The sequence below is a fragment of the Momordica charantia genome (genome assembly GCF_013281855.1).
Source record: "Momordica charantia cultivar OHB3-1 chromosome 6 unlocalized genomic scaffold, Mcharantia_2.0 BLBB01000006.1, whole genome shotgun sequence".
Classification (NCBI taxonomy): Eukaryota; Viridiplantae; Streptophyta; class Magnoliopsida; order Cucurbitales; family Cucurbitaceae; genus Momordica; species Momordica charantia.
This window is the reverse complement of record NW_028275164.1, coordinates 10,055,433-10,197,461: the sequence shown is the minus strand read 5'-3', so window position 1 is coordinate 10,197,461 and position 142,029 is coordinate 10,055,433. Positions and strand designations below refer to the sequence as shown.

General features: G+C 34.4%; 9 protein-coding genes, 3 non-coding genes and 1 pseudogene across 25 annotated transcripts; 5 read left to right on the top strand and 8 right to left on the bottom strand.

Moving 5' to 3' along the window:
* Positions 1-15,278: 15,278 nt before the first annotated feature.
* On the bottom strand, positions 15,279-17,518 carry LOC148210666 (uncharacterized). Its single transcript, XM_088124799.1, has 3 exons — positions 17,193-17,518; positions 15,973-17,145; positions 15,279-15,855 (listed from the first exon to the last, which is right to left on the bottom strand). Exons 1-3 carry the CDS (start codon positions 17,516-17,518, stop codon positions 15,279-15,281), a joined length of 2,076 nt encoding a protein of 691 aa, XP_087980925.1.
* An 18,303-nt stretch (positions 17,519-35,821) lies between these two features.
* LOC111020762 (IQ domain-containing protein IQM2) lies at positions 35,822-38,522 on the top strand. Its single transcript, XM_022297520.2, is given in 10 exon segments — positions 35,822-35,926; positions 35,928-36,325; positions 36,410-36,524; positions 36,616-36,681; positions 36,781-36,869; positions 36,958-37,012; positions 37,014-37,049; positions 37,141-37,380; positions 37,501-37,602; positions 37,691-38,522. Coding segments are annotated over 10 exon segments (1,926 nt in total). The 5' UTR covers positions 35,822-35,842; the 3' UTR covers positions 38,432-38,522.
* A 1,106-nt stretch (positions 38,523-39,628) lies between these two features.
* Positions 39,629-42,104, top strand: SDH6 (succinate dehydrogenase subunit). Its single transcript, XM_022297584.2, has 3 exons — positions 39,629-39,952; positions 40,977-41,079; positions 41,664-42,104. Exons 1-3 carry the CDS (start codon positions 39,767-39,769, stop codon positions 41,816-41,818), a joined length of 444 nt encoding a protein of 147 aa, XP_022153276.1. The 5' UTR covers positions 39,629-39,766; the 3' UTR covers positions 41,819-42,104.
* A 1,880-nt stretch (positions 42,105-43,984) lies between these two features.
* On the bottom strand, positions 43,985-48,084 carry LOC111020771 (fasciclin-like arabinogalactan protein 17). Of its 3 annotated transcripts, XR_002602747.2 has the most exons (4): positions 46,614-48,083; positions 44,928-45,033; positions 44,228-44,314; positions 43,985-44,121 (listed from the first exon to the last, which is right to left on the bottom strand). XR_002602747.2 is itself a non-coding variant. In XM_088125041.1 (3 exons), the coding sequence occupies exons 1-2, from the start codon at positions 47,938-47,940 to the stop codon at positions 44,960-44,962; spliced, it is 1,401 nt and encodes a 466-aa protein (XP_087981167.1). In that variant the 5' UTR covers positions 47,941-48,084; the 3' UTR covers positions 43,985-44,121; positions 44,928-44,959. The 3 variants fall into 3 exon arrangements, 2 of the variants coding, with proteins under 2 accessions (XP_087981167.1, XP_022153226.2); XM_088125041.1 differs by lacking the exon at positions 44,228-44,314 and having other exon boundaries at positions 46,614-48,084; XM_022297534.2 differs by having other exon boundaries at positions 43,985-44,314.
* Positions 48,085-55,284: 7,200 nt separating this feature from the next.
* Positions 55,285-61,638, bottom strand: LOC111020776 (E3 ubiquitin-protein ligase RHF2A). Of its 4 annotated transcripts, none has more exons than XM_022297549.2 (8): positions 61,437-61,638; positions 60,836-60,976; positions 60,708-60,754; positions 56,901-56,963; positions 56,702-56,810; positions 56,214-56,596; positions 55,981-56,088; positions 55,285-55,876 (listed from the first exon to the last, which is right to left on the bottom strand). In XM_022297549.2, the coding sequence occupies exons 1-8, from the start codon at positions 61,440-61,442 to the stop codon at positions 55,564-55,566; spliced, it is 1,170 nt and encodes a 389-aa protein (XP_022153241.1). In that variant the 5' UTR covers positions 61,443-61,638; the 3' UTR covers positions 55,285-55,563. The 4 variants fall into 4 exon arrangements, with proteins under 4 accessions (XP_022153241.1, XP_087981718.1, XP_087981719.1 ...); XM_088125592.1 differs by lacking the exon at positions 61,437-61,638 and adding an exon at positions 61,119-61,380; XM_088125593.1 differs by lacking the exons at positions 60,708-60,754; positions 61,437-61,638 and having other exon boundaries at positions 60,836-60,973.
* Positions 61,639-62,554: 916 nt separating this feature from the next.
* LOC111020761 (uncharacterized) lies at positions 62,555-68,993 on the bottom strand. The gene is made up of 7 exons (XR_015791256.1): positions 68,767-68,993; positions 67,965-68,291; positions 67,683-67,874; positions 67,391-67,579; positions 65,073-65,514; positions 64,458-64,955; positions 62,555-63,440 (listed from the first exon to the last, which is right to left on the bottom strand). It is a non-coding gene; the product is annotated as an uncharacterized LOC111020761 (transcript).
* A 17,043-nt stretch (positions 68,994-86,036) lies between these two features.
* Positions 86,037-89,768, top strand: LOC111020797 (tubulin beta-3 chain). The gene is made up of 4 exons (XM_022297575.2): positions 86,037-86,379; positions 86,793-87,193; positions 87,903-88,172; positions 88,786-89,768. Exons 2-4 carry the CDS (start codon positions 86,800-86,802, stop codon positions 89,478-89,480), a joined length of 1,359 nt encoding a protein of 452 aa, XP_022153267.1. The 5' UTR covers positions 86,037-86,379; positions 86,793-86,799; the 3' UTR covers positions 89,481-89,768.
* A 9,835-nt stretch (positions 89,769-99,603) lies between these two features.
* LOC111020798 (heat stress transcription factor B-4d) lies at positions 99,604-101,444 on the top strand. The gene is made up of 2 exons (XM_022297576.2): positions 99,604-99,879; positions 100,726-101,444. The coding sequence occupies exons 1-2, from the start codon at positions 99,655-99,657 to the stop codon at positions 101,296-101,298; spliced, it is 798 nt and encodes a 265-aa protein (XP_022153268.1). The 5' UTR covers positions 99,604-99,654; the 3' UTR covers positions 101,299-101,444.
* Positions 101,445-106,601: 5,157 nt separating this feature from the next.
* Positions 106,602-126,314, bottom strand: HDA15 (histone deacetylase 15). Of its 9 annotated transcripts, none has more exons than XM_022297536.2 (18): positions 126,186-126,314; positions 124,916-125,197; positions 124,623-124,811; positions 124,391-124,505; positions 124,047-124,126; positions 122,374-122,449; positions 122,143-122,207; positions 120,711-120,766; positions 111,749-111,872; positions 111,528-111,653; positions 111,379-111,429; positions 110,881-110,949; positions 110,583-110,691; positions 108,557-108,636; positions 108,354-108,436; positions 108,209-108,254; positions 107,828-107,996; positions 106,602-106,929 (listed from the first exon to the last, which is right to left on the bottom strand). In XM_022297536.2, exons 2-18 carry the CDS (start codon positions 125,156-125,158, stop codon positions 106,808-106,810), a joined length of 1,803 nt encoding a protein of 600 aa, XP_022153228.1. In that variant the 5' UTR covers positions 125,159-125,197; positions 126,186-126,314; the 3' UTR covers positions 106,602-106,807. The 9 variants fall into 9 exon arrangements, with proteins under 9 accessions (XP_022153228.1, XP_022153230.1, XP_022153229.1 ...); XM_022297538.2 differs by having other exon boundaries at positions 124,916-125,163; positions 126,186-126,306; XM_022297537.2 differs by having other exon boundaries at positions 124,916-125,222; positions 126,186-126,304.
* LOC148210665 (uncharacterized) lies at positions 115,258-117,434 on the top strand (annotated as a pseudogene).
* A 1,996-nt stretch (positions 126,315-128,310) lies between the features above and the next one.
* Positions 128,311-128,382, bottom strand: TRNAD-GUC (transfer RNA aspartic acid (anticodon GUC)). The gene has a single exon. It is a non-coding gene; the product is annotated as a tRNA-Asp (tRNA).
* Positions 128,383-138,008: 9,626 nt separating this feature from the next.
* LOC148210664 (uncharacterized) lies at positions 138,009-138,365 on the bottom strand. The gene has a single exon (XM_088124793.1). It carries the CDS (start codon positions 138,363-138,365, stop codon positions 138,009-138,011), a length of 357 nt encoding a protein of 118 aa, XP_087980919.1.
* A 1,137-nt stretch (positions 138,366-139,502) lies between these two features.
* Positions 139,503-139,574, bottom strand: TRNAD-GUC (transfer RNA aspartic acid (anticodon GUC)). Its single transcript has one exon. It is a non-coding gene; the product is annotated as a tRNA-Asp (tRNA).
* Between the last annotated feature and the right edge of the window lie 2,455 nt (positions 139,575-142,029).

Sequence of the window (142,029 nt, the reverse complement as noted above, 5' to 3'; positions counted from 1 at the left end):
GATGAATGTCTCATGCCTCCTTGCTTGTTTCTTAATTCGATGTGTGTCTAAAATCTCGAGGTGTGACATTTATTTCTTCATATTAATTTTGATCTTGCTATTTATTGTTATGTGATGTACATCTTAATGACATCAAAGTTGTATCTCTAATATGATAAAACTATTTTCTACAAGTAAACTAAAAACAATCTAATGATATGAAATCATATTAAACAAGGAAAATTGACTTTTCTTCAATTAAACTAATGAATGTTGAAAGCTAATCGGTACAATTTCTTACTAGGAGCAATTTTTGTGAGGAAAATGATGAAAAACAAGAGTTTATCAAAGAAAATTTTCACTTTTTACCCTTCGATATGACTTTGTCAATAACACATTTATGAAATATATATCTATATTTGAGAATCTTTGAATTTTATTATAAATCTATCAAAGGGCAGTCGGTAGACAATTTTCTGACTTTGCAACTTGCATTGCAAGCTATGACATTTTTCTTTTTCTTCTTTTTGGGGGGTTTTTTTTTTCCTTTTAATAATTTTGGAATAGTGATTTTTTAAATTAATAATATGAATGTTATAATTATTATTTGGTACTTGAAGTGGGACTCAATTTTCCACGACATGCATTTGAATAAATAGTATTAATTTAGTCTAAAAGTTATATTTGGAAAGAAACAAACAACCAGACCAATAAAAAAACAAAAAGAAAAAATAATGAATATTTCATGTTTTGGAATGAGTTGGAAAGATATGGCATGTGAGGGTGAGGGCTTTTTTCTTCATATATATATATATATATATTATGTATTTTGATGGGCCAGTTTACAGTAATTCAATTCAGAAAAAATCATTCAACTGGTTTTAATTTTTCCTTTAGGAAAAATAAAATTGATTTCAATACAGTAAATTTTATATTTGAACTTTGCCAAAATGGAGTGACTTTCAAGGTTTTTTCTTTTTCCTTTTGAATTCAACAAAAGTGTAGAGTTATGCACAAGCTGGCGTGATTTTCATGCTTTAAGAGAAAATAAATAGGGAAGTTATGGCAAATGATAGATTTTAATGGTATGGTTTGTTGATTTTTTTTTTCCCTTTGGTACAACAATATATGAGAAATGGATTTGAATCCAAGATCTTTTAGGGCTCGTTTGTTAACGTTTCCGTTTCTTGTTTCTCATTTTCAATTTTCTTAAGAAATTTAAGTCATTCTACAACTAACTATGTTTCTTGTTTCTCATTTTTTGGAAACATTCTCAAAATTACAGAGAAATTTTGGAAACAATTAAAACAGGTTTCTTCTATCTTCGTTCCCATTTCTAATTTGTTTCAAAACATAAATAAAAAGATGTTGTATCATACTTGAATTTTTGGATGTTGAAGCCATGCAATTCATTTTTCTTCATTAAAAATGAAGAAATAGAAATAGAAATAAGAAATAAGAACGTTACCAAACGAGTCCTTAGTTGCTCATTTTTTTTTCTTTTTGACTTTGAGTGAAAATTAGGTCAGTAACACTTAATTATTATACAGCTAATGAGGGCGATAAGTATTAGTCCCAAAATTTATGTTTTAGTCCTCGAGTGTCATGTTTTAAACTTTCAAAAAGAAAAAAAAAATCGTTGGATAGTGTAAGACGTGACACTTAGTCACTTCTTGATTTTTATAATATGTAGTAAACATGACACTTAGAATTGTGTGATAACGAGGGCAAATTGATATAGGTACTCTATCTATACGAAAAAAAATGCAGTTTTTGTTTTGTAAGATCATTCACTAGGAACTTTATAGTTGGGTGAACCTACCAACTATTAGGAAGGCAGCATGCATGTCGAAAGAAATCGTGTTAATTTGTAGAGACAATCTTCCATTTTTGGTGGCAACTCAAGATATTATGTGGCACAAAAGTTTTGCAGGGGGATAGAAGGAGATTTTGAGACATTGAATCTCCGAATTTAGATTTTGAATCATTTGGACATATCTCAACTAGTTAAGGTATATATTCTCGATCAAAAGGTCAGAGGTTCAAATCTCTACCCCACGTGTTGAATTAAAAAAAACGTCTTTAAATTTAACTTACTCATCCACCATGAATACATAGGAGATTAAATACCGGTTGACTATAGGAGTTTATGCCCACATCAATTGTAGCTAGAATTGTGTGATCATATAGGAGGGTAATTAAAATAGACCTATATGATGAGTTTCTAACTCTTATACAAGTACTTTGTCCCAAGAATATAATTAGTGTATTTTAGGAATAACTTATGGTAGCTAATAGACAGCGAACCTTTAGGTGAATATAATGCTCTATCTCGAATGTTTGGAACTTGAATATACGTTTGTTGAAGTTATAAAGTGTCTTAGTGTATGCCACCATTCTCATGAGACGATATCAACTTATATGTATACATATATAATGAGGGTGTGGTAGAGTGTAGGTATTCTACTTACGAGAAAAGAACTCCAAGTCAATAAAGAAAAACACGAGTAAAGAAAAAAATAAGAATAAATCACATCGAGTCTCATTGAGTCCAACATTAAATCCTTAATTGGTCAAAAAGAAAAAGATAGCACCGAGGGAAGGAAAGAACAAAATATTGTTTGTGTTGTTATGTAAAATGAAGATGACTTGCTTGACGGATGAAGTGAGTCCACCTCTCTTTGGCTTCAACAAATGTATTAGATTTTCATATACAAAAAAAAATTATATGTCAATTATTGGTTCTATTATATCATAAATAATCGATTAAAAAAGTTTCAAAAAAGGTATCATTGATATGGATAAAGAATTAATAATAAGAATCTAAACTTATTTAAAAAGGTTGGAAAATGTCTACTAATCTAATTTTTTCTTATCACAACGAGTGGGTGGGGATTTGAACACACGATCTTATAGTCGAAAATACATGTCTTAACCAATTGAAGTAGGTTTAGGTTGGTATTGGTTAATCTAATTATTTTTATGAATTTATTGACTTCTACAAAATTTTCCAAAAGTATCCATCGACATTGCATTTTATCAATATTTTTACTTGATATTTTCATAGAATTGAGACCTCAATATTTTTGTTGACATCGACACTTAAAACATTAGCTTTACTCGGCAAACACCGATTTTTCACTTGTCAAGGTTTTCTACTAAAAAAAGTATTTTCTCGTATAAGCTTCTTCAGTGTGTATTTGCTCCCTCCCTGAATCGTACATGTTGAACTTTGTGCTATAAAATGAATGAGGACTAGGACATGGGATTGAAAACTTGAAACTTGAAATGTATTTTGTTTCTTATATTCAAAAGTCTGAATTAATAATTAAATTACTTATTATGAAGCAAAATTCTATAGATTTTCAAATAATAAGGAGGAATTAAAAAATGACAAATACAAATAGAAGCCTATGAGATTAATGGAATGCAATTTACAAAAATCCAAAGAGTTTACACATTGAAGTACACTTTTTATATTTAACACAATACAAAGTTACAAGGATCACATACTACAAGAATTAACCCTTCGTTTATAATAACAACAAACAAATCTGTGCATTTAATGACTTCAAAACGATGTATAGAAATTACACCTTAATTCTTTTTCATATATATGCTTTGATTTATGATAATGTATTGATTTTGAATAAAACTATATATCATAAATTAAAACTGATCATTTATTGATAATAGTACTAAAACATACAATTATTTAAAAATTAGTCAAATATATGTTCTTATTATTATTATTCCTATCTGATCAAACCAAATTCTTAATCATAAATTGGTTAGCCTATACTCTATAACAAATCTCATGTTATTATTATTTGTTATAATATCTCAATCGTTCGTAAAATATTTAGAAACAAAATTAGCTATAGTGCCATAATATTAGAGAGTGTCTCTTCATTATTTAAATAATACTTTTTAATTGTTAAAAGTACTTCTTATTTTTTAATGATATTTTTATTGCTCACGAACAAATATTTAATGAGATTTGAAAAAAAAATAACTTTAAAAAATGTTTCTAATTTTTTTTTCTTTTTAAGTTTAACATGTATTTTTCTTCTAAATAGGGTGGAGAAGTGTCAATATAGATAAAATGCTTCATACTTTCAAACATACTCTTAATCATTGGTTTATTATGATATTCAAGAACCAAAATCATTTCCAATTTTTCAATAAAAATTAGTTAAATTTATATTGTGGTTGTTGTTTGTTGATATTACATCATACATTTTTTTATCATTAAAATAGTTACATTATTAATTATTGATTAAAATAATATATCAATGATAATTAATAATTAAAAAAAAGTTTGGTTATTGGTTAGTTAATAATAATATAATTGGTTATAGCCAATAACAATGTCAAATGATGTTTTTTTTTATGGAAAAATGATTGCTTATTTTTTAGAATACAATTTAAAATAATTCTTGATATTTTTGCCAGTAACATAATTTTACTTTGAATTAATTTAATTTTAGATATATTTTTTTCCATGGTAATAATAAAAAATTAATGTTTAGTGATTTTTTTTTTTTTTGAAATTCTCTTAAAAAAACAACCACCCATGTAAGTACTCATTATATATTAAAGAGCCTTTCAAATTTTTGGGAGAAACTTTTCAAATTATCTTATTATCTTAACTTTTTACCCTCTCTATTTAAAATCAAAATATTTCAATTTTCCTAAAATCCCCATAAATATATTTTATTAACTAATTTATACTAGTTTTAACTCTTAAAATTATCTCTAGTTTATACAATATTGTTAACAATATGATGCACATGTATTGTTTATAAAATACTATTAAAATTAACAATATTAAAAAAAACATTTGAAAGTAAAATTAATTTATTTGTATTTGAAGTCAATTAAGCTAGAAAGATTAAATGATTTAGTAAGGTAATCTATTGAAAAAAGATATTTTTTTATTGAAATTATATTATCAAATATAATATATAATAAATTGAATATTTTGCATTTCAAGAAATAAAAATAAAAATTGAATCATAAATTATAAATTTGGTTCTTATAATTTTAAAAGATTCAATAATTAGTTCCTATGATTTATTTCAATTTGGTCCTATAGAGTTTAATAAAATCTGACACAAATTATATATGCCCAATTGTTACTACATTCACATACATATTTCTTTTACATATGGTAATGTGGTCATGTTTTCTTAATTTTACGAATTGTGTTAGTCAACTAATATAAGGGTTTAAGTGCGAGAAAAAAATAGAAGGAAATATGTACATTTTTCAGATGGATAAAAAAAAAATTTTGTGGACTAAGGTGAAATTTTTAAAATCATAGAGACCAAACTGAAATTAAACCTAAATCATACCGTCTAAATTGAAACTTTTAAAAATAATAGATACCAAAATTGAAACTATATTGAAATTAATCATAAGAACCATTAAAACTTCAATTTAATGGAAGGGAAGCAGCCGGTCTCAACTGCTGATCTTCTGGAGTAGTCTTAGCCTGACCTCATATTATCTCAAGCCGTCTCTAAATTGATTGGATTTACTTATGTGTACAATATTCCAATTAAAAAGTGTAATACCTTGAGCTATCTCATTTTAATAATATAGCAAATACGTATCTTGAGCTATCTCGCCTCTGCTATTTGTTAGAGATGTAGATGTAATTGATGTGCTACGATGATGTAGACGTACATATCTAGTTTGTGCACCTTCTCCATATACATAACAATTAATAAGTTGATTTGACGGGTAAAAACGTATAAATTGTCACTACGTGATTGATGATATAAATAATTGAAAATTGATGTGATTACATTGAATAATATACCCTATCAGGGAGGGACTTGTGCCATATTTGACCTCTCAAGGAAGCACTCTATTTAATCACTTGAACGTCATGTTGATAGTCCAATCTCGATTTGCAATAAAAAAACATTTTTGTATAAAAATAAGAACAACATCTTCGTTAATATCCGAAAGTAGAAACATCCAAACTTGAACCTAAAATAACCAAATATTGTACTTCATATTTCTTATTTTCAAATTTTCATCCACACCTAATTTGTATTCTTTTAGATGTATACTTGCATTTATTTATTTTTTCAATTCCAGTAATTTTCAATCTGTATTTTATTTTTTAGTTCAATTTTATGATTTTTGTAAATAATATTCAAGTTTTTAGGGTTAATTAACATTAATGTCACATCATCATTTCTTTATTAAATTTTGCAGGTTTAGTGTTACAGGAACTCGGTTGAATAAAAATTAGCATTCCTTGAAAGAAATATAAAAATATTTACACGTTAAAAGGAGGAATTAAAACTTTTAAAAGATAAAAGTACGTAAGTTTGAAATTGGAAAAGTATTAATTAGGACCAAATATAATTTTAATCCCTATGATTAAATTATTATTCAATTTTGATCAGATTCATTACTAGTACTCTTTTGTTTTGATTTTGAGTTATTTATTATTGAAGGGTAACAAAAATTTAATGTGACAATTATTTTAAAATATAAAAATTGTGCCTTATAATGTAATATTTGCTTTAATATAATATGTAGAATCTAGCAAATCACTTGATTGAATAACATTAAATTTAAATAAGATTTTAATGCATTATTTTGATCCAACAGTAAAAAGATAATTAGAACTAATCCTATTTTGGAGCCTATCCAATAATGCTTGTTGAATTTTTCGACTGCTAACAACAAATAACTTTTTTATTATTATTATTATTATCTTTTTTTAATTAGGGATGACAATGAAACTTTTAAAGCCAAAAAAATTAACTGGGTTAATGTGTCCAACTAAAAAAAAGTTTAACTGGTAAGGTTTTGAAAATTTAAAGTTACGGAGTGAAACCAAAAGCAATGAAGTGGGTGTTAATCTAAGTGAAATTAAAAGTAAATAGTTATGTTTTACCCCAATTATGTGATACTAGCGATGCTACCAAGCAAGTTGTAACCCAATTAGGTGAGACCATAAATCACATAGCGTATAAGTGGTTTACGATAGGTATTCGAAATAGAGATGAGATTCAATAAGGTCAAATAAAAAGCCTACCAACATGTTTAGACAATGTGAACCAACACATTTAGTTACAACACAAACGACGTATCTTTACAGTTTACACACCAGCAACTCATTTTAACCACTCTAAGTGCAAAGATTAGTTGCATAGTTGGCAAAGACAGACTTTAATAAGTAACATTCTCGTTGCTATCTTAAACATGCCATCGATAGAGTTACACATGCAATGTCCCATTAGTTGTTAGAACCAAAATACATAAAGGATAAAATCATATATTTGGTGTTTTTTAGTTAAAGGCACGGAAATCGAATCTTCAACCTCAAATAAAGATGACGTGTGAATTATAGAATAAGTTAGGTTGGAATTAACCAATATTTAAGAAAATAAATTATCTAATTTTTCTGTTAATTTTAGAATTGGTAAAAGTCGTGCTATAGATCCTGAATGCTAGCCAGCCACGAATTTTGGGTCAAGGGGTATTAATTACCCATTATCTTAATTGTGGCAATTCCAATTATCTATAATTGCGTAGGTAATTTTTCAGTTTATACCGTTTCGAAGACTGACGGGACCAATTCAGCCAAAATTTTCGCTCTCATTTTTTATTCACATTTTATTAACCTCATGACTTGAGTAACACAAAATTGATCCCTAATTTTTTTTATTTTTAATACATTAAAAATTCTTAACTAAGTTCTTTGATAGAAAAACATTAGTTAAAATTTGTAAACAAAAAGTTCCCATGTCATAAAATTATTTAAAGAAAACAAATTTTTGATCGACAAGTTGAATTTTGCTGATATATAATATAAGTGACACGTCCACTTGTCTACATATATAATAAAACAATAATTTAATCAATTTGAGACGGTTATCTTGTTTTGTTCTAATTTATCTTATGAATTTTGAGTTTTAATTTTCATTAGCAAAATACTATCTCGAACATGTTGTTTATGCAGGAATTTGCACAACGGTTCTTCACGAATCAAGCTCGAACCTGGTCTCCGGTTCCGACCTGAACACCAGAGTGGACCTGCACAAGAGGGTAAGCACTCTGACGCTCAAGTCAGTATAGATCGAACTCCTTATTTAGGTCGAGGTGAGATTCGATAGCTGAGCGTGAAATGAAGTCCTCTATTTATAGGTAATGGATCCGACAGTGCACACGACCGACGGTTATGTGTCTTTTTCTCATATCGGACCTGTCGGGTTCCGAGCAGATCGGACCCTAGTCAGGTCGAACCTTGGTGCCCATACTTGGTCTTTTATAACGGGCGAACCCGGCCACCTCGGTTCTACCGAGGTGGACCTAAGCAATCCTTCTTTATTTAGTTTATTTAGACACCAATAAGGGTCCTCCACGTGTCATGGGTATGTTTACCCCCAAACATCGACCCCCTCTCTGTCAGGTTCGATCTCGACCTGGCAGAGAAGTTCGTTCAAATCTATTTTGGACACGTGGCGACTTTTCATTTGTTGTGGGAATATGACCGTTGCGGAAGATGTTTCGACCTGCCAGGTTGTCGGAGCACTCAAGTGTTTCGCCGTTGCGTATCTCGAGGAGATCTCAGCCGCTCGTTGATTACACGTGTACGGCGCAGATGTTTTTCCGATCAGCTATAAATAGTTCCGAAACTTCAGGTTAAACCTTACGTTTCCTGAATTTCTGGAGTTCGATCTGAAACCAGCTCGAACCCTTTCTCTAGGTCAGTCACTTTTCCTTGCTCTTGCTCTTCTTTCAAACATGGTAGTTTTCTTGTCTTCCCACTCCAGTAGCGATAGCCTGGGTAGTGTAGGTCGGACGATGAGTAGTTCGCCCCCCAAACCAAGTGACTCTGGGGAGGTCTTAGCTCGTAGGTTAGAATCCGAGCTTGAAGAAATAGAGAACTTTAGGTTCTCAGATGACGGAGAGGATAGTGATACCTCCACCTCGGGCCAGGGTCTGGAGTACCTTTCTAGGATGCCTGAGCATTATCTTGGACCCCTTCGTAGGGGGTTTAACATTCCGAATGACATCCTCCTTAGGATTCCGGAGGAAGGGGAAAGAGCTGACAATCCCCCAGAGGGATGGGTCACTCTTTATCTCAAGATGTTTGAGTACGGCCTCAGGCTTCCCCTTCATCCTTTCGCCTAAAAGTTCTTAAACCGAACTGGATTGGCTCCTGCTCAAGTGGCCCCCAATGGGTGGGGTGTCATTTTTGCTTTAGCCATTCTTTTTTGGTTGCGAGCTCGGGATGAGGACGAGGCCGAGCTGCTAAGTGTTGATCAGCTCCTTGGATGTTTTGAGGCCAAGAGGATAGCCAAAAAACCTGGTCGGTACTATATGTGCCCAAGGAAGGGCGCGGGTGGTATAGTCAAGGGGCCGACCTCCATCAAGGGATGGGTAGGCAACTGGTTCTTTGCCTCTGGAGAGTGGTTGGCAAAGGACGAATAAGGTGTTCCCTTCTTTGACGTGCCTGCTAGGTTTGAGAACCTAGGTATGAAGTTTTTCTTATTTTCTTTTTCTTTTCATTTCTTGGTATTCACCTCTAACTCGAACTTTTGTTTATTTCGTGCAGTATCAATCAAGCCGATTCCCGAGCTCGATCAAGCCACTTTTGACACCCTCAAATTCTACAAGGACAACTTCCCAAGGGGCCGGAAGATCGGGACCTTGGTCACCGACAAGCTGCTGCTAGAATCAGGGCTACTGGACTACAATCCTTTAGTTCGTCCGATTGAAGCTTCGAGGCCAAACTCTGAGCTCGGTAAGCCGTGTTCAATCTCAACTTCAATTTTAGCTTCAAGTTTTTACTTCTAACATTTCATTTTGTTCGAATTGCAGCCATGGTGTGTGGATTTACGAGCAGCGTGAAACGCAAGTCTAAGGGCCGTGCTCACGCCCTTAAGACAGTTCGGAGCTCTGATCCTTCTACCCCTACTGTGGATCAGAGTGCAGCTCAGGACCAGGCGGGTCCATCTTCTGAAGTTCCGACTCCAGTGATCGAGTTGGATTCTACTGGGGAGCGCTCCAGGGAGAAGCGCTCGAGGAGCGAGTCCGAGGCATTGGACGTGTCGCCCTTCGCGAGGTAAGAGAGGGCTCTCCTCTGAAGAGGAGGAAGAAAAAGAAGAAAGCCACCTCCTCTTCGGAGGTTGGACCTCGTGGTCCCCTGCCCTCAAGCCACGTCGATCTGGTGGATGATCCTGAAGCTCGGATGGGGGGGACATCCGACGTGAAGATGCGGTTCAGAATGGAACCGTCAAGCTCTGGGGTGAAGGACCAAGTGTCACGCATCTCGGCCGCATGCTTGGATCGCTGTCTCAGGAGAGCGTCCAAGTTTGTGAGTGACCCAGGGTCCGTGCTGCAACGGACTATTGACCACGCTGTCGAGGTAAGATCTGCCCTTACACTTATTTTCTCGTCTTATAGCTTGATCTAACCTGAATTTGCCTTTTGTGTTTTGCAGGCGTTCGCTGCCTCCATCCACTCTGCAGTTATGATCAAGGCCGAGCTGGATGGTAGGGAGGCACTGGCGGCGAAAGAGAGGGCGAACTCCTCTGCTGCCTTGGAGGCTGCCACTACGCTCAAGGGCGAGCTGCTGAAGGCTCGGGGCGAGGTGGACGTACTGAGGGCCGAGGTAGAAGCCAAGGGCGAACTGCTGAAAAGGGAGGAGGAAAGGCATAAGGCCCACCTCCGAGCTGCCCACGCCATCACTAAAGGGCTGGAGAAGGAGAAGGACGACCTGCTTCAGGCCTTCGAAGGGAAAGACGCTACAATTGGGCGTCTTACTGCCGAGTCGAAGGCGGAGAAGGAGCGGCTCTCCAATGGAACTCTTCTTGAAGCAGCCTTCAGGCAACACCCAGATTTTGATGGGTTTGCCAAGGACTTTAGCGATGCAGGCTTCAAGTTTCTGATGAAGGGCATTGCTGCTGATATGCCGCACCTCCCGCTCGACCTTGACGATCTGAAGAAGAGGTATGCTGAGAAATGGGCTTCTGGGCCCAATGGCACTCCAGGTCCTGCCTCTCTAGTGGACAAATATGTCAGAGATCTGGACTCTGACTACTCCGACTTGGATGAAGACGAGGCCCCCAATCAGGATCCTACTGAGGTCGGCACTACCCAAGATGGAGCTTCTTCTCAGCAGAACGGATCTCAGGAGGTCAACCTTCTGGGTTCTCAAGGCGAGCTATCTTCTCACTTCGGGAGCGGCTGAGCTTCATTAGTTTTTGCTGTTGTTTGTTGTTCTTTTTATTGTAAGTCTTTGGGCGGAGCTGCAAGGTCTATAAGCCTTGGCTCTGTCCTCCAATTAATGAATTCTTCTTTCCCTACATTCAATTGCAGTTCTGCTTCTAGCTCTGACTCTCTCCTCTATTACTTTTTCCTTAAACTTTTTAAACTTACAACTTCCATCTCGCACCTCTTAATTTGTTAATTTAAAGTTAACTCTTTCCACATCGCACATTTTCATTTGAGGTTTGAATTTGAGAGTTTCTTTAAGTGGTTTTTAATATTTCTCCTCGAACTCGGAAGTCCGAAGATAATACCAATCAATTCGAACTTTTCCATACCGCACCTTTAACTTGATCGTTCCAAGGTTTGGATTTTGAGTCCATAATTAATATACCCATCGCACCTTGAACCCAAAGGTTTAAAGGATTGAATTTCTTGAACCTTCAACATTGCACCTTTAACTTAAGTGTTCAAAGGATTAAATTTTGGTTCGTAATTGATTTTGACATCACACCTCGAACCCGTGGGTTTTGAGGATCGAATTTGATCAATTTTTTAAGTCTCATGGGAGTCTGTGGCCCCCATTTAATTTCTAATCGAACTCGGAGTTATGAAATTAAATCACTCCGTTTATTAAAAGTTCCGCCCCTTGAAAATTTTTACAAGCCCCTTTTAGGACTGTTTTGACATTTCAGGGGTAATAGCGCTTTAAGTGCTCCGTGTTCCATGGATGCGCAAGCACTCTTCCTTCCAGGTCGGCCAGCATATAAGTTCCGGGTCGGACTATGCCTTTGACTTCAAACGGTCCCTCCCAAGTTGGGTCAAGGGTGCCAACATGACTCTGAATTTTCTTTAAGACCAAATGTCCAACTTGGAAGCTTCGAGGTCGAACTCGAGTGTTGTAATGTCTGACCATTCTGTTCTGATATTCTGCTAAACGCAGCTGGGCCATTTCCCTTTTCCCTTCCAACAAGTCCAGGTTAAGGAGTAGCTCCTCCCCGTTCCTTGCAGGGTCGTACTGCTCTACCCTGTCTGTTGGTATGCCGATCTTGACTGGCACAACAGCTTCGGAGCCAAAGGCTAGCGAGAACGGAGTTTCGCCAATTGACTCTCTTGGGGTGGTTCGATATGACCACAAAACTTCAGGTAGCTCGTCGGCCCATCTTCCCTTTCTGGAGTCCAACCTTAGCTTGAGTCCTCGCTTTATGATCTTGTTTACTGCTTCAACCTGCCCATTTGCTTTTGGATGTGCAGGGGACGAACTGAGGTGGCTTATACCCAGTTTTCCGCAAACGTCCTTGAACTTTGCATTATCAAACTGTTTTCCGTTGTCCGTCACAATAACATTGGGTATGCCAAAACGGCACACGATATTTGTCCATATGAATGACGTGACCCTGGACTCTGTGATGTGAGATAGTGCCTCGGCTTCGGCCCACTTAGTGAAGTAGTCCACAGCGACAACGGTGAACTTTGTTTATCCTTTGCCCAGAGGAAAAGGTCTTATGATGTCTACCCCCCACTGTGCGAATGGCTATGGGGCCGAGATGGCGGTGAGCAGTTCGGGAGGTTGATGGATGATGTTTGCGAAACGCTGGCAGTTGTCACAAGTTTTCACAAACTGCTTTGCATCCTGCTCGACACTGGGCCATAGTACCCTTGTCGAACCACCTTGGCCGACAGCGACCTGGCGCCAGAGTGGTTTCCACACACCCCTTCATGGACTTCCTTAAGAATGAAAAGGCCCTCTTCGGGAGTCACACACTTGAGGAGAGGCAAGGAGAAGCCACATCGGTACAATACTCCTTCTCGGAGTGTGAACCGGGCTGCTCTTCGCGTCATCTTCTTTTGCTCCTTCGGATCTTGCGGTGGGTTTCCTTTGATGAACTCCACGATTGGGTCCATCCAAGTGGGTGATGAAGTACCAATCTCCATTACATCTGGCTCCAAGATTGAAGGAGTGTCCAAGATCTCGACCGGGACCGATCTAGCCAGGTCGGTCTCATATGCTGATGCCAACTTGGCCAAGGCGTCCGCGTTAGAGTTCTCAGATCTTGGAACTTGACTTACCTCGTAAGTCCCGAAATGAGCGAGGTACGATCTGACCTTGCTTAAATATTTTTCCATTCGGGGGTCCTTTGTTTGGTATTCCTCTTTAATCTGATTTACAATTAGCTGGGAGTCACTAAAGACCTTAATGTGACTAGCCCCCAATCCTTTAGCAACGCGTAGGCCTGCTAGGAGTGCTTCGTACTTGGCCTCATTATTTGACGTCCAAAAGTTGAATCGCAGAGCATATTCAAATCGCTCACCTCCTGGTGCGAGCAAGAGGATTCCTTCCCCGCACCCCCTCTCGTTAAAAGATCCATCAACGAAGATCGTCCACGGGAGGTCGGACTTAACCAACTGAGGTGGTGGAGTGAGCTCTGCGATAAAATCGGCCACTGCTTGCCCTTTAATCGCAGTTCTGGGCTCGAACTGGATGTCGTACTCGCTCAATTCCAATGCCCACTTCATCAGACGCCCTGATATTTCAGGCTTAAGGAAGATATTCTTCAGGGGCAAGTTTGTAAGTACTACGACCGTGTGCGCTTGGAAGTACGACCTAAGTCTTCGGGACGAGGTGACTAAAGCGAGGGCCAGCTTCTCCATTTGGGGATATCTGGTCTCGGCCTCAGTCATGGCCTTACTGGTGTAATAAACTGGGCTTTGGTTCCCACCCTTCTGCTTGATCAATGCCGAGCTGACGGCGCTAGCAGATACCGCCAGGTACAAATGGAGCTTTTCCCCTGGCAATGGCTTTGCGAGTAGAGGTGCCGAGCAAAGATAGTCTTTTAACTGTCCTAGCACTTGCTCACACTCTTCCGTCCATTCGAACGGTCCTTTCTTCCTAAGAACTTTGAAGAACGGAAGACATTTGTCTGTCGATCTTGACACGAACCTATTCAAGGCTGCAATCCTGCCATTGAGGCACTGAAGCTGCTTTAGAGTCTTGGGCGCCTCCATCTCGAGCATAGCCTTTATCTTCTCTGGGTTAGCCTCAATCCCACGGTTATTTACCATAAAACCAAGGAACTTTCCCGAGGAGACTCCAAAGGCACACTTGGTCGGATTGAGCTTCATTTGATACTTGCGTAGTACTCCAAAGGCCTCGGTCAGATCGGAAAGATGCGACTTTGACTGCTTGCTCTTGACAAGCATGTCGTCCACATACACTTCCATATTCTGACTGATCTGCTTAGCGAACATTTTGTTCACCATCCTTTGGTAGGTCGCACCCGCATTGTTTAGGCCAAAAGGCATTACCTTGTAGCAGTACATACCTTGGTCCGTAATAAACGCGGTATGATCTTGGTCTGGCAAATGCATTTTTATTTGGTTATATCCGGAGTAGGCATCCATGAAGGTGAGCAGCTCTTGCCCGGCCGTTGCATCCACGAGCTGGTCGATCCTCGGAAGGGGGAAGCAATCTTTTTGGCATGCCTTATTTAGATTTGTAAAGTCCACGCACATCCTCCACTTCCCGTTGGATTTTTTAACTAATACAACGTTAGAGAGCCACTCAGGATACAGAATTTCTCGTATATATTCAGCTTTTAAGAGTTTGTTTACTTCCTCAACGATTACATCACTCCTCTCCTTATTTACAGGTCTTCTTTTTTGCTTTACAGGTCGAAATGATGGGTTTATGTTGAGGCGATGCACCATGATCTTCGGGTCGATGCCAGGCATGTCCTCGTGAGACCATGCGAAGACGTCCGAGTTAGACCTGAGGAAATTTATCAGTTCTTCCCTGTCAGTGGCCCCCAGCTTGGTTCCTATGCTTACTTGTTTTTCGGAGCTAAGTAAAGGAACAAGCTCGAGCTCTTCTGTTGGCGGGGAGAACTGTCGTTTGTCTTCCTTGGGCAGGTCTGTCTCGGACCCTTGCAGCTTGCCACAATTGGTCTGCTCTTCCAGGGCGCATACGGCACACCCTTTAAGCGCGGATGCATAGCATTCTCGCGAGGTCTTTTGCTCACCTCTGACCGTGCCCACTCCATTAGGGGTTGAGTATTTCAAAACTTGGTGCAGACGGCCCGAAATGAGTGGATAATGGGTCTCCCAAAAATGGCGTTGTAGGCTGACCTGCCGTTGATCACTACGAACTCGGCCATCTGCGTTACTTGGGTAGCCTCTTGTCCGATAGTGACCGGCAGGTCGATACACCCTTCAGGGGAGACCGACTCTCCAGAAAATCCAACCAAAGGTGTTGGACTCTTCTTCAACTGAGACCTGGTCCAACCCAAGGCAAAATATGTTCGAAGGGACAAGATGTTGGCAGATGCGCCTCCATCAACCAATACTCTTCGAACCAAGACGTGGTCGATGAGAGGGGCTATTACAAGCGCGTCATTATGGGACAAATGGACCCCCTCCAGATCGGCATCGCCGAAAGTGATGGAGCAAGTTAGCTTCTGCTCCCTGATGATGCATACCTCGCGCCTGACCTCGCGAGCTAGCTCCTTCCTCTTGTTTCCGGTCTGGCCCCCGCTCGGACCCCCGAAAATAGTGTTGATGACCGCAGGTCGATCATCCCGGCGAGGCGGCGTTCTTGAACGCTTCCTCCCTTCTTTCTTTTCGACCGAGTTAGACCTTGGTTTGCCCACAAATTTTTTGAAGTAGCCGTCTTGAATGAGGTCTTCAATCTGGCGCTTCAATTCCCAGCAACTTGTCGTATTATGGCTGTGATCGCGATGAAAACGGCAGTACTTATCCTTGCTGCGCTTTTCTGGGTCTCCTCGAAGCTCCTCAAGTCGCTTGAGGAGCTTTTCCATTCTGCTTTCCTCGATGTTTGTGAGTATCTCGGAGATAGGGATGGTGGTCGGGGTATACCGTTCATAAGGTCCGATCCGGCTGGGGCCGCTCTCCGACCTACGGTACTCCGTTCTGCTAGAGGAAGAGGACGATCCTTTATCTCTAGACTTTGAATCGGCCTTCCTCTTCTCTTGGGCCAATTTCTTCTGGTCGACCTGTTTTTCAGGTCGGCCAGTTTTGGTTCGGAGGAACTCTTGCCCATCAATAACTTTCTTTGCCTTCTGCAGGACTTCGGCGAATGTTGCTGGAGCCTCCTCTCCGAGTTTCACAGTGAGGGTCTCATCGGCCAAGCCGGTGAGGAAGTAGCACATGGCCAAATCGTCGGAGCAGTGCACGACCTTCAACTGTTCCTCCTGGAACCTAGTGACATACTCTCTCAGCGTCTCGCCTTCCTTCTGTCTAATGGTGGCGAGGTGAGTTGCTGTCTTTCTATCGTAATGCCGAAAGGAGAATTGACCAATGAATTCCTTTCTCAGCTGCGAGTAGGTCGAGATCGACCTGGCCGGCAGTCTCCGGCACCATAGGCGCGCGCTGCCGGTGAGCGCGATCTGGAAGGCGAGGCATTTGATCGCATCTGTTGCCGCTTGAAAATCCATGAGGCCCTCGAAGACCTCAACATAGTCTTTGGGATCCTTTGACCCATCATAGGGCTTCATGGTGGGAGTCTTGAACTTCGGAGGGATTGGAGCCTCCATAATATCGGAGGTGAATGGCGATTCTCCCAAGTCGTCATCGTCAAACGGGCTCTCCTTCTTCTCGCACCTGGCTTTGAGTGCCTCGACCTGCTCATCGAACCTGTGTTTCATCAGGTCGAATTCTTCCCTGTTGATCACGGCTTCTGGTATTAGAGGCTTGTACTTCGATTGAGCCTTCAGGTTTGAGTTGGAAAACTCTCGGGAGTAGGACAGAGAATCTTCCGGTTCCCAAGAGGCTTTCTTCTTCTTATCAGTGAGGTGCTTTCTAAGATCATTGTCTCGCAAGCTGTAATCCACCCCTTCATCGTTGGGAATGGGCTCGCGATTGCCAGGTTGGATAGATGGAGCTCCCTTTTCACCAGGTGCCCCCGGGCTATAGAGGGAGATGCAGTTCGGTTAGAACGCGTTGCCTCGGCGTACATTTCTTCCATTGTGCGCAACCGATGGCGCATATCATCCAACTCGCGCTGGAAGGTAGACAGAGCTTCAGGGTCTGCTGCCTGGTTGGCCCTTTGGGAGGTCTTTCTCGACGTCCCTCCTCGGCCTCTGTTGGCTTTTGAGGGTTTCGGGTGAGCAGGTAGTAGTTCTTGGTTCGCATGGCGGGCAGATCTGCGTGGCAGATCTCCCTCTTGCCCTGCTCGGACGTGGTCCTCGACTATCCTTGCACCGAGGTCTCGCTGAGGGCCGTTATCAGCGTTCACACCCCTCTGTTCTGTCGTGTTGGTAGAGTTTGCTGGATGCACCATCTTTGCGTATATTTTTTTTTAGATCGGGATGACTTTAGATGTCTGATTCCCATAGACGGCGCCAAATGTTTTTGCAGGAATTTGCACAACGGTTCTTCACGAATCAAGCTCGAACCTGGTCTCCGGCTCCGACCTGAACACCAGAGTGGACCTGCACAAGAGGGTAAGCACTCCGACGCTCAAGTCAGTATAGATCGGACTCCTTATTTAGTTCGAGGTGAGATTCGATACCTGAGCTTGAAATGAAGTCCTCTATTTATAGGTAATGGATCCGACAGTGCACACGACCGACGGTTATGTGTCTTTTTCTCATATCGGACCTGTCGGGTTCCGAGCAGATCGGACCCTAGTCAGGTCGAACCTTGGTGCCCATACTTAGTCTTTTATAACGGGCGAACCCGGCCACCTCGGTTCTGCCGAGGTGGACCTAAGCAATCCTTCTTTATTTAGTTTATTTAGACACCAATAAGGGTCATCCACGTATCATGGGTATGTTTACCCCCAAACACATGTGAATACTTCATTTCGATCACCTGATTACCTAAGACGACACGTATCCGAATTTTTTTTCTTCCAAAACTATGAAGTTAGACATACTCATATTTAGCTACTCTTAAATTGACCATTTTATCATATGACCAATTTCCTCAATTTTTTTCCAACAAGACTAAGCTCTCAAATGTAACTTTCAACATTAATGTTAGAAGAATGGACTAAACATAGCGCGTTGAAAATGTCAAAACTAACCTTGAATGCTGAAGATCACTTTTAAATGTCTTAGAAACTTTTTTTGAAGTATTGGTCAATTAACTGACAATATATAAAAATAAAGTTTAATGAATCTAATAAAAGGACTAAAAAATGAGAATATGATTTTATTTTATTTTGAACTTTACTCAGTATTAAATAAATATTAATTAATGAAATTCTCAGTGTAATCCCTTCAAGTAGTTGAAAATTTGTTAATGACAATAATTAAATAAAATATCTATTTAGCAAATTTATTTTTTAAAATTGTTTTCAATTCTGAAAACAACATTTTTATGTTTGTAGTGTTTTTAGATTTTAAATTTAATACGTTTAAGATATATGTCAAGCTGAACTATGCTCGTTTTAGTGTTTACAAACATATTATTAAACACTTTAAATAATTTTTTAAATTACCCTTAAATGATGTGACGAAGTATATTTAGCGATGAAGAGATTGAATTTAAGAAATGAAAAAGCCTATACTTTTTTCAAAAAATAAAAATTACTACAACTTAATAAAAATATATGACGTTTTTGTACTAAAAGCTAAACATGGAAAAAGTTATCAAGCAACATTGTTTTCAAAAAACCAGTGGTTTGTTCATGTTGGCTTTAATGTATTATTTTAAAATTTTAATGTACTTGATCAATAGATCCACTGACTCGTATTATTAGTTTTTCTTCTTTTTGAAAAACAAAAAAAAAAACAAAAAGAAATCTATCAATTCGTCCCAGCATTTCAATTAAATTTTGAAATTTTCTTGTTATAAATGAAACTGTTTTGTTTGGTTGATTAAATTAAATCTAGAGGGGGATTCAAACATTCAACCTAGGAAGAGATTACTATTGTCTTAAGTGCATGTAAGTTTTTCTTTTTTTAATTTTTTTTTATCAATGTTAACTATAAATTCACACAAAACCCTATATTGCTTAATAGACAATTCTAAAATATAGATAAATTTGCACTTTTGCCCCACAACCATAAATAAAGGTAAAAGAGCTTGTCAAATTTCCCCTATTTTTCAATGCTTTAGTCATTGTATGAATAATAGAGTGGTGGACATTGCCCCACCAAGCATAAAGGGGAGATAAAAAAAAAAAAGTTTTGTTGGAGGTGGATTTTGACCTGTCAAGTGTCAGAATCGAAAAGGTGGGTTGAATTAACATCTGTGCAAAATATAGAAATTAACCTAAAACCACTAAGGTCGACAGTTAGAGCACGGCCTAAGAAGTCGAGCTGACCTTCAGTGATGTCTGTAACGGTGTCTCTTCCGAACCCGACAAATACGCCGCATTTTTAGGGTGTGTTAAAGTTCCTGTCGGGTCCAGTTTCTATAAATAAAAACTCCTATCTTAAATGTAAGGTACACGAACCTAGACATAGACGGTGAGTTAGATCGAATTGAAACTAACTTGCTCATTGGAGTGCCAACTTTGTTTTGCAGGTTCCCCAAGTGTTCTGGGAGGTCGTTTGACAGATCAGAGAAGATCGTTCTGATAACTCCGACCTATCCTCCTTCCGAGCTTGGCAAATCCAAGCTCAAACAAGTTTCTTCCATCTTTGACTCCAAATCCTAAAAAAAACAAAAAGGAAACAAAAAGCACTTTAGTTCCAAGAAAATAAATTTAATAGTGATGAAAACAAATAATCTTCAAAATCTTGTTCCAAGTTTTCTTTTGGCATTGATTTTATTGATTTATTAATAGCGAGGAGCCAAGGTATTTTTCTTTATTACGTTTCTTTTCATTACTCTTTTCAAAATTAAAATGGAGGTATTTTCATATGTGTTTACTTAATTATTTCTTGTTTTTAAATATAAAAGAAAAACGTTTTAGAAAAAATTTGTTTGGTAACCAATATTATTTCTCTTATCTATATGCCACTATTAGGAGAAATTTTGTGTTCCATTTTTACCCTCTCATTTTAATTCTTTTCACTATTCTTTTGATTGTAATTGTGTAATTTAAATACAAATTTTCTCTCTCTCCATTTCTCTCTCCTCTCCCTCACGATCCCACCCCTCTAAATTCCCCACTCTCTTCATTTATGTCATAGTTCATCTTCTTATTCCAATTTTGTCATATAGTAGGAATCAAGACTATAATTAGAAAATCATTAATGCTCCATTATCTTTATTCCATTTAACTTCTAAAAATTCATTCATCTTCTCCATCTTTTCCAGAGAGATATATATACATAGTGGGTGAGATAAATACAAAATGCAAAGGGGAGAGCACTAAAAAACTTGCGAGAAAGTGAGATTTTCGTTCTCACCATACTTAACCAAAGGGTATAATAGAAGTCGTTACAAGGAAGACAGAGGGCATAACAGTTGTAGTCGAGGTCGCAAAATGTTGTTGCTTTAAAACGTATGCTAGGGGCGCGATCAAGAGAGGGAACGGTAGTGGCGAATCAGAAGGAGAAAGCTGTTGAGACCGTAGCGGCATTGGATAGAAGAAGATGACATATAGTGAAAAGCGATACACGCATGAAAGGAGAGGAGAGAAAAATAGGTTTCTATAATTTGTGCATTTAGGTTTAGAAATACAAAATCCTTGTAATCGGGCTTTGTTATTAGCTGAAGTTTACGGTTGAGCTACATATGATAATATTGGGTCGGTATAGGTAAAAACAATTGAGAACTATAGTAGGTAATTATTAAGTAACTTTCCCACTTCTAATTTAGAAATAAAGTCCAATAAATAATGTATTGTATTATATAAAACAATTATTAATTTCATTAACATGTTTAAATTCAGTTTCAATTTTGTTGAGTAATTAATTATCCTTTATTTTTAAATTATAATTACAAAAATAAAATTGTAAGTAAATAATATATTATGATATTTTTTGACGATAAATTAAAAATTGTAATTAATCCCGATAAAATATTTTTATAAAAAATCATGATAAAATATAATACGTAGTTCAGCATTCATGCAACATCATATGTGTTGATTTAAATTCCAATAAAAAAATATTCATATGAAAAAAAATATCTAAAATATTCACATGAATAAATAATTAGGAATCGTAAAAGGTGCCATAAATAAATGAACAGAAAATATGTTTAAATCAATATTTTGTATTAATTAAAATTAATATAATATAATACGAATACCTAAAATATTCATATAATAATAATAAAATGCTGATCTTCAATTTTATAAAATTAGGTTACGTTATAATTTATCACTTTTTTTAATTAATTTTTTTGTACTTCAAAATAAAACTTTCGAGTTCCACGTGCATCGCACGTGTTTCTTACTAGTTTGATTATAAAAGGTGGGAGGGAAAAATACAATATGACATGTGGACCAACTAATCAGTTCGGGGACAGATTTAACCAATAACCCAACAGAGAAGGTCAACCTACTTATGATCGAGTTGAAGACCCAAAAAACGAACTAGAGCATCGTTAAATTTCTCTCCAACCGACTTGAGGACTCCGACCTAAGGCCCGATAACTGACTTGGAACCCAAAAGTCTCACTGCTTATAAATATAAAAGATACACTCCTTCACTTAGGTTAGAGATCCAATATATGAATTAAATTTATCCAATTCATCCGCTTAAATTTTTGGGTTAGTGGTAATTTATTCATCCTCAAAAACTTATTTAGGTACATTATTATGTCCAACTACAACCTATCATAGCCCGAAAGTCACGTTCAACTTGCCTTTCCCATTATTATGTCACGTTCACTTAGGTAAAACTCATTGTTGCTCAACTTCGAGATTATGCAATTACTTGGTGGGATAAATGTTTTAGAGTAGGAGGAAGAACTTTGAGTGTCCAATAGACTCATGGTATGTTCTCAAGCATTTAATTAGAGAGCATTTTGTTCCCAAGTGTTTCTATAAGTTGAGCAACAATTAGTTTTACCTTTCTTTCATCACTTAAAGGATAATAATCAAAGACACGTTCAACTTGCCTTTCCCATTGAATGTATTCCTCCGGGTTTGTCCTACCATATAGAACATAGGAAGTTTAGGCTTGATGCTTCCCAAGATATGATCAACATTATGAACTCCTCTTAGATTTCTCCTTTGGACAGCATTAAAACATCCACCATATTCCCTTCCTTCGGCCTCCAATACTCCTTGTGGTGTAGTGAATTATTACTCATCTTTTTGCTTCGGATGTGTTGGTTGTCTTTCAATAGATTTGAGTCTCGAATCCAACCTTTCGAGCGTCTTTGTCAAATGCTCCATGTTGTGGAAAATCTTTGTAAAATTCTCTTGCTCAGACATGGCTGCAAAAGAAAACAAAGTAACAAAGAAAAACGGATCTCACAACCACTCCCTCACGTGTTTACACTCGTAAAGGTATAATCACTCGTGTTTTTACTCAAAACAACAACACTCTCAAGAAACTCACATAAGCCAATGAGCAAAGTTTGCAACTCAAGTGGTTAGATATAACACACAAAGAAAACACTCAAATAACTTGATATAGGAGTAAATTCAAAACTCAAATCAGAAACAAGCTAAAGAAGAAAGTGAAAGAATTGGAACATGATATATAATTAAGATGGAACAAGAAGTTCAAAAGACCAGAAAATGTAACTCTTGAACAATTAGGCTATTTTGAGAATTTATGGAGTTTAATTGTGCCTTGACAACAGATATGAGTTACACAAGAAAAACATCATGAGAATTGAATAACAAATGGCTGCAAATTAATTGAGACAATTGTAACCGCCAAAAATTTAATGAGTAACGGTTAGTTGTGGAAATAAATCAAAACATAATTGATATGATTTATTACCAACAACTAGATTAACAAAAATAGGTAATTTCAACAGCACAACTCAGATCTAGCATGATTTGGAAGTAAAAATGTAAAGAACAAAGAAGAACACATACTCTCGGGTATAGCACTTTTACATAACAGAATGTCAATTTTCGAACTTTTCACCCAGAAGCAAATTGAATCAGAAGATATGAAAGAAGACAGAGTTGTAGATAAGACAGAGATCTACAAACTCATAGAAGACAACAAGACGAAACGAATAATGGAAATGACACTTTTTTTGTATTTTAGATACGTGGACAGAATCTAACGAGATGAACAATAAGAACAAAAATTTCAAAACAAAGAACAAGAAGAGCAATACGAAAACGGAAACATATATCCGATCTAGAACCTAGTGCTCTGATACCAAATGATAAGAAAACAATAGCCAATTGGATCTAAGAACCCTTATGGTTATGCAAACCCCTAGATCACAAATGCTAAAACCCCCAAATCAAGATGATTTCAATCTAAGGAAGAAGTTAGAACGGATTTACCTTGATGATCAATATCAAGAGTAGAGAAAACTTGTTTCTAAACTCAAGATTCGAACCACTCCACAAGATAGCTTGATCAAGGCTACTTGAATGACTCTAGCATGCAATTCTAAAATAAAAGAAATGCAAAGGAAAAGCTCATGGCTCAATAAGCTTAAATTTCATTATCTGAAAACTCAAATCTCAAATCTGTTTTTCCAAGGGAACAAGCTAGGCTATTTATAGCCTCCAAAACAACCCTTCAAGTAACCTAAAAGAATTGTAAAGGTTGTAACTCCCTACTACATCAATACCATAACCACCACTAACTTAAATGTAACTTAAAACACATAAATGAAAGGTTTAAAACTAAAAATACAATTAAACATGCTTTAAATCCGAGAATGAAACTCCTCCACCATAAAACCAAGAAGTTGTAACCCTCCAAGAGTGAATGAACTTGATTTTGAACTACTTTGAAGTCTTGTTCATTTAATGCATCTTGAGTTTAACTTAGACTTCCATTAATGCAACTTGAGTTGTAGTAAATGAAGTTCGACTTGTTCTTGACTTCATTCAATGCTACTTGAGGTTGCCATAAATGACACTAGAGTGCATTTAATGCAACTCCACTTTGTTGTCATCTTGGACATAGGATTCTCCAACAACTTCCTTTAAATCTTGAGGACTAAGACACTTTGGTTCATATCACTACTTCTAACTTGCTGTGCAAGTTGCTCCTCACACAGCTCGCTTCGATTCGACGAAGGTCGATCTACCCAATTGGACACAATTTAACATCAGCATAATAGTACCCATCATATTGAAAATTTATGGTCCAATTTGAATAATAAACTCACACTTTAATGTCACATCATGCTCACATTTTTTATCTTTATGTAACAACTCTACATTGAGATAAATTGATCCTTATTTATTTATTTATATATAGAAGTATTTTAACTAGTTGAATTATATGTTCGATTTGACTTAATTTATATATTTGGTCAAATTTGTACCACATATTATATTTATTTGATCAGTTGATGACATTTAAATTTCTTTTGTGATTAAAATTAAAATTCCATGTGAAGGTTAAAGTATACGAATTCGGCTTTTAAAATTAAATGGACGTAGTAGGAATATGTACCACCAAAATATGAACATAATCTTAGCCACTAACTTCCACTTTCTTTTGTCAATATCAATTGATGTAATTATTTTGAAGTGCACCCCAAAAAACATTATTCTTAGCCACTCATTTTAAAATTTCATACATATATGTGTGGCTTCACGTAAGATCTTTATTCAATATATTACTAAAATTAAATGGATGAAAAGATGCTAATTTTCATATCAAATTCATGAGCTAAAATAGAACTTAAATTTACAAATATTTATATTAACTGCTATGCATTCAAACTGAAGAGACGTGTATATTGAGGTACACCTTTGTGAGCAACCGGATCGTAAAATATGTAATAACACAAAATTAAATGTATTTTAGTCGCTAAAGTCACCGTAATTCATCGGTAATTGGCGTATATCTATTTTCAACTTTTGTTCATTTTAGTCGCTGTACTCTCAAAACGTTTGTTTTGGGACAACATGAGCATATCTAATTGGTATCTACTCATTCGTTTGAGGTTGGAAGTCCGAACTCTCATACCCCAATTTGTTATATTAAGAAAAACGTTTATTTTGGTCTTTGTACTTTTAAAAAGGGATCGTTTTTAGTCTTTATTTACAAAATTATAAAACAAATTCCATACACCAAGAAATCTTTTTAAAAAAAGTTAGGAATGCTTTTTAAGAAATTTAACAATAAAATTTAATGAGTAAAATAGTCATTTTCTTAATAGTAAATTACAATAAACTTATATAGATTAAAAATAGTATTTTAAACCTTATATATAAAATTGAAAGTTCACATGAAATTTTAAATATTTTTTTAAAGTAAATAAAATTTATACATTTTAATAATTTACGATTAGACTTGTGATTTAACTAAAATTTGAAAGAAAGGAAAAAAAAAAGAAATAATTTAAGCGATAAATAAATAGGAATATTGGAAAGAATTGGAATGTGCACTTTATGAGATACAGAAAAACGCAAAAGCAGCGTCGGTGACGTAGCGAAAAGGAAGGACGCGTGAGCTCCAGCTAATCTTCTTCTGACGGTTACTCCCTCTCTGTACGACGTCGTTGACATTCTACCCCCTCCACCGACCCTACTACCCACACTATAAAATTTCCATCTTCTATATTAAAAAGCAAAAAAAATATATGTATATCAACCAACTATAAAAAAATATTATCAAAATATCGCTGACGTGGATCTAATAATGATAAAGTTAAAATAATATTTTGGTTCATCTATTTTTTATTTTCTTCATTTTAGTTCCTTTCCTTTTTAAAAGGTTTATTTTAATACTTTACTAGGGATAATTATATTCTCTATTTGACAAAATTTTAACATGATAGAGACTCTTTAGTATAAAAGTCACGAGACTACATCTCGAGTGTTAAAAAATTTTAGAAAAAAATTTAATTAAGGGACTAGAACGATATTTTTTAAAGGTATAATACAAAACCAAACAAAATAAACAAGAGTTGAGAGGTCATAGACCAAAATGAACAAAAAAACTGAAAGTATAAAAATCAAAATAGTATTTCTACTCATTAATATTTGTTTTTCTCTATTTAAAAAAATATAAAATATTTATTTATTAATGTAAGTAATTTTTAAATTTTCTTAATTTTATCATATTTACACAAAAAGCAAAAAAAAAAAAGTTAAATCTTGTGGTGAATATCAACGTAAAACTAATTGAAAATGGTAAACGGTAGCTCTTTTAAACTCATTTTATTTTTGGACTACATGTTCATTTAAATTCGTTGAATTTCATTTCAAAATTACGGTATGTATGTTAGAGAAGTCCTTTATTTATTATTATTATTATTATTATTATTATTATTATTATTTTGACCCACCCTATGGCTACGGCGGCAGGCAGCAGATTCTGTTGTCTGGGTATTTCGTAATTTCTCTTTTAAAAACCTATGACAACCCACGTGGTCAATCAGGTACTGACACGTGGACACCGGTTTCACCAATCCCCATACACTCCTTTCGTACGGCTCAAAATTTAAAGTACCCCATCGCCACTTCCATATTTCAAAAAATAAAAAATATATTTTTTAAAAGACTTTTTGCATGGAGATGGCACGTGTGACAGTTGTTGCTCACACTCTCTCTCCTCAGTTCGGTGGTAAATGAGAAAATTTTCAATTAATAGAAAAAGTATATATAAGAATAATATAAGTTTGACATTAAAAAAATAAAGTTATATATTAATTAATGTTACTAAATCGTGTAGGATCCATTATGTTAAAGTGTGTGATTATTATTGTGGATCTTGACTATCTTCTTTTGGTTATTAAGTTAGGTGAACTTTAGGATAGTAAACTTTATATTAAATTGATTCGTCAAAATTACGGTACAAAAAAGAAAAAATTGTTGTTGGAATTTAATGCATACAAGAAAATAAAAAAATAAAAATTGTCCAACATATAGTTGAGATTAATATTGATCAAGAATTTGAGTTAAAATAATCCTTTTGCAATATTACTATATTTCTAATTTTAAATAACAAGCTACGAAATAAGATTTTAGCTAGGGTTTAAAGTACTAATTAAGTGTTTGTTATTATTATTATTTTTTTTTGTGGTTGGAGGTATATATCAATTACCGTTGAACTATATTGACTTTGTTAATTGGGTATTTGTTATATATATCATATTATCATTAAAATAAAGTGCTTGAAGAAATTAAAGGGAATTTTAATGAGTTAGACCCTCAAAAAAGCCCTAGTATTAAAAAGAAGAGTGAAGAGAGTTTTTTTTTTTTTCTTTCAAAAAGAGGCATGTTTTTGGAGTTGTCTTTTTTAACTTTGATAAAAATACTTTTGGATCATTAAACATCCTTCTTATCCTCCAATACTCTAATTTATTTTTATTTTTCTAGAAATGTAAGGTCTCAGTATCGTTGAAATATCAATATTTAAAAAAAAACATAAAGTAAAAAAATTTATAAAAAAATATTTAAATTAACGAATAAGTCTTTTGCTCATTTTAGATAAGTTTACGATCTTTATTATTAATATAATATCTACATTAGTTAATTTTTTTTTCTTATAAATTGTCAATTTTTCGCCATAACTACAATTCGTCTCTCTCTTTTTAATTCAATAATATGTAGGGATGAGATTTGAACAGTCGATTTTTTTTTTTCCTTGAATAAAAGAAGATACTTCAATTAATTACATTTGATGAATGACTTCTACTCACTTCATTCAAGGGTCATATTAGGAAAACATCCATCCTATAGAAGAGAGAGGCAAGAGGAAATGAATTATTTTGTGCAAATAACAATATCCGCCAATTTGTTTATAGTATGCTATTCATGTGAACAAATTGTAGTCATGGACATCCGACTTTTCGATATATACCTTAATTAGTTAAATTATGTTTGGAGTGAAATCAATTACTCTTTTACATCTAAATTAATATATAAACATGTAAAATTATGGATGAAATGCATGGAAAATTAATACTCTAAACAAGGGCAATAATTTGAGTGTATGAAAAAGGCCAGGAAGACAGCAAAAGAAAGTTGTGGCATTAATTATAGGTACTAAAAAAAAAAAAAAAAGTCCAGAGGTTTGCTATTGAGCTGGGTTTGACTTTCCTTTACACATAACAACTGCATTGGAAACGGGTTTTTTTTAACATAAAAGTAGGCTTCAAAACACAAAAAAAAAAAAAAAAAAAAAAAATCCATTCAAAATTCAAAACCCAAACCCCACACCTCACTTTTTAATAAATATAGTAAAGCCAAAGTTTCCAACTTTCCAACAATAAAACACGTAATTTGGGAAATTATTTGGTGTGCTCAAAAGTTGGGAATCTAAATTTATGTCAGACATTTTTATATATCATCTATAGATTTGATATAGATATGAAAAATAAATTAACATTAATATTTTTATAATATCGTAAAAAAATATAAAAATTTAATTTTTTAATATTACTAATATAGACGTAGAAATTGTGAAATAATTATTTATTAATTTAAATATTTGTTATAATTTTTTTTATTTTCTATAAATTTTTACAAATTTAAAAAGATTTAATTTTTGTTTATTTTGCTAACATTTTTTTTTTATTTTTTGTTAGGAAGTTGAAAACCAACTAAATAAATGGTGTAAAAGACGCCATGTTTAGAAACAAAAAGCTAAAATTAAAAATTTCATGGAAGTTTATTGTTTTGATTTTTGGACTTTTAAAGTGTTTGTTTTAGTTATGTAGTTTTAAAAAGTAGTTATTTTGATCTCTAGCTATCATTAAAATCTACTCATAGATAATTCGACTTTATTAACGCACAATCATGAATATGTGTTAGATAAATATTTGATGGAATCATCGTGAGCATAGTTTAACGATAAAGACGTGCTAACTTGAGCATAATTCAACTCATTAAAGCACATATTTTCGATCGAAAGAATCGTGGATTCGAATCCGTACTTTTATTATATGGTACTAAAATAGAGGAAATTGACAGTATAATAATAACAAAAATAATTAAAATACACATTTCAAAAAGTGGAAAAACTAAAATCTAGTCAGCAAAGTAGAAATTAATTTTTTTAAAAGAAGGGGGTATTTTGAACGCATGAAGTTATTCAGTGTAGCTTTATTGTGGCGGCTAATTTTGTGTAATTCAAAGAGGGGTAAAACAGTCCACAAAAATATAAACATCTCCCCCCAAGAAAAACCACGCGCTCTTTCACACACGCTACAGATCATCATCTCGTTTTCCAGAAATATGTGTGAACATATTATTGATTTTCTTTTTCTTTATTTTTGGATATTTTTTTGTGTGTAAATAAATAGTTTTATAATGCATGGTATGGTTCATGTGGGTTGAGCTGCATATTTGTCTGCTTTCCGACAAATTTAATTATATATAATTTCGCTTTTATCTTTCGGTTACACTAATTAATGCAGTTTAATTTATTAATTTATATATTAACAAGGTTTTAAATTTTCATCCCACTTTGTTTTATATGTCTATGGATTTGACATCGACACAAATAGTAATCTAACATTTTCGTAATAGAAACTAAAAAAAATCTATTATATCAATAAAATACTGCTAATGCCATACATAATACTAATAATAAAAATTTTTAACTTGAATTATTATTAATTTAAATATATCTTATGACTTTATGAATTTTTATAAAATTTTCAAGAACATCTATTGTCAATATACTTCTCAACGTTTCTATAAAAGTAAGATGTCGATATTTTCATCGTTATGCATCAACTAAATTACTGACGAGATTTGCTTCTTCTTTTTTTTCATGACAGTAATGGTGCTATTTTTATTTTTTATTTTATATTTAATCATTTAAAGCTGTATTTAAATGTTAGTAAAAAATTAACTTATTTTGTTGCTTGTCAATTCGAAATTCTATTTTAAACTTTATTGGATAGCGATTATTCTTTTTTTTTTTCCCTTCTGAAAAGCATCCTTGTTTATTTATTTTTTTTAAGAGAAAAAATATATATTTTTAATTTAATATTGGACTCGAATTTATTTATATTTAAAATTGATTCTAAAATGTTTTATTTTAGCCTATCAATTTTAGTATATTTTAGATTTAGAATTTCTTTTGTTAAAATTTTTAACAAAAAAATAAATGTCTAAAAATTTGAATATTTTAAATTTTCTAACTAAATTTCCTTTAATCTTCTAGCCTTTTTTTTTTAAACTCTTATTTAACCAGGGAAGGAAGTCAAAAGAAGAAATGATGTAAGAAATTATCCTCTTAGTTTGTCTTAAATTCAAAGAATATAAATAAAAGAATTATAATTTTAAAAATTTCCTTCTACTTTTTCCTTAATATTTTTAGAATTAAAAGATTATACAAATAAAAAATTAAAATGTAAATTTTTCCGTATTCTTAAGAAAAATTATGAATGTATCCCATTTTTTTTACTACAACGATGTCTAATAATTTTACACTAATTATATTCATAAATTTTATGTAAATGTTAACCACCAATTAAACATATTGTATTAAGCACTCAATTTAGAACTTCTATAAAAGATCCATTTATCCTAAGAAAACAACATAAAAGAACAAAAATAATAAATTAAAAATATTGGAAACTTTACAGAACAAATTATAAATTAGGATCTCACTAAAAAACGTATAAAACTATGATAAATTTTAAGAGTTAAAACTAGAAAACAAAGTGAACTTTACTTAGAGTAAGAAATTTGATTGACCTCTTAAACAAAGTTTAAACAAAATTAACAAAATTTAATGCTATGTAATTACATAAATTACCATTACATTTAATTTTCTACACATGAAATATCTCTCTGTTATTTAATATGTAAAAATAAAAATAAAAACTCTCTTATCCCTTATTTTCAACTTTTGTTCATTTTGATTCTTGTATTCTTGAAACATTTATTTTGGTCTTTATAATTATCATTTTATGTCCATTCTATTTATTTTTTTATCTTATTTTAATCACAATTTTAACACCATACTACAGTCAACATATTCATTAAAATGTAGTCATAAATTTATATTAAAAGATTTCCATTATATTTATAAATCATGTTAAGATTTTACAAACTGTATAAAGATCAAAACAAATATTTTGAAAATACATGGACTAAAATAAACAAAATTGAAATTACAGAAATCAAAATAAAAAATTTCAAAGTAGAGACCCAATAGTATTATTTAGAAAAAAAAAAGAAAAGAAAAATCAAATTGATGCATTAAATATGCCATACACTGTAAAAGAAAGAAATAATAATTTAGGAGACCAATTTAGATTTGTCCAAGAATAAATTGAATTCTCAAAATTAGTTGGTTGGAAATTGTTAGACCAATAGGGGGACAGAGTACAGATCACTCCACAGACCATAATCACATTTAGAGAGAGAGAGAAAAAAAAGAAGAGAGAGAGAGAAGCACCCATTTTTAGGTGTGGAAAAGAAAGTCTATTATTGAAAGTTCAATTCAATTGCCACAAAAATTTTCTTATGTTCGAACAAAAAAAATAAATATATATATATATATATAAATGAATACTTTTTTTTTCTCTTGTCCCATTTTGTTGATTTTATCCATACTTAGATTTGAAGAAATCAAAATTTACTTTGAAGGGTTCATAAGTGTACTTTCAACCCCTAACTTGAATTTCTCAAGAAAATAATAATAATAATAATACCATTTCAAAGTCCCATTAAATGGGCAATAAAAATCAAAGTCTTATTTACATAATATATTTAGTTTGTGTAAAAAAAAAAAAAATTAAATCTAGAATCTTAAGTAATTTTTAACATTAAAAAAATCCATTAAGAAATCTTGTCAAGCTGGACAAACGCCAGCCTCGGGTTTATATGAAACTTCTCCTATTTAATTTTATATTACATATCAATATTTATTTACGTAATTTATGAGATTAACAAATTCATTATTTGAAATGAGTAAATTTACATAAAATATAATCTCGATTTTTTAAATATTGAATTATATAAATATAATGATTGATTTATAAAGTTGGGTTGGGTGAGTGGAGAGTAGATTAAGTTGGAAAAATTCTTTTTCTACTCTCCAACGACAGCAACTTGTCAATTGAAGAATTTAAAAGCTTTAGACTTTTTGACTGTTTTAATGTTTTAATAACTCTAAACAAAAAGTAGTCAAAATAAAAATAAAACTCCAAAAAAATAAATAATAAAAATAAATAAATCCACCAAAAAATGGTCTGGTTTTTGGTTTTCTGTCAACTTGTGGTTCGTAAAACAACAACTCAAGGAAGCTTCCTTATATTTTCACTCTTCTTAATTTCCAAAACGAAAATATACATTAATAACTTCAAAAATGAATCTATTATTTAAATCAAATATATATTAATTGGTTGAAGGTTCCAATCTCAATTTCTATAGTTGTAATACTATATTCTGTAAATAAAAGAGAGGAGAGTATTTATAATTACATTTATGCAAGGTTTTAAATGTTGAGTCTGAAATTTGAAAATATTGATATCGACAGATATTTCTATAAAAATTATAAAATAAAAAAATTGTTATAAATTAAGAAGAAAGCATTTACCACTTTTTAAATACGTTAATATATAATATTAACATTGTGTCCATATTAGTGATGTTATGTCGATATTTTTTATATTTACTATTTTTTTTACAGCGCTACAAAAATGTCGATTTACTTCTTATATAATGTCGAACTTATAGACATGAAAATATCGACATGTCAACAGAAATTTAATGTCCTAAGTTTAATGTAACATAGTATTGGAAAATAGGATTTATATATTCTATGTGTCAGTACGCTATAAGGATTCAGGTCTTTTGAAACTCACATTTTAAATTAATTTAAGTTTTTATAAATTAGAAAGGTTAAAACCAAATATAATTATGCCTCACATAAACGTGGACTACTCAAATCTTAGATTCGTTAAGCCGACGCGATAGTTATCTAAAATAATATGATCACACAAATATTTGATTAGATATTTTTGTAATATAAGTCCATGAATAATAATATTCTAAAGTTTTGATTTTATAAGTTTTTTCCACAAAACTTGTGATTCAAGGTACAATGACTATGAACTAGTCAACTATGCATGTTTAATCCCTTTGATACATAGATGAGTGACATTGAAAAGTACATGTCTCCCTCCCCATATCCACCAAAGAGGTAGCAAGAAATTTTAATGGTGGAAAAATACTATTTTTTTTCTTTTAATATATGTGGGTATTCGGGACAACCTACTGTATTTAGTTTTGAACTCATCCCCTCTAAATTTTTTAGAATTTACCTTGGCTCAATCATTTGGACCAATGAACCAATCTATAGTGGTTAATGATGGAAAAAATCATATAAAAAAGTCCAAGGAGTTTAGGATAGAATCGACATTTTCCACCATATTTCCATGAGTTCGACATTAATATAAGGATGAATCGACAGTTTCACAGTATCACAACAAAAACTAATTAAAAATACCAAGTAAATATCACAGATGTGATATTAATAATAAGAAATTTTAACTTATTAAAAATAGTGAAGTGTTTATTGGTTAATTTAAATATGTTTTAATGATTTTTTTATTTTTATAAATTTTTTAGAAATATCCACCAATATTGATATTTTATCCATATTTCTATCGACATTTTCATAAATTTGCAACCTAGACATTTCCATCCACACCAACCTTTTAAACTTGAATGAAAGGTATAAATTGAAATATTTTTATTCCATGATAAATATTTGACATATATTCATGTAATAAATATAACATAAAATAATTTCAGTTAAAATTTAAAATATTTATATATTGTGAAATTATTTAAATTGAAAAATAGTATTTAAATTTTAATCTCAAATAAAGCTTGATCCAAGCAAGTACATTTATTTTAAAAGGGTGTTATAGGAAAAACACAACTAACAAAAAATTAGTTGGCTTAAAACTGTCCATGTTGGATTCATATCTCCTGTTATTTTTGTGAAAATAAAATAAATCTAAATATTATTTTCATCTCTAAACTTTTGAATATCTTATTATAAAATTTTCAATTTCGTATAAAAAATTATTTTTAATAATTGCTATTAACGTTTTTGTAAAATTATATAGAAAAAATACAAACACAATTTTTTGTCATATATTTTTAAGTAAAGAGTTACGTGAAGAAGTGTTTTAAGCCAAGTTGTAATATAAATTTAGATTTTTGTTAAATTATTAGCAAAAAGGAAAAAAATAATCATAGGAATAGGAACTAAAATAATTATTGTTGTGTGTGAACAAAAAAAACATCCAGATTTAAAACAAATTTAGATTTTTGTTAAATTATATTAATAAAAAAAAGTTAATAGGAAGAATTAAAATAATATTTCAACTTAATTCAGAGACTAAAATAGAATCGAAATGAAATATATATGTTAATTAAACATAGCTCCAACAGTGAATAGTGAATAACATAAAAAAGTAGGGTTGTGAGAACCTACATCGTCCATGTCAATCCTATTTATAGAGGGAGTCGCATTTGATCAATTCGAGTGGATCGACTCACTCATATTTGGTCTAGTTGGGTAGTCTAGAGAGAGTAGTTTGACTCGAGTGGTTCAATCCATGTTGTTTGTCTAACTTCAACTCAGATGAATTTTGTAAGATAATTTCACCGGTAATAATCTTTAAAAGATTAAAAACTATCAAAATTACTTAAAAAATTAGGGAACAATTGATACACCGAGAAAAAAAAGAAAAATAATAGAATTTAGAAAAAATTAATATTCAAAAAGGGGAAAACCAAGATACCCAATTGACTTTATTTTCCACGACTCGTAATTTTGAAATATACTTTTTGGTGAGAGTAGCATTTGGTTGTGAAGTCGCGTCCTAGCCGTCCTCTTCGCTGCCTGCGGTGGATTTTGGGAAGGTCTCTTTCACTTCCCTCCTTCTCTCTCTCTCTCTCTCTTTCTCTTTCTCTTCAATTCCTTATAAACCCAAACTCCATGTCATTACCAAATCCTCTACATCTTTTGCCTTCTCTAACACCTAACTCATTCATTCTTCTGCATTGTTAACTTAATCCAAACCCCAAATCCCAAACTCTTCAGAAACCCATCAACTTCCCTCTGATTCAGGTAAAAATCCGCCATTAGAGACTGATGTTGGGTTTTTGCTGATTTCTTGCTTTTTGATGAAATGGGCATTTTCACTTCTCTCTCTCTCATCTTGGTTCCGTGGCAATGTACTGATTGTTTCTCTAGACTTCGATTTCTGGAGATGGGTTTGCGCGTAATGCTCTTTTTACTGAAGTTTGGAGGTTGTTTCGTTCATTATGAATATGGGTTTCTGAATGAAATGGGTCTTTCTCTGTTCCTGATTTCTTCCGCAGATCTATGATGCTTGGCCACACTCTGTTCTGGTTTTAATGGACATTGTTGTTTGGGCTTGAAGTTTAGGATTTGTGTCTTTCACTTCTTTGTTTCCTTATACAATATGTTTGGGATTGATTGTGGGGGAGTCTTTTTTTAAGGATAAATTCTACTTGTTTGTTAAGAGATTGACTCTGTCTATTTCCTTGAAGATTTATCACTTCATTTTTTATGTTCATGTTGAATTTTTTTTCATTCTCATTTTTGGGTCTTCTTGGTGTTTCAGGAACGGTGTTCTTTTTGCCAAAATGGGGGCGTTCTTTTCCTGCCCTTTTGCTAGATACGTTGATGTGGAAAATGGGTTGGAATCTATCACTGTGAAATCCATCAGTTTTTGGAGACGATGAAGTGAAAACTCCGGTGCGATCTGTCAGTTTCAATGGTAGAGATTTGGAGCCTATGATAATGAAATCGGTCGGTTCGGGGCGGATGATGTTGGAAACATCTGTTAGCTTCAAAGGTAGAGAGTTGGAGAAGATGGTTTCAATGGAGGGAGTAGCTGTTCCACAAGAGGAAGAATTGAATGTTGTAGCTAAGAGTCCAAAGAGCAAAGAAATGGAGAAGGAGATTCAATCTCCTAGATCAGAGAGTCACGATGGGATCCAAACGACAACGGACCTCGGTCCAACGAATCCAGAGCATATTGCAGCAATGAAATTGCAGAAGGTTTATAAAAGCTTCAGAACCAGGAGGAAGCTGGCAGATTGTGCAGTTCTTGTAGAGCAGAGTTGGTATGTGTTCTGTCCTGTTTCTCTGTTCTAAATCAAAATGGATCTGTTTTCAGGTTTGTTTACAAAAGATTTTCTTTGTTTCAGGTGGAAACTCTTGGATTTTGCTGAGCTCAAGAGGAGTTCCATATCGTTTTTCAACCTTGAGAAACATGAAACTGCCATTTCACGGTGGTCCCGAGCGAGAACGAGAGCTGCCAAGGTATATATCGACATGGTTTTTGCTCTTGACATGAATCTAGGAAATGTGTCACAAAAAATCTCTAACCATACGTTTCCAAACATCATTACAGGTTGGAAAGGGTTTGTCCAAAAATGACAAAGCTCAAAAGCTTGCTTTACAGCACTGGCTTGAGGCTGTAAGTCTATTGTATTTGAGGAATAAAGTATTACATAGTCTTGGTTTTTTCGAGTTCTAACTCGGTATCGCTAATTGTTATTTCTTTTTCTTTTGCCAGATCGATCCACGGCATCGTTATGGCCACAACCTACAGTTCTATTATGTTAAATGGCTTCATTGTCAGAGTGATCAACCCTTTTTCTATTGGTAAATATTCCTTGATCCAAATTTTTATAGCTTCAACTCTAATGTTCAATTCAGATTCGCTAGAAACTAATGGTTTGGTGTAAAACAGGTTGGATATAGGAGAAGGGAAGGAAGTAAATCTTGTTGAAAAATGCCCCAGAGCAAAAACTTCAACAGCAGTGTATCAAGTACTTGGGTCCGGTGAGCCTCTAATCCCGTACCGCATCGTTCTTTATTCGCATAGTTCGTGTTATGTATGGAATGTTGAATCAGCCACATGCTTTTCTTTCAGCTGGAAAGAACAGCCTATGAAGTTGTTGTGGAGGATGGGAAGTTCATTTACAAGCAATCCAGGGAAGTCCTACACACGACCGGAGTCGATAAGCACGTGAAGTGGATATTTGTTCTCAGTACCTCTAGATACTTGTATGTTGGCAAGAAGCAGAAGGGTACGTTTCAGCATTCAAGTTTCTTGGCTGGAGGAGCCACATCGGCTGCGGGGAGATTGGTTGTCGAAAACGGCATCCTAAAGGTACAAGTCACAGAGCTTGTAGAATGCTCATTCTTTTTATCTATGGAGTTCCTACTGTGTAAATGGCTTGCCTTCAACCTTGAAAACATTCATTTAATAATGATTTCATCTCGTTAACAGGCTGTTTGGCCTCATAGCGGTCATTACCGTCCCACAGAAGAAAATTTTCAGGAATTCATCTCCTTCCTTACAGAAAACAATGTCGATCTCACTGATGTAAAGGTGAGAATTGGGAATCTCAGATCTAAGATGTTCTTCTTATGGTGAAATCAGAACGTAGGTTGACATGTTTCCTTTTTATGAAATTCAGATGAGTCCTGATGATGATGAAGACAGTGTACTAAAAATGCAAAAGAGCAGTCTTCATGTTCGAATCGGCTCATCTGAGGAAGATTGGGTTCAACAGTTGAGTGGTGGTCCGGATGATGGCACTGCAGAGATCGTTGTTGAAGAAACTGCTGGCAACAAATCAGATTTGCCAGAGCAAGAAACATTGTCGTCGACTATCGAACGATCTGAGCCAAAGAGGTTAATCAATCTGAGTAGGAAGTTAACCAATCTTCATATACCAAAGAAGAGCAACCTGCTCGAGAAACTCAATATGGAAAACCAAGAAATGAGATCCGAAACGTTTGGTTCGGAGTCAGATACCGAAGTTCCAAACGAGAACTTGTTAGAAGATGAGAATGCAAGCTGTGAGGTAGAGATCATTCCTGATGAATCAATACTCAAAAGAATAAACTCACACAAAGAAACAAAATCATATCAACTGGGAAAGCAGCTATCTTGCAAATGGACAACTGGCGCAGGCCCCCGAATCGGGTGCGTTCGCGACTATCCTGTCGAGCTTCAGCTCCGAGCTCTGGAACAGGTGAGCTTGTCGCCAAGAAAGGCAGCTGCTCGGTCCGGTTTTCAATGCTCGCCTCGAGTTGTCAGTCTGTTGAGCCCAAGAGTGTCTAAGCCAATGGATATGATTCACCAAACTAATACACAATCTCCTTCACCTTTGATCAAGGGAACTTCAGCAGCAGACATTGGTAGTGAAAATTGATTCCTAATTGTTATTATTATTATTATTATTCATTCATTCATTATTTGTGGATAGGAGAAAATATGACACACATATTTCTTATTCTTTTCTTTTTGAAAGTGTAAATAAATCTTTGTAGTAATGATCAATGTTTCTTGTGATAAATGAGAAGAAATTTGAAGAACACATGAAACTATATTTAGAAGCAGATGGATAGATGCACAATATGTAATGTTTCATGATATGATGTGATATTATATGTAACAATCAAATGTTAACATTTGAGCTACAAATTTTTTTAGACCAAGAAAGGGAGGGCCTTGATGAGAGGGCACTTTGCTATCAAATGTACTAATGATTTAGATTCGTAAATGTTATCCTAAAAAATAAAATATTCTTGAAAAAAGGAAAGTGAACCACCTTCTAAGCAAACAAACCATCACCGATCTTAGTATAATTCAAGTGGTAAAGATTCAAGTAACATTTTTTTCGGGTCATAGGTTCAAACTTCCACTCTTGTTTTGATAAACAAATATTCACCCACTTGAATGTAAGTGAACTCATTTAATAATAATAATAATAATAATAATAATAATAATAGCTAAGTATTTGCTTAACTTTGCTTTGGTTGTTGCAACTATATTCGACTTTTACATAAAATGTTTACCTATCAAACTTTTCGAACACATTCCTGGTGATCTCGAATAGATTGCAACATTAAAAGATGGTCAAATAGGTATTATATTTTGATGAATCATTCACCGTCAAGGAAGAAGGTGACGTAAGAATCGTTCTTGAAATAATCAAAAGTATAGCCCATATCTTTATCGTTTTAATTTAAACTTCCTTGCTCTAATAACAACGAAGAAGAACATGAGACCTGGACGATAGAGTTGTCTATAACTAAAGAAACGAAAGATCAAAAAATTTAAAATGATGGGTGACTTAAATTTTAACTACATACAAATGGGGCATATTTAAGGAGATTTCCGCACCTTATTAGTACCTTGTAATAAAGCTGCGTTAGAAAATTGAAAAGTCATATATTCAAATTGGAATTCGTCACTTTTTTTTTTTTGTAATTATTATAAGTCATTTTGAAAATTAGCTAATGGGTATTATTTGGGCCGAAATGAAAATCTAGTTTTTCCCATTGGGCCTTGCTTAGGCCCAATGGCAGAGAAGTCTGAGAAAGAGAGAGGAAAGAAGCAGCCATAGCCATTTTCTCACAAAGACAAAACGAGCTTTCAAGAGTTGCAGAAAGAAAGAACAGCCATCAGGATTCTTCTGCTTTCAATCGGATTGCCATTGATTTCCAAAATCTCAATCACGAATCTGTTCTTCGGCTCAACAATTATGGAAGATTCGTCGTCTCAATCCTTCTTCAGGAAGCACTGGGAGGGCTACAAGGAATTTTGGTCCGAGAGATTCTCGATCCTCGACAACTATGCCCCCTACGTCCAGCGCGAGAAGCCCCTTCCTTCATGGTCTTCCTCCGATGTCGAGGCCTTTATTGCTTCCGACCCCGTCCATGGCCCCACTGTAACTCTCCCTCCACTTCCCTTTTCCTTTTACTGCCTGCTTCTGAGTTCTGTCATTGAGTGTCTCACCTTGGAGATGGACCGATCAATTTCTCTGTTTTTGTTCTTAATCGTGTTCTTATACTGTGTTCTTTGCCTCATTCTTTTTGAGCTTTGGTAGGATGTACATGTATCTCGTTTATTTTATTAGTTGGTTTTCTTGATCGATGGAGAATGGTTCGCGTTTCGAATGATCTCATCTGGATTTTTCTGTTTCTTTGTGCGAGTGAGTGAAATGGACCACCTATGAGGGCGAACGTTTCCAATTAGAGATTTGTCAGTGTTAGATTGGTATATCTGAAATTAAATGCGTTCGCTTACACTTTCTCTGGAGATTTGGTAATACAATTGGAAATAGATGCAATTCTTGTTTTACCTTTGAGTTTGGTATAATGCAGTTTATTGCAAGCCTTGTCTCCTTCCCCTTGTTCTGCAGTATTACTTTGAAAATGTTAAAAGAAAAATCTGAGTCAGCTCTTATACTTTTCGATTCTTTATCATGGTTTTTATGATCAACATTTGAACTTCGATTTATATTTTCCTGATTACTGTAACTTTGCAGTTTGCACTCGTAATACATTGCAATCTTGCTTTGGGGGTGGAAATGATTTCTTTTTGAGTACCTGTGAACTCTGTTGGTAGGTGGTAGTTATCGTTTTTATTAATAGAACCTTGTAGCACACCTATTTCCCTGTGACTTCTCTACAATTTTATTCTCTCTAGTGCTCCTTATCCTGGATTTTGGTATTCATGGCGAGTTTTTGTCTTTTCATTGTTGTATAATTTTGAGTTATTTATATTTATTGCATGGGTGATTTCCAGTTTAGTTTCAGCTATCTAGACTACTATACTGCTCGTAATGCAAATTACTGAGATCATGGATTCATGATTTCATCTTGTTTCACATTTTTCATACATAAAGAGTTCTTGTATCTGCCCTTTAAGTTCCTCATTTATAAGCTGCTCGTTATTTTCCCTTTTTCCAGTTGAAGACTGCTAGAGAAGCTGTAAACTTTGGTCTTACAGGAAGTGTTATTGGAGCTGTTTCAACTGCAGGTGTTGCATGGAAATATTCAAGAAGTTTGCACGGTATTCAACTGCTTTGTGTTTCCACTTAATTGCTCAATATTAATGGATGAATATTGTATCTCCCACGCCACATCATAGCAGTTTGTAGAAGTTGAAGTGTAACCTCAACCCTCCGCCATTAGGATGTAGCCCTTTTGGGTTCTTTGAATATATTGTCTCTTATCCAAAAAAATAGAAGTTAAGTATAACAACACCCATCTGAAATTTCTGCGGTTCTCTCTCATCAATTCATATTCCTTTTCCCTTATTTCCTTTTTTATGCAAGCCTAAGATCTAACTCAACCAATGGAGCACATTTTTTTTCCATCTGCTAGAACCTTGCATGATACCAATCTATGTCCATAAATCGATTATGTCATGAGTTTGGTAGACATGAATGTTTACTGGTTTAGAATAATTGTATCCCTGATTATTTAATTGGGTGATGTTAAGATTAGTTTAAATGTGTCCAAGCTAGCCACAAGACATATAAGCCTAACTAGCTTGTTAAACTGTTGACCATGAACATGTGTAATTCTATCCATAAAATGCATAAAAGGCTCGCAAAATACTGGCTTGCTTACCCTGTAGCTGTGTTTCGACAGGCGCTGGGCTGTCGTTCCTAGCGGGAGGTGTATTCGGTTGGACTTTCGGCCATGAAGTTGCAAATCACTGGTATCAACTCTACAGGCTCGACACCATGGCTGCACAAGTCAAGTTTATGGAGTGGTGGAGAAACAAGAATGAGGGACGTTTTTAAACTCTGATTTGCAGTTGAAGATGCAGTCACTCATACTGCTGCTGCCCTCTGAAATAAAAATGAAGTGCAACTTTGTTGAAATACAATGGTTGATTGGTTTGTTTTGTGCTGGATTCTTCCAATCCAAGTTTAGAGGACTTCATCCTTTTTTCTTCTTCTGGAAATTACTGATACATTTGCAAACTTGTTACAAATGTAATCATCTTTACCAAAAGGTCGCTTCGATCTTGGAAAGATTATTGAATGAGGTCACCATAATGCATCGGTCGTTAATAATGATTCAAAATCTGTATGCACCTTGATAACCATTGGCCATAAATTTGAAACACGGTTTGGTAATTTTTCTCATACATTTAATAAAAAGGGTTTTAATTTGTTCAAAAGAACGATTTTAAAGACTTATTGATTCGTTAACAACTGATTGCAAAATTGACTATTTATGAGTTGTGGAGCTTGAACTCATGAATGAGGATATTCCTGAAACTCAAAAGAAATTGAAATTAACATAAATCTACCAAGTTTAAATGTTACAAGTTTCCATAACCTCTAAATCACAAATATTCTTCTTACCCAATTCTTGATTTAAAAAGAGAAGAGAAAAGGGAGAACTATATCTTTCTCAAATCGCAATTCGCTAGAGCTATAGCGAGCTTGGATTGTCTATCTCTTTGGTTTTTCTTGTTCAACTCTTTGATCTATCTTGTCTAAGTTTGCTTTCTCACTTCTTCTAATGTCAATGTGTGCAACATGATGAAGAATTAAAGGCATACTTGACCTTTTCTCAACGATCTTGTCACATAACTTTTAGGGTGTATTTGAGAGTAATTTTGGCCATGTTAAAATCACTTTAAATTAATTTTTCAAAATATCACGTGGATGGTGATTTTGAAAAATCAATTATACTTAAATCTCTTTTTTCAAAACCACTATCCTCACTTCTAAACATCCTTAATTCTCTTGTTCCACTACTCTCTTGTTCCACTACTGTTGTGATACTTTAGGGACGCTCCCATAAAGGGGAATTGGTGTCAAGTTTTCTCATAGCTTTGGGTTCAATGAACTACTCTCAGTCTCAATGTGAGGTTGAATGTAGTTGAAGAAGCTTTGATTTGAATGGGTCTTGAAAAAAGAGAGAATAGAGCTGGAAAAACAAGAGGGAAAGACGAGAAAACAAAGAATAACATTTTCAACAAAGACTAATGTGGTTGTCAATCGAAGCGACTTTGACAATAAAGTCAAGTGTTTTTGCATCACGTAAAAAATACCAAAACGTAGCTCAAATGATTATGATAGTTGATATCTATTGGAGAGATGATTGGCATTTTCAAAAACTTCTTTTTATTAGATAGGTTATCAAAAGCAAGAATTATGATAGACACTAGCAGATCCAGGATTTAATGTCGAGGGGGCACAACTATATATAAACATAACAGGAAAAGACAAATTTTAACCTTGAACTTGACAATGTGTATCAATTTATACTCTACTTTCAATTTTATTAAATTGCACCTTAAAGTTGGACAAGTATTATAGTCTTCACATTTAAACCCTAAAAAATGTTGTAATTTTTACCCTTTGAGAAAAAGAAAACAAAAATAAAAAACGAGAATATTACTAAACGGGCTCTTAGTATCCTCATCTTCACAAATTACATAGAAAAAGAATATTACTATAAGCAACATTTTGGTTTACAAAACTAGTTTACACCAAGGCCAAAGATTAAAATATATAAAAATGTCAAGATCTCAAAAATCGTAAAAATCGTAAAAATATATTTAAATTAATAATTAAACATGTCAGTTTACCTAAGTTAAAAATTCTTATGGTTAATATTATGCCCACATTTTATTTATACTTGTTGATTTTTTTGCGATACTAGCATACGTGATTCATTTTCATGTCAATGTCAATGTCAAACTCATAAATATATAAAAATATTAATGACAATGTAACATGTCCACGAAAATTTGATACCTTGACTATTACATGGACCTAATTTACCAACAACAATTTACTCACCGACAATGACCAGAAGATATTTATAGAACACAAGAATCAAAATGGGACATTTTGAAGTACGAGAACCTAAATGACATAAATGGTGAAGTCCACAAAATAAAGAAGTGCAACCATTGAAAATACTTAAAAAACTTAGAAAAATGAAGATACAAGGGGGAAAATACTGATTTATTGTATTGCACAAATTTCTGCTTTGAATTTTATTATTGAATGGAGAATAACAGAACAAGGCATTCCTCCCCATCTATGTTGCCATTTCAACCAGCTTACTCATCACATAAGATCTAAATTAAAAAAAAAAAAATTGTAAGAAAAATTACAGTTATGTACTAAATAGTATAGTTGATTGAAATTCACAGTGAATTTTCTTTTCTTTACTCACAAACTCACATGAAAAAATGGAAGAAAAAAAAAAGGGAAGAAGGGCCATCCCTAGTCCACCATTGAAGGAGGGCTACATCTTCATGTGGAACATTTCTGCATCCGAATCAAAAAACAGTAATATTTGCATTAATGAAATTGCATTTTACTTCTTCTATTACTCTCACTCAACCATGTAAAAAACAAGATAAATCGAACATACAACTAATCAAGGCACCTATTTCCAACAAAAAGAAATTTATGAGTTTGAATCCGTCTCCAACCCACATGTACTACAAGAAAGAAAGAAAAACAACAAAAAGCCCTGTTGTACAATTTCTATATTTAGTTTTTCCATTTTTTGTTTTTGGTTTTTTATTTTCTGTTTTAAAAAATTAAGATTAGAATCGAATAAATAGTTTTTATAAATATTTTCAAAATTTAGACTAAATTTTGAAGACCACAAAAAATATTTTTCAAAAGGTTTTTGTTTTGACATTTGGGTTAGAATTCAAATATGTTTTCAAAAGAGGTGAAAATTTTCGTTTTTCATTTTGAAAACATTTTCGAAAGTAGATAATGAGATAAAAAGGGAGAAAACTAAAATGGTTATCAAATCGAGAACATAAAAATATTCCACAGAGCATTTCATCACAGAGGAATTTATTCAAACAGCCATACATTTGCAGAAAAATTATGAGAAAGAAAGAAAGAAAGAAAGAGCAAAAACCTGTCTCTTAGAGAAACAATGGCGAAAACTTTTCATTGGCAGGTTGTGAAATGAGAATCCTGGCCAAAGGCTCCCAGCATCCGACATGCCACTTCAAGCAATTTTCCTGCCATTGTAATAACGAAAATGTTAGAAAAAGAAAAGCTAATTATGGTTTCAAATAGTACAATAAATTGGGAGTCACAAATACTAGTTGGTCACATGGACATAGTATACTTATTAGATGGAGTAACAAAAAGAATATATGCTGTCAAGTTTATGCCCTGTAGAAAACTAGTGACAATTAAAAAGAATCTTTGTACAAAATTGGGAAACTAAAGCTTATTTGATAATCCTTTCGTTTTTAGTTTTCGGTTTTTGAAAATCTCTCGCAATATTTTTGGTATGTTTTCATATTTCGTAAAAACATACCTGAATTCTTAGTCATATTTAAAAAAAAAAAACAGCTTTTTAGTTTTCAAATTTTAGTTTAGATTTTAAAAAAGTTTTTAAACTATAGAAAGCAAAACAAATAAATACATGGATAGAATTAGTGTCGACAAGCTTAATTTTCAAAAATAAAATAATAATTAAACGAGCCTGTAAAGGGTTGTGTAATTGCTTCAAAGCGAATGTAGCTCAGCGTTAATTAACATATATCTCCAAGGAAGAGATCATGAGTGAGATCCTCCGCTCCATCGTACTTTGAGAAAATAAAAGACCAGAGATATTTTTCTCCCTGACAGTCTACCAGCTGGTATTTTAATGTTCTTCTCTATTCAAAGGGTCCCATTTCTTAAATCCCATAAGATATTCTGAATTCACCAACCAAATTAATTATTCTGGTTGTCCTCATATTTTCTTTTTCTCCAATTAATTTTTTACTTTTTTCTTTAGGGCAAAGAAACTTCAATAATTTCCTACTGATTTGGGTGATTTTGATAACTCAACAGCCACAAATTTGATAATTCTAATAATGTCCAATCCAATTTACATAAAGACAAACAATCCCACATGCATAATCATCACAAAAATCCAAACATTAATATAAAAAGAAGATGATCCTCCGAGTCCTAGTGAATAAATCTGTTGACAGTGTCTCTCTTAGTATTTCTTCTACTTCCCCCTAAAGAAAAACCCTAATGGAGATTTTAATTTGAGTTTTTTTGTTGTATCAGAGATTATGCAGATTCCAAGCAACCCCATTGAAGAAACTCAGTTTCTTACTTGAAAAGCAAACTTCAACCAGAAAACCAATTTCAGAAAAGGCCCATTTCAACGCATCAACTTTGCCACCAAATCCCCACATCCCAAGCAATTCCGAAGAGTGAATTTCACTATACAGCTTCTCAACACCTAAAAATTACCCCATTTTTTGTTTTTCTAATGATTAAATTATAACTTTAGTCTATAGTTTTCTAAATTCAACTTTCAATTTTGTATGTCTCTGAACTTCAAAATCTTCTTAAAAGTTTTTCCAAGTTCAAAGAGCTGTTAAACAAAATTCAATAACTAATATGGTAATTCTAACAATGAAAACCCTAATCAATTCGGCGTTTAAGCCGGCCGGCCCAGTCGCCGGAATCAGACAAGCTGACCTATAAACCACCGTGAAAATCCGACGCTACACTAACAAATTAGACAGAAAGCAATCGATTCATGAAAAATGTGAAGTAAAATAAGAAGCTGCTGAGAATTTTGACATACCTCTCCTTGGCTTGGCCACTACCTTGACGTGTTGAACTGTTTTCGCCGGCGGTTTCGGCTCCGTCTCCTCCGGCGGAAACAGAACTCCGTCGATACCCTGCACCGAGATTCGGCCGTCGGTGTAAATGTCCGGATCGAACAAATACGCCGAGCCATCTCCCTGCCCGAACTTGACCGAGCCGTCGGCCTCCTGCGCCACCACCTTATGCGGCAGTCTCAGGGTGTCGTATCGGATTTTTCCGAATCGGCGAACCGCATTGTACATACTCTCCTCCGTCTGATACTCCGGAATCAAATGGTAGTACATAATTTGCTCCGGCGCCCCGGGCTCGCTCAGCTGGTCCGTCGTCAGTTTCGCCATCGCCTCGTCGTTCGGCGCCAAAACGGTTAACACATAGCCCTCTGAGACTAATCGCCCCATTTCCGTTGCTAAGGATGTCAGATTGACTAAGATATCCGCCATTTCGTTGTAACCGCCGTAGTGTAAGAGAGTGTGAATGAAATCTTTTACTTGCCTCTCGCCGTTGAAGTGGTGGTGAGGTCCGCCGGGTCCGGGAGCCGGAGCCGGAGCCATGGACGGTCCGGGAGCCATTGCGTCGTAGATTGGGAGTGCCGGGGGAGAGCCTGGTTCGGCTGGTGGAGCCGGTTTCTTCAATCGGTGAGTCCTCGGGTCGACCTCCGGCGCTCCTTCCGGTTTCACGGCGGTTATGGCCTGGAGATTCCGTCGGCGGTTGAAATCGTCTTGTACAGACTGAGGGATGAGGAGTCGTTCGATGCCGTGGATGACGCCGTCCGGTCGGGTAATGGCTTCGGGCTGGATGACCTTGGCGAGATCGACGGTCCGTTCGCCGGTGCGGTGGCGCGTTAGTCGGAGGACGTGGTTGGAGAGCGTCTGGTGGCGAGTGGACTCAGTGTGAGTCGGCCACTCGGCCGATCCAATCCGAGTCGGAATGACGTGAAACGTCAAGAGCGTCTGAAGCGACTTCAAATTCCGTGGCTCGAGAAGAAACCGCTTGAACTCCGGGTCGAGATCGCGCTCCAGAGCTTCGTTCCGCGGCGCGAAGATGGTGAGATTGTGATTTCCGACGGCGTCTTCCAGAATCTGCAGCAGAAGAGCCTTCTCGATCAACTCGGCGAGCTCCGTGTAATGCGAGTCCAGTAGAGCGACGAGCACCGAGTTCGAGTTAATCTGGCCGGAGGAATTAGAGGAAGGAGACGACGGCCGAGGCCTCGAATATTCCGGCGACGCAGAGGAAATTTCAACGGAGAGCAGAAGAGAAGCGATGACGATGGAGAACTTGACGGCGGCGGAGACGGTGAAATCCATGGCGGCCGGAGAATGCGGCGGATTCCGGCGAAGAAATGAGAAAAACAAAAAGCTTCCTTCTAGAGGGAGAAGGTAAAGCCACTGTTTTAGTTTGCGAGAGCAATACTTTAATGTGGCTTTCTTTTTTATTTTTATTTTCAGAGCTTCTTTTGTAATTTTAATATAATATTTATTTATATCACAATATGTTCCGTATTAATAAAAAGTACAACTTATGGTTTTTATTTTACATATAATTGAACGTAGAATTTTGTTTAATTACAAAATTACTTTGCATATATATATATATATATATATATATATATATTATGTTAAATGAGAAAAAGAGGGTGCAAGGTCATTGTGTTATTTTCAATAAAGTCATTGCGTCATTTTCAATAATAAAAATTATAAGAAAAGCCATAAATATTAAACTAAAATTATTACTATAATTGTCATAAACTTGTCATAGTCTAATTGAAAGTTTCAAGTTAAGAATTTAAAACTATGGGATTTTAAATATGGTAAATATTTGTGTTTGAAAGATTTGTCAACTAATTTTCTTTAAGAATAATGAGGAAGAAAAATGACAAAACGATCATTTTAGGAAGGAAAAATAAGTGGAGATGATTTAAAGAAGTTCACCTCGTAGACTTGAGTTTTACCTTTCATCCGCCTTAGATTAGAACCGTCACTATATTTCAGAATAGCTAAAAAAAGAAATATAACTCAAGTGATAAATATCAAGTTCTAATTTTTCCTCATTTATAATAATTCTAAAATAAGAAATTAGAATAAATAAATAAATAATTTATTTATTATTTATATATTTCTATCAAAATTATATTAAAAAAAGTTGAGATGAGAAAATGGAAAATAGTTCACATTTAACCGTTCTAGAAAATAAAATGACATTATAAGATTTGATGGGAAAATAGAAAAAAAAAATTCAATTTTTTAATGCTATTATTATTAATTTTGGCGGGGGAACAAAAAACGAAAGAAGTTTGTGTGTCGGAAAACGTGGTGGAGGAATAAACTGAGGGAGTGGCCAAAGGAAATGTCGGCAATGGGTAAATAACTTTAATCCACGTGGCGAACTTTGATTTGATGAAGCCAATGGTTAAAAGTAGAATTGGAAGTAGTTGATCCTTCGAAGCTTCGGACAGCTCACAGTGGGGCACTCCTTTTGCCTCATTTGACTTGACCAAAATTTTCCTTGTTTTATGTTTTTAATGGAAGATAGAAAATAAAATATCTTTCATTATTTAATACATTTTTTTTTTATAGAGGGTAAAAACTAAAAATACATGAAACAAATTTTTTTTTTCAACTTAATAAATAAATATTGAGTGCGATCCAACCTTCCATATAAGAAAAATTGAGTTAATATATATAATTAGTCTTTTTAATTCAATTTATGAGCATGTCATCATCCAATTTTTACCTCTTATTTTAGAAAGACGTTTGAGCTTTATAGGATTATCGATCGAATAAAAAATTATTCTATGTATCAATACTTACATCTCCTACGAGGAGTGACAATTTAATTTTGGTATTTATACACATTTTCAAGACTGGTATTGTATCATTATTCATTTCTCGCTTATAAATAACGATATTATTATAATATTTATTGAGACGTTGTTCGAATCGACTGGACTACCCTAAATTGTACCAAGTCAATAAATGGTCAGTAGAAAGATGTATCATATACTAATCTAATATACTTCTTTATCTAAATAAAAGTGAGAACAATCATTATTACACAACTAATAGGTACAATACTTAGTTGTTAAGGATAAGTATTTAAGTTTTATTTGTGGGTGAGAGGTTAGTTTTCAAAAAGTTGGTCACTCACATTTGACATTTGACATTTGACATTATTAGTTAAAAGAAGACCTTTCATCCTCTACGCTTTAGGGAGAGCTTTTTAGGGAGAGCTTATTGTGTTGATCCCAACCTAAACATGAAGAGAACAGTACGCTCGAAATGAGCTCGTGTCGTAGTCCTTTTAGAACTCGCCTTCTATTCTTTCTTAAGATGCACATATACCATAGTGGACGTACCATGCTCGTCCTACCTTGATCGTAAAAAAATGTAAGGATCAAACCTTCAGAAAAAAGTGGTTCTTGTCGGGAGAGTCGCATCGGAGACATCTTTATCTGAGGAGGAGGCTTCGTGTTCGAAAACATATGTTCTATATATATATATATATATTAAGGATGAATAAACTGATGAAATAGATAAATTTAATTCATTTATATGGATTCTCTAACCTGTCTTGTGCCATATTTCTAATATTGAGTTTTTTTTATTGGCTTTGACAAATAACTTTGATTTTAATTATTCTTCCTTGTAAATTTTGGGTTTTCTTCGCTTTCTTTTATAACTTTATCTTTTCTTCCAAGTTAAGTTCTCAACTCAAAAGTGGAAAAATAAAATTGGTTTTTGGTCTAAAAAATGTGTAAAAATGGAAACACGTGTGCCAACCTATTTAACTAACGATTAATTTGTTGTAATAGCACCTATAAATTTTCAATCTAAAAATGCATTGATGAACAATTAAAAAGTAGACTTTTTTATTTAATGAAACAATTTTCTTATTATATTCACACAAATACTCAAAATTAAGATAGTTGTAAGATTATATAATTATTAACTCACTCTATTTAGCGTTTATGAAAATTACTTATCACAAAACAATTGTGACAAGAAAAAAAAAGTGATTACAAAATATAGCATAAAAAAGATAAAATATTACAAAAATTTTAGTTTAAAAGAAAAGTGTAAATATTACTAAAAAAAGGTCAATAAATGATTATAATAAATATAGTCTATCAATATTTAAATTAATCATTAATGATGTAAAAATCAACCATTGTACATAAAAGTAACAACATACTGATTTTTGTTATCAAAGTTAATTACTCTAATTAATTTTAAATTCATAATTATTTTTAGAAATAATATATTTGTAACTTTTTAAAATAGATAAGGTTTAAATTACATTTTGACTTTCGACTTTGATTCATTTGGATCTCTATTTGGATCTCTATACTTTCAAAACGTTCATTTTAATCTCATTTTTTTCAATTATAATTTTAGCATAACACTTAACTTACTAAATTTATTGAAATGTAGTCATAAATTTGTGTCGAATGGAAACCAAAACAAACATTTTTAACAGTGACTAAAATAACAAAAGTTGAGAGTACAAAAATCAATATGAACGTCGTAAAAGTATTCACAATCAAAATAATATTTAAATTAATAAATAAATACATACAAATATTTCAGAAAAATAAATCTACCCACTCAAGTTTTTCCTAAGAAAAATACTTTATTAATGGAAAGCATTGGAAGAGAATATTATATTAAAGTTTAGTGAAAAAACAATTAATATTGATTAAGATTTTCCCCAAAATATTTAATCGGTAATTGGCAGTGTGTCGGTGGCTCTTCTTCTCTAGAAGCTCAATGGTTGTTGACTCTACCAACCAAGGTATGAAATGACCGAAATAACCCTCAACAAAGAAGTAGATTGCCATTAATGCAAGGGCATATTCGACATTTTACACATATCAAAGATATGAAAATAAATCTTGCAACTTTGGATGCCTAATTAAATGAATGCCTTTTTGTTTTGCTTTTTGTCAATCATTGAAGTTTTGTTTTAGATGTATTTGCTGAAATTTCCACCTTGTCTTATTTTGGAAAATTATATTATTTAATTCCAATTAGATTACAATTATACCTTCAACTTGTGGAAAATATACTAATTGGGCAAGAACTTGGATATTCATTCAATTTTTGTAGTGAAATTTAGGTTAATAATAAATCAAGTCCTTTAACTTTGATGATTAAATTGACGTACCTATAGAAAGTTTTAATTATGTCTATAAATTTTAAAAGACGATCGTATGTAGTTCATTTTCAACATTGAGTTAAATGCTAACATATGTGTATTGGACAAATGTTAGTTGTCATGACGTAACGTGATAGATAAATGATGGAAGAAAGTGGACAATTGAACATAATAGAATAACAGCGTATTAAAACGACTTAATAAACTGCATAAAAAAAAGGTATGTATTGCACATGCCACTTTATTTTGTTCATTTTTTTGTTGTCGTTTGCCTCTCACCTCATATCAAATTAATCAATATTTATTCAATAAACAGACCATACCATATCAGAGTACATATTAAAAATGTAATTGATATATTTTTTTTTAGTTTAAAAATTAAATAAACATGACCATCAAAGTTTTTGAGTTTGAATATGTTCACATATACTATATAAATAATAGGTTAGTTATATAATTTTATCTCTAAAGTTTATGTGGTTTACAATTTCACTGTTAATTCTTTAAGACAAATCAATTTCATCATTTATGTATTTGATTTTTATCAATTAGGTCATTGCTATCTCACTAAACGTAACATTTTGTTTCTTGAGCGATGGTTCGACTTTAAAGTATATTTATTTAAATGTTGCAACTAACCAATGCTTTAATTTAATGAAGAGTACATGTCATCCTTAAAGTTAAAAACTTTACTTCACATAACCTTGACTCATAATAAGTCATTCAGCCAAGAATGAGTTATAGTTGTAAAGAACATAGTGTAATGGCTCAAAGATTTTATAAGCTAACAAAGTTAATGACATTGGAATTTGACCAACATATGCTAGCTTCATTGATTGTTCATTTGGGAAGTCGAATTTTCCTTGAAGTTGATTGGTTCTACTTGACTTTGTTACCAACTTCTAAGCGGATCTCTATCTTTGACGTGTTGGTGTACATCTCATTTAACAAATTGTCATGGTTTATTAGTGTTTATTAATGTTTATTATCTGACTGAATAGTTATCCATTTGAATGGTGATTACATGTACTTCAATGAGATAGAACACCAATAATTGATCACTACAAAATAAGCTTGACTAATGATGGGTCGGTTGTGGGAGGTAGGGATCCGTATCATGTTGGAATGCCGCTGTTAACAAATGCTCTTCAAATTGGTATCTAAACCTTAGTAAGTTTCTGTCACCTATGCAACTTTCCCTACTGATATGTTGTCTACGCCACAACTACCTTTGCTGATTCGTTTGGATGTGCCAACATCGCTTTGTATGAGAATCTAATCTACTTAATTGGAATTAGGTCAAGAGTCAAGACACTTAGCATTTTATGCAGTATCTTTAGCCTAGACGAAATTTCTAGATGGAGTTTGGATTCTTCAATGCTATATGAATTATATCTATCATCTTCATATAACTTCTTAATTTCTTATTTTGTAACACTAATCTATGCTCAACATACTTCAAAAGAATATTGTTGAATAAATAAGATGTCGAATTTCCTTTTTAAAGCATGATAATCATTTTGCATCGATGAAACTTTTTCACCGAGAATTGTAGATTTTGTATGACACTCAATTAGTTGGGCATCTTCAAATGTCAAATAATTCAACACCTGATCTAAAAAAGGATCGAAAGATGTAGAGGTAGTTTGTGTAACTTTCATTTTATGAATGTTTTCTTTAGTATCATTTATATAAATGTAAAGTATACAAAAGTGGAATTTGGAGACAAATGTTTGTGAGCTATGAATGACAAAATAAAAGCCAATGGCGCCACTCATTTCATTAGTATAATCGTGAAGCCGGCGTGGAATATTGGAGCATATTTGTCCTCACCATGTGTCTGATCAACCAAACTACCACTACTTGACTTGACTTGACTTACATCTTAACTGTTAAATCAATAGAATTAACACAACAACCAAATAATATTGAAAATTCAAGATTTATTACACAACTTTTTTTGTTATTGGGTTAGTCATTGGTGGAGAATACCGCCGGATCATTTCATTTGACCTATTACTAATTGTGTGTAGATCTCAAAACTTTCAATTTTGTATCGAGTAGATCCATGCCGCTAACTGTATACTATTTGCAAAACTTGTCACTTGGAATAAATTTATTTAGGTCTAAGACTAGAGCAAGTTTAAAATTGAGGTAAGTTGTAAGGTAAATTTTCAAAAAGTTGGACGCAGGAAATTGGGGGCGGATTTAAAGAGCTTGGGCCAACTATAATGGGTGAAGGAAATTGAGGGCGAATTTTGGGGCAAAGTTTCAAGAGGATGATAAGCGAAAAAGTAAGATAACCAAAATAAATCAAACCAATGGGAGAAGAAAGGAAGGGGAAGGAAAGAAATCGTGCATGATCACGAAGCAAGGATTTTCTCCGATATAATGATACGGACATTAAAAACAAAATTAATATTTAAAGACCTATGAGATACAATTTTAAAATTTTAAAGACCGGTTAAACACAATACTTAGTTAATTTAACTAGTTATTTTTTATATTTATCCATGTGAAATAAATTATTTCACACTGTAATCTTTAAATAGTACACGTAAGCACTAAGCTGATAGATGGCAGGACCCTATTTGACAACTTTCAAAGTTTAGGATCCTACTCGACACAAGTTCAAACACTAAATTTATAATTCAACCATCTTTTTTGACATAAGAATGACATAAGAAATACCTTCGTCCCCCGGTTTCGATGACATTGAGCAGCAAAGACACAGCCAAGAATAGAAAAGCAATTGGCCAAAGAAGTAAAATTTTATCCAAAATTTCTAGCTCCCTGGAGTAGAGTATAACCCTCAATCCCACTTGATAAATTCTCATAATGTCCTATGTAACAACTAGTCCATCAGATTTTTCGGTTTTTAAAATTAAGCTTCTAAACACTACTTCCTCCACCTATATATTTCTTTGTTTCCATATCTACTTTTTCAAAAACATTTTGAAAATCGAGTCAAAGATAAATTGGTTAGTCTAAAAGCACATCCTTTGGGGTAGAGAAAATTGCCCAAAGAATCAATAATCATATATGAAGCTCAACCAAGTAATCTAAAGTTGTATGCAAGAGAAGTAATTACCATAATGGAAATGGAATATTATCACTCAGCTATCTAATGATCCAGTTAATTGCTGCCTCCTACACGAACAAATCAGAACTAAACTGGAAGAGAACAATTCATTCGAGGACCAACCATTAAAATTTACTTCCAATATCTTTTACTCTTCTAATAATCATTCATTCCACAAACAAAATGAGCAGTGGTTCATCTCACTGGCACGTTTTCAATTCATCAGAAGAAACCAGAAAATCGTATACTTCCGACGACTGTTAGTCACCGATCCGAGTCTTATCCAACTCGTCTCCAGTGATGGTCAAAACCACAAACTCATACTACCAAAGTTACTGACAGTAGTAGAGGTGAAGAAGCCTACCAAAACTTCTATGAAGGGGGAAAACTAGAATATGCACCTGGACCATGGTGATGATTCCAACAATGATTATTTTCAATTTACTCGTAAATAAGCTATTTTATTACTAGTTATCAATGATACACAGACTAATATATAAGTACACTCTAACTAGTCACAAAATAAACTAAAATTCAGTCATTTTTTAATATATTGAAGTTCTTTTTTTTCCCCAATTTTTTAAGCATCAGTCTACTCCAGGCATTCTTGTACATATGGAAGAGGGAAACAATCACTTACAGTATTCACCTCCTTATAAGATGGGGCTTTGAGTGAAGCCAATTCTGAAAATGTTCAACTTGAACTGGATTCTGCAGGGCGTGACCCTTCCTTATTTGTGTCACTCAAAGGATTGTTTCCTCCATTCTCTGGTGTCTGCCTATTATTTGATTCTGAAACCGGGCTAGTATTCCCTACATTACTCGACTCGGGACTGCCATTTTTTCTACCATCTCTGGTTTCAAGACGTTCCATCATGCGCGATACTGTTGCTATCCCTGCATTAACCTCCCTTCTAACTTCAGAGCCAACGTCTGCCATTGAAGTGTTGCGAGAGAACAGTTTCTCCCTCCAACCTCTTGTGCTCTTTGCAATTGAATCTTTGTATCTGAAAATTAAAAGGAAACATAGAGATGACAGAGTCATGAAAGGATGAAATAATCAGATATTACACATGGAAAAACTAAAGGCCATTAAGACATATATTACAACCTCGTTGACACTGAATTAAGTCGAGACTTCAGAGAATCCGAGAATGATTGTAATTCTGATGGTCCTGCTCTATCTTGACTATTAGGCACTGGTTGACTGGTCGATCTCCTAATGAACGGTGGGGGGATAATAATATAAATACATGACCAATAAATTCTATGTAGCTGCATGCAATGATGACACATTTCAATTAAAAATGGACTAACTCTATAAAACCAATGAACACTGAATACCTATCACTTGATGGGGATCCAAGTTGACTGGCAGAATGTGAACTGGATTGAGGTGCTGAAGCAGAAGTTTGATCAGTTTGCACCGGAGATACTGAAGCATTGGATTGAGGGGACTCCTCTCCTGCAGATGGAGAGGGCGATAAAGTAGCTACCGTGATTCTTCGGGCTGCTTCACCCTCCCGATTGTCACCAGGAGGTGGAGAGGTAGGCGACGTATTGGGATGAGAAGAAAACACCAAGAATTGAGGATGGCCATGAATTCCTGACCGATGTCTGTGGCCTTCCCTTCTAGCACTATGGCGTGCTTGTCCCATGGCAGCAGCTGCAGCTAGGTGTTGGATTATGCGCTCCTCAAGATCAGCATCATTTGCACCAGCTGGCAGCTGGATTGAAAAATAATAATAAAAAAATAAAAAGTGTCCTGACTTAGATTTTGGTCCACATGATTTAATGATATTAGGCTAAAGAGCATATTATTGACTGCATACATGCTGTAACTCGAAGTCACCAAGAGTGGGATGGCGAAATATTGTTGAATTTCGAGATGGATTAAGTCTAAAACTTCTCTCTTGTTCTACTGCTTCGAGCAACTCCTGACTGCAAAACCAACTAAATTTAACAACCTTCCATCTACTCGTGGATTAAAATAAAAAAGTGATGCAGAAATGGAATCGGAACAATACAAACCTGGTTGGATCCTTCAGGCTAATAGGTTGCCAACACATGGGGCATTGGGAGCTTCTTTGACACCTATTCAACGATGAGACAAAAATAAAACATCCTTGAACCAGTCACGTTTAAATCCATTCAAAACCTCAAAATTTTGTAATTTCCTTCTAATACAGAAAAACAATACACGACCTTTTTGCAAGGTTCTCTGTCCAACTCAAGGTGATTGACAGGAAGCTAGAGAGTATTAAACCATGCGAACCTCATGGCCCATATGAAAAGTGAAAAACATCGCTGAACCTAAGGAGGAGGCACAGGACCTGACTAGCAGTCATACATTATTTTTTCTTCTTTTATGCTGTCCCTTAACCTTGGTTTGTGGTACCAAATTTCTTCATATTTTTTGGCGTGACAAGTGAAATTTTCCTTTACTAGCTATGGTAGAGACTTCCTGGGTGAAATGATTGGGTTCTCTCCTTCTGTTGGAAAATGTGACCACTTTGGGCACAGCTGGGAATATTAATCATGTTCAGCCGTATCTGGCTAGAGAGAGGAACACAAGGATTTTTCAAAATATTTTGCAAAATAAAAATTATATTTCAATTTCTGTGCAGATTAATGTTTCCTTTTGGGTTTCTCAGGCTTTTCAGTTCAAAATCTTTTTTCTTATTTATTATTCACTGTCGAGCTAGAGATACTTTCTCGGGGAGTTTCCTTTCTATATTTCCTAATGAAAGTTTCTTTTATTCCATCGAAAGGATGGAGAAATAAATTATTAACTGATTAAGACATAAACCAGTGGAGACATTTACCTAAATATATCAGTATATTTTCACTTATCTTAAATTTAATGTTATTTTAGATCATTAATTGAAGTAAATTAAATATCACTTGAAGAAAATTCAAATTTTAACTCGATACAATAAAAACATTTGATTGATGAAGAAGAATAATAAGACAACTTTCACTATTAGTCAAGGGTATGTACACCCTGAACAATTGAAGGCTCAAACAATTAGATGAAAGCACCCAATTAACAAACAAAATAAATTTACCATTTCTACTTGAAAATAATTAACCATCTCAACTCTAGTCTAAGAAGCTTAATATTTTCAACCTATTCTTCAAAAAAGAAAAACAGAAAACAAAACCCCTCTTGTATCCTTCAAACCAAAAACCAAAAGAAACGAAAAGAATAAAACCACTCCGAACTGATCCCTACCACCACGAAACATCATTAAAAAAGAGGATGGGAGAGATATCCTAAAACAAGATGTAAAAATCTTTTCCATAAATAAATTTCAACCATAAACCCCTCACAATGTAACGATAACAAAATACGTGATCCATAGGATTAGAATCACAACACAAGCAGGCTAAGAGTTAGATAATGAACAAACCAAACCAAGGGGTTAAATGTAGCTCGATATTCTAATAGGAAATGATATGTTTAAATGATTTATTACCTCGTAAAAGAGGGTGTTGTTCAATGATGAATGAGACATTGCTTCATGTTTCACCTGCCGTTTCAAGCGAGGGTAATGCCTTTTGGTCTATTTTGTGGAGTTGGCTTGGAAGGAATCGGAGAATTTTTAGAGTGTGGAGTGGCCTTGGGGAGGTCTGGGCTACAGCTAGGTTCAAAACTTCCCTGTCGGTGTTTGTTACTAATGTTTTTGTAATTATCATTTAGGCATTATTTTTATTGATTGGAACCATTTTTGTGTTGTATAGATTTTGTTTTGGCTCCTTTTGTGGACTTTTATTTGGCATTTTGTTTTCTTTCATTTTTCTCCATGATTTTCCATTAAAAAAAATTGATCTCTTACCAAATGGCAATTGGTTTATAGTATTTTGATACAATACTTTTGGTTCTCTTGAAAATACAAGTGCAACTGAATGACCAATAAATGATATGAATAATCACAACATAAACAGACTAAGGAGTGGATAATGAACCATGATATTTCCTGAAGTAAGATGTAATGCCCCTTAAAGAAAAATCAAACGAACATGTCACTTTTAGAGGGTTTTCATCAAACCAAACAATATTATGGGATTCAGCGATTGAACGTGAACCATACAAAATCAAATATGATTTTCAGGATGTTAGCAAGAAAGGCTACGTGATCCAGAAATGCTCAATATATTACAAAATTTAATAATTAAAAAAAACGACTCTAAACAGAACGATCACATTAGTTACATACCTATTTACGATCATTACATTCCAACTTAACTTTCTCGTATCATTTTGCTTATGATAGAATCCTAAAAGAACTTGACTCACCAAAAAATCTTCAAAACCATTTACTTGTATGTGATTTATTATGAAAAACCAAGTTACATATGAGGCAAGAACCGACCCTCCCTTAGCTCTTGATGTCAAAAACCACTTTCCCAGTAACTAACTCATTTTTCTACGGTTTTTGTTCATCCATTGATCTCCATTAAAGAGGGGGAAAACTTCCCAATTGCTTTGGAAGCTCTTACAACCTTACAATGTACAACTTGAAGGAGACAGATGTTCCTACTGAAGTTGAAGCCCAAGGGCAGTGCATGACCAAATATAAAAGTTATACAAACCACAACAATTTTTTGAGGTCAAGGGAAAAAAATGATGGATAGGAGACAATAATTCCTACACTACCAAAACAGATTGAGATTTCTAAGAGCAAAACGGTGAATTTCTATAAAACAAAAGAAAGGATTTCCACCCTATCACAAATATTGGGATGTAAGTCATAGTACTCATGATCCTAAATAAGATATTTTCCCTAAATGAAATCTCCTGTTCCATTTTGCTAAGAGAGCCGAATTCTTTCTGGTCAAACTATTGGATCAGAATAATAAGGTATTGGGCAGACTAATAGTAAACAATCATAAAGAGAAGAAGCCTTAATTACAAAAGAATTTCCCGTGTTTTTTTTTCTACCAAGAAGCAAAAAAAAAAAAAAAAAAAAAGACTGTATAAGAGAACAATATGAACAAGATTACAAAAATGGTCATACTTAATCCCCTTTTTGTTTGTGGTAGTGGCTGATGTCTTGAGCAAACTTTGATACAGAAATAGAGGAAAGGGTGCTGGAAAGGTAGTAAATTAGCAAGGAACAGATCTGGCTAAACCACCCCCAGCTTGAAGATTTCCTAACTCCCACTGTCTTGTCCACTGTAGAAGCTATCACCTAGATCTTAAATAAATGTGATTCTAACTATGCCACACTTACTAGTTTACTCCCTATAAAAACTTCTATACCCACCAGAACATCATACACTTGCAATCTTTAAAGATTTCTAAAATGACACATTAAGCAGTAGAAGAATTGTCATAGCAACAGGCCCAGACCCAGTATTGAGTCATAAAACCCCCCCAAGAGTACCCGGCATGATCCTCCGAAGTTTCATTCCTCTTCTAGCCCTGATAGCACTACTTAACAATTCAAATGCGTGAGATATCACTGACATTATATTAATGATTTATGATCTAAGTTGAATAATCATTTTCAAAAGCCAAGAACTTTGTTATCTTTTTTCCTTTTTCTCCTTTTCTGGTGGAAAGGAATACGAAGTATTTTTCACTGATTGGTGCCGTGCCAAGTATAAAAAGGGGAATGCCCAATAGCCCCCCATGCTTACAAAATGGTTCACCAATTGCACTTAATTAAAAGGAACTGATTATTTACAAAAAGAAGCTGCAATTAGAGGCAGGTATCTGGTAGTCTCCCAAACCTCATTGCACTGTCTTCGTTAACATATCAATGGTAAAACAAGATGATCATGTCACAAGTAAATCTGATATCTCAAAAAGATACTGCAAAAATAAATTACCATTCAAGAACGCACTGCAGATGAAACTCATGTTTGCAACTGGTCATCTGAACAAAATATAGCAACTGACTAAGTAGAACAGAAACCATCCGACTTGGGATTACATCAAATCACAATATATGTAATACCGTTGAAGGATCACTATCGCAGAAGTCTTCTAGACATATACTGCAAGCGTCACCACAAGCATCCTGGATTCCACCTTCGACAAAAGCCGCAGCTGATGTCAAATGCGCTTCAGATTTCTTAGCCTCGTCCATCGTTGGAGACTGTACACGAACACACAACGTAGCCCAATTCATCCACAGTACAAGCAAATATATGAAAAAAAAAAACACGATCTAATGTATCCAACGTAAACAAGGAGATGAGAAACAGTGCTTTCAAGTGTAATTTAGAGACACAACATACATTTTCAGTGACTTAAATCACACAGAGATACAGACAAAGCTCACACAAAATTTTCAGAACTAAGAGCAATACAGCGAAAAAGCAAATTCAAGAGAAAAATAAACATGAAAGAACGAAAAAAAAAAAAAAAGAAGTCGTCTCGTCACGTCTCCAGTTCAGTTCTTCCATGAAAATAAGATAAAAAGTAAAAAATTCTGCAAAGAGAATATATCCGCGTCCACTTTATGCGCAGAATAACAGCCAAGAGAAACGGAATCGCAAAAGAAGAAAGGAGATGCAGTATAATGTTCATGAAAGAGAATAACAAAAGCGAAGTACCTCCATGAAATTGGGATTGGATTGAGCGGAACCCTAGGGAGCGGAGGAGGAGGAGAATTGGGGTGTTCTTCGTCTCCGGTCTTGACTTTGGAAAAAGCTGCGTGTTCTTCGTCTACGCTGCAGCTTTAACGCGTGGCGTTGTTTTTTGTTTTTGGGAGCTTACTCGCGCCACTCGCTTTCCTACCAATACCCCCACGTCCTTGGCACAAGCCGTCGCGACATGGATATTTATTTTAATACAACAAATATATGGAGCTTCCATATTCAACTTCCCACCTCTAGGAAAAAAAAAATAAGACATCTTAACCTAAGAATTGAAAAGTTAGAAAAAAATATGAGATATATTAATTGAAGAATTGAGAGGTTAGAACTGTAACTATTATAATTATTACTAAGTCAAAGTAAACATAGTAATTGACATATATCTCCAATTAAGAGGATGTGAGTTCGATCCCTCAATCCCAAATATTGTACTATTCTAATTATTGTTTGTAAAATTGTAACTCGGAAGAGAATCCCTTAATGTAAGTTAAGGCTGCATTTTAAAAAATATATTGAATGTAGTATTGTATTAAAATTTTCATCGATAAAAAATGAGATTAAAAATAAAATAAAGATACCAAAAAAATCACAAATATTTTTAAAATACATGAACTAAAATATATATAAAAGTATAGAGATTAAAATAGATACTTTGAGAGTAGAACCATTAAAACGAAAAAAATCGGAAAGTATAGAAAAAAATGAAAATGAAAATTGCAAAAGTTACCTTTTAAGTTGATCAATCACTGACATAAAACTTGAAGTATTACAATTAATCTATCAAACATAGTATTGAATAATCTATTAAAGATACAAAACTTCAAATTATAGCATTGTTAAATTCAAGCCCAAATTTTTTACATTTTTTTGTTTTTTTTCAGAGCAAGCAAGTGTTGGGATGAGACACCTACGCAAAAACCTCAATTCTCGTTAGGAGGTCGAACCGAAGTCGGGGCTACCCTCCCACAGGCAAGGCGTACCTTTGTCTCAATGTTTTGAACTCAATCATTGCCTCAACTTGAGATATTTGTCGCTGTTTAACACTTCACACATTGCATTTGGATATACAAAAAAGATGTTAGAAGAGCCAAAAAGATTGACCTGTTGACCCTGGCACCTTCATTTGTACATAAAAAATTCATGGTTCTCCCATAGTTATAATAGCAATAAGCTACACAAAAAGTGCTGTCTCAATTTCCCCTTCTTCCATAAATTTAGCCTATAGCATTTCTGCAACCTTGAATTCATCCAATCAAAGTCACTGATCGCTAACAAAGTAGGATAAGAAACTTAGGGACTAAATTGACACCGGACAAAAAAATATTTTTTCCTAAAATTTTCTTCTATCCTATAACTTAAAAGAGCTATAAATATCAATAAGAAACATAATGATCTTATATTCAAGCCTAACTAACTGCACAACTTTTTTAGTAGCCACCTTTTTCTCAACCTCTCATCCAGTTTCATAAACATCATTGCCCTTTTCTTGTCGAGGGAGAGGAACTCACATGCGTCGAGGATGAGATCGTCGTCCAACCCGGGCATGGTTTGAACAATTTCGAACACTTGATCTGTGCAGGTTGGCCTTCTGCTATCTGCCAATGCATCAGCTATCCGGGCGACATTAGCAGCCATTGAACTCATTATTTGCACCATGATGTCACTATTGCGTCTTCACTTTAACGACTTTCTTGAATGCGAAGAGGACGACGGTCTAGTCCGTGTCTGTTTAGATGAAGCCTCCATGCTATCGGCACCGCTAGAACTATCACCACTCTCTGCTGCATCGTCCGATATCCCAACTCGGAGTACTGTATGGTCCTGGTCGTTCAAACCACGGTCTTTGTTGTGTTTTCCACCAATAGACCATCCTCCAGTTCTCTGTTCATTGCCAAAAATCATACACAGCTCATTGTAATTGTCGATCGATTTTGCTCGCAAGTCCTGGTCATCGGGGTGTTTCTGGAATGTGTGTTGAAAAGCAATGAGCAAATGTGCAATATTTCACATGTCCTTAGCCAAAATCAATAAACAGAAAAACAATAAAGAATGGTAAAAGTAAAAGTTATAATTTAACATCTACATTAATAAGAGGTTTTAGATGAGAAGAAATATAAAATCCAGCGTTCATCATCAATTAAGGAAATTGCATGATTAAATTGATAAGATGAACCCTGTTCATCAACTCTGAATCCTCCAACAAAAACCCTCCCTACTCCATGGTTAAGCAATCTAATTTTGGTATAGTACAAGAAATGTGACCATTTAGAGTACAAAGAACCAGACATAATCTCATTTGATTTACGTACTTAAATCAAAATGTGAAGAACAAATTTCTCAGTCTACATACTCAGAAAATGCAATTAACTTCCTTCCAACAAAACGTCAAACACAGAGTTGAAACTGGACATATCCAAAAGGCTCTCTTTTCACCAGTTGATTTCAAAGATATCTCAACTAACTAGAGAATACACATATAAAGGATTATATTCACGGTAACCCATCAATTTAAACTTTTAGATTCATTAGTAATTTAATATGATATCAGAGCAAAAGGTTCTCTAAACCTCTGGGTGTGTGGGAGGGTTAGGAATCTATAAAATATTAAATTTACCATATATTTTTTAGTAACCCAACAAACATAAAATGACCCTTTAACTTGTGAGAAAGTCACAATGGAGAAGAATGTATCTCACTGACACATGCTCTACAGCTATCAAAATAACATTATGTAATGGGATGAGCTGTAAAGTTTGGCCTACTTTAATGCCCTTTCTGGGCATCCCATCAGAATTATCTTGTAATTTTTCTTAAGTTTTGATTCTTCACAAAGCCTCAGTGATTGGGTTCGTCTCATTTGGACTCACTCATGTTTTTGTATTGCCATTATCTTGTTCTTTCATTTATCTTAACAAAGATGATTTTTCATCCAAAGAATAATATCAGACCATATTGAAAGATAAAACGATATATACATACCTTAATGTATGCAGTCCAATCAAAGTCATTGGCAACAACCATCTTGTGTCTCTCATCCCACTCAAACCCATCATGGGAGAGGAGTAACTTCACTCTTCCATACTGCTTTTCCCATGTGTTTAACCTGCTTCTAATGTTTTCTTTAGTCAAATCCAACGCAAATCTCTCATTTAAAACTGTAAGAGCAGCCGTGTAAGCTGCAGTCTTAAATGTTTCCTCAATCCTGTTTCCAAGAACCACTTGCTCAACTAGCAGCTTCGATAAGCAGGTATCCATCTCCTCAGTCCAAGTTATGAAATTTTCTTTTTCTGCTGCATTGTTACTTTGATTGTAGCATACAACTCCAGCATTTATAGCTTCATTATTAGCAGTTAAATCCAAATTAACATTAGCAGGATTGAGAGAACTTTCAGATGGATTGTCATACCCAATAATAATACACAATTCATCATAATTCTCAATGACCGTCCCTCTAAGAAGTCTAGCATCTGGGTTTCTCTGTTTCAATTGTACGTAGTACCATTTGAACACCGTCCGAGGAGAAAAGAAAAAGAAAAGAAAAATCATATACATCATTCTATGGACCAGTGAAAAACCAACTGAAATGTTATATACCTCAACAGACACATCCCATACTGAGTCCTTTGCAACCAACATCTTTCGCTGATCATCCCATTCAAAGTCACCTTGGTCTAAGAGGTTCCTCAGCACAAAGTACTCTCTTTTCCATGATTTAAAACGATCCTTAACTTGATCTTTTGTCAATTGAAGAGAAAACCTCTCTCTTATAGCCAATATAGCTGCATTATATGCAACAGTCTTGAATTCATTATCTACTATTTTTGTTCCCAAGAATCACTTGCTCCACGAGGACTCCACTGAGACAACAGTCCATTTCACTTGTCCACCTCAAGGGATTCCCTTCACAACCATTCTTTCCATCATACATAGCAACGTGGAAGTCAAAAATCTCCATATTGTAGTATCCAAAGAAGATGCAAAGTTGATCATAGTTTTCAAAAATTCTACCACGAAAGCTTCTGGCCTCAAGATTGACCTATGCACAGAGAAAATAATAACATATAGTTATTCCGGAGCTAAAGTTCAGATTGAATGCATCAGATACAGAGAAAAGGAAGTATCATTGAAATGATCAGTTGTACATTGAATAGTACCTATCCAGTGTAGTTTAGATCATATTAAAAAAATGAGATCAGAGCAGCAGAAATTTTACAAGCAGCATGATGGGTGATCAATGAACAATTCACCATTTAACTCGATTAAATTGATTGTCCCTCGTACAGGATGTTAATTTTTTTTTCCTTTTTTTAACAAGAAAAAAACTTTTCATTGATAGATGAAAAGATCGAAGAATATTCAAGAACTCCAAAAGATGGTGAAAAGAACAAACAACCAAACAGATAAAGTAAAGATCTCTAAAAATTACAAGAGCCAAAAATAAATAAAGTATCGAATTTCTCCAAGGAAAGATCTAGCAAGGCTGAGAAGAACCACTTGAAAACCAACTAACCAAAGCCACCAAAATCAAATCCTACAAGCTACAAAATCTGCAACATGCTTCAACCGAACTGAAAAGATCTTTGTAAAAGACCAAGAGTCAAAAAAGATGACCACCTACTAAAAACAAGAACTTTCTTAAAGGAGACCACCAAACCGGATAAAACCTCCATTGCTGCAAAAGGATTTAATATATTAATTCTTCCCCATTTTATCATGTAACTCATTTTCCAATTTCCAGTTACCTGCTCAATGACAGTTTTGAAGAAATTCCATAATGATATATAATGATTTTAGAGAACTTCAGGAATTTGCTCTAAACTCTAGTTATTGTGTCTCCTGAATGAAGAAGGATAGGACCAATGACAGTAAATATTTCATGGGTTTTTGGCAAAGAATCCAAAGACAATATTTTCCAATTGTTTTGTGGTAATAGATTCAAAAGTAAAGCTAAAATGGGTTCAAACCCCATGATGGCCACCTACCTTAGGAATTAGTAATTCCTATGTGTTTTCTGGCACCAAATGTTATAGGGTCAGGTGATTGCCTCGTGAGATTAGTCGAGGTGCGCGCAAGCTGGTCCAGACACTCATGGATATCAAAAAAAAAAAAAAGAGTAAAGCTAAAACATTGTTGATCAATACTATTAAAGCAATTTGGGGACTTCGGTACAAAATAAATCAAAGAATCTTTTAAGAGAAAAATACTTGAGGTGATTTTGGATTGAAAAGAACAATAGGTTTTTCAATAGCATAGAAAGCCATTTGATAACTTTTTGGGTCATGTAATTCTTGTAGCTCTTTCATAGTGTAAAGTTTACCTTCTTACAGCTACAATCTTTGTTACCTTTGTGCCAATTGGAAGAATTCTTGAAAATTCTTTGGCTTGTGGTTTAACTTTCCTTCCCTCATTTTGTAATTTCATATCATCTATAAAATGTATGGTTTCTCATCTGAAAAATAAAGAAGAGTAAAGAAAAACATACTACTTTTGGTTCTTAGGATGTAGACCAAGGCTACTTGGTTGAATATTACTCTTTAGGAGATTTAGATTGAAAGGAACCCAACATATTTCATTGAGAAGAACGAGAAATGGATTTTGACAAGACAATTTTTTCCTAGCTAGGTGGTGCTCTTTTACATAGAGATTTTTGTAACCATTATTTTTTCCCATTCAAGCCAATTAGAAAGTTACTTTTGTGATCACCTTGCTATGAGTGTGAGGTAGAATATCTTTTCTTCTCTCCTATTATACATCTCTTTAGTTATGAAATATTTCTAACCTCAAAACAAAAGGGAAAAAAAAAAAGAAACAAGAATAGAAGTTTGACGCTATTAATTCAAAGAACATGATCGAATGCATGACAAAACAATATCACTCACACTATTAAGCAAATGCTGAAATTTTCCACTTACCTTGATATAATCATCCCATACTGAGTTATTTGCAACGATAATCTTTCTTGTCTCATCCCAACTGAACCCATCATGAGAAAGAAGTTCCTTCAGAATACGATATTGTTTCTTCAAAGTTCTAAGCCTATTTCTAATGTACTCTTTTGTCAAGTCGGGCCCATATTTCTCACTTAAAGCTGAAACAGCTAATCAACTACCCCACGTTGTAAAGTTTTATCAAGTTTACAACTCGTCGTCACATATTCCACGAGAGTCTTCCCAAGGTAACGATCCATATGACTAGTCTATCTTAATTTCTTTCCTGCTTATCACTGCTCTGAACGTCTAATACAATCAAAGAGTCTCGCTTACTTTTTGTCAAGATTTCTTTAACTTCAGCACCATCATCTGAAAACGTCGGTATTGCTTGATCAGCCATGATAATACACCATTCATCATAATGTTCAATAAACTTTTCCCGGAATTGTCTGGCATTAAGGTGTGCCTATAAATCACACGAAATTAAGAAAATGCAAGACATGATGAAAGCTGAAGCAAACTAATAATTAACGTATCAAAGGGGATGATATTTTACCTTAGTGTGGGAATTATCAGCAGTTACCATCTTTCTTGCCTCATCCCATTCAAATCCCTTATGAGCAAGAAGCTCCTTCAAAATTTGAAACTGCTTTTTCCAAGTTTTTAATCGACTTAGTTAAACCACCACCAAAGTTTTCATTCAAGACTTTAAGAGCTGCTGAATATGCAGCAGGCTTCCAAGTGCCGTCAACCCTGTTTCCTTCTTTTACTTGCTCAGTAAGAATCTTGGCAAGAAAACGGTCCATTTTACATGTCCAAGCCAGGTAATTTGGTCTCTCTTTCATGTTGCAACTGCCAGGCAGATACACCTTCTGATACATTGCTGAAAATTCAAAGAGAACAAATTCATGTGCTGATTCGAATCTAATAGAACAGTTTTTTGTTTGATAGAACGCAAGGAATAGGCAATACAACTAATCATCAATCAATGTAAGACTTTACCCATTTAAAAACCCACTCACTCTTAGCTCCAAATAATTAGGAACAGAAGGAAATAAGCATTTAAAATTCCATGAAATTGCAGATCTCAACACCTTTACTTCCATTTGAGGAATGAAAACCAGTCATATAACCCAGTTCTAAAGGACCACGTTCCTATCTTCTCTAATTTGAGGTATGTTCTCTCTCCAATTTATTTTTGTTATAAGAAAACAGTTCTTTTTTTTATTTCTTATCATGAAAAACAAAGGGGAAGAAAAAACAGCTCTAGTTTGGGGTAGATTCTAAACGTAATCCCACAATAAGGTGGCATAAAAGACAATGGCAAATCGATACTGATAAATACAACGATAAATTACCCATTCCTTTTCTGCTAGAAATCATTTATCTAAGACTTAAATCCGTACCAAGGAATCACGCATCTTCATCCACCTCCAGCTTGCTCACTCAGCCTCACCCAGAAGATAACGCTAATGCATAACCACAGTACTCGAACGGCAATAACTATCAGTGAGTCGGTGCAGAAAGTACTTGGCTTTGGAAAGGTCAGCACTAACAGAGTATTGTTATTACTTCGAAACTATGGTCTTGGCAAGTTTATGTTCTCTTATTATTATTTGATTTTATTTTTCTAGACCATATCCATACTCAATCTTTATGTTGGTATTTGCTTTTATCGTTAAAATACAACAAAAAATCTTTATGGATACGATCCAGTTACATACTACAACCGACGAATCGTGTATACTTGCACGTGTTGTCAACACAGTTGTGTGGACGCAACACTTTATCTATTCATTTTGAAATGAAGAGTTTTGGTGAAGCTAGGTGTTTCCTTGTTTGGAGATTGAAAGGTCAAGTGAGATATTTCATCTCACATAAAGGATATGCAGCAAGTTTATTGAATAATTTTAGTACGAAAGAGTCAAAGCCAATGACTACTCCTATGGAGCCATCCTTGAAGTTGATTAAGGCAGAAGGAAAACTATTGGCAGATGCAACAACTTTTCGACAACTTGTTGGTAGTTTAATTTATTTGACTATCACAAGACCTGACTTCTCTTACTCTGCAAGTGTCGTTGCTCAGTTTATGGAAAAACCATGTGAAGCTCATTTAATTGCAGTAAAGAGGATTCTTTGATATGTGAAGAGCACTTTGAGTTTTGGCTTGTTGTATAAACAAGCTACATATTTTGTGTCGAGTGGTTTTGTTGATGCTGATTGGGCCGGTAATGTCAATGACAGATATTCCACAATCGGGGTACTGTTTTAATACAGGTTCAGGGGCCATATCATGGTGTGGTAAAAATCAAACCTCTGTTGCTCTTTCAAGCTGTGAAGCAGAATATGTAGCCGCTATTATGGCTACTCAAGAGTGTATTTGGCTAAAAAGACTTACGAGAGAAATATTCTCTATTTTGGACTATCCAGTGTCCATTTTTTGTGACAATGAAAGTGCAATCAAGCTTGCAGAGAATCCCGTGTTTTATGCTTGTACAAAGCATATTGAAATACATTTTCACTTTGTTCGAGAGAAAGTTCTGACACAAGATATTCAATTGCAAAACATAAATTTGAAGGAGCAAGTTGCAGACATATTTACTAAGGCGCTTGACAAACCCAAGTTTGAAGAACTCAGAAGTTCACTTAGTGTTGTTGACCGTACATTTGCACTAAGGGGGAGTATTAAAAACTAGTGCAAATTTATTTAATTATCATGTTAGTACTTGATAGATTTTAGGAGTTAGTGAGTAGTGGGTAGTTACTTTCACACTTATTAGAAGTAGTGGTTAGTGGATGTAAATTTGAGGAGAAAGTTTGGGCATAATGGTTTAGTGGCATGATGGTGTTGATCGGAGAGAAACTCAAGGGTAGTGGCTTAGTGGTCAGTTTTATTAGTTCACTATAAATATGTGTAACTAGTTCTCATTTATAAATCAAATCCTTCCATCAAATCCTTCCATCGTAATAAAAAAAAACAAAACAAAACAAAAAAAGTTCTTCATTCGTAAACATTTATCTTGCTTCCTATGTATTGTTCATCTTCGTTTTTTCGTTACATTGATAACTCCATCCAACACTCACACAAGAGATCTGCAAACGGGTTTGGTGCTAAGTCCAGCATATTCTAATGCTTAAGTTAGCATAATATTTACTTGATAGTAAAAGTGTAGGGTTGTAAGAGCGTACTCGCACCCTAGGTCTCTCCTTCTATTTAAATAGGAAGTCTTTTAGGGGTTGGTTCGTGTTGACTGGCTCGACCAAATTTAGGTCAACTCAAGTCTAGTTTAGTTTGATGGTTTGACCTGGGTGGCTTGACCCATGTCGTTTGTCTAACTTCAATTTAAGCACTTCAATTTACGCGAGTTTTGTAAGATAATTTTACTCATAATAATGCTCGAGTTTAGCAATATTGATAATTGATTTTATTTTTCTGTATTTGTTAAAATATTTTTAATGACATTTAATCAACTTTATTAAAGAGTCTAGTTAATTATAATATCGAACGGTCAAAGTTAATATAAATTATATAAAGAATTTAAGAATATGAATCTTAGAATTCTATGTCATTTATAGATCATGTGTGAGCAAATCAAGCCAAACTCCTAAATCTTGGAGAAGCATTGACATTTAGGTTACATCGTATTCTTTTTCTCTTTCATTTTGTGAGCCTATTTTTGGAGAAAAATCTACCTCACATTTCTGTACTTGTTTTCTATGACATCTTATATTAATTTACTTAATTACCTAGAATATCCATCTCTTGGTATGGGCTAATTTTATAAATCATATAATTTAAAAAATAAATTACACATTTAAGGTAGATTAGAAACCAAAATTAAAAAAAAATGTGAAATAAAATAATATAAATCATAAATAGGGTACATTCCAAAACTATTGACAAAAATAGGGTGGTTATGGTCAAAATCAAAATGTACACGAGTTACACGTGTCCGCTTGAGTCTGATGTGGCTGGCCAGTTGGACTAATAAATCGTGTACGTTGTACGCGATTTGAGGGAACTCGTATACATTGTACACGATTTGAGGTAAATCATCGTGTACATTGTACACAAGTTTCCACAATATATATATATATATATATATATATATATATATATATATATATATATCCTTCTAAATTAAATACCAAGTGCGATTTGTCTTGATTTTTTTTCTTTTTTGTGCAAAAAATTAAGAAAAAAAATTCAGTCTTTTGTTGCTGGATGAATTGTGAACTAAATTCATGTACCACAAGTTGATTAATAAAAGTTCTGTCTACTAAATTCATGTACCACATTATAATAAAAATTAACTTCAATGATAAACTAAGTTCAAATCCATTAATAAAAGTTCAGTGCACAAGTTGATTTAAATGTAAATAAACTGAAATATTATAAAATATCGATAAAAACTCATATATCACATGATGGCCATCTTCTCAAGCGAGCTCCACGACAAGGTTGAGGCGTAGCAATATGCGATGATGGATGATGAATTATATCATCCATATCTTGTTGTATTACCTCAATAGGTGATAGCTGTGGTAATGAATTCGGTGAATGAATTGAACTTGATGTGATGACTGAATGAACTACAAGTTTAGGAATCGTACTAAAATATAACTAAAACAAAAAAAGGGAGGAATAAGATCACCTTCGACGACTGCTGGTGGAGGCTGATAACTCTCTAAAAGAGTGCAAGAATTTCATATAAATTAGCTAAGGATAGCCTTACCAACACCCAATCTACATTGATTTTGTGCAAAGAATATTATAAATTCACCATCCTCCTTATTTTTGAAAATAATGCTGAGAGTTATGAAGAATGACCTAACTTTTAATGTTTTGATGCAGCATTGTTGATGCTGTAGTATCGGAATGAAAAATACAGAAAAGACAGAGTTGATAGCGACATATTTTTACCTGAGAATTTACTGAGTAAAACGCAGATTCACCTGATATTCTGAGCTGGGGCCTACTTTATCCGTTGTCCTAAAATCAAGGATTGGTATAAAAGCAACATTTCAAGGTTGCCTCCATTCATTCTTCATCAAACCCTAGAGAGAACAATACAAGAGAAAAGGGAAGACACTTGGAGAGGAACCAAAGAAGACAACTTCTTCTTCTTTTGTACTCTTTAGTGCACAAGTTTTGTATTTTCTCCTTCCATTTTCATGTATGACATTGCGTGGCTAAGTTTATTGTAAGGGGGAGGATGTTATGAACTTGTTCTTGGGCTGTAAACTTTGCTTTGGCTTTAATGATATATATACTGAGTTGAAGTTATTTTTAACATTTGATTTTCAATGTGCTTGGCCAACATATTGGAATGTCTCTTTATTAGCTTTTGGAAAATTGTAATAAGGAGTGTTTGACTTCAACTCGTGCTAGATCTACATGAGTTTAGAGCGTGGGTACTTAGGAATAAATCTCACCTAGTAAGGCTATAAACTGTGCTGATATGCTGTCATGTTTGCCCTAAAACGTAATAGCATAAAATCTGGGAAGATTCCATGTCTGTTTGGCCAGTATATTACATTAATGCAGTAGCATTGTTTACGCGAGTCCAGAAAAAGTCACATAAATTCTTCCCCTTACCCTTTAAAAACCAGTAGTCGATCTCTTATCTGCGCATTCTCCTATAATCGATTTAGTTTTATTTGGTTTTGTTTTGTTTTTACTCAGCAAATTAATGGTGCACTATTTTGTTTGATGTCCTTTAGTTTTTCATGTTCAAAATATTTTTGTTAATTTATTTGTTTTCTTAAGTAAAATATTGAATTGTTTAGTTAATCCCTGTGGATACGATCTTTTTAACAGTTGTGTATACTTGCACACAAGAGTTCTAAACCGTACAATAGAGGCAGCGACGACGACGAATGGCAGTGCAACGGTGGCTGAGTTGAGAGAGGAGAGGAAGAGAGAGAGGATAAGGGTTTTTGGTTTAAAAATGAGAGGTGAGGGAGGGGTGGGGTGGAGATGGAACTCGTGTACATCGAGTGTATCGTACACGAGTTTGGGATTGCACACGATTTCCTACAACACACATGTGCACTGTTGGAGCCACATCAGATGAAACTCGCGTTCGATGGACGTGAGTTTCATGAATTTTCTAAATCGTGTACATTGTACATGATTTAGCTACTCTGCATTTGAAAATAGTTTTAAACTTGCTTTATTTTGTTTTTTTGTTTTTTGTTTTTTTTACATTATTAAAAAAAAGTCCCTTGGTATAGCATGTGACTTCAAATTTTTGTGTGGACATCAATACTCTTTTTCAATTTAACAAGAGGCGGCAAATTTTCGACTTCTAAAGAGATAAGTACAATATCTTTTACTAATTAAACTATGTCCATGCCAAAATGCACATAAACACTTAGTTTTAACAATAGATATTGTTACGGGTGAAATTACCTCATCAAATTTCTGAGTTAAAAGCTATATATGAAAGAGATATGGGTCGAGCCACTTGAGTCAAACCACTCAGATCCGAGCTGATCCAAATTCGGTCAAGTCGGTCCACCTGAACCAACTTAATGAGACTTCTTCTATAAATAAAATGAGAAGCTTATTAGAACTCGAGGTACATTGACAAAATCCTACTTTTTACTTCTTTTAACGAGACTCTTTGCTAACTTAGTTATTGTAGTGTGTTGGGCTTAACACCACACTGTTATGTAGATTTCTTTATGTGCAAGTGTATGTTGAAGGTATCGACGCTAGAAACTAGAACCAAATTCTTGCATCAATAAATTTGACTTCAAATATTTGTGCACCTTCACGCCTATGAATTTTTTAACTCAATATTTTTGTATGTGAACAACAAACTTTCAATCTAGGTATGTTAGAAACTTAAAACGTAAATTTTTGAAACCTCACTAACAAAAATGGTTCAAAAATTCATGGAGGAAATTGGTGTTGGATTTAAAGGTGTGAAAGATAGTGTAATTTAAAGAAACTTATTCACATATACGTTGTGAATATGTTTGTGGTTAATTCTTTTAATTTTGGAGTTATTTATTTCAATGGAAAAGTTGTTTCTTTATTTTGTTAATGTGTAACTTTATACATGTTAAAGTTACATATGTAACATATGCAAAAATGTTACATATGAGTTTAATTTTGTGTAATAAGTTACATGTTTGGACAACTATATATAGTTGTGGTTTTGTTCATTTTGAGATATCCAAACATACCTCAATTGAGTATTGTCCTCCTCTCACAAGAATTCTCTCTTCTTTTTGAGTTCTTGTTTGTGTTGAGAGCAAGTGTCTAAGAGTTCTGCCAGATCCGAGTAGTTCGAAGTTGCAGTTCTACCGGAGTCAGTCGTTGTATCCTGCTGAGACGATCGCTGTAGTCTGCTAGCAACTTGTGCAGGGTGAATAATTGTCTTCAGGTCAGCACTATTGAAGCGTGCCTCGACTATTTTGATCAAGTTTTGGTGTTCATCAAGTTGTCAAGATGATCTTCTACCTCACCACCCTAGAAGGTATGCCCAACTACTCCCCTAAAAGCAATCACTCCTAAAACTGAAGTTGCCAAACAAGCGTGGTTGCATTCAGATTTTCTATGTCGCAACTACATCCTGAGTTTTCTGGATGATACCTTGTATAATGTCTACTGCAATGCCTTTGATACTTCAAGGCAATTGTGGGAGGCATTAGACAAGAAGTATAAGCTGGAAGATGCTAGTACTAAGAAATTCCTTGTTGGAAAACTCTTAGATTATAAAATGGTTGATACCAAGTTGGTAGTCAACCAATTGGAAGAATTGCAAATTATCATCAGTGATTTGCAAAGTGAAGGATTGGTTATTAATGAACCATTCCAAGTTGCTGCTGTGATTGAGAAATTGCCTCCTGCTTGAAGATAATTCAAATGTTATCTCAAACACAAGCGAAATGAGTTGTCCATGGAGAATCTTACTGTGAAACTCCGCATTGAAGAGGACAACAGAAAGGGAGACAAAGAGCCACGTAAAGTTGAAGCTAATGCCTATATTGCTGAAGCTTCAAGGCGTCATCCCAAGAAGAATCACGCCAAGACAAAGAATGTGAATCTTGGGCCAAGGAATGATGCTAACAAGCGCATTCGTGCAATCTGCTAGGTTTGTGGCAAGAGTGGCCATATAGCTGCAAATTGTAGACACAAGAAGGGACAAAGCTCCAACAACCAGCCAACACTGTGGAAGATGACAATTTAATTGTTGTCATCTCTGAGGTAAATATGGCCTTTGACACCAAAGGTTGGTATATTGATACTGGTGCTACTAGGCATGTCTGTGGGGATAAATTATTATTCACCACTTATGAGAAGCTAGATGGCAGTGATAAACTGTACATGGGAAACGCTTCAACAGCCTCAGTGGTAGGCAGAGGAAAAGTCCTACTGAAATGGACTTCTGGAAAGATACTTACCCTCATTGATGTGTGGCATGTGCCAGAGATTAGAAAGAATCTTGTGTCAGGAACCCTACTCAATAAAAATGGTTTCAAGCTTGTATTTGAGTCAGATAAGTTTATTCTGACTAAGGAGGGTATGTATGTGGGAAAGAGCTATCTAAATGATGGCATATTCAAATTGAATGTACTGGCACAAGTGCCCAAGAACAACAATAATAATAACAACTCTTCTACTTATATTGTTGAGTTGTGTGATGTATGGCATTCTAGGCTAGGGTATGTCAATTATCATTCTTTACAAAGAATGGTAAGTGTAGGACTATTGCCTAATTTTAACATTGATAATAGACACAAATGTGAAGTTTGTGTTGAATCAAAGTTTTCTAGAAAGTCATTTTCGTCTGTGGAAATAAGTAATGAATTACTTGATTTAATCCACAATGATGTATGTGATTTGAAAAGTATTCCCACAAGAGGTGGTAAGAGATACTTTGTCACATTCATTGATGATTGTAGTAAATATTGCTATGTATATTTATTACATAGTAAAGATGAGACCTTAGATGTTTTCAAAACATATAAGGCAGAAGTTGAAACTCAACTTGAGAGGAAAATAAAAGTGCTTAGATCAGATAGAGGTGGTGAATATGAATCATCGTCACTTTCTGAATTTTGTGAAGTTAATGGTATAATCCATCAAACTACAACACCTTATACACCACAACAAAATGGTGTAGCTGAAAGAAAGAACCGAACTTTAAAGGACATGATTAATTGCATGTTAAATAGTTCAGGTTTACCACATAATTTGTGGGGGGAGGCTTTGCTTACAGCAAATTTTATCTTAAATAAAATTCCACATAAGAAGAATAATAAGTCACCTTATGAAGTGTGGAAAAAGAAGTTACCCTCATATAAAATACTCAAAGTGTGGGGGTGTTTGACAAAGGTACAAGTTTCTTTACCAAAAATGACAAAACTTGGACCTAAGACAGTTGATTGTGTCTTTATAGGCTATGTCATGCATAGTGCTGCTTATAGATTCCTGGTGATTAAATCAAAAATACCTGATATTAATAACAATACTATTATGGAATCTATTGAAGCTGAATTCTTTGAGGATATATTTCCTTTTAAAGAAGAAAGACCGAAAGGTAATGGTACCAAAAGGAATCATGAGGCTAGCTTTTCGAAAGGTCAAAACGATCAGGAACCTAAGATAGAACCTAGAAGAAGCAAAAGAGCTAAGAAAGCTACTTCCTTTGGACCTGATTTCATAACATATATGATAGATGGGGAGTCTCAAAATTTTCAAGAAGCTGTGTCATCTTCAGATACACCTTATTGGAGAGAAGCTATCAATAGTGAGATAGAATCCATTTTGCAAAACAATACATGGGTTGATTGATTTACCTCCTATGAGTAAACCAATTGGAAGTAAATGGATTTTCAAAATAAAGCTAAAGGCTGATAGCACTATTGATCAATATAAAACCCGTTTAGTAGCTAAAGACTGTCGTCAGAAAGAAGGGCTAGATTTCTTTGATACCTATTCTCCAGTGACGAGGATTACATCTATAAGGATGTTAATTGCTATAGCAACTTTACAAAATTTGGAAATACACCAAATGGATGTAAAAACTGCATTTTTAAATGGAGATTTAGATGAAGAAATATATATGGAACAACCTGAAGGGTTTGTTGTAAAAGGACTTGAAAATAAGGTTTGTTAACTTGTCAAGTCTCTATATGGGTTGAAACAAGCACCAAAACAATGACATGAGAAGTTTGATCACATTATGTTATCTAATGGATTTAAGATAAATGAGTGTGATAAATGTGTCTATGTTAAAACCATAGATCAAGATTGCGTCATTGTTTGCTTATATGTGGATGATATGTTGATAATGAGCACAACTAGAAGTGTTATTGATTCCACTAAAGGATGTTGAATTCCAACTTTGATATGAAAGACCTTGGTCTTGCTGATGTTATCCTTGGAATCAAAATAACAAGAAATCCAAGTGGATATATACTTTCTCAATCTCATTACATAGAGAAAGTGTTGAGAAAATTTGGTCATTTTGAGAGTAAGCCAGTAGTTCCGTTTGATCCAAATTGTAAGTTGAAGAAGAATAATGGTGAAGGTGTATATTCTCTAGAATACTCTAGAGTTGTGGGTAGTTTAATGTACATAATGAATTGTACAAGACCTGATATTGCCTATTCAGTAAGAAGATTGACAAGATACACTAGCAATCCCGGGCATGATCATTGGAATGTGTTAGTCAGAGTTTTAAAGTACTTGAAGTACACTTTGGACTATGGATTGCATTATACGAAATATCAATCTGTACTGGAAGAATTTAGTGATGCTAACTGGATCTCTGATAGCATGGAGACTAATTCAACCAGTGGGTATATATTTACCTTAGGTGGAGCAGCTGTGTCATGAAAATCTTCAAAACAGACGTGTATAGCACGATCTACTATGGAATCAAAGTTTATAGCTCTTGATAAAGCTGGAGAAGAAGCACTACAACAAATCTTGGTTTTAATGTCGGACAAAAAAAAACACGGAGGAAATGATGTCGGACAAAAAAAAAACACGGACAAAACCATGTCGGACAAGGTAAAAAATTCGCCAATTTTTATTATTATTATTTTTTAAAGTATCCATGCCGGGCCTAGCCCGCCATTGTAAGTTTAGTTTTAATGGCGGGCCAGGCCCGACATGAATAATGTGTGATTTTAACCCTAACTTCAAAATTTCACGCAAAATTTTACACTCGATATTTTTTTGCCTCCCACCTCCCTTTGCCGCACGCGAAACTCTCTCTACCATCATTGTGAACCCAACTCTATTCCTGTGGGAAGGCCAACGAAGAACCACGTACGGTAGCGCGAGCGACGGTCTAGCGGTGAGGAGCGATTTGCCCACAGCAGTGACGGCGACGACGAGCGAATATATTAGGCAGTGGCAACAACATCGAAGGTTCCATTCTTCCTTCTCTTCTCTTCCCTAGTATTTGCTCGTTTTCGTCTCCTTCTAGTTTGGTAACTTCTCATTTTCTTCTGGTTTGAGTTTGGGTTATTTTATCTATAACTTCTAGTTTTTTTTTTCTCTTTCTCTGTTGTGCCCTGTTTCACGAATGAAAAAAAAATGGATTGAGTTTAGATGAGAAGGGAAGGGAATGAGATAATCTTGTTTGTTGGAGGGAGAAGAAGACCCATTTCACACACATTCCATTAATCTTGTTCACACACATTCCATTAATCTTGTTTGTTTGTTGGTAACGGAGAGAAAAAAACTTTTAGATTTGGCTAAAGTGGGAAAGTTGTATAAGAAAAGATGGTTCTTTTACTGTCTCTCTCCTTCTGTGTGTTAGGTTTAGTTTTGCTGTAAACCCACCAATAAGAAAAAGAGAAAGGAGGAAGCTGGTAGATGTATAAGGCGGGGGAAAGAGAACTTTTAGGATTTTTTTCAAGATTTTAATTTTGCCCGTCCCTGCCCTCATGTTTAAAAATGAGAGAAAGAGAGTTATAGAGGGATTTTGAAAGAAGGGTATTAAGGATAGGGTCTGCACTAGTAAAATTTGGGTTCTCGTAACGTGACGCTTTCAGGTAAGCCCACCAAAAACCAAAAACTCCTCCGCCGGCTGCTGTTGTTAAACAAAAAATAAAAAGAAGAATGTGTGTGAAATGTATTCTCTATTCTCATCTGATTAAAACTTTTCTCTACTCCCATCATTCAAAGAATGAATTGGCAACCTCCAACATATTTTTGAAGTGTGGCTGTGGGTGTGAAATGTATAATAACCGAAAGAACAAGCAGTAAGTCCAATGGAAGAAAAAGAAGAGAGAAATGTTTTTTTTTTTCGGGGAAATAACTGTAAGCTAGCAAACCCAAAACTATTGTGAGTGTAACTATGAGAGAGTTGAAGAACTTATGAATTTTGTTAAAGCATCATGCTCACCTAACTTTTCACTAATTTAATTAATTTGATACACTCTATTTCTTTCATAACCTTCCATGTTTACTAGGTACCACTTTAAACACCCCACCTTATCAATCCTTTGTTTCTTAAGCATTTCTATTTTGCTTCTTAAGAATCCGACAAAGTACACAAGCTTAACCATTGTTTTTTTTTTTGTAGATTAAACTTTCATAAATTTAGTACTGGATAAATCGTGGATGACAAAAAATACTTTGATGTTGCCACTAAAGAATGTGCCGCTCGAATTGTAAGTTTCTATGTTTTTTATTTCAATGAGATTTCGAAAGTGGGATGTTTAGATGATAATATGATGATAAATATTTGTGATAGGATGAGTTGGCTACAATTCACAAGGGCGAAGATGTTTTAATTGAAGCATTAGACACCCCCAAACATAGAGGCCGTGCGAGGGGATTAGGTGAGTTTATTTCACCATTCCTATATTTTAATGTTGCCAAAAGGAAGTAAAATTTGGGATTGCAACTTCAAGACCAATCCGAATTGAAGACTCAGAGCTTACAATAAAAAAAATCCACAACTAAAGTCAGTAATGTCTCAAAGAAAAGGGAGAAAGGGAAGGAAGTTGTCAATGCACCTACTAAAGTTTTTATCCCGGATGAACAACCAACGATGGTAACTAATTTGTTTTAGTTTTGACACTTACTGTTTTTGGACACGACACTTAGCTTTTTTGTGCATAACATTTAACATTTTGCTTTTAAATTTTCTAAGGGAAAACTGTGTCATCTGGATATTGGATCAATGGAGAACATTGTTGCAGTTGGCACAATATTTGATGATGACGTTCAAAGTCCAACAATTCATAGTGCCATTGGTAGCTTCATGGCATGGCCTCGTCAACTAGTAATTTTAAATGAGGAGAAAAAGGTATGTCTTGTTCTAACTTGAGTGAAGTTTTAACTTTTCGTTTGTTAAATGTTGTTTGTAATTTTTTTTGTCAATGGTTCCTTCTCCTCGAACATCCAAGCCAAGAACACAATCATCTGAACATATTGATGTCCACATGACTATTAAACTCCTAAATCAATATGTCGTGCGTTCAATGAACAATAAGGATGTAATGAATTCAATATCGATGATTACATATTTGGAAGGGAGAAGATCATTAGTTTAACACGTGATGACATCATGCAATACTACGAGATGATTGAAATAGGCTATATGTGTGTGCTCACGTACATCGCGTAAGTATATTAAATCTATTTCATATCTTAACTTCACTAACTATGAAGTTTAATGTTTTACAATTATATGTTTAGGTATCTTTGGAATGAATGTGAGGAGGAGACACATAATAAGTTCTTGGTGGTTGATCCGGACAACATTGTACCACAAATGATGTCTCAAGAAACTTGTTCTAGATCTAGCCAACAGGTTAGACGTGAGTAACTTGGAATAAATAGTACTCATCCCACGTAATGGCGGGTAAGCTAGCAATTTAACTTGATTTTACTTATTTATAGTTTCTTTTATCCATCCATGAATGTAATATTATTATGTTGGTTATTAATAGTTTTCACTGGAAGTTGTTTGTTATACATCTTCAAGAGAATTGTGTTTATGTATTGGACTCTCTAAGAAGTAAGATTGAAGAAAATTATAAGGGAACCATAAACATGTAGGTGCCTTGAACTCTTATAGTTATAATTTTTATAATTATGTCATTCCAATGTTTCAAGTTATTTAGATCATTGAAAATGTGGCAAGCTCAACACTCTATTTAACATTGTCGCAGTACTACAATTTGGAAACATGTGAAGATAAATTTACATTTGATTACATTTTAAATATGCTCAAATTTGCATTGAAATCCTTTGTTAACTCATAACTATGTTATTTTTCAAATTTTCTATATGTAGTGTCCTCGGCAACTAGGTTCTATCGAGTGTGGGTACTATTTGCAAAAGTATATACGAGAAATAGTGTGGAATCCTAAACTCCCATAACTGAACTTGTACGTATTATCATATACCTTTATGTGTTTATATATGCTTTATCCTTATATTAATCAGTATTATCTTTCTTTTTTTGTAGTTTAATACAAAAAAAGCCTACAAACAAGAAGAAATCGACGAAGTTCGAATAGAATGGACATCATTTGGTGGATGATTTGTGTAGTACCGATGGATTCATTACTTTTGTTTATTTGATGTAAGTATTTGGTTCGGGTTACTTTCTGTAGTAGTACTTAGCAGATTTGAAATATTTGGTTTTGTTTATAATATATAGAAGTTTGGATTGTTATGCTGAATGTAGTTTTGTTTGAGGGACGAGCGGTCCCATTTGTTTATGTGTAGAAGGATGTTAATATAGAAGTGTTTGATTGTTGCTGAATGTAGTATATTATTGTTTTCCAAGTTAATTTTGAGTTATTCTAAAGTAGAGACGTCGTGTTGAAATTTGTACTTGTTTGATCAACTCTTAAATAATTGTGTTTTAAGTTTAAGGTTAGTTTTTGAGTTAAGTGTTTTTGAGTTAAGTACTTTTAGAATAGATCATGGTGTTGAAATTAGTTTTAGTTGCATATTATGTTTTGAGAGTTTCAATAATATTGAGATATTATTTTGTGTCAATAACTGTGCGAAGGAGATATATTGATTGGTTAGTTTTGAGTTCTATTTTAGAGTGGGGGAGGTCATGTTGAAATTTGTAATTTTTTTTATTGTTTGTGTTTTGAATCTAAAGGTTAGTTTTTTAGTTAAGTTTTTCAAATAGATCATGATATTGAAATAGTTAGTTTTAGTTACATATTAATTTTTGAGTTGCAATAATATTGAGATATTATTTTATGCGATTAGGTTGGAAGGAGATATATGGTTGGTTAGTTTTGAGTTATATATATATTCTAAAGTGGAGAGGTCATGTTGAAATTTGTAATTTTTATTATTTGTGTGTTTTGAGTCTAAGGCTAGTTTTTGAGTTAAGATTTAGAATAGATATTGCATTTGATATGAACGTGTTAAGAGTTTTAGTTGCATATTAATTAGCTAATTTTAATTGCAATATTGAAATATTATCATAGGTCTGAAGGAAATATAGTTGGTTAGCCACGTCTCGGCAACCAACTAGTTTTTTAATTAAATTATTTACGAAATAATGACGGTCAATGTCTGTCATGAAATATAGTCATTCCACGACGCACATACGAGACGTAGATACAATGACGTACAAACAATGACGCTCAAATGATGACGTACAAACAATGACGCACAAACGATGATGTACAAACATTGTCGCACATATAATGACGGGTAAAAACCGCCATGCAAAATTAAACGAAACAAGGACATTCGTAAAGATGTCGGTCACCGTCCGTCATTGTTATCCATGGAAAAGAAGATTTACATGACGGGCAATGCCCGACATTAAAACTGTCCGTCATGAAAAAGAAACAAGGACACTCGAATAGATGTCTGTCACTGACCGACATGGTTACTTGTTAATGTCGGGCAATGCCCGTCATAAAAAGACGAATTTGTTGTAGTGAAGCAGAATGGCTTAGAAATTTCCTTAAAGATATTCCATTGTGGCCGAAGCCTGTAAGTGCCATATGTATTTATTGTGACAGCTTAGCAGCCTCAATGAGAGCTAAGAATAATGTCTACAATGGGAAGTCACGACACATAAGACGCAAGCATAATTCTATTAGGCAATTGCTCTCTAATGGAATAATTTCCATTGATTATGTAAAATCAAAAGAGAATGTTGCAGATCCTTTGACGAAAGGATTGTCAAGAGAGCAGGCTGCTTATACATCGAGGGAAATAGGGCTAAAGCCTATGAAATGAAATATCTGGTGGTAACCTAACCTAGTTGACTGGAGATCCCAAGATCTATGTTCAATAGGCAAACTGGCTGGATAATTTATAGTTGACACACTAAGAAACTTATAGTTTCATCCCATGTCTATGATGTTATGAGTGTAATCTGTTGATGTTAAGGTCATATTGATATCTTGATTACAAGAGGAGTAGTGGCAGATTACTCTTAATCAATATCACCTATGTGAGAGTAGAATTGGGTCGGTTCTATGAGAATTTTTCAAATGGCTTATGTTCTCTAAAGCTCTCATGAATTCAAGATCTTGTCCAGGACGAAATGGATACAACCGTATAGAACTCTAAGATACAAGATAAGTTATGTGTGATATTTGTTGTCTTAATTTATCATGAGAAGGATAGTTCCAGAGACAGTTCTCACTATTTCTTCGGTAAATTCGATAAATATTCACTAAGGAAGGTTCAAGTCCAAAAGACACATCTCCTGATGCATAACTTATCTATTTGCTCTCAACGTCTTGGTCGTGTTTTGTTTGTCTCAGTTTCTTTCATGTGGGGGATTGTTGGACTTAAAGGTGTGAAAGAAAGTGTAATTTAAAGAAACTTATTCACATATACTTTGTGAATATGTTTGTGGTTAATTTTTTAATTTTGGAGTTATTTATTTAAATGGAAAAGTTGTTTCTTTATTTGTTAATGTGTAACTTTATACATGTTAAAGTTACCTATGTAACATATGCAAAAATGTTACATATGAGTTTAATTTTGTGTAATAAGTTACATGTTTGGACAACTATATATAGTTGTGGTTTTGTTCATTTTGAGATATCCAAGCATACATCAATTGAGTATTCTCCTCCTCTCACAAGAATTCTCTCTTCTTTTTGAGTTCTTGTTCTTGTTTGTGTTGAGAGCAAGTGTCTAAGAGTTCTGCCAGATCCGTTCAAAGTTCCAGTTCTACCGGAGTTAGTCATTATATCCTGCTGAGACGATCGCTGTAGTCTGCTAGCAACTTGTGCAGGGAGAATAATTGTCTTCAGGTCAGCTCTATTGAAGCATGCCTCGATTATTTTGATCAAGTTTTGGTGTTAATCAAGTTGTCAAGATCTATAATTGTTTGTAGCCAGTTATATTGTAAATTGTTGCTATTATTATCCAGTTTACATATACAGCGTATATTTATCCAAAAATTGGAAGCCGAAGTCGTGCCTCAAGACCAAAATGGTATATTTTCGCATATGTTATGTCAAACTTTTGTTAAATGATTTTATGGATAAACAACTAATCTAACCCTAGTTTTCTACGGTCCTTAATACTTCCTAGTTCCTACGAGTTGGAAATTAACTCTATATTATAATCTCAAAAAATTAAAAAAAATGGGTCAAAAAAATAAAAAACACTGACAAAAATGAATTTTCATGAATGTCTAGAAGTAAAATTATACAAGATATTTGTTTAATTTTGGAACAAATTTCAATTATGTACTTAGACTTTGAAAAGATTCTGGAATTTTATTTTTAAAAATTATCCTTAGAGAAATTTTTAAAAATGATATTAGTCTTTTATATATAATTAAAAAGTTTGAGTTATAAATGATGTCACGTCCCCTTAATTTTTACATATTAGCTCTAAGGTAAAGAATTAAAATCAAGAATTTCAAATTCTAGGAGCATAATTGAAACATAACTCAAAAGTGGGGAGTATTTTATATAAGTTTAGCTATCAGTTTAAAACACTATTTCTGACTAATAGTTAATGAGTTCGAATCCCACTTGGAGTATGAAAAAAATATAATTTTCACCATCGAAAGTAGCATTGTGATGGAACCCATGAAAATTTATTTGATCAAGATTTTGACCAAGTCCGTGAAGTTCGACTCAGGCAATGGTTGACTCGGTGGACGAGCTGATGTGATAGCAAATAGAAGACATGCAAAAAAGAGTAAGACCGACCTATACTCTAGTGAGAATATAGTTTCGTATACCTGATAATGAGGTGGGAGATCTCTAGTCATAGACGAAGCTTCCAAGCATCTAACAAGCCTCCAACGACTCTTCGACAATCCAAGAATCAAAGCGTGTTATCGTGGAGTGTGTCGGATATCATTTCCTAAAGGAGAATCCTTTATTTGACATGATTGTAACTCAAGCTACAGATATGGAGATTACAGGCTTGACTTGACTTGGACTGCAAGCAGCCAGGGTAAGAGACATAGGTCGGTTCGTCCAATGGATGGCTTCTCAATCGGTCTTTTGGATCGACTCAGATTCTTTGGAGAGTTTCAAGGTTCGCTATTTTCACCCCATCAAATATTGATACGTGAATAGTCCCTATCAAATACTGACACGTGAGTAGTGAGAAATCACATTGATACAGTGTAGAATCAAAAACTTTAAACCAACGTCCTATCAAGAAATGGAATTCGAACAAGATTGTGTTAAAATTTGTAATACAAGTGTAGCGGGAATTGATTTTGAGAAAACCATGAAATCAAATCACCATGGTTGAAAATGAAATTCAACGATCCGACAACCAACGTTCTCTGAATCTGACGGCAAAAATCAAGAAAACGAGGGAAAGAAGTGGCCTCCCACCGTCTGATGCTGAATCCTTACCCGCTTCATCTTCAATCAAATCTTATATAAATCGCATCACTCACACTTCTCAACTCACTCTCTTCAGTGCTCCTCCATCGCCAGACGTAGCACTTACTCGCCAGATTCCGCCGGAATCGTCTCCATTCTGCCTTGTATCGTCGGAAAACTCACCGGTAAGTTCCAATTTCTCAGATCTGATTACAGCATTTGTTTCTTTGGCTGTAGGAGATGTGGAAAACTTCATATCAATCTTTTATCTTCTTCAAACTAAGGGCAATCGGTCTTTTTCGTGCTCAGTTTAGCTCTCTGTTCGTGTTTCTGGTAGCGAAGTCACATGAATCTGCGACCTGTGTTGTGTGATTTGCTTGAATTGTACTACATTGTATAGTATTTCATTTCCTTGTTTGGAAAGCCTCCGATCCGATGTCTATAATGACATTTGAATGAATTCAATCCAATACAGAGGAATTGAGTTCTGATTTCTTATTGATCTCATCTTGGTGATCTTGAATTTTTTATACTTATGTTCTCTACTAATCAAATCAATCGAACTGTATCCTTAACTTCGGAGTGTTGCTGTGCGCAGTGAGAAGATGAGGGAGATTCTTCACGTCCAAGGAGGTCAGTGTGGTAACCAGATCGGATCCAAGTTCTGGGAAGTGTTGTGCGATGAACATGGCATAGATCCTACTGGCCGATACACTGGAACCTCCGATTTGCAACTAGAACGTGTAAATGTGTACTACAACGAGGCTTCTTGTGGACGGTACGTCCCTCGTGCCGTGCTCATGGATCTCGAGCCTGGTACCATGGACAGCGTGAGGACGGGTCCTTATGGACAAATCTTCAGGCCAGACAACTTCGTTTTTGGGCAATCTGGTGCTGGCAACAACTGGGCCAAGGGGCATTATACAGAAGGAGCAGAACTTATCGATGCTGTGCTTGATGTTGTGAGAAAGGAAGCCGAGAATTGTGATTGTCTTCAAGGTACAGTGCTTGATTTCGTGTGATTCCTTGGATCTCTTTAAATTTTTCATTATTGATCCGATTAGAAGTGTTTAAGTTGAAGGTTTAAGTGCTCTGATTATGATTCATCGGTTCTCTAATGCAGCCTTTAATTATGCCTTGAGATCTTAACGATATGATTTAGAGTGTTGAACAATGGATCCAATATTGGAGTATGGTTTTTTTGCAATCCACGTGCGTTGCCTCTTTGTCTGAGTATATTATTAGAATATTAAACTCTTTTAAACACAACGGCTTCCTGAAGTTCAAAAAGTATATAAACGTCTTCTTTTGCTACATTACTTTTTGCTTTTACTATTGTTTTAAAAAGTGCACTTGGGTTTGAGCACAGCGGATCTTTATGGCCTCACCTGTTGTAAAGTAACGCCATTTGGGCGTGGCTCCTCTTAGTCAATGAGATCCATGGTTACTAATTAATTAATTAATTTTGTTCAAGTTCTTAAAAGTTCTCTCTTCTGCCGTCAACTTTATCTGAGAAATGATGTAGCTTGCAACGTTCATACTCTAGAGATAGTTATTTTTCTGTTACATAGGAAATGCTACAGTTTCAAATCATGGGGTTTCTGATTTATAAAGTGGAAATATTACAGATTCCAATCGTGGGATTTATGATTCATGAAATGTTTTCAACTCAGTTTGTTGGGTTGACATTTTTGTATGTCTGTTGCAGGTTTCCAAGTGTGCCATTCACTTGGTGGAGGCACTGGTTCTGGAATGGGGACTCTGCTGATTTCCAAAATCAGAGAAGAATATCCCGATAGGATGTTGCTTACTTTCTCCGTCTTCCCTTCACCGAAAGTGTCGGATACTGTTGTAGAGCCATACAATGCCACGCTTTCCGTTCACCAGCTCGTCGAGAATGCAGATGAGTGCATGGTGCTGGACAATGAAGCACTATATGATATATGCTTCAGGACTCTCAAGTTAACTACTCCTAGCTGTAAGTATAACACCTATCATTACTTGAAAAACGAGGAAAACAAAATGTTGGGAGGAGTTGATTCAGTATTTCAAGAAATTCTAAAAATCTAAATCAATAATTTAGTTATAAAAATTCATGAAGAGACAGGCCAATGAGTATTAATCAAGAATGAAAGTATGAAACTTTAATCTTCTGACCCTGAATTTAAGATAACCACATAACTTTACCTGTCATTATACATTGCCTGATTATTTTTCCTGAAACTTTTGTTCTTCATGTCTAAAAAGATGGAAAACCATTTTCTTGTAAGACTAGAGCTGCACTTTTACAATCCATAAATGGAAACATGTTAAATGAGTTGTAAGATATGTCGATAAATGTGTAACTTATAAGCTAAAAGATATTTTATTAGTCTATCAAGTATCGCCAATAAAACTTCACAAGTTTTAGAAAAATGCAAAGCTATGCTTTATTTCATGCCTACTCTTGAGTAGTGGATATTAATATATATACATATAGAAGCGCCCATAAACATAGATCACTTACAAGGAATGATCATAACAATTAACATGTAAATTTTACTGTTTCATGTTATTTTGTTTTCTTCTTGATTTCTTTGCTACTGAAACAGTTGGCGATCTCAACCATTTAATTTCCGCTACTATGAGTGGGGTGACATGCTGTCTCAGATTCGCTGGCCAGCTTAACTCTGACCTCAGAAAACTTGCTGTGAATCTAATTCCCTTTCCTCGCCTACACTTCTTTATGGTGGGATTTGCTCCTCTTACCTCTCGTGGGTCGCAGCTGTATCGGGCTCTGACCGTGCCAGAGTTGACACAGCAAATGTGGGATTCTAAAAACATGATGTGCGCTGCAGATCCCCGCCATGGCCGATACCTCACTGCCTCTGCCATGTTCCGGGGCAAGATGAGTACTAAAGAGGTTGATGAGCAGATGATCAATGTTCAGAACAAGAATTCCTCATACTTCGTTGAATGGATTCCCAACAATGTTAAATCCAGCGTCTGTGACATTGCTCCTAAAGGACTTACCATGGCATCAACCTTCATTGGAAACTCAACCTCCATTCAGGAAATGTTCAGGCGTGTAAGCGAGCAGTTCACAGCCATGTTCAGGAGGAAAGCTTTCTTGCATTGGTACACTGGAGAAGGAATGGACGAAATGGAGTTCACCGAGGCGGAAAGCAACATGAATGATCTCGTTTCCGAGTATCAGCAGTACCAGGACGCTACCGCTGAGGAGGGCTATTACGAGGAGGAGGAGGAAGAGGAAGAGGAAGAAGGCATCCACGCCCACGATATGTGAGTAAACTCCAATTCTGTGTGTGTAATTTAGAGTGTATAATTTTGATGCCTATGACTATATATATGCTATTAGTGTTGAGTACAAGTTCTTGTGTGCTTCCTGTGGGTGTTTCATGCTTTCTTGGTACTGTTTCAGTATGTTGTGATGTTAGAGTTATCCCATCTTCACATTCTAGTTGAAGTTGTCAAGCATTGGGGAGAGAGGAGTATTTTTGTTTGTATGAGTTTCCACTTCAGGAACATCCATGGATTGTTTAATATGAAACCTAGCCAATCAGTTCCACGATTACATGCTTCATCTTTTAAGACTATGCTCTTAGCTTGCTTTTTTTAAGCCATTGTTCTTCCTCTATAATCCGCCATTGATCTCAAACTCTGATGCCATTTGGTAGTGATTTCAACATGAGTAGATGATGGCAAGCTCATCAACTGTATACAAAGTGAGAATTACAAATCTTTAGACAAGTAAATCAACTTAAAGCTTAGAGGTAAGAAAAACAGCCGAGTTAGTATCTACATCGTCCCGGGATGATCGAGAGCATGAACACTTAAGTTTGGGTAATGTGTATGTGTCCGTGTTGGACACGTATTGGACACTTGTTAACATAATAGACATGTGTTAGAGATTAGTTGCTCCAATTGAGTATGTGTCACTTATTAGGTAGTTGTAGAATACAAAACTTCGAAAAGGTTAAATCTTTCCGAACCGATGCCTCAATAGGAAAAATAAACCTCTGAGACTTGCTATGAAAAATGGAAAAATGGATCACAATATTTTGCTTATACAACGCAACAACAATGGAAGAAGTTAATACCAAGGAAAAATAGATTATTTAAAAAGTGTGAATTTTTAATTTTGTGTCTGATAAATTTTTGAAGTTTAAAAGTGTCTTGTTTCTCCGCTGTCTATTTTGTATATAATAGTTTCGCGATAAGTCTTTAACTAACTTTGAATTTTGTTCCTCATAGATCCATAGGCTATTAGATAGTTTTTAAAATTGACGGACCTAAACGTAAAGTTGAAAGGTTATGGTTCTATGGTCGGTGAATTTTTTAAAATGTCAAATAGGTCAAGATCATCCATAAACTATTAGACAATTGTTGCATCATGAATATCAGGTTAAATTTTAAGTTTAGTCTATAAACTTTCAGAAGTTGTGTCTAATATGTTTTAAAAGATTGTCTAATACGTCTCCAACCTATTAGACAATTTTTAAAGGCCGGAGGCGTATTAAACACAACCTCCAAAAATTAATAGACTAAAGTTATAATTTAACTTATCGTTCACAATGCAACAAAGAAACCTACCCTTTGCTAAGTGTTCTTAGAATACTTCTAGGATTTAGAAGTCCTAGAATTAAGGGACATAAACAAGATTGAATATTAATGTAAGAAGGGAAGAGATAAGAGATTTCATAAGATTGAATATTAACATATCGTTCCCCAGGCTTAGATATTAATTTAATTTATATAATTGAGGAAAAAATGAAATTGTAAAAATTTAAAGATAAAACTTTGTGATACCATATTAGAATACTACTATGCCTAAAAACTTTGTGATACCATATTTTTTAACTATTGTATTTTCTTATATATATAATTTTTTATTTCTTTTACAAAATATTTTCTTTTTTTAATTAAAAATATTTTGAAAAATCATTTTTTAACTTTTTTTTAGTAAAACATGTTGGAGGATGGATTCGAACTCACAACCTCAACTATCTCTGAACTATGCTCGCTTTGACAAAAATTTATTCTTTATTTAAGCATAATAATCTAGACTTTAAAAATATATATTATAAATTATATTTTCTTTAATGAATTATATTTCACGAGTATATGTTATATATTTGTTATATTTTATATCATGTCTACTAAATTTTATTTTAACTATATATATATATATATATATATATATATTGTTTAGATTTATATCCTAAATCAATATGTCATAAGTTCAAATCTCCACCACACAAGTTGTTGTTTAAAAAATAAAAACAAGAAATAGGAAATAGTTATGAAACATATTTTACCAAATGGGTCTTAAATAGCTTGACACACACACATTAATTGAATAAATACTATTTTCATACTTTTTCTCAGGCTATTTTTTTTTTTTTTGAGTATAACATGTGGGGTGGGGGATCGAATTCACAACCTTATGGTTGGAGGTACATGTCAATTACCGCTGAGCTATGTTCGCTTTGGGGCTAAAAATTTATTTTAGTTTCGGATGCTTGTACATCTATTTAAGATATATTTAAACCAATGTATCGCCTTTTAAACTGATTAAACAACTTAGTAAAAAGAACAATTTTAAACCAATATAATGTTTTTACATTCATGTATTCCACCCTCAAAATGTTCATATAAGTATTTGATACGTGTTTACGGTGCTTAACAAGAGTGTTCTGCTTAGCCAGTGTTCGATATTGTATATAACAACGGTTAAAATATATGACACGGATATATTATCCAAAATTAATTACCTCTAGGATAAACTCTAGCTGAGAAAATCAGTATCCTTTTTCCCTACTCCATAAAGAATGAAAATTGGCATTGTTCAGAATCCTTGAAGGAAAAGGAGTTTGAAACAAAAAGAAACACCCTTAATTAATACTATTTAGAAGAACGTATTAATGTTTATTAAATTTGTGCTTGATCTATATTTTCCATTTTGAGCACAAAGTGTATTAGGACAATTATCCTCCCCATAATTTTACAAATAGCACGATATTATCTACTTTAAACTTAAGCTCGTACATTTTCTGCTTTTGTTATCCATTCAACAAATTATACGGTGAAAATGAATCCCTTTCTACCAATTAAAAATAATGAGATGAAATGTACAGCAAGGTTTAAAATAATGTCGATGTGTGATTACTGAAAATGTCGATGTCGATGGATATTTCTATAAAATTGAGAACTCGACATTTTCATGGACATCGACATTTAAAACGGGAAATTGACTCAAATAACCTAACAAAGTTTTAACTTTGCTCAAATAACTCACCCCTCGAAAATTGTTTTGATTTAATTGTACTTAAAGCAATGAGTGAAATTTATATAAATGGGTTGCAAGGGTTGACCCACATTATTTTTGAACTTCTCCAAAACATAGGCCATCCATCATAATGATATTTTTGTTAAGCTCATAATATAAACATTTCCTTATATATATATATATATATATATTGATTTTCCACTTTTTAAAAAAACAGAAAATCCTGAAAAATGGGTATGATTTCAGAAGCACTTGAAGAAAAAGCAGATAGAAAGTAAAACACAGAGAAACAGATGCATATTTTCACACACACCAACACTATCTTTTGCGAGTTTTATCTTTTTCGATCAAAGCTGTGACAGCCCTCCAACTTCTGCATCATAAATCTTAAATTATTGCTGCCACTTTTCGATGTTTAAAAATAATTGATCGAGAAATTATTGGAGGAGGTCGCCAGAATGGCCGGTGTAATAACTTTCCAGAATGGAGAGAAAGTTTGAGGCATATAGATTATTCGAGGATGGTCATAATAGCGTTCCATACAATTATATGCCTTTCGTGCTTTAGCGGGCTTTGTTCAACTATTTTGGACATGCCTCAACCGTTAATTTAGTGGCAATTGCATTATGATCCCATCATTCAATTATTACAGTGCACACAAATTTCGAGTATGCATCCAACCATTATTAGGGATCGCCAAATTAAACGTGGCTACCTCATCCAATTATTACAATACACGGTTATTAGGAGTAGTAGTCACATATATTATAGTCTTCTCTCATGATTTAACTACATATCAGGGATACATTTAAATTTCTAATCTAAATTATCCAATGGTTAATATAGGAACCGTCACGTTTGTGTGGCTACCTCATTCAATTATATATTACAAGAGTACACATCACGGATTTCAAACATGCATCCAACAGTTAGTAGGAGCACAATTACATTGTGACTGTCCCGTCCATTAATTTTTTTTTTTAAAAAAAGAGAGAATTCTCCCTTTTTCTTTCTTTCTTTTTTCCACCAGAAACAGACACTGTACAGAAACATACACTTGTTGGGCAATGATTCAGAAAAAGAATCCAAGATGGGTGGATGGATGCAACTCATTTTCTCTTTGGCATTTTTCTCTCCAAGAATTTGAGAAAACTTATGATGCTCCTATCAACTTCTCTTTTCTTTTCCTTTTTCCAATTCCTCAGATCTTATGCATGTGAAACTTCATCATTTTGCCCCCACTCTCCTTCACTTTTTAACATTCTCCTCTCTCTTTCTCTTTCTCTTCTTTATATCAACCATCCACATCAAAAATAATATATATTTTTTGGAATTTTTGAATAAAATTAACTTTTTATTTAAAATGGAATAATCACAACTTTTCATAAACGAGTGCGTCTTTTCTAAAGTTATATCCAGACATAACCTTAGATAGGACTATTTGAATGGCCACAAATAGTCTATAAATACGTGGTTCTTCTCAGTTTACAACACAGAAAAACTATCCCTAAAAATTCTCTCTTTTCTCCTCTGTACGAGTACTTAAATATTGTGAGTTCGTTGAGTCCTGTGTTTGAAGTGCTGCATTCGCAGGTCGGTATATCCGTCCTATCTTGAGAGACAATTGTTCATGAAACCTTGAGCACCATAGAGGGAACAAAATTATCTTAAGGAAACAATGCTACATTATTGGATTCGGATTTTTAATTTTGTGTTTCCTTAAGTTTTCTATGCATATTTCTCCAACACAATATTAGGTCACACTAGAATTTTTGTTCTTTTACTTTCTGTGTTATGATTGAAAGGTTGGCACGTGGAGAACGAAAATTGAATCTACAAGACATATTATACTAACTAATTAACTAAGTTCATGTTTGGCTGAAAAATTATGGTTCTATGTGATGGAGATTCAATCTGACAATTTATTTATAAAATGTAATAATAAATCAGTTTAATGATGTAATATCACTACAATAAATATCATACATATGAGATAGCATTTGAAAAACGCTAAATATATTTATAGTGTTTTTCAAAATGCTATTAGAAGTCCTTTTTTTTTTTAATTACGATAATATATTTTGTTCTAATAATGTTCACATAAGTCGAAAAATATATGAATTTGGGTAAAGTATTAGAAGAAGCACATAGAACTTTAACTAGATATCATATTACTCCTATTATAAAGTGCTACCCACAGGGCTCGTTTAGATATTGGTGCACTTTTCAGAGTACAGCTAGAAATAAATTAATAATTTTTATGTTGGATTATTTTTGTTAATTTTAATCAAACAACAGAGATTAAGCATGGAGACTAAATAATTAATTAGATCGCTAAAGATATGTATCATTGGATCTTTTTAAGTGCATCAATTTTTAGTTTCTTCTTTCTATTTTAAATATTCAAATTTTGCTCCAAAGTTATTAAAAGTTTTCAATCACGCCCTGGACAAATCACTTGATTTAAACTGAATAGTGTGATTAGTGATTTCAAAAGATATTATTTTCTATGAGTTAAACATGTTTTCCATCAAGCCTGCCCAATTATTAAAATAAGAAGATCAGAAAGAACGAGTTGTGAATTTGCAAAAAACAAACGTAATTCAATTGTAATTGAGATATAATTTCCGACCAAGAAATTGTAAGTTCGATCTCCCACCGCACATGTTGTTGTACTAAAAAAGGGTTCGTATTATAATATAGAATCTTGAAGAGACGGGTTTTATTAAAATCCCATCAAGATCATCTTCTAAAGAAACAATTTCATTTTTCTACTTGTTATTGAATCCTCAATCCATCTCAAATCATCTAAAACGACAATCATACATAATTTTTGAATAAGTGCAAGAACGACACTGTTCGAGGAATGGAGAATAAATAGTAAAGTTTCACAGACAAAATGGATAACTTTTAACACCAAAAAGTGGTTCCAAAACCTTGAGGATTTCCTTACCAAGGCTTGTGTACCATATGGAAATTGACCTACAATGTCTCATCAAATTATTAACTTCAAAATCATTCGAGAAAGAAAACAGTACAAAAAAAGTAAAAAAGAAAACATATTATATATGTTCGCTACCTCATGAGATGGTATACTTTAGAAATTAGTAATTTTTATGCATTTTTCGGCTCCAAATATTGTAGGGTCAAACGATTGCCCTATGAAATTAATCGAGGTGCGTGTAAGCTGACCCGAATTACACTCACGGATATAAAATATATATATATGTTCACTAAAATAGACGCTATTAGTAAAAGACCAACCAAGTAAAGCTACGAAACAAAATGAAAATGGAGAACCTCACCAAAATTAAGTTCCATTTATATGAAATTATACAACATCTCATGTATTTATCAGAGAAAGATCCAAATAAACAAACAAACATAAAAGAAATAATTGAAGTTTTGAATCCATTTTTATTTGTAAACTAGCTAGGAACCTTATTGTTCTTACTCAACTTCTTCCCTCTTTTGATTTCTATAGAAAAAGAGTCATTTTAGGAATGGAAATGGGGCGGGATATATAGGGTTAAAAAATCTCTCATACATCCTCGACCCCATCCTATTTTAGATTAAGAAAGTCGCATCATCTTGTTCAGAGTGACTTCTTCTCTCTCACAGAATTTTTTTTTTTTTGTCATTTCTAAGTGTTTATTCGATAACGTTCTCGTTTCTCGTTTCTCGTTTTCTATTTTCTAATCAAGAAAAATAAAACTACGTTTTAGTAACTTTTCTTGTTTCTTGTTCTTTCTTTTCTATTGAAAAAAGAAACAAAAACGTGTTTGGTAACCATTTTTAATTATTTTGTTATTAAAATAATTAAAACTTTATATGAAATTTAATTTTTCAAATTAAATATTCAATTCCTTTTGTGTTATATTTTTTTTAATATTTATTGTGCATTTTAAAACTAAAAATGATTAAAAAAATTTATCTATATTTTCGAAAAAAAAAAACTAGAAACAGAAACGAGATTCAATAAACTTGATTTTGTTGTTTCTAACCTTGCTACACAATTTTGGAAACGTTACTTTAAAAATGAGAAATGAAAAACATAAATAATTATCAAATACTTATGTTTTTAAATAAATTAGAAACGGAAACGTAACCAGTAACCAATAAGCCTGAGTGACTCTCAAAGTTATTAAAAGAACAAAAGGGTTGGAATACTAACTAAATGATTATACGATATATCTATTTGACAAATATTGATATATAGTTAAATAATAACTTAACAATTTGATTATTTGTAATGCACCATCTCTTTCTCTAGATGTATTAATTAATTAAAGGTTTAAACACTACTTTGTTGGCCAAAACATGTGCAAAATTTTAACACAAACATTATACCCAATGAAAAACCTATATCCGTGAGTGTCCTTACACTAATACATTTAGTGTTGGGAAACACATATGAATTACTAATTCGATTGTCATCATGGGTTTGAATTTATTCCCTCTTAATTATCCCTAACCCATTTGGATCAATGAGCCACTCATGATGGCTAAATTTAATACAAATTTATAACTACAATATTTCTAGAAATTTAGTGAATGAAGTGTGTCATGCTAAAATTTTGATTGAAATAAATGAGCTAAACATGAAGATCATGGGACCAAAATCTCACAATTTTTTTTTAAGTACAGGGAGGATTAAAATGTACCAGATTTGAAAGTATAGGGATAGCCAAAAAAGGATGTTTTGAAACTACAACGATCAAAATGAAACAAAAGCGAAATCATCATGGGTGGTCTTATTAGTCAAAAAGAGTAAGGTAAATAAAAAAGATCCAGAGAGAATGGGTCTGAACCCAATGATTGACCACCTACTTAGAAATTAATTTTCTACGTACATCCTCGACAATCAAATATAGTAGGATTAAGACAAAGATTTAGATGTGTGGTTTCAGAGAAGAAAGGGGTTTTTGTGGGTCACAATCACATGGAGATAGAGAAAGGGCATGTGATGTAATGCACAATATGTCCACACTATTCCTTCAGAACCTCTGACCAAATTCAACCCTTATTCTTTTGGATTTAGAATCTTCCTCATTATTCAATTCCCATTCCTAACAAACCTAGCTCCCTAACATCTACCACTGCTTTCTTTCTCTCACTTTTTTTCTTTTTACGTGTTTAATTTAAAATTTATCTGAGGCTTCGGAAGGTTATATGGTACTTTTTTTTCCCTATCTTAAGATTTGACTCATAAAAGATATCTGAGTACACCACCATTTTATATATAATATGTAGTAAAAATAGATTTGTTCTCGGGGATTGAATTTCATTGATCACTTAAATTCACTTAATGTTTGAATCAGTGTTTTTATTAATCATTGTGTTTTCTTTGCAAACTTCCCCTCGACAGATCTATTTTTTACCACATATTATATATAAAATGGTGATTATATTGTTGAACTTGAGGGGAAAAAAATAAAACTTAGGTTGATTTTTCTATCCTCTACCAATAGTTTTTGGAATTTTAGTCTAGTTAACTTCAAAAAGGCTAATTAAAAGAAATGTTGTTTTCAAAAATGGGTTTTCAAAAAATTGATAAACAATTAACTAACTAAAATGTGTATAAGAAGAAAGAATTGGATAGGGGTTCCGATTTACGCCTTTATAGTATTTAAGGAAACAATTTAATTTTGACAAACAAGTCAACACAAGAGAAACGAAGATGGTGGCAAAGAGAGGAACAAACTATTATTCGAAATGGTCATAATCTTCTTAGTCACAAAGCACCCGAACCGAACAACTAGGAGCGAAAATGGCGTATAGAAAACAAGCTCAAAAGAAACACACAAAAGAAGAGAATTAAAGCCATAAGAGAGTACATAAGAAAGCTCCAAATTAGGGAGTGGGGGCATATAGTAGGTGGGCATGAGATGGCTGGATTTGTCCTAGAAACCAGAGAAAAGTCTCGAAAGGGCAAAAAAAACCAATATTCTTTTGAAAGACAGGGATCAATTTGACATAAAAAAAAAGAAGCAGCATATAGAATATGATCTTTCACTTCTCAGTTCCAAAACAAATAATAATAAAAAAAATTAATTATATTATTCCTTCCTTTCTAGACACAAAAATCATCCCCCACTTTATTTTATTTTTTTTCTTTTCCATCTCAATATATGTCACGGGCATGCCTTGGGATGTACAAAGAAGGAAAATAAATGAATAAAAAGCCTAGGAATGTTCCTACCCCCTCCCCTTGCCTTGTAATAAAATATTAATTTTTAAAGTGTCGGGATATTCATAGTGTGATCAAAAGAGAGCGATTGAAAGTTATAGAGAAAAGAGAAAATGTGTAATGTGAGTTTAGAGAGTATGGTTGTTGGAAACTTAGAGAAAAAACAATGAATAATGTGTAGCATATGCTCGATTTGTTATGTATCATACACATCTATTTCTAAAGGTTAAATGTTCAAAACCCGTCTCAACATTTTGTCATGCTTAATTTAGTCAAATAAACATAGAATACTTTTAATTACGATCATCATCTGACTAGCTAGTATTATATTGTAAAATTTTATCGGTGGAATGATAGTTACTCATTAATAAAAAGTTAGCTTTAAATTTTGTTTTAGTATTTAACGTTTTCATGCCTATTATTTCATTTTAGTTTTTAAATTTCCATGCTTATTTAAATATTGTGTCTATTAATCATTTAAATTCAAATTTATCATAAAACATGTTTTCATTTTACATATAAACTCCAAACACATTTTTTTATATGTCAATCTAAGCATAGCTCAACGGTAAAGACACCTATGTCTAAACAAAAGATCGTGAGTTCGGGTCCTCCACCCTACATGTTGTACTAAAAAAAACATTATATTCCTTCTTTACTTGAAAATCTCACTAGCTCAATGAATAAAACACCTACATTACGTAAATAACACCTTGAGTAGAGAGAGATACAAGTAAGTAAGACAATAATTATAATAAGCTTTAATGATAGGATAGAACAAATATTTGACATGTGAAGGTCATGTGCTTCTCAAATTGGTTTATTGAGAGAGGAAGAAGAATATTGGCATAGTCATATGTTGTTGTTTCATAAAGTAGAGCCAATTATAATAATGAGAGAGAGAGAGAGAGAAGTGTGTGTATATAGAAGAAAGAAGCGAAGGGAAGTGGGTGTAGTGAGTGTGTGTGTGGAAAACTGGAAATGGAGGAGAATATTATTGAGTGCGACCAGAAGGGCAATCCGGCGCCGTTTTTGACAAAGACTTATGATCTGGTGGAGGATCCTCGCACCGATCACATTGTTTCTTGGGGCCAATCTCACACCACTTTCGTTGTTTGGAGACCCCCTGAGTTTGCCTCTCACGTTCTTCCCAACTACTTCAAACACAACAATTTCTCAAGCTTTGTTCGACAACTCAACACTTATGTATGAATCTCTCTCTCTCTATCTTCTTTCATATTTCTTTCTCTCTCTCCTGATCTCTCGATCGGACGATACGGATGTAGAGTGAGAATTCGAACGCCTATAGCCGATCACTTGTGAGCTAGGTGCTTTGAAGAGCAAGAGTTTGGCATACATCGTGCAATCATTGTTTAACTACTTGAGTTAATTGCACTTAAGTCGGCTTTTGATGGGATATTCAAACATACGATCTGTGAGGGAGACGGTACTAGTTAGTGACTAGCTTCACTGTCTCTTAATTTAGTTGGATTTGAGCCGGTGAGATTTGAACCTAGCTAGCCACCACTTGTAGAGGGCTTAGCATGATAGGAATAATACAAACTCGACCCACAACCTATAAAGCGAGACTACGTTAGTGTCTAGCGCTTAAGAATGACCTAAGCAATAATGCTCATGTTCACTCTAATCTCTTAATGGAATTCAAACCTTCCAACTTATGAAAGTAGACATTAGTATATTTAAGGCACTTAACTTATGCTCATGTTTACTCAGATATTCAGAAACGAACTCAAATCTAGCCATGGACTGAAGAATTAATAGAGGCACTAGTCCTATATGGCTAGGCCGAGTATAAACACCAACAAGTGCTATTAATATGCTCAAATAGCTAGGATCTCTTTGATCAAAGAAATTATTCAAGGGAGCTAAACTAAACATAAGATTGACGGTTTTAAGCGGAAAGTAAAAACGGCTGAATTTACTATGTTCTTTGTCATGCATTCGTTGGTTAGAAGAGATCAGCATCTAACTACTTGAATTATACTCGGGTTTTTTTCTCGCTCTAACTAATTTTAATCTTGTGATCCACAGGGATTCAAGAAAATAGTAGCAGACAGATGGGAATTTGGCAACGAAAACTTCAAAAAGGGAGAGAAAAAATTACTTTCAGAGATTCATAGAAGAAAATCTCATAATAATCACAACATTAATAACAACAATAATATCAATATAAATTCCCACCACCAAAATCCATTATTCCACCAATTCTTCCATCTCGACCACGAACCACTCACCCTCTACTACACGGCCGCGACCGCCGCCGCCGATTCCGACATCCTGGAGGCGCTGACGCAAGACAACCGCCGTCTACGGCGGAGAAACTACATGCTGTTATCGGAGCTGGCCCAGATGAAGAATCTCTACTCCGACATCATCTACTTCATCCAGAACCACGTCAGCCCACTCCAACATAAAACTGCCAGATCATCATCAGTTCCCAAATTGGTGGAGCTGGATTCGCCGCCGCCGCCGCCGGCCGCCGGACCGGAGGAGGGAAATGGAAACGGGACGGTGAAACTATTTGGGGTTCCGATCAGAGGGAAGAAGAGAGTGCAGCCGGAAGAGGGTGAGCTTCAGATGATGAGCTCCAATGGCGGATTATAGAGTTTAGATTATATCTCTCTGCTTAGAAAAAAGAAGGATTTTTTTTCTTTTTTTATTATTTTGCTTCTTTTTTTTTCGGTAGTGAGATTATTATTAAAAAAAATTGTACATAGATATTGATGGAATATGATCGGGATGTTTTTTTTTTGTTTGAGTACAATAATTTCAAGATATAGGGAATCGAACCACTAATATAAGTATACAACGATTATTGTTGAGTTATACTCAAGAATATTTTAATTGAAAATGACGACTCGCATCATAATTTTATTAAAAATAAAATGAAATAAGAGAAGTTGGAACGAGGTTGTAACCTTTTCTATTTCATTTGGGTCATTTTTCAATTTTCTAAATTTTTAATTTTACTTTTAATATATTAAAAATAATCCATGAAAACTTTTCATAAAAATAATAATTACAAGTTGATACACCTTCAAGTTCGTATTCTATCAATGCATTCGAATATATAGACATATCGCTAACTTGATATAACTACTTCATGCATCAAACTTAATTTGACAATTAAGAAAATTTATTTTTTCAAAGTGGAATATCTCCAATTAGTATACTTACATGTTTTAAAGAAAATATATATATATATATATGCCTACATATTCGAATATATCAATAAAACAATAATTTAGAGAGATAAATTTTTATATCACAAATTTGAACATGTACTTTTACTTTTTAAGGATCTAATTAAGAATTTCAATATCATTTAAAAATTTAACCAAAATAAGGATTACTTAAAATGTTAGAGAGTATTTAGTATGTTTAATAGTTCCTTTTCGTTTTCGTCAACCTAATTAAGTATAGTTCAACCGATTAAAATGATGATTCAAATTATTATATATATTTTTCTTCCAACCTTCCAAGTAAGAAACCTACCCTCTTCTTTTACCATGTAAATAGATTAATACAAATAAGCCAAATGTAACATGTATAGGCAAATTGGGCCTTTTTTATTTTTTACTTTTTACCAAAATTGATATCGAATCTTAGTTTTTTTTTTTAATAGGAAAAAACTAGTTCAAAAATGGGTCAAACCATTAACTTTGGGATGATAATAAGCTAAGCTTGAATTGACAACAAAATTAAAAATTGATATTGAAATAAATCCTTTTGAAGAATTAAAATATGTTTGGTATGCAATTTAAATTAGATTCTTCTTTTCACATTCATTAAATCAAAATTTTAGATTCTATTGAAACTTGCAACATTTTTATGTTTACTGTGTTCTCAAATTTTAAATTTGAAATTTCTTAAAATGTAGAATTACATTAAAAAAATTTATTATTATTACTATTATTTCTTTTTATAAATATACTACTACAAGTTAGATGTGGCTCAATGCTCATATTAGCATCAAAATCAATTTCAATTAACTCCCAAACCAACCCAAACTAAATCTGAATTGATTTATATCTACCGGTTTGTAAAGTTTTTTTTTCTTTTTTAGTATAAGGGTAAGAATTGACTCAGAACCTCCTGATGGGAGATATATGTCAGAGCTATATTCGCTTTCGCCACCGATTTATAAAACTAAACGATCTAAATAGCTTTGAATTTTCAATTTTATGAAACCAAATCACTAAAGTTGTTTAATCCAACTTGGTCAACTTTTTCATCTTTAGCTTACACTCTTGAGTATGTAAGTTAGTGCTTTAAACAGTCATCTCTATTCAAATATAGTTTTAATCTCTCATTATCAACTATTTAAATTCTTCGATTTCTAGGGCTTGTTTGATAACCATTTTAGTTTTTGGGTTTTTTTATATTAGGTTTTGGTTTGTGGTTTTGTGTTTTTAAAAAACAAAAATCATATATGTTTGATAACCTTTTTTGTTTTTTGTTTTTACGAAACAAAAAATCAAAACATATTTCATAACCATTTTTAGTTTTTTGTTTTTAAAAAGTTAGAAAATTGAAAATATATATTAGAGAGAGAAAATTTTATGTAGAATAGAGAAGACAATGTTGTGGGTGCGAGTGAGGATGCTCTCCCCCATTCTTGGGCTCCTAAAAAGTTTTAGTCTCCATATCCACCTCGTTCTTGGGTCCAAGAGATGTTCTCGAGAAAAATTATCGGTTTTATAATTGTTTATAATTATTTTTAGAATTTAAGTATAAAAAAAGTGTAATAAATATATATTAATTATTTAAAAAATGGAATCGGGGACGGGGACGGGGTCAGGACATGCATTTTCTATTTTTGGGACCCGACCCTGCAGAAATTTTTGTCTTTCCCTAATGTAGACACATGAAAATAGGGATGTAAATAAATTTTTGGAAGATAAATTTTAGAGAGGTAAATAAAAATATTTATAAAAAAATAGTGAAATAAAAGTTAAAGACAAAAAGAGAAACATTTTGGAGAAAAAAATAAAGTCGAGAGGAAAAGATACGTTAAAGAAAAAAATTATAAAGAAAGAGAAAAAATTATAGTGGAAACAAATTTAGAGATAAAAACAAAATTCAAAATATAATTTTTATAGAAAATAAATAAATACAAATATAAATAAAAGTTACAGTGAAAGAAAATTGAACGAGAAAATAAAATATAATTTTTAGAGGAAAAAATAGATTACGAATATAAAGAAAAGTTATAAAATATGAAATTTTAAAGAGAAAAAACTTAGGAAAAATATTAAATTTTTAGTGATAGAAATGGAACTGATCTGTTAGAAAAAATATATATAAAAAAATTTGAAGAGAGACAAATAACCTTAAATATTCAAAATATGAAAATTTTAAAGAGTCAAAAATAAAGTTTTGTAGAGAGAAATTTAGAAATAAAAAAAAATTAGAGTGAAAAATAAATTTTTTAGAGATAAATACGAGAAAAGAAGTTGACTATTAGAAGAAAAAGTGAGATTTTGAAAAACAAAAACCTATTTTTTGAAAACTATTTTTACTTTTTTTGAAATTTACATAAAATTTCAAAATTGTTTTTAAAAAATGAAAAACAAAAATTTGAATTGGTTATCAAACACCTCTGTTTTTTAAAAACTAAAAACCAAAAACCAAATGATTATCAAACGAAGCACTTAAATTTTCAAATTCGTACCAATATTTTCTTGTTACATTGAATTGAAAACTTGGTAGACTCCTACAAATTTTTGTTTTAAAAGAACACATAAGCTGATATCTTTATCAATAAATTCATACGCAGCATTCAAACTATAATTTCAAAAAAAAAAAATTGTTTTTATTTATTAATAATTTAAAAAATATTTAAATACAACTTTAAATCAAGTTCTCAACCAAAAAACACCACCTTTTTTTTTTAATTTGTCTAAAGAGATGGAGAAAAAGTGGAAAAGACATGTCATTTACATCATAATCATGATCATGAATGAATGTTATGATTTTGAGATTGTACAGTTTCCTAATTCTTAGAAATAGAATCTTTGCCTCCAATTACTTTTGTCTTGTTCGGATCCATGTGGTCACACATCATTTACAATTTGAGAACGGTACCTTTAAATTTATTTTTTTCCTCGAAATTCAACAACATATGGGTTGGGATTCAAATATGTAACATTTTGATTGAAAATATATATCTTGTTATAATGGGATACCAATTGCTTGGATGCCTTTGTTGAAAGTCTTGCGATAATTTTTTTTTTTTTTTTTTTAGGTTTTCTAAGTTTGTCTCCTTTATCCATAACACGCGTGGTGATGGGATTGAACCTATGTATGGCGAATTCAGTGTCTTTATCCTATAGGAGAATTGCACCTTCTTAAATTCGCTTAACCTACCTATGCATGTTTACTCTTGTTTTTCGATTGCAATTGATTATGATTTAGGATGTATAATTGTCTAGCTTATGTTTCTGGCTCCTCCCTATCTCTTGTTATAATCTTGGAAACTTCATCTAGAATTTTATTACCTTTCAATTCATCATCGAGATAACTTATGGGGTGAGATTCAATTTCATACTTAAAAGAACATACTTGACAATATTCCTCAATATTAAGTTGCAACCAATACAAATTGCAATAGAAGTTCAAAACATCGCAAACTATTTCGACCTTATGGTTTTTGTCACTACTTGCGAGAAAAACATTTTTACGTCTTTATAGCAACGCAAATTATGGTAACGTAATATATATACGCCATTGAAGTTCTATAGCAATCTCCCTTCTTGCGGCAAAATTATATAGCTAACACCTATGAGGTTTTAAAGATCGTAATTCTTACCGTGACTGTCAGCTACCCAATTTTATACGTGTGATCTATAATTCTTTTATCGCTACCAACACCAATCTTCTATAATGTTTGCTTATTTGTTATTTTCAATATTTTTATGATGAATTTTTTGAATTTTGTTATTTTTCTAGATGACATTGTATTCTAACAATATTTCTGAGATATAAATAAAAGAAAAATGAATGCTAAAAATCTTGCAACCGATAGATGTTCATACAGTTTACACACAGAGACATTTTAGTCAACATGTCATTTATATATTTGTAACTGTCCAACTGTGGCAAGACATTATAGGCCAAATGAGTTTAGACTCAAGAACAATTGGTTGCTAAGTAGTTAAGAATGCTAGATGGCTTTTAGAGCTTTTTATATTTTGTAATCTCTCCTTAAATTGTTTCTTTAAAATGGAAAGTGCAATATTTTTTGAGGATGTAAAGGTTAAGAAACATTATCAATGAACTCAACTCCCATCGACCTAAAATTGAATTAGTCTTTGAAGAGGAAATCATCGCAGCTGGATTCTCATACCCACCATTTATCCAAAGATACAATTGTAGGAAATGATTTTATTGGCATGAAAAATGTTTTTAGCACATCTCAATTTTCTAAAGCTAAAATCTGAAAAAAAATAGTTCATCGATACAATTTGGATATATTTTGTCGATTTCGGTTGGTTTGGTGATCGATTTTGCCAATTAGATCAGTACATCAGGTCAGATCATCAGTTTTGGCCAAATCACCATAATCGAATCACTTACCCCTTTACATCATTCCTCTCTAAGACAACATTGAGATTCTTCCAATACACTAGTAGAGCAAACTCGACAGACTAGAAAACATGTCACTAAGGTCTATAAAGAGGGCAGAAGCGCAATTATAGATTTTTTTTTTTTTATAACTAGGAATTTTAAACTTTGTTGAAACTTTGCTCCCCTATATCCAATGGTACCCACACCCGTCCAAGAGACATCAAGGGAATTATAGATTATTACATTGTATTTCTTTGAGTTTTTTTCTTTTCCTTTTCTTCTTTTTTGGTTCTTTTTTTCCTTCGGAGTTCATCGACCTATAAAATGGAACAATGTGATGGAGACAATAAAAAGGATGAAGTTGCATTTTCTGAGCATTACATAAATATTAAGCTTTCAGCAGCCAACTCCTATCAGAAGTGTGCGATTAAGCAATAACAAGAGCCAAGAATATCTAGGGAACCCTGAGACTGATACTAAAGGGCATACAAAAATGCACAAAATTATGAGGAATGATGCAGGTGGATGAAAATGAAAGCACAAGTTAGCATCCCTTTGATCTTACACGAAGTCGCCCGTTTAGTAGATGATACAATAGCCTCTTCCGTCCCCATCGCCAACATCTTGGAGCCACAGCAGCGTGTCTTCTCTTCTTACGTGGTTTTCCTGCATAAGAGAACTGTCAGCAGAGGATCATATATAAAGGTTTAAGTTCAAAACCAACCCCCCCCCCCCCCCCCCCTCGGGCACACCTAGAACTCAAAAGGATCCCGCAAGTCTACTGTCTGACACAGAATGTTTGAATTCTGCAAATTCAAGGGATACTACTATCGATCCTAAATACCGACCACCAATAAAACCAGAAACTCGTAACTTCAATAACATCCAAATTCACAACTTCTCCTTTGACTATCGGGCAATACCAGCACCATAGACTTGCATATCATTATAACAAAGCCATTCACTGCCTCGAATTGGAGTGTGCAACACAACCATTTTTGTAACTACTCTACCTTTACTATCAGTCCATCCTTTTTGAAAAATGGGTGTTTCGTCCCTTTGTCTTTTATGTTGTTTTGTTGCGACTTTTGCAAACTTTCGGTGGGTTTCTTATCTAATAATAATTATTAAAATAAAAAATAAAAAGAACTATAGACTTTCTGCTTTCTCTTAAATTTGTAATTGCTTTTTCAAGAAGCGGGTGAGGTGAGCACAGCTATATTTGCTTCTACCATACAAATATTTAGCAGAAACCGACTCCAATAAATCATAGAGGTGAACCATTTGCATAAAGTTTGAATCTTTTCTAATGCTATCCCTGTTCTCTGCTTCGAATAGAGAATTAGCCATCATAGCTAAATTTGCTTATCAATTGATTTTCAAAAGAAACACAGCAAAAAACAAAAAACAAGAATGAAAAAGACAAAATTGGTTCAATTGGTTCTTTATTTCAGTTTAACCTCCAGTCACTCAAGTTATCTACCCCCAGCCAGCTTAACCCATTACACTAACACTCTCGCCCCACATATACACGACTAACACGAGGGGGAGAGAGACTACTCACTTCTTTCAGTATCATATGTCTCCCACTGTGACTGTAATTTTGAAAAGCTAGATTCCAGCACGGGCCAGAAATTCTTTTGAATCTTAAGCACGTCTAGTACAGTTTTCATCCCAGCTCTGGAGGGTAAACGATCGTCCAAATCACATCCAGGACTTTCACCCAGCAATACCTATTTTTAATGTCAGAACAGAAACGAAAAGAATCAATGAGGTAGAATAAGTTACACCCTAGAAACCATGATAGTATAAAATTGAGATAGCTAGCATAATATATTATTATATATATGAATTAGAAACGAGACAAGGTTAGCAACTGAAAAGACAAAAAAGGATATAATGCACAATTTAAGTTCCTGTCTTTCCATTGTTCAGAACAAAGCACCTTGATTACTGCTGTAGCTGAAGATGATATGGAACGAAGATTGTAGCTGCAAATAGACATCTCAATCAACTTAGCACGTGACAGCATAAAATCCATTTAACCTACTCTGAGCAGAAGCCACAAAGATCAAGAAATGAGCACAGACCCGCCTTCAAGAATAACAAGCAACTTCCCACCAGAGACAATATTCAACAAGTGAGTCATGTGTGCATACCCAGCAGGAGTTACCTGGAATACGAGAAGAAAACCAGAATTCAAGACAGTGCTGACCTCAGGAAATTTAAACAGTGAATCTAAATTGAGGACATTCCTAATAATATAACAATCATTCAATAAGAAAATCCTTACGTCACACATTCCCAATGGATCCCCCCTTGCAGCATCAAATCCTGCTGATATGATAGTGAGATCAGGGGTAAAAGCAGAAGCTGCAATGATAGCAGATTAAAGGTATCAGAAATGTCGGAGTTAAAATTAGTACTATACTGCATCTTCAACTTTTAAAAAATAAAGCTACAGAATTAGTGCTCTAGATATTTTAAAAATAGTGCTCTACGTTCCCACAAATAGAGTTACGACAAGAATTATGATGAGGTAGAATTCAATTTCTCCAACTCACCTTTTCATTACTTTTATAATAAGAAATATGATGGAAATTGTAACGATGTGAAAAAGTTAACAAATAAGAGAATTATATATATCCTCCAGACCAAACAAGATAACATCAAAGGCTCTCCAATAAATAATGATTTAGCTCCAGATTTTAGCCCCATTCTTGAAAGCCAGACAAATGTCAAATGGCAAGTTGCAAAAAGAGGCCATCAACATTCAGAGGGGCGGGCAACAAGTGCATAACATAATGTGAGCAACATGTGGAAGATTGAAAATTTTCGAAAAGAGATTATATGTTTTCACAGGCCGTTCTGAAAACATTTTTGTTTTTAATGAAAACAATACAAAATAAATTCTGCAACCATTATTCCTCTCCTCGGTTCATAAGAAACACTTCCAACAAGAACCGGATGCATGACATTCAAGATAACAATTTGCTGAAATAAAATATTTAGAAGGCACAGTAAATAACCTCAAATATATATTTTCTCAAACCTCAACCAGTCCTCAAATGTTGCTTAAGAGGTGAACTTTCAAAAACCATTTGTTGAGATTTTAGATACATTCCTATGTCATCTGAGAAAATGCACCAAACAGAACCTAAGACATCAAAGTGAATGATGCAAAATGCAATACATAATTTTGATAAGCAAAAAAATCCATAAGTCTTTTCTTCTGAATCAAACTGTCATCAAAGGAAAACATAAGGGAAGAGGACAAATGATGCTGGCCTCAAAACACAACACTCGTGACTATTTTTCTTTTTAAATCTGGCCTAAAAAATCAGGTTTTATTCATATATTTAGAGGGGAGGAAAGGAACTCAGAGTGATAAAACAGCACAAGATACGTGTGGCTCTTCTTAAAATAAAAAATTGAAAAGGTGAAAGATTGAAGTTAAAAGATCAAAGTTAGAAAGATGGTGAGAGAAAACAATACCTTTTTTTTTATAAGAAACGGAATATAATATAACAAAAGGAGAGAAACAACCTACGGGCAAGGGCCGAGGAGGCCCTCCCCAAGAAAGCTACCACATTATAGCTTGCCAATCACGGGAAAGTAAAGCTAGACTGTAATTACAAAAGAATCTCCTATGAGTAAGGCACCACGAGGTCGTAGTAATTTGTACATTTAAGCCATCCATATCACTGAAAACCATATATCATGGCATAATTCCAACATCATTTTATCATTTTCATTCCCTGCAATAGAAGTGTTCTTTTCTAAAAGGAGGATGATTAATAGGTGCAATAGAAAATGTTCTACACTATTTCTCTCTAGAAAATCTAAGAAGCATGAATAAGGACACGACACGGACATGGTGACACATCATTTTCTAAAAATCTAGGACCACGGACACTGCAAGAACACATTTATTAAAATATACATTCTTTTTTAAGTATAGATCAATTTTATAGAAGAAGGAAATTCAAAGTCAAAAAGCTAAATTGTATTTTACTTTCAAAATTTATTATTTTGTCCTATATTACCATTTATGGCTATTTCTTATGCTTAACAAGTGTTCAATATGTAGCTAACAAGTGTCGAATCCATATTCACTTTGTATAACTAGTGCATGACACAAATCTATTGAGCTAACAAGTGTCCGATAAATGTTGGAGTGTCCAATGCGGATACGTTACCTAAAATGAAGTGTCAGTGCTTCTTAGCAGAAAACATTTTGACAATAGATAAAACAAATATCAGCAATGGGAATAACTTCTTTTTTTTTTTTGGGATAAGAAACGAGTAATGGAAGTAACCTATTGGAAGCACAACTTGCTTAAATGCAAAAATGTAATCATTATCACCAACTCCCGACTGACTCCAAGGGACATTCACACAATATCCTTCTGCTCCCATTGTGCCCACCTGAAGAAGTAAATAGTCTTTATAAGTAATAATGCTCTCATGGTAAAAGACACACTCCAAGGCTACAAGCTTTTTGGTTGATTGGAGGCCAAAGTGCACAAAAAGAAATTGTATTTGTAAGCAAAGCACATAGAAATAAATAAAATTTATGATTATATATGCAATATTGAGTAAACTATAATAAGTTACCTCATCAGCAGCTCCAGTTCCAGGATAGAACCTCCCTAACTCATGTCTATGTAAAGATATATACAAGACCTACAAATTGGTCAAGTTTGTCATCGGAACTGTATAAATTCTGCAAATGTGACTCAAACATGAAAATCACAAAGATGAGCTCTTGTAAAAAAAAAAGGTGAAACAGGAGAAGAAAGTTGTTAAAAAACCTACGTTGATTCTTTTAATAAGAAAGCGACTTTTCATTGATAAAAGTGAAAACAAAAAATAACACATATATAAGGGCATACAAAAAAAATCAGCCCACAACTGGAGGCCCACCTAAAGGAAGGGACTCCAATTCAAAAGGATGCTCTGAAGACATTGATTATATTCATGAATGCCAATCAAGGCTTGTAGTTATAACCTACAACAATGAAACCATCTTGTCCAGCAAAATTTTCCATCTTCCAAAAAATCAGAGATCAGAAAAGGAAGAGAAACCAGAAGTTCATTTCATATAGAGCATACCGATTTATTTTGCTCAAATATTTCCTGCGTTCCATTTCCATGGTGAACATCCTAAAGTAGAAAGGATGAAAAGAAAATAACAATCGTTAGAGAGAGAATAGAAGATGGTTATGGGCCCCTACTACATAGCAAAAAAATATCAACCTTACCCAATCAACTATTAGCACTTTCTTGGCACCAGCAGCCTGAGCAGCCAATGCAGAAACTGCCGCATTGTTGTGAAGGCAAAACCCCATGGCTTGTTTAACACCTGCATGGTGACCAGGAGGACGAACCTGAGAATTAAAAAAAAGCGTCAGACAGCATTCTAGAGGAGCATCTACATCAAAACAAAATAAATTTTGGGATTGAAAAATGTGATTTGTCATACCAGAGCAAAACCATTTTTGGCACGACCAGAAACAATTTCTGAAGCAAGATCAGCACATAAACCGGCTGCAAGCCTAGCAGCCTGTGCTGAATGCTTATTTGCGTATGTGTCAGGAGTGAAATAACTGTCATAAAAATAAAATAAAATAACCCAAAAGCAATCATCAGACTAAACATCATAAACATCATGACCATAATAACCAATATCTCATATGAAAATGTGTGTGTGTATGAGAGATAAGAAACTGGGAAAGATGTATAAACTACACAAAAAGACGATGACCTAAGGGCAAGGGGTGGAGAAAATCCCGCTCCAAGAACTGTTACGAAAAGGCCGTCCAATTTCTAACAATCATGGAAAGGGCGTAATTAAAAAATACTTTGTATCTAGTACTCCACCAAGAAGCCAAGTACCGAATACTATACTATCCACAAAAGAATCCTCTGAACTATAACTGTCCTCAGAAGCTCTTTGATTTCTTTCCTTCCACGTAGAGCATAACACAGCCTTCACTGCACAGCACCACAAGACCTTGGCTTTTCCTTTGAACCTAAAGCCCACCAAGATTCCAACATCTACGCGTCCGCCTTCTTAGGGAAGAAGATATTAATGCCCAACTCCTTAAAAATAAAAGACCAAGCTTTAAAAGGACATGTACAGTGAAGAAGCAAGTGATCTATTGAATCCTCCCCCCTTTTACAAATAAAATAGATTGAAGGAGCAAAAACCCAATGGGAAAATCTTCTTTGAAGTGTTGATGCCTCTGTACAGAGAAGACCAAATTACAAATGAATAATTTCACTCTCTTGGGAACAAGAGCCTTCCTAAAGAGGGTGATGAAAACAGTAAATTTTTCCATCGGTTTTTGGCAGCAAAGAGGAGGAAAGCATCCATATCTGAACTGCAGAATTCTCAAGGAGAATCTCTTGTTAATCTATACGATATTGAGATTGAAATATTCTCTTTTTTCTCTTCTCTATATCAGAAAGTAAGGAAGATGAGACTGCTTCCAATTGAGCTTCAGTGGAGGCCAATTTCTTGGCAAAACAGAATTTGGCTAGAGAGAGAATTAGAGGAAGCAGGAGTATGGGAGACAGTTAAGGGACTTGGTAAGAACAAAGCTCCAGGGCCAGACGGTTTTATTCCAGAATTCTTTATGAAGTTTTGGAAGTTTTGGAAGAATGACTTTGCTAGACTTTTCTCAAAATTTTTACGAATGGGCATGTGAACAAGAGCCTCAAAGAAAATTCCAGCATTCGGTTCCTAATTTTCCTAAGGAAGTACTACCTATTCTATGGAACTCTTTTTGTCCAAAAGAGTTAATTTCATGGTTTGGATTCTTCTAATGGGCAAAGTTAACACTTCAGAGACATTACAAAAGAAAATGCCCAATTCTTTGATGCAGCCATCATGTTGTTTACTGTGCAAAGCAAGTGGGGAAGCCCAAGGCATGTCTTCTTCTCATGTAGCTATGCAGTGGTCTGTTGGAAAAAATTCCTATCTATGTTTGGAGTTTCATGGGTGTGGGATCTGGAGGTGCCTCAAATCATCTTTCAGCTTTTAAGTGGGCTGCAAGCAAGCTCTAGATCTAATCTGCTTTGGGCTTTTGGAATAAAAGCTCTTCTTTCCAAATTATGGTTTGAGAGAAATCAACGAATATTTGAAGGCAAGAATCGATCTCCTATGGAGTGTTTCTCAATCGCCAAATTCAAAGCCTCTCAATGGTGTGTTCGTTTCAATCTCTTCTCTTCTTATTCTCCTAGTATGCTTTGTATGAATTGGGAGGCTTTTATAATTCCCCTTTAAGGAGGTTTCTTTAATTTTATGGTTTTTATTTCTTCTAATGCTTACTTTTATTTATTTCCTGTACCTTCACTCCTATGGGAGTTTGTATCTTTGAACAATTTTGTTCATTTTCATTTATCAATGAAAAGTTCGTATCTTGTTCAAAAAAAAGAGCCTTCCAAATGATGCTTCACCACACTATCTTGGTGCCGAAGCATCAGGTTTAGTGAGGGAAAGGAAAGCTCAATTCACAGAGACTGAGCCTCCCTTTCCAAGAGACCAAACAATCAAATCATCCCAGGTTCTTTCCAAAATATCAGTCAAATCTGTCCAGCTGGCCATCTCCCTATCAAAAATACCGCTTCTAATGCCCAAATTAGAGGTGTATATTTGTCGGTCGGGTCGGTTTCTAGGATTAAATCGACACCCAACCGACCGCCCTTTCTACCCCTCTGTGACCAACCAACCTCGGTCGGTCGGTCGATTTCTGCCTAAACCAAATTTTTTTCCCTTAAATACAGATTCGCCAAGCGAGTGTTGCATCGCGCCTGTGGACGGTGGGGGGAGGTCAGCAAAGCTGGAAATAAAATAGGGGGGTGGATGGGGGTTGGGTTGTTGCTGTCACGCCCAGTGTTTTCGAGGCGCACCCGGGCGCTCACCTCAAGTGAGAGGTGAGGCGTTTTCGCCCAGGTGCGCCTCGCAAGGTGCCCAGGCAAGCGCCTTCAATCAGGCGCTCACCATTGGGCACCTTGGCGCGCCTGTCGCCTGAGGCAAGGCGATCGCCTCCTTCAAGGGGGCGATCTGTCCTTTTTTTTTCTTTTTAAAGGGTTTTCTTTTTTAAAAACCCTCCCCGGCACACGACGCTCTCTGCCTCCCCTCCCTCTCGACATTCACGATTTTCACCTTCAGGCTTCATCGATCTCCGCCGACCGTCGCCCGCTTCCCCATCTCCGACCGTCGCAATCGCCACTGTCGTCAACCGGCGTCGCAGCCGCCGCTCACTCCAATAGTCCGACTTTCGTAGGTTTTTTTTTATTTTTTATTCCTTATATCTCATTTACTCCTTTTCGTTTCCTCTCTTTTATTTCACACAAAAGTTTTCTAAATCTTTGGCTTTCTTCACACTTCACAATGACTCTTTCCTTTACATTTTTTTTTATCTTCCAAATTTTAATTATATTAGGATGGAAGAAGGTGGAAACAAACGCAAGCATCCCGGTTGGCAATACATCATATTGGATGATCCAAAAGATACAAACACGTGCAAATGCATGTTTTGTGGAAAAATTACCAAAGGTGTAGTTTGCCGAGCAACAAACCATTTGGTTGGGGGAAATCGAAATGTAAAGGCATGTTTGAAATGCCCAACTGATGTGAGAGAAGAATTGAAGGAGTATCAAACAAGAACAAAAGTAAGAAGGGAAGAGAGTAATGGCCTCCCAACGTATGAAGATTTAACTTTGATTGAAGAAGATGATGAAGATGAGATGGAAGTAGTTGGTGGTAATGGTAGTGGATCAACATCAACCCTAATGAACAAGCGAACAAGAATAAACACAGGTGATAATGTGAGTAGTATAGGTGGGAGAGGGAGAGGGAGAGGAAGTGGAGGTGGGAGTGGAGGAAGAAGTAGTAACTCTTGTAGTTCATCAGTCTTAAAACCACCGCAACCAAAGGGGCCAATAGATAAATTTGTTTATCAACATCCTGGAAAAGTTGTTGATGATAGAAATCGATTTAAGAGGTTGAAGCAATCAACTATTATTGAAAAATATGATAAAGAGGGGAGAGATGCTACAGTGCAATTCATCATGCGTTGGATATATCAAGCAGGTATTCCTCTAAATACTATTCGCTTGAGAAGTTTTGAAATGATGCTAGAAGCTGTGGGGCAATTTGGCCCTGGTTTGATACCTCCTTCTTATCATGAAGCTCGAGTAACGTACTTGAAAAAAGAAGTACAGTACACAAAAAATCTGATGGGTGATCATGAGGTAGAATGGAAGAGAAATGGTTGTTCACTGATGTCAGATGGGTGGACTGATAGGAGGGATAGGACACTAATCAACTTTTTAGTTCATTCATCTGTTGGAACGTTGTTTATGGAATCCATTGATTCATCTTCATGCATCAAAACTGGAGAAAAGATTTTTCAACTCTTAGATGGCATGGTGGAGAAGATTGGAGAAGAAAATGTTGTCCAAGTTGTGACGGATAATGCCTCAAACTATGTCCTAGCTGGAAAACTTTTAGAAGCCAAGCGACCTCATCCATATTGGACACCATGCGCTGCTCATTGTCTAGATTTAATTTTGGAGGATATTGGAAAGATTGAGCAGGTGAAAAGGTGTCTTAGGAAGGCCGTGGCACTTGGTGGTTTTATTTACAACCACTTGTACGTGCTAAACATGATGAGAGAATTTACTAACCAACATGAATTGGTAAGACCAACAGTGACTCGCTTCGCAACTTCATTTTTAACCCTAGCCAGTATTCACAGAAATAAAGCCAATTTGAGGAAGATGTTTATTTCTGAGAAATAGACCACCTCTAAATGGGCGAAGAACCCAAAGGGGAAGAGAGCAGCTGAAACCGTTATGATGCCATCTTTTTGGAATTCAGTTGTGTATACTTTGAAAGCATCGGGCCCTTTAGTTTGTTGAGGCTAGTAGATGGTGATAAACCGGCTATGGGTTATATTTACAAAGCTATGGATAGGGCAAAGGAGGCTATTAAGAGTGGTTTTAATGGAAATGAGGCGAAGTACAGACCGATTTGGGAGATCGTTGATCAAAGGTGGGATTGCCAACTTCATCGGCCTTTACATGCAGCCTTATTTGAATCCATCTCTTTTCTATTACAACAAAGAGAGAATTATGCAAGATCCTGAGGTCATGGATGGTCTGATCAAAGTTATAGAACGATTCATATCATCTATCGATGATCAAGTTCAATGTTCAATCGAATTAGAATTGTACAATGAAGCAAAAGACATGTTTTCGAGTAATGTAGCAATAAGGATGAGGGGTGTTAAAACACCAGGTAATGACATTATTTATTACTTTTAGTTTTAAATTTTTAATAGACATATTTAAGTTTGAACTAGTAATATTCTAAATCATTTGTTTAATATGTGCACAGCTGCATGGTGGTCTCTTTAGGGTGTTAATGCTCTAATTTTACGAAAGTTAGCCATGAGAGTCCTTAGTCTAACGTGCAGCGTTTCTGGCTGTGAGCGCAATTGGAGTGTTTTTTAACACGTAAGTGAGAATAATTTGGTTTTTCCATTGTTAATTGAAGATTGAAAAATCCACTTTTGACTCTACATTCGTTAATAATTTTGTAGATTCATTCCAAGAAGAGGAACAGGTTAGAGCAAAAGCGTCTTAATGACTTGATTTATATAAAATATAACCAAGCACTTAAAGAGCGCTACACTCTACAAGACCAACTTGATCCAATTACTTTGGATCATATTGATGAAAGTAATGAATGGTTGATCGGAACACTCGAAGAAGAAGATGGTCAAGAAGAAAATGAGTTGGTCTTTGATGATGACGACCTCACATGGGGAGATGTAGCCAAGGCCAGTGGTGTTAGAGAGCCCATAAGGGAAACGAGAACATATGCAAGATCTAAAGGAAAGTCGCCTGCTACTCCCACTCCCACAACTTCAATAGTTTGAAAATCAGTGCAAGTGGTGGTTAGTGATGATGATGATGACACCGAAGAAGAAGAATTGGAAAAGGAAGATTGTGAGGACGTCCAAGATGAAGAGAATTTAGATTTAGATGAGGATGATGATCTTTGATTACTTATATTTACTTTTTGTTCTATTTCAAACTCTAGAATTTCTTAATGTTGCTTGTCTATATTTGGAACTAAACTTATAGAATTTGGTTGTTTTATGCATCTTGTTGACATTTACTATTTTTGTATTGATTTTTTTAAGGTAATTTATGCACTATATATATAATTTTTACTTATTTATTAAGGTGCACCCCGCTTCAATCTGGCGTCGCCTTTGTATCGTCTCTCACCTCAAGGCGATCAAAGGACTCGTCGCCTTGTGGTGCGCCTTGCGCCTCGAAAACACTGGTCACGCCAGTGGGGGTTTGCCAAAGGAGATGGAAACACGTCGGAGGGGGCTAGGCTAGGGGTGTTGGCCGGCAGGGGTGGTCTAAAGAAATAGAAAAAGAAGATAGGAAGAGGAAGAAAGAAAAAGAAAGAACTTTGAAGGAGAGAAAGAAGAGACGGAAAAATAGAAGGAAAAGAAAAAAAAATGATGTTTAGAAAGGGATAAGAATGAGTGCAAAAATTTAAAAAAAAATCAAATCAAATCAAATCACATGATATTTCCCAAGGCAATGCATGGTCTTCTTTTTCAGGCACAGTCAGCATTAAATCAGGCCTCTTTTTTGTTTCTTTTAAACAATATTTCATGGTCAGTCGATCAGTCGATATTCTCTCATTTCTATAGGCCAACCGACTGACAGTCGACCGACTTATCTTCAAAACAGACTGACCGCCTTCGGTTCGGTCGGTTTGGTTTTTTACATTTAGTTTTACAGCCCTAGCCCAAATCCCAAATTTATTGATCAGTCAACCAACAATCAGCAATGTTTGAGTTTTTTTCAAAGAGATGGTATACAAATCAGGGAATCTAGTTGCCAAGGGAGTAGGTCTAGCCCAAACGTCTTCGCAGAAACGGATTTTCCTTCCATTTCCAACCACAAACTTTGTGAAGGAGGTGAAGAAAGCCATCTTTTTCCTTATGTCAACCAAGGGCCTTCCTCATGCTTCGGCCTTTGGTGGGTTTAGTGAACCAACCATTTTGTGTCTAAACCATATAGCAGCAATGACATTGCTCAACCAAGAATCCTTTTCTTGAGTGAGTCTCCAGTGTCACTTCATTAGGAGAGAGGAGTTCCTATTTTTTAAGGAGCCTACCCCTAGGCCACCATAATCACAGGCAAAGAAGTCTTTTTCCAGCTAATTAAATGGCTACCCGCTTTATAGATTTTCCCACACCAAATGAAATCTCTCATAATTTTCTCCATCATCGAAATGATCTTATTGGGGGCTTCCATAAGAGAGAAATAGTAAATTGGGAAGCTATTAAGGACAGCATGCACCATGGTTAATCCCCAATAGAAGATAGGAAGGCTCTATCACACTAATAGAAGATAGGAAGGCTCTCAGCTTTGCAACCCAGGCTATTAGTTGCAGCCTCTATCACACTACCACTAATGCTTATGCCAATTCAGGAGGTCTTAGCCAAGTTTAGGGACAACCCCGAACCACACAAGAATACCTTGAGGATAAACCACCAATTCTCCATACATTTAATCTTACTTGAGCAGAAAAATAAGGTGTCATCAGCATATTGAAGGTAACTTCAATGTCTCCTCCCCTGAGAAGGAGTTTTCATCACCTTCCTTAAGCCACTGAATTTTATACTTTTGAAGCCACATTCTCTATTCTTGGATTGCTTCTGCCAGCCCAGCCTTATAAGATCTCTCCACTCTGCTGTCTTTAATAATCAAACCCCTTTCCTCTACTTCATCAATGACTTCTATACCATCCAGCAGTCTGTTTTTAGTACCCCTGTTGTTCCCAAACTCTTCCTTGTTCTATTTGACAATGAGGGATTTAAGTTCTTTTTTTTTTATAACTGGGAGTCGGAGCTTTGCTCCCCAATACCCAAGGGCACCCGCACTCGCCCCAAAGCCTGAACTCGGGAGACATCAAGGGTTTTTGGTATTAAGCTCACCAATAGGTGAGGGATTTAAGTATTGAAACTAAAAAGTGGTATTTTATTTATGGTTAAATTACAAGTTTAGTTCCTAACTTAACTTTTCAAGGCAGTGTCTAATATATCAACTGAACTTTCAATTTCATATTTAATAGGTCTCATACTTATTCAACATTTTCTAAAGTTCAGAGACTCATTAGACACAAACTTGAAAGTTTAGAGACCTGTAAGACACAAAGACACAAACTTGAAAGTTTAGAGACCTAAGTAGATAATTTTAAAGTTCACTGACCTATTAGATAATTTTAAAGTTGAGGGACCTATTAGCCACAAAATTGAAAGTTTAAGAACCCACTCGACACTATTTAAAGTTTAGATTAGACACAACTCTAAAAGTTCTAAAAGTTCAGTAAACTTAATTTAACCTTTCTTTATATGTAAGAAAGATCCTACTTTATTAAAATGATACCATTTGAAATCTAAGTTCTCTTCACTTTGCATTCCTCAAATGATTTTACAAATATCAAACAAGTATCCTATACAAAATAGTTATAATCAGTGTTATTTCTAAAAAAAATAACTGGGAAAAATCCAGAATAAACTAATAAGGTATTCCACATAAAAAGGTTTAAAAAGTAGATGGGATTGAATAGAGCTTGTTGGTTTATGTTCAAAGAGGTCCTTTTACATCCTCCATTTAAAGGAGGAAGGAAGATTTCTTTGGCAGACTTGCTTCTTTGCAACTTTTGAATTTGGCTCGAGCGAAATAACATAACTTTTAGAGAGGTTGAGAAATCTTGGGAGGTTGTGTGGAAGTTTATTAGATTTAATACTTCTTTATGGGCTTGTAGGGAGATTTTTGTAATTAGCAGTTAGGGGTAATTGTTTGGGTTCCTTTTGTTGAGATATTTTTTTGCATGCTCTTTGTATATTATTTCATTTTTCTCAATGAAAGTTTGGTTTTTTATTATTTTTTTTCATATAGGGTTGAAAAATCTCCTCAACTTAAGCCACGAAGGTTTAGAAGAATACCCTCCACAATAGTCATTCACAATAACAAAAAGAGCAAAATTAGAGGCCATATGTTATACAGTATCCCAATCTTTTAACGTTGTCTTCAAAACAATCTTTTATCTCTTTCCATCCAAGACAACCATTTCGACAACACTAGTCCACCCAGAAAAGGAGAGAGAAAGAAATAAAAATTCTAGATCTTTGACTAAGAAGACCGTTGAATAAGAAACCATATCATACAAGGTAATTCATTACAAAAAAACAAATTTGAGTTAGCATGAGTTACAAAAAGACTGCTTCATTATACTGTTCATAAACAAGGTCATACATTCTAGTAACATAGAAGCAATTACATTCTATCATTCTATATAACAAATGACACGGAGAGAATGGTTATAACGGACATACCAAGAAATAACATTGCGTGTAACCTCAACAGCTTGAATATTCTCCAGGGAATGAACCTTTTATTAAAACGAATAGTCAAAACATAAAATCACAAAATGCTTCTCAAAAAAAAAACTTAAAGCATCGTATTTTTATATTCATAGATGAAAATATATATGTTATCCTCAGAATATCTATGGTCCTATCCAAAAATTCAAATAATAGATATTTTTCCTAAATTGAGCTTTCATTTAGAAAAATAAAAGAGTACAAAAGGACCAGGAAAAGGCTAGCAAAAAAACAGACCAACAAAAATGGCAGACGAAGAATAGGAGCCACACTAGAAGGAAGAAACTAACCTAAGAAAATAAGAAACGGCTCCAACCCAAAATAATAAAGTCTAACAATTATGAAGGTCTTTGGAAGAAAACACCCAAAGCAAGGCACTGAAGACCTAGCAAGGGACAAAACCTCTACCAAAACCTCTCCACGCCCCTAAAGATTCTATTGTTTCTCTCAACCCAGATACACCATAATAATAATACCACAAAAAACCAGTACTCCATAAAATACTGCCCTTGTCCCTAAAAAAGCCAGCACTCCATAGAATACTACCCTTATCCCAGCACTCCAGAGAATACTACCCTTATCCCTAGAGGGAGGATGCGTCAAAAGCTCCTCCATCATAAGGCAACAATCCCTACCATGAGCCAAACAAACCCCAAAAGCCTCCAAAGAGCAATCTCAAAGAAAGTCTTGATGTGACTCTCCCCTTCCTCAAGACGACCCCCCTCTAAAGGTTTCGAAACAACTTTCCAATTAAGTAAATATGACTCTCCCTCTCTATCTAAGAAAGTCTCTCATGATATTTTCTAACCTAACTAAGTCATGATTGAAACGAAGATCCTAAACAAAGAAAGGTAATACAAGAAGATTCCAATTAACCTTAAGTAAGGTGAGTCTTCCCCTTTAGAAGAAAAAGGAAGAAAAATGCTATCCTTCAAGAGGGGAGCCTATTTTGAATTTTATCAAGTTATCAACCACTAGGGGATCTTCTTGTTTTTGTAGCCTCCTCTTTGGTTTAGTCATTTTTATAGTTACCCTATTTCTATTTTTTTTTTCCTTTTTTGAGTAAGAAACGAGTATTTCATTGATGTATGAAATAACCAAAAAGCCATAATGGCTAATTACAAGAAAGCCACCCAATTAGAGGTCAGGTCAATTAGAGGTCAGGGTAATTACCCTATTTCTATGATAATAGTAAATATCCTCTTAGGTAGCTTTTTGCAACTCCATGGCTTTTAGGAGGCCTTTGATCGCTTTTGTATACTTCATTTATCAATGAAATTTGTTTCTCACTCCCAAAAAAAAAAGGATAAAAAATGTTAAAATGTTATAATTAAATTTATCTGGCTATATGTATCTCTGCCTGAAAATAAATGTAGTTTCTTACCCTCTCAAGTTCTTCTTTGGTAATTTCTCTTGCCGGGATTGGATAGCATCTTCCAGGAAAAATTCCTACATGCAGCAAAATTTTTCTGTTGCTAACAGTCCAATGATAAAAAGTTGAAGGCAACAAGTTGAAAGCAGTAAACTACATCACCCCGGATATTAAATTGTAATCATCAACCCAACAATGTCATACCTTAAAAAACAATAGAAAATATGGTGAAGTAAAGATTACCAGCTGTAGACAAGCTAGCAGCAATAGCTCTCAAACGATCCGGTCTTTCTGGATGTGGGTGTGACTTCATTTCAACCTTCTCTAGCAAGAACACCACCAGCCAGAGGAAGTAAAGCACTTGTATACCAGTGACTTAAAAGTTCCAACAAAGTACTATGCGGAAATCAATTTCAATCTAAACCACAGACCCAGATATGTGACATGGATATAACAAGTCTATAACAAAATAAGAACACAATGATATGTCATTTTCATTATAAATAAATTAATTAATTAGATTATGTTTTTCTTAATAAGAAACCATTTCATTGATGATATGAAATTACAAAAAGAGGGGCAGACCTCAATCTAAGGGAGTTACAAGAAGTATCTCCAATCGGATAAAAGAGATGAATAGCTATAGTAATGAAAACATAAGAATATTTACATCAAGTAAGAACCAAAAGGACAATAGCATCAAAAAAAAGATCAAAAGCTGACGATATTTCTTTTCAAAGGTCCATGGAAAGCTTTTTAAAACAAAAAAAAAAGAAATTCTGATTCTTTATCGTTTGACCTTCAAAATTGGTGAGGGGCGTGATATCTCTTTCTAGAATGATTTCTAGCTGTTGGATGACTCTTTGGCACGTAAGTTCCCTTCTTTGTTACTCTTTAAAAAAAAGCAGCTGTAAAGGATTTTTGGATGGACGATTCTGAAAGCTGGAACCTTTGATTGAGGAGGAATTTGAAAGATGCAGAAATTGATGGTTGGGCTGTCCTCTTGCTGATATCTCTCTCTTGGATAGGGTTTCTCCCTCTTTTTGTAATTTTATAACATCAATGAGATTGATTCTTATCAAAAAAAAAATTACAAAATGGATAGATAAGGACTCCCAGTTGGCATCAATCTTGTCATAGAAACAAAATCTTTGGGAGGAAGCAAAAAATTTAACTAAATCCCAAAACTCATCAGGACTAGAGTAGGAAGCATCAAAAGCTCTTTGGTTTCTTACCAACTAAAGCCTCCGAAAGAGTGATGCCATTTGTTCGAACTTTGTCTTTGCGTTGGAAAAATGAACCCATAGCAGCTGAATCAGAGTCATCTTTAGCTATAGGAAATTTTTCTTTTTTTGAGATTTTGTAGTTTGTTAGGTTTTTGTCTTAGCCCTCAGCTCCTTGGCTTTCATTTCTTTGTATGGCCCGGACCTGTATGTTCTTTCATTTCTTCTCCATAAAATTTGGTTTTCATTGCGTTGGCCTGCAACTCACTTTTAAGCAAAGAATGGTGATTGGGGGGATGGGGTTTACGAGCCATGACCAGAAAGGTAAATTAAGGGTTCGAGCCCTAGTGGCCACCTAACTAGGCTGATATAATTCAACTTTTCAAACACCATATAGATCTATTACCTTCGGCGTCATGTATGTATTTATGTCAAAATCTCCAAAGACTCCAACTCATCTAAGGCGTTAATCATTAACTCCTGTTCCTAAATTCTAAAGTCTGCAAGGACCATCATGTTCCAATCTATCAATCATTTCAAATGCACATTAAATCTGAATTATAAACACAGCATGGAGATTTCCTCGTGAGAAGACATGTAATGCATCCAACACTCAGAGACACAAAATAAACAAAAATAGAAATATAATGCTTGAGAATCTAACACATAAAAGTTTTAAACAAACTCCCATACTTCTGAGTGCAGCAACATTCTCTCATCAAATCCAATTGCGGTGGAACTATTAGATGGCAGTGATACTTGTGAAACCATGCCTACAAATACAACAAAAGAATAGTTGCAGTTAGCCTCTTTGAGAGCAATAAATAATGACCAACAAAAGTACAAAAGAAGGCACGAGAACAAGAACCACACTGTATCAGAGACTACCCAAAACAGAAATTACAACCAGCAGCCTCAACTATTGGTGATCAAAAAGAGAGGGGACCAATAATGTCTATTCCCTTATCAAGTGGAAAATTAATGAATAAAAATTAAAGATAACACTAAATGTCTAATTGTAACAACATGTGATTCACCTTTACCGGTTTTTTTAGTTTCAAGCTCGGCCTCTAATGAATTTGAATCTTGTAAAGTTGGAGAAGCAAAAAACCCATGCTTCAGTATTCCAGATTCTCTGTGTTCTCCACATGACTGCATGAGTAAATATTCATTTAAATATGCCCACATCCTGACGTCAAAAAATATAAGAAAGCACAAAAAATAAAAAAATAAAAAGGAACATTATATTAAAAAGTAGTACAAACAGACGTCACAGTGTGCAGCAACATCAAGGTTGGCCATGGTACAATTGGTACAAAACCACTTCATTATTTCCCTGAGTTTCTGCAGCGGTTCCCAGTCACTATCATCATCGTCATCCTCATCATCATCCTCGAAGATGTCCCAGTTGTTAATCATATCTTGGAAGGTCATTTCTCTCTGCTGCCTCGACTTCTTCTGAAGTAAAACCATATTGTATTTACTCATAGTGCAGTAAAAAACACGAGAACATTGCACGACGGCTGTAATTTGCATCTACTAATGAAACCAAGTTTACTTACACGTGAAGTATCAGGTTGCATATCTATATTTAAGCTGCTTGGTACATCTCTATAAGAAGTTACGCCTGTATTATCTTCTCCACAGTTATCGTCTAAACAAGGCCTAGCACTGTTTCTATCAGAGCCTGATTTTCCACATCTTCCATTCAAAATTTGACAAGGGAGTTTGTCGCCTTGCTTTTGAAGACTTACTTCAGCATCTCCATCCACCAAACGACTCTTTTGAAGTGTTTCTAAAACCATTTTGTCTTGTGTTCATAGATTGGATGAAAACGTTCATCACTGAATATCATTAGCATAACAGTAACTACTACAAAGAACCAAAATTATAATGTGGTAAATAAATCATAGAGAGTAGATAAAGATCTAAATGATTGGTAAGAAATGATCAATACTTCCTCAAAAATAATAATAATTAAAAAATAAATAAATAAACATAAGAGTAAGAGGGAACAACACACATGGCCCTTGGGTACTAAAAGTTCTGGGCGTGGGCAGTAAAGGTCATTGAAATTAGTAACAACTTTCCCTCTAGACATTCAATATCCATACATAAGGCTACTAGAATCCAACTTTAAATTACAAGTTTTTACTATTACCTTAGCAACTTAGAAGCATTGTATTAAGAAGTCCAATAATAAACTAAGGTTAAATCAAACCCCTAGCAACTTATAGGCATTGTTTTGAAAAGTCCAATAATAAACTAAGGCCCTCGTTTATTTTTTCCCTCAGACATATCATGACTATTACCTTGATTATGTTCAACAACTCTATTCGCTTATGCATATTTAAATCTCCTCCCTCCTCAGCCTTTACCTTTAGATTTAGATATACCCACATAAAATTTTGTCACGTCTAACTTAACTCCCTAATTTCTTGGGAATCCTATAGCTGAAAAAAACCCAAATAATAATAATAACTTGTACCCACTTATTGAACTTGGGCGAACTACACCCCAGTACATGCAGCTATTTTAAAAACGTAAAGAAAAGAGAACACCAGCAATATGTGAGGGAGAGAAAATGCAAGTTACTGAAGGGATACGTTTATTGAAAACGCTAATAAGCTTCCAACATAAGGCCAATAAGAAGAACAAATAGAAACCCTAGCTTCCATCAGAAACATTTACAGACGAACATTTCTGATGGGAAATGGAAAGTCCATCGATACAAGATCAAATCGGTAAACTGTTCAAAAGGAGACAAAAAAATAGCGGGAAAAATGAAAAGAAGAAACAGGAGAAAGGGAGGGAAGAGAGAAATAATCAAACCTGCGCGTAAGCAGAATTGGGTTGCTTCCACGCCATAGTCGAAACACTAGTACGGCAGGGCAGCGGGAGTCTCCGGTTCATGTCTCTTAAGCTTGCAAATCGAGGTAAAAAAATCTACAATTTTGCAAACTAGTCCTTTGATTTTAAGGTAATATCACCTTTGCGTATCTTTTTTTTTTTCTTTTTCCTTGTGTCCGATACTATCGGCTAAGGCTTGTTATGTAAATTTTTATACCATGTGTTTGTGTTTTTGTGTTTTGGTTAAAAAAATATAGATTAAAATCTTATTCTAGCCCCTGTATTTTTTGGTTCGTTTTCGTGTACATTTAAAATATTCGTTTTGGTCCCTGCACTTTTAGAAGTAACGATTTAGTCTTTATTTACAAAAAGTTAATACAAATTGTACACATGAAAAAAAAATCTTTTAATGTAAAGTTCTAGTTACATTTCAAAAAATATATTGAGTATAGTATCTTATTGAAATTGTCATATAATAAATGAGATTAAAAATAAAATGAAGGGATCATAATAGTCCCGTTTTAAAAGTACATTGACCAAATGAACATTTTGAAAATACGAGAATTAAAATCAAAGTTAAAAGTACAATTACCAAAATGAATAAAAGTTAAAAGTTTAGGAACCAAAATATTATTTTAATTCAAACAAAATATTTGCTCGTACTTTTATTGAAATTACTTTTTAGTCTTTCAACTTTTGTTTATAACCATGTACTTTTACATTGATAATAATTTAGCTCGTTAATTTTAGTATGTCATTATTTTAATTACTTTAAAATGTGTAGTGATTTAGTATTTGTTGTGGGAAATCTCATCGAAATTAAGTACCAGATTTTAATATATAATGATTCAATCCCTATCATTCATAAACATATTTGGTATTTTGTTAGTTTGTCAATCTACGTGTATAAGAAACATCATTAAATCTTAAAAAAGAAATATTAGTGATAGAGACTAAACGTAAAATATGTCAAGCTACGTTGACTACATGGTTACATACTAAAATTTATATACTAAATTGTTACTAACTTAAAAATATTCAGTACAGAGTAGAGTTCATGGACTATGTTGAAGGTGATTTTTCACTCACCACGTGGCAACCCCTGATAGGGTAATGATGATGAGTCAACATAAAGACTAATTGGTGCAAGGGTTACTGCCTCAAAGGCTGAGCTGAGCTACCACGTAGTTCGATCGCCTAAAAGATAAACCGAGCCAACCTAACATCTCGCACATAAGCAGCTTCATTTACCAGCTACGCCGAGTATGGACACTCCTTCAAGAATGGATCTCCGATAAACTCCACGACAACACTTGTGATTCTCGGTACCTTAAAGAACCATTGGAGGCTTGTCGAACACCTTGTCGAAAGTTTTACCTATAAATAGAGATCTTCCGCATCATTTTCAGGTACGCAAATTTATATTCTTGCTTGGATATAGATTGGCCAACCGCTAACTTTAGTGATAAAGTGTTTTCTCTTTTGTAGATCTCCTACTTTCCAACACTTCAACTCACCAATCGAATCAAATAGTTCGAACCGAGCTTCGTAGACTTGGTCAGAATTTCAATGAAACAGGCTAGATCATTAATTGACAACAAAAATAATTTTTAATCTTACTTAGTAAATAATAATAATAATTTAATTAGAAAATAATAATTATTATGAAATAAACTTTAAAATAAAATTGAGAAAGTAATAATAATAATAAATTAAATTGAAAAGATAATAATTATTATAAAATAAACTAAAAAACAAATTTTAAAAAAGTGAATAATAATAATAATAAATTTAAAAAAGATTATAATTTTTATAAAACAAACTTAAAAATAAATTTAAAAAGTAAATAATAATAATAATAATAATAATAATACAATTTAAATTTAAAAGAAGCAAATATTAGTAATATTAATAAAATAAGATAATAATATAATAAAATAAGTTTGAAAAAAATTAATAAAATAAGATAATAATATAATAAAATAAGTTTGAAAAAAATTAATAAAATAAGATAATAATATAATAAAATAAGTTTGAAAAAAATTAATAAAATAAGATAATAATATAATAAAATAAGTTTGAAAAAAATTCAGATTAAATAAAAGGCCGCCGTTGCCGGGGATCGAACCCGGGTCACCCGCGTGACAGGCGGGAATACTCACCACTATACTACAACGACATTTTAATATTAAATTAAAATATTAATAATTTATAGGTTTATTTATTATTATATGAATTAATTAAGTTTTCCCAAGCTAAGTTCAAAATTTCACCTCCACTTGAAAGATTTAGATCTCTCGACCCACGTAATCCCAGATATTGTACTAGAAAAATGAAACATGAGCATAACTCAACAGTAATTGACTTGTATTCCTTAATTCGATGTTGGAGGTTTCATCTCTCATAGCTCCCATATTGTTGTACTAAAAAGAAATAAAAAATATTATTATAACCAACACTGTTTTAGAGTTTTATAAACAACGTTATTATAGAATTGTAGGACTATTTTTAATACATACAACAACATAATAAAACTTATCACATCAAACTTGTTCTATTACTAAAGAGTAATGTCTGATAAATTTTAGTAAAAAAAAAATATGAATGATGATAAAATTTTTAAAGGCACAAGAAAACTGATTGAAACTAAAGTTAAAACACCATATATAGATTGAAAATATAATTTAATCCAATCATAGGTATATATGGTTCTTATTTTGTTTTATCTTTTTCCCTACCGCTCTTACCTACTTTAAAAAACTAATATGCTCGACCTAAATAAAAATTTGTTGCCTGTATAAATATCTATTCAATAATATTATTGAAACTAAATGACGTGATATTTTAAAATATTGATATAAAATACATTTTTTCTAATATCCAATATTAACCTCGTCAATCAATTTAAAAACTCACACGATACTATTGTAGGATATTTTATAGTAGGGGTGTTCAAAATACCCGACGAACCCAACCCAATCCTAGGTTGGGTTGAAACAAACCTTGGGTTGGGTGGGTTGGAAAATTCCCAACCTGGGTTGACCCAACCCTGTAATGCTTTATATATATATATATATATACTTTTCATCTTTAATCTCAACCATCCATTAGTTTTAATCATAACCTTTCATTTTAGGGTTTTCTTCCTTTTTTTTTTCATCTTCTTCCTTTTTCCTCATTTTGAATCTCTTTCTAATCTCTCCACCTCTCCTCCTTCTAAAGCTCTCTCCATCTCTCCTCCACTCAAGCTCTCATCGCTCTGCCGTCCGCCCACTGCACCGTCGCCGTCTACCCGTAGCCGTCGCCGTCCCAACCGTCCACCCACTTTAGTCGTCGCCCCGTCGTCCGCCCACTGCAGTCGCTGCCCGCTTCAGTCGTCGCCCGGTTGTCCGCCCGTTGTAGTCACCACTGCATCAACTCCAATCGCCGTCGGTGAAGGAAGTGTGACAACTCGACAACCCAACCCAAATTTTTTGGGTTGGCCATCAATTTGGGTTGGGTTGGGTTCCATATATCGCCAATCCGAAAATTCGGGTTGGGCCCAAAAAACTCCCTAACCCAATTCAACCAAACTCGTGAACACCCCTATTTTATAGTTCATGGAATTAAATGAACTCCACTCTTATGAGTATAGTTTAAACAGTGAAGATATTGCTTACCTATTTTATGTTGGAGGTATTAGACTTGAGAGTAGATTAGAATGTGCATTAACTTCATTAATGAAGTAAGGTCCATATATATAGACCATCAATACAGAAGTTAGTTATACAACTTGAATATATCAAACTAAATAATTATTACAAACATATTAATAAGTCTAATACTCCCTCTCAAGTTGGAGCGCAAGGATTAAGGATGCTCAACTTGGATAACAGTAATGAAAACATAGGCAGAGGAAGGGCCATGGTGAACAAATCAACGAGTTGCAAGGCAGATCGAACGGACAACAACTTGATGGAACCATCACTGATTTTACCATGAACAAAGTAACAATCAATCTCTATGTGCTTCGTACGCTCATGGAAAGCGGGATTAGAAGCAATATGAATTGCCTCCTGGTTGTCACAAAATAGCAAAGTATGCAGAGTAGGAGAAACCTTTAAATCAACCAAAAGATATGAGAGCCATACAATCTTGATAGTAACCACAACAAGAGCCCGATACTCGGCTTCAGCGGACAAACAGACTATTTCTTAGCTTTCCAAGAAACCAAAGAATCACCCAAAAATATACAAAAACCAGTTGTGGATTTTCGATAATCAACATAAGAGGCTCAATCAGCATCTGCAAACGCACGTAGCTGAAGAGATGATGAGCGCTGAAGAAAAATACCTTGGCTAAGACTACTCTTAATTTAGAGAAGAAGGTGATGAGCAGCTGCCAAATGAGGTTTATGAGGAGAAGCAACATACTAACTCAACTTGTAGATAGTGAAAGCAATATCAGGGCGTGAAATAGTGAGATAAAGAAGTCGCCCAATAAGTCTTCGAAAAGAGGTTGAGTCATCAAGAAGCTCTCCATCAGAAGCATTCAACTTGAAAGCAGGATCCATTGGTAAAGAGGCTGGCTTAGAGGCTAACAAACTAGAATCCTCAAGAAGCTGTGAACGAGCTAATTCCAATCCTAAAAAATACTTCAAAGATCCCAAGTCCTTCAACCGAAAAACTTCATTAAGATAGACTTTCAATGAAACAATAACAGAGGCAGAAGGTCCAGCAATAATAATATTGTCCACATAGAATAAAAGAGCAACAAAGTTTTCACCAGAACCTCTAGTAAACAAAGTGTAGTCAGACTTAGCTTGATGAAAGCCAAGAAGTAAAAGAGCTTGGAAAAACTTGTCGAACCACTATCGAGAGGCTTGTTTAAGTCCATAGATAGACTTATGAAGTTTACAAACAAGTTTCTCCCCCTAAGAAGATGTTTGTCATGTTATAACCAATGGGCAAATCTATGTAGACCTCCTCAAATAAGTCACCATGCAAAAAAGCATAGTTGACGTCAAGCTGAACAAGGACCCAATTAAAAGAAGTTGCAAGGGTGAGCAACACTTTAACAGTGACTAATTTTGTAACCGAAGAAAAAGTATCAATATAGTCAAGACCTTATTGTTAGGTGTAGCCTTTAGCAACCAACCTTGCCTTGTATCGTTCGATGGAACCATCAGACTTATGTTTGACCTTATATACCCATTTACAACCAATAGAGTGTTGGCCTAAAGGAAGGGGAACAACTGACAAAGTCTTGTTCAATTCCATAGTCTTCAACTCATCATTCATAGCAGTGCACCAATGAGCAAAGGGAGCAACTTGACGATAAAACTGAGGTTCAAAATGAGAAGAAACACTCAGTACAAAAGCCCGATGAGATGAGGACAAATTATGATAAGACAAATAATTGTCCCAAGGATAACAAAGATAGCTGCTGGTAGAAGTATTGCGAACAAGACCACAATGGTAGTCCTTAAGATATGAAAGTTTCTGTGTGGATCGAGAAGATCGGCAAAGTGGCTGCACAATAGTTGGATTCACAGTAGATGGACCAGCTCTATCAGCATCAACAAGAGGTCGTGTAGAAACAGAATCAACAAGAATGCCTAATGTAGTTCGTGGATGAAGAGCAGTAGCCTCATTAATAGGAGAATGAGTCTCAAGAATTGGAGATGCAGTGACAGTAGCCTCAATAAGAGTAACATCAATAGAAGCCTCAACAAAAGGAATAGAATCCTCAACATGGGTATGATCAGCATTGTCATGAGTATTGACAACATGGGTGGGCAAAACCTAGAAGGCACATAAGTAGAATTCCCGGAAAAATCAAAAGCCTTAGGTAATACAATATCAAGAAATGCATCAACATTAGTAGGTTGTGAAGACACTATATGAAACGGAAAAGAACTCTCATGAAAGACAACATCCCATGGCACAAAAAAATGCTTGTGTTCAACATCATAGAGCTTATAACATTTCATCCTTGGTGGATAATCAACAAAAACTGCAGGTAGAGCACGAGGATGAAACTTGGAGCGATTTACAAAAGAGGTGGATGCAAAGCATAAGCAGCCAAAAGCCTTCAGAGAAGAATAGTCAGCAGACTTCCCATACAACCTATGAAAAGGATTATCCCATCCAAGAACCGGGGAAGGAGTGCGATTGATTAAAAGTGAGGCCATAAGAATACGCTCTCCCCAAAAGGTAATGGGAACACGAGACTTAAAAAACAAGGACCAAGCCACATTCAATAGGTGCTTATGCTTCCGTTCAACTACTGAATTTTATTGGGGACGACAAACACAAGAAAACTAATGGACAACCCCTTTAGAGTGAAAGATAACTCTGAAGCATTATCAGACCTAAAACTCTTAAAAACCTTGCCAAATTGTGTCTCAACAAGTTGAAAAAATCTTGGAACAAGAGTTAAAGCATCAGACTTCTGTCGCATAAAAAAATCCATGTATATCGCGAAAAATCATCCATAAGAATCAGAAAATATCGATAACCAGCATGAGTGAGACATTTATACAGACCCCAAAACATCACAGTACACAAGATCGAAAATTGACTCTGCAACATGGTTGTGTGAAATAAAAGGCAATGTCTTTTGCTTTCAAAGGACAAATCAAGCATGATGTACCAGAATCATGTTTATGGGAAATAATAGATAGAATATCTTGCAAATGCAACAAGTGTTTAGCAAATGGATGACCTAATCTAACATGCCAAACATTATAAGGATTAGTAGAAACAGAGTTACAAACAACAGTAGCAGAGGACTGAGCATGGAGAAGATATAATCCTTGCGATAATCTAGCCTTGCTAATCGTCCTCAAAGAGTATTTGTCTTGAATATCATAATAAATATGAGCAAATTTGACAACCATAGAATAAGGATCCGTTAAGGCACTGACAGAAAGCAGGTTGTACCGAAATGATGGAACAAATATCACATTCGCCATTAAGTCTTTGTGCGGCTAAGAGTGCAATAATAGAAGTAGACATGCTGAAAGTAAAAACAAATCTATATTAGTTTCATGCATTAGCCTTTTAAACCCAATCAAAAATTTAGCAAAAGTAATTAAGCACCCTAACAAAATTGTTTTGCAACGACGCTTCAGTGATTTAAAGCAACAGCCACCGTAGGGCGGACATGTACTCCTTCACTGAATTGAGACATTCTCAACTAAATTTTACACTAGAATAACTCTTATTCCTATAAATTTTAGTCATCGTTTATTTGGTCAGGAAATTGCTAACTAAATTAACAACTCCTCGTAAGTGTGACCCAACATTTTCGGACCTCAGAGGTCCACCCCAATAATCCTGCCGTAGGGAAGAAAAATATTGGAGCAAAACCTAAGAGACTCCTATCCATTTCTGGAGTTTGCCTTGATTTTGATTTCCATACAATGAACCCTCCGTAGGGATGGTCGCTCCAGGACGACATGCAGGTCATGTATGAAACCTCACGGTGCAAACCAATGGCGGAGACCGCATGATGTGTTGTCACACGCCCTTCTCCCACTTACTATGAACACTATCTCCATTCACCTCGATATTGAACCATGCAAACACCTTCCGTAGGGAGGCCACGCCCAGGGCGACACGAGGCCGAGCATGAAACTCACAGCGTGAATTTAAAGGAGAACATGAGAGAGAGAGTAAAGTATGTTATATATACTTTGTATATCAAATATATACGCTGTATATTACGTATTCTCTTTTGCTCCCACTTAGTATTCTAAGACTAGGGTATATTACTTAGATAAATCCCGGCTAAGTGAAATTAACTAAGTGAATTTTTAGTCGGCCCAATATAACTATTATATCGGAAGTTGTATAATAATGTTTTAGTTCGTTAAACACTTTAATAAACCAATGACATTATTGTTTGTATATAAAATATTGACTAATTCAACCCCCAGATCGGTTCCCAGGTACAGGTGTTCCCTTACGGTCAGCTTAAATACCTCAACCTAGACAGAACCTTCCTTAGACAGGGTTCCCTTATGGACAACATTTTATATTTAGTATTTTATTATTTCATTTTAAACTTAGTTAAAACAAAATAAAAGACTACCTCATAATCACATTAGAAGATATAACCTAAAGTCTAATTAATTTTAAACCCCTTTAAAATTAATTAACTTAGACCTTATGTTTGCATGCAACTCTTTATTATAGATTTTAATTTCTATCTACCACATTTTATAACTCTTATAAAATTTAAGAAATTAAAACTATAAACATGCATTGAAAGCATACATTAATATAACAATTATATTATCCAAAATAATGCCATGCTCAATGCAACTTTATTTTCATCTAATTAATACAACACTTATATTAATTATGAAAATAAAACATGCATACATACATTATAACATTTATAACTATATGATGCATGACCATACATACATACTATATATCAAACATACATATTATGCATGTAACCTATGGTGGGATTTTAAAACTATATGGCATACAATATGCTATATGATTTTAATTAAAATATACATTCATAATGCATAAAATAATTAAATAGCAAAGTTGGAACGATTTTTGGCACCCTAAGAAAACGAAATAATTCAAAATAAGAAAACCGACTGCAACCACCCTCGAATCGCGAACCGAAGCCTCGGAACCGCGTCGAAAGACACCCGGGACAGCGCCTCGGCTCTTAAGGGCAGCGCCACGGCGTTGCTACAGCAAAATGCTGCAGCAGCAGCCCCGCGGCGCCCTGGCATGGCGCCATGGCGCTGTGCAGCGCCGTGGCGCTGTGTACTGTCCCGCAGTGCCATGGCGCTGTCTGCGCAGTCTGCTTCGTCTTCTTCGCTGTTTTCTGCAACTTTTCGCCCAATCTGACGCCACGAACGACTTTCGAGCGACACAGACTTACAAAACAAAGCAGAAACATAATGTCCAAAACACCGGGCCCTTACATGATCGAATCACGAAGAAAAACGCTATCTAAGTGCCAAAAATCTGGAAATTTTCCAACCCGCAAACCCATATTTTGAAAATATGAAATCACCCACCAAACTTAACGATTTTGATCCCAAAAAATCAGAACAGTAACCTGGCTTTGATACCAATTGAAGGGATGTGATTCCTAGAGCGGAAGCGGATTTTCGTTGCTGTTTTTCGGGATACAAAATCGAATTTCAAAGAAGAAAAATACAGAGGAAACTTTACCTTTGAAAAACGTTTCTTCAACGAGTTTCCCTCGAACACCACCACTATGTCTTCCTCGCTATCCTCTTGGATCTCGGGATCGTGCTGGTGGGAGCAATCCTTTGGAACGAGAGGGAGAGATTGAGAGAATTTTTCTTGAGAGAGATCTGGGAGTTTTTTTTTCTCAGTTGTGTTCTGTTTTCTTCGACCATTGAAGAAGAAGAACAATGACGTGGGGTAACTCCCCACGTCACAGCAACCCCCCACTCCCCTGCAATTTTGCAGGGGAGTTAATATTAATAATAATAATAATATTAATATATATATATATAATATATATATATAACAATTAATATATATATAAAATTAATTAATATAATTAATTATTAATCCAATTAATAATTAATAAATATATATATACATAAATAATTAACACTTAATTATTTATTATAAAATTAGAATCATATTCTAAAACATTTCTCTCGTATAAATTATAGTTTTAATGTACATTTTATGCACATTATTTTTAACCTATAGTTTTAATATGAATCTCATTCATATTAATTTTATTTGAATCTCATTCAAATAATATCTCTCATAATATATAGTTTTAATGTACAATTAACTATATATATTATAATGTATCAATATACATATAATCCCTTAAGTAATTTGAACAATTCAAATTCTTCCAAAAATTTGATCCTTGTTTTACCCGTTATGAGCTAGCAAGGGGACCTAATGGACCTACAGATCCGAAGCTCCAACGATGCAAGATTAATTGGTCAAACTCATTGACCGAGTTAATCTAGATTCGTTAATTACGGGTCATTCCACTAAAGACCCGCAGTTGCACTCTTCTCAGTGCAGAATGTATTCGTGTCCATGGATATACGATCATTAATGACGAGTCAATCCTTCACGAGTGTTCGTAACTCAAGTTGGGTCAAATTACCGTTTTACCCCTGAGTTACATCTTACTCCTTAAACATCACTGCTCCTCTAATGAACAACTCGGTTATGGTCCAACCAATAACCGGAAGTCCTTCTCGGCCAATGAGAGGGTGGGGCCCCTTGTTCAAGTCCCAGAGTCAGCATTTAAGGGAACACTCACCTACTTCTCTAAAGTCGGGGAGAAGTGAATTCCATCTTGTGAAGTTATGTTCCCAGCTCCCCACTCGGTCTCGTCCCCAAAATGGTAGGAATGTTGAGTCGGCGACTCGGGCCACTCTCACCCATACAGATCAAAGAACGAGCCCTCACGGGCAGGAGTCCATAACTCACTCAGGATTGAGAATGAGTTGCCTGGTCATCCTAAGAAATGACAATCTATTAGTTAACGGTGTTACATCTAAAGATTGCCTATTTCGCGGTCCGGTCTTATACAAACTCATTGTATAGGATACCCCCACTCGCATGTCTCCACACGAACGACTTGGATCGAGTCGTCTGTAACATTTACAGAGCGGGCCGTATCTATAGTGTTGCCAGGATAAGGTACCCAGCCTTATGCATATACTATAGACCGTTTAGGTTATTCACGGGACATTATCCATTCATATATCAGGGGTATATCAAATATATACCCCGTATATCAACTATATACCCAGTATATATACTGTCCCGATTACATCAAAAATAACCTTGGATGTTTAGTTGATTGGATTTTGGACAATGCAAAGCTATGATTCAACAACAAATTTATTGAATAAAACTTTATTAAATAGACATTTGTTTTTACAAAATACAAACTACGAGTTTAGGGCAACACACCCAACAATAGGGTCATGCCAGAAACAAGTCGTAATGATATGAAAGAACCCCGAGAGAAATACACATGGGCAAAAGCACCATAATCAACAACCCAATAAGTAAAGGCATGAATAGATTGCAAGGAAGAGCAAGTACCTGCTACATGAGAAGTATCAGACTCCGGCTCAGTAGGCTTGGCACTAATAAGGTGTGTCTGGAAAAGTGAAAGAAGACCTTGACACTGATCAGGGGTAAGTTGAGCAAGAGAATCAGGAATGCCCGAAGTGGTAGCATTGGACTTCGTCTCATAAGCCTTGGGAAACTTCAATGAACTATCAGAAGAAACATTCATCCACTTGAAATTGGAGCGATATCCGGATAGATATCCATGAAGTTTATAGCACTTGTCCACAGCATAGCCATGAGGACCACAGTGAGTGCAAGAAGATTTCTCACACTTCTTCGATTGAGCAGATGACCTCGATGTCGATGAAGTAGATTGATTGCGAACAGCTAAGGCAGCCGGCAAAATAACCAGCGAATTGGAAATAGCATGTTGCTGCGTTTCTTGAGCAAGAAGGGCAAAAGCACGGTTAACCGTTGGAGCCGGCTCCATAAGTAAAAGTTGCGCCCAAATTTGACTATATGAGTCATTTAGTCCCATGAGGAAGCTCATTGCATATTCCTGCTGAAAATGAGCATCAAGTTCTTTCACTCATCCACAAGAACATCAATTGCAGGAACGCGAAGGCCGATAAAATGTAAGTTCGGTCCAAATTGTCTTCAAACGAGTGAAGTAAGCACTAACCGAAAGTTGATCTTGGAGTAAACTCATCAACTCATGTTGTAATTGAAAAATTCGCGGTCGATTTTGCCTTTGGGACTAAATATCATGAATGGAATCAGAGAAGAGGACGCTTGCAAAAATTTCCTTCAAAAGTGAATTGATAATCCATGAAATGACAACACTGTTGCAAATAATCCATGAATTCAACAAGTCTCTAGTCGGACGAGGAACCGAACCATTGATAAACCCTAATTTGTTCTTGTCAGTAAGAGCAATAACTGTGGATCTGCTCCAAGACGTGTAATTCTCATATGTAAGTAAATCAGATACCAAAACAAGACTAGTATTATCTGAATTGTGGAGAAAGTAAGGATTCGCATATTGTTCCAAGAACGAAGGATTTACCGATGAGGAAGAGAAAGCGATGGAATTAATGGTATCATCTCCAGCCATGGAGATTAACCACACACGAACAGAGGAGAAAATGGAGGCAAATTGACATGCACTTCGAGGAGTGAGAAAGTCGGTAACCGCCAAATGGAATGCACCTTCAAAACTCTCTAAAAAATTTCATCTCATATCATATTAGACTTTAAAGTAAATTAGAATGTGCATTAACTTTATTAATGAAGTAAAATCCATATATATAGACTAGCTATACAGAAGTTAGTTATACAACTGGATTACATGAAACTAACTAATTATTACAAACATATTAATAAACCTAACAGGAAGTTCAAATTTCCACCTATCTCCTACCGCTCCAAAAAAATTAAAATAGAAATTCAATGTCACCATTTTGTTGGTAAACTTTATCAGTTTTGAAAGATTAGAGATAAACTTGGGGAGTGGTATATGTTTTCAAAACTAAATAATATACTCTACATGGTCCAAACTATTATTGAATTTCATTTTCCATTTACATAGTTTCACAAAACTTAGAATAAATGACTTGAATAACTCATGATTGGTTTAATAATGTTTCCATTTTTTATTTTTTTGTTCGTATGCCTCAATTTTTAAGAAATAGATATACTTAATGAACTATCCCGTTTTTCGTTTCCAAACTTTAGAAAATATAGTAAATTTTTAGGAACTACCAAAAGTAGCTCATTCCATTTGTGTAATTTATAAACACATTTTGCATATCATTAAATTTATCATATACACATAAACAAGAAATATCGTTAAATATTAACAAAAATTTTCACAATAAGAACTAAATCCATACAAACTTTAAATTATATAGACTAAATTATTACGTATTAAATTTATGAATTAGGTTGTTACCATTTAAAAATATAATGTCTAAGTTCTTACAAAATAAAATTCAAAGACTCAGCTCATCATTTCAATAAAAGTAATTTTTTAATCTTACTTGGTAAATATAATAATAATAACAAATTAAAATTTAAAAAGATTGTAAAAATTGGAACTGAGAAAGTAATTTTTTAATCTTACTTAGTAAATAACAACAACAATAATAAATTTAAATTAAAAAGATAATAAAAATTGGGAAGGAAAAAACATAACAATAATAATAATAAATTTAAATTTAAAAAGATAATAAAAATTGGGTAAAATAAAGTCCGCCGTTGCCGGGGATCGAACCCGGGTCACCCGCGTGACAGGCGGGTATACTCACCACTATACTACAACGACTTGCAGATAAAAGCGTGAAATATTATAATTTCTATATTTTTGCTTTAAATAAAACTTTAATCTGCCCATAACAGTGTTCAAAATTTCACCATTATTAAGGTAACATAATTTTAATATGGGAAAGTGTAATCTTGTTTGAATGTTTTTTGAGGTGAAAGGAGAGTTATTTCAAAATCATATGCATTGGAACATGGATATCGCTAAAGTTCATAATTGAAGAGTAAAAGATAATATCTATATCTATAATAATAGTAATATATTAAAAAGTACGACGTGAAATAAATATTTACTGAACAATTTTAACATCGCGTGATACTTGAGTTTCATATATGTCCTCTTACCGATCCAAATTATATATTTCTCTCTCCCTCGAAATTCTCTCCTCACCTCGTCAAAATTTTATCACTCTTATTAATTTTTTTTCATTAACTCTATCTCTCACATCTGTCCACCAAAAGTCTTAATTAGTTTATAATGTTCAGAAGCTATAAAAAGTAGTTTATCCCCTTTCTATTTATAAACCCTCATGAAGCACCACGACACATCTCTCATGATAATTTTATTTTCTCTCTGTGGATGATATCTCTCTCTCTCTCTCTATATATATATGTTTTGCTTGCTGATTTTTCTCAATAAACTAATAAGGTATTTTGTGCCTACTATTTCTAAAAGAAAACAAAAAAATTCATAGGCTAAATCGTTATTTTTAAAAGTTCAAAAAAATTCATAGACTAAATCGTTATTTTTAAAAGTTCATGAACCAAATTGTTACTTTAATGAAAGTATAGGGACCAAATGTGTTTTTTAACCTTGTTTTAACTTTAAACGCATCTTATATAGTTATTTTTTTTAAATATTATATATGCTAAATTTTATTTGAACTAAACAAATGTTATCAATGATTATTAAACATATTCTTATTTCTACTTTTTTTTTTTTTTTTTGTGAAAGAAACAATTTCATTGATATATGAAATTACAAAAGCCTCAAAGGAGGATTACATGAAGCACTTCCAATTGGCTAAAAGGGAAGTGTGGCTATAGTTGTGAAATATAGGGGAGGATTTACACCAAGTAATGACGGTAAGGACTATAGCTTCAAAAAAAATTTCGAAAGGGAGAGTTTTGTCGCTGAAGATGCGTTGGTTGCGTCCTCTCCAAGTGACCCAAAGGAAAGCCCGTATAAAATTCTACCAAAGAAGAGCTTTCTCTTTTCTAAATGGATGTCCGCTAAGAGTAGTTTCAATGAGGTGAGGGGGATCCGTTGGCAGAGCAGTGTACCAACCAAAAGTGCTAAGGATGAGGTTCCAGAATTTGGTTGCAAAGCGACAGGAGACGAAGAGGTGCTTTTGGGTCTCAAAGTTTGAATGACACATCACACACCAATGGGGGGAGAGAGCCATATAAGGCAGTCTTCTTTGTAGTTTATCACCGGTGTTGATAGCACGGTGGCTAAGTTCCCAAAGGAAGAATTTCACCTTTTTAGGATATGTGTCCCTCCATATGCCTTCGTACAAACCTTTTGGAGAGCATGGTTGTGTAAGATCTTTAATGAGGGAGCGAGTGGTGTAGATGCCATTTGGTTCTAATTTCCAAGTTAAAATGTCCTCCTCATTGGATAGTTGAATCGAAGAAAGCTTGTGTGAGAGGACCGCCCATTCAATAATTTCAGCATCTTTCAGGTTTCTTCTCGACCTTAATTCCAGCAATTGTTGTCCACACACCAAAGATCCCGAATAGATGCATCCTTTTTCGTAGATAAGGCAAAGAGAAGGGGTGTGTGTTGTTCCAATGGTTCATTGACCAACCAAGGAGCCGTCCAAAAAGGGGTAGAGCAACCATTCTGAATTTTGTAAGCCAACCTATCAAAAACCAGTGTGTGGGTCTTGCGAATCGCTTTCCAAGGCCCTTTTCCTGTCAGGAGAGAGGTTGTGTTAGGTTTATAGGGCCAGGATGAGATACCGTATTTAGCTTTGATCACATCATGCCACAACTCGTTCGATTCTTTAGCATATCTCCAAATCCATTTGGCCAAAAGGGCTTTGTTTTTCTGTTTCAGCATGGGCAGACCCAGACCCCCTTCCAAAATCGGCTGTTGTGTAATATTCCAATTAACTAGGTGAATCCCATTAGCATCTTTGTTGCCTTTCCAAAGAAAGTTTTTAAAGAGACTTTCTAAGGTGTTAGCGACTTTAGATGGTAACGGAAAGAGGGAGAGATAATAGGTAGGGAGATTTGCTAAAGTAGCTTGTATAAGCGTAAGTCTACCACCTTTGGAGATGTAGGAATTTCTCCATGAGAGCAGCCTTTTCTTCACCTTTTCAACCACTTTTTCAACCAAGGGATCCCAAAAAGTGAGGGTTTTAGGCTTACCATGTAAGGGTAGACCAAGATAGAGAGAAGGCCATGATCCCTCTTTGCAATGGAATCTGGAAGCAAGGGCAGACAGCTCACTA

Bases quoted from the DNA above. Each gene is read 5' to 3' on its own strand.
- LOC148210666 (XM_088124799.1), bottom strand. From the start codon at position 17,518: ATGGTGCATCCAGCAAACTCTACCAACACGACAGAACAGAGGGGTGTG. The intron at 17,146-17,192 runs GTACGCCGAGGC...CTCCCTCTATAG, and splicing joins TTGCGCACAATGGAAGAAAT to CCCGGGGGCACCTGGTGAAA. The intron at 15,856-15,972 runs GTACTGCCGTTT...GGGCAAACCAAG, and splicing joins GAAAAGCGCAGCAAGGATAA to GTCTAACTCGGTCGAAAAGA.
- SDH6 (XM_022297584.2), top strand. From the start codon at position 39,767: ATGGAAGATTCGTCGTCTCAATCCTTCTTCAGGAAGCACTGGGAGGGC. The intron at 39,953-40,976 runs GTAACTCTCCCT...CCCTTTTTCCAG, and splicing joins ACCCCGTCCATGGCCCCACT to TTGAAGACTGCTAGAGAAGC. The intron at 41,080-41,663 runs GTATTCAACTGC...GTGTTTCGACAG, and splicing joins ATATTCAAGAAGTTTGCACG to GCGCTGGGCTGTCGTTCCTA.
- LOC111020771 (XM_088125041.1), bottom strand. From the start codon at position 47,940: ATGGATTTCACCGTCTCCGCCGCCGTCAAGTTCTCCATCGTCATCGCT. The intron at 45,034-46,613 runs GTATGTCAAAAT...TTACAATGGCAG, and splicing joins AGTGGCCAAGCCAAGGAGAG to GAAAATTGCTTGAAGTGGCA.
- LOC111020776 (XM_022297549.2), bottom strand. The intron at 56,597-56,701 runs GTATGCAGTCAA...TTTTCAATCCAG, and splicing joins GTGACTTCGAGTTACAGCAT to CTGCCAGCTGGTGCAAATGA. The intron at 55,877-55,980 runs GTTGTAATATAT...TTTAATTTTCAG, and splicing joins CTTAATTCAGTGTCAACGAG to ATACAAAGATTCAATTGCAA.
- LOC111020797 (XM_022297575.2), top strand. From the start codon at position 86,800: ATGAGGGAGATTCTTCACGTCCAAGGAGGTCAGTGTGGTAACCAGATC. The intron at 87,194-87,902 runs GTACAGTGCTTG...TGTCTGTTGCAG, and splicing joins GAATTGTGATTGTCTTCAAG to GTTTCCAAGTGTGCCATTCA. The intron at 88,173-88,785 runs GTAAGTATAACA...CTACTGAAACAG, and splicing joins CAAGTTAACTACTCCTAGCT to TTGGCGATCTCAACCATTTA.
- LOC111020798 (XM_022297576.2), top strand. From the start codon at position 99,655: ATGGAGGAGAATATTATTGAGTGCGACCAGAAGGGCAATCCGGCGCCG. The intron at 99,880-100,725 runs GTATGAATCTCT...TGTGATCCACAG, and splicing joins TTCGACAACTCAACACTTAT to GGATTCAAGAAAATAGTAGC.
- HDA15 (XM_022297536.2), bottom strand. From the start codon at position 125,158: ATGGTTTTAGAAACACTTCAAAAGAGTCGTTTGGTGGATGGAGATGCT. The intron at 122,208-122,373 runs GTAATCTTTACT...TGCTGCATGTAG, and splicing joins TGCTAGCTTGTCTACAGCTG to GAATTTTTCCTGGAAGATGC. The intron at 120,767-122,142 runs GTAAGAAACTAC...TTTTAATAAAAG, and splicing joins CCAAAGAAGAACTTGAGAGG to GTTCATTCCCTGGAGAATAT.
- LOC148210664 (XM_088124793.1), bottom strand. From the start codon at position 138,365: ATGGCTGGAGATGATACCATTAATTCCATCGCTTTCTCTTCCTCATCG.